Below are 142,058 nucleotides of genomic sequence, written 5' to 3' on the forward strand. Positions count from 1 at the left end.
AAGGCGGCAAGCCGTCTGTCCGAGGCAGACAAAGAGACCGTCCCCCGAAACAGCACTCCATCACCACGGAAGCCGGTGGAGGCCCCCGCTGGTCCCTCGAACCACGGTACAGGCCCGCCGATGGACCCTTCCCCGCCTCCACCCCGGACTGGGTACGCTGGCGTAAAGCGTGCCCATCCCAGTTTTTTTTTAAAATGCGCCCTTTTACAGGCGTTTTTACAGTGGAACTGTAGAGGAGTAAGGGCAAACGCCCTCGATCTCGAGGCTGTCGTCGGCAGAGTCTCCCCTGCAGCCGTGGCGCTGCAGGAGACCAAGCTAGCGCCTGAAAATTTCTGCTCCTTGCAAGGATATGCGATGTTTCGCAACGACGTGGTGACGGAGAGCATTGCTCACGGTGGCGTCCTCCTGGCAGTTCATCATAGCGTGCTAGCGAGGAGGCTAAGCTTGCGGTCCACACTTCAGGCTGTGGCCGTGCGGCTTTATTTTAATCATCGTCACATCACTGTTTGTTCACTTTACCGTCCACCAGGCATTGCTTTTCCGTTGGCGCACCTTAGATGTCTGCTGGCTGAACTGCCTCCACCACTTTTTCTTCTAGGCGATTTTAATGCGCATCACACCGCAGGGGGGTGTGGCGTCACCAGTGCTCATGGGAAGTTGTGTGAGAATTTTATCCACGGTGCTTCATTATATGTTTTAAACACAGGGGCTCGTTCACATCTTACAATGCCATCCGGTCAGACGTCAGCGCTAGACTTAAGCCTCTCCAGTACCCCAGCTCGTCCAACACCTCGAGTGGAGTGTTGGAGATGACCCCATGGAAAGCGACCACTTCCCAGTGTGGGTCCGGTTTAAGAGAGGTGGAGCGTTGGGTGTTAGGCCACAACGCTGGAATTTTAGGAAAGCGGACTGGTGCGAATTTGAGACTCGGCTCGACGAATCAGTTCGTAACTGAGGCTGTGAGGACGGTACCCTCTATTGAGGTTTTTACTCACAGACTTTTAGAGTGTGCCAGCAGTTGTATCCCACGCACGTCTGGCGCTCCCCGACGTATTCCTGTTCCGTGGTGGACGGAGGAGTGTCGGAGCGCCATCCGGGCGCGTAAACGTGCGTTTCGGGCTTTTGACGCCAGGAGCAGTACAGAAAACCTGATAGCTTTTAAGAAAGCGAGGGCTTTTGCTCGGCGCACCGTAAGGGAGGCGAAGCGTGCTTCCTGGCATGCTTACGTGAGTATGTTGAGCCGGTCCACGCCAACATCGCAGGTTTGGTCTCGAATTAAGCACATATCTGGGCAGTTTACATTCATGGCTCTTCCGGTACTATGTGTGGACGGGCAGGCCGTGACGCGCCCGTTGGAGGTTGCGAACGAGATTGCCCGGGCGCTGGCCTACCGCAGCGAAGGTGGCAACACTAGCCCACAGTTTGTGCGGCACCGAAGGCAATGTGAGCAACCCACAGCGGATTTTTCGACGAGTGAGCTACATTCCTATTATGATCCATTCGCCCAGGTCGAGCTGGAATGGGCGATTGCCAAACTTCGCAGCGTGTCAGAAGGTCCGGACGCTGTGCACAACGACATGCTCAAGCATTTGTCGCCTTGCGTGCTTTGCGCTCTTTTAGCAGTATTTAATGCGCTTTGGGCCAGTGGTGACTTTCCAGCCTCTTGGCGAGAAGCTGTAGTCGTTCATATTTTGAAACCGGGTGAAAGTGGACTAGATCCTTTACACTATAGGCCTATTTCTCTCACTTCATCGCTCTCTAAGTTTATGGAAAAGATGGTTAATGTCCGTTTAACTTTGTTTTTAGAACATCACGGCGTTTTTACAAACGCCCAGTGTGGTTTTAGAAGGAATCGCAGCACAGTTGACAATCTTTTAGTTCTTGACACTGCGATTCGTATGGGATTTAAAGCAAGCCGACACGTAGGCGCAGTGTTCTTTGACATAGAGGGCGCCCATGACACCACATGGCGTCAAGGCATCCTTCTCAAGATACACAGGTATGGTATACGCGGCAATATGGGCACCTTTCTTCAAAACTTTCTAGTTGACCGTTCTTTCCGAGTCCGTGTTGGAAACGCGCTCTCTGAGAGGCATGTTCAAGTGATCGGTGTGCCCCAAGGCGGCGTTCTCAGCGTAGCTTTGTTCGCCGTTGTGATCAACGACATCGGGAGGGGGCTTCCACAGTCTGTAGGTCGTGCGCTTTTTGTTGATGATTTTACCATTTGGACTAGCGCAGCAAGAGCACCATCGATGGAACGCCAACTCCAGTTAGCTGTTGACCGCGTTGAGAAGTGGGGAACCATGAACGGGTTCAGGTTTTCACGTAGCAAGACTGTAGCCATGCATTTTTGTCGTAGCCGGCAATGCGGTGACCTATCTATCCGTATGTATGGGCAATACATCCCAACTGAGCCTGTGGCTAGATACCTTGGGATATACTTTGACCGCCGACTTACATATAAGGCACATCTTAGAACGCTACGTGAACGCTGTTTTAAATCATTGAACGTATTAAAATGTGTTTCGCGCACATCGTATGGCGGAGATCGGAGCACGCTTTTGTTGCTGTATCGGGCAATCATGCGCTCTAAGCTGGACTATGCATGTTTTATTTATGACGGCGCGTGTGAATCCACCAAATGCATCATTGACACCATCCATCACACTGCTTTACGTGCCATCACAGGGGCGTTCCGCACATCTCCTACCCAAAGCCTCTTGGTAGAATCGCATGAGCCGCCGTTGTCAGCGAGGAGGAAAATGCTAGGCATGCGTTATGCACTTAAGCTGCGACAGTTTCTGTGCCGTCCCGCATATCACGCAGTCTTTCCGCGACATGCTGTGCCGTTTGTTCGCCATGCACCTCGGGCGCATGCAGTGACCTTTGGCTCCCAGATACAAGCCTTACTGCGGGAAAACGAAATTCCCATTCGAAAGGTGAAGCGATCAGGTCACCTGTGCACTCCTCCCTGGCATTTGATCTCACCATTCACAGACACATCTCTGACGAAATGAAAAAAGTGTCTCGCTGCCAGATATAATGAGGTCCAGGGCGTTTGAGCGTATAGCGTTATAAGAGGGTTACACACACACTTACACTGACGGCTCTAAAACTTCTGATGGTGTAGGCTGTGCGATTGTGAGCGGTGGCGTCACTCGGTCGTTTTCATTGTCCCCAAACGCTTCGGTGTTTACATCAGAGTTCATAGCAATCATTAAGGCACTATGTTTCATTGGAGTCGGTGACGAACCCTTGCATCTCATTTTGACGGACTCTCTGAGCAACGTTCTAAGTGTGAAGTATTTTTATCCGTCATGTCCCCTTATACAGGACATTTTAATACGTTTGACTCAACTGAATCAGGCCGGAAAGAAAATCATGCTATGTTGGGTTCCTAGTCATGTCGGCATCGCGGGCAACGAGTTGGCTGACGCGGCTGCCAGGCGAGCAGCGCTGGCTCCATGTGTTCACTCTCTTTCTATTCCTGCCAGAGACTTTTACCGTGCAATAAAAACCTTCCTGCACAACAAGTGGCAGCGTTGTTGGGATCGGATGGATAGTAATAAGCTCAGAGAGATAAAACCTAAGCTGGGTCAGTGGTTCTCTTGTTTCCGGAAAATGCGGCGAGAGGAGGTGATCCTCTGCAGATTGCGCATCGGGCACACATACGCAACCCACGGCTATATGTTGGAGGGAGCCGATTAACCTATCTGTCATCGATGTGGTGCTGTTCTCACCGTTCGCCATATTCTTATTTCTTGTCCCCGCCTCGCGGAAGAACGCCAACGCTATTTTGGACAGCATGACTCGCCCCTTACCCTCTGTGATATGCTAGGAGATAACTCACCATTTCTGGAATTTCAACAGATCTTTTTGTTTCTCAAACACATCAACTTTGGGACCATTTATGCGGCTCATTAGATAGGTAAAACAAAACTCGTTATGGGCGCCAAATGACCACCGCAGTCGGCGCGCCCCTAAACTCCAATAAACAACAACAAAAAGGATCAAATTCGCACGTGCAGCACGAGCGTTGAAGAAGTAGCCAACCAGATGACAAAAAACGAATGCTCCGCTCATGTCGTGTATTTTCTTATGCACCAGTTGTCACAACGCATTGGGCAGTGGAGGCACTGTAACGGCCTGCAGTTGCTGCAGGACGGGGGACGTAGAGAAACGAGCGATACAGGAACACAAAACAATGCCGATGCTATCAGTCTGACCTTAAAGGAGAGCATTTGCATGTAAGGTGGAGCGCGTACATTGCGTATGTGAGCAGGCAAGATCTTAACAAAGATAAAACCGGCATTGAAGAGGGCCCGAACAGGATGGTGGCGTTCTGCGGAACTCTGCAACTACACAGATCCTTGTAGTGGCTTCCTGGTCTTTTGTTAGGCCCTCCCTGTGATGAACTCTGTCAAGCATGTGGGAATGAAAGCAGTGTGAGTGCTGCTATTCCTTTTCTTCGTTCATGTCCGAGGGCAAGCATTTCAGGACATTTCGAAGCAAGAGCGTCTCCACTCCTGTGTTTGCCTTACATCTTGTTTGCTGGCTGTATCCCCCATCTCATATCTCCGTTTACGTGGTCATTGCATATCAGCTCCCTTTCGTGCTTATGTGAAGTAGAGGCATACACAGGCTGTTAACACTTGCGCCATTGTGCTGTTTATGAATGTTGTGTTTTCTTCGATTGTTACAGATAGTTCAGTTCTTGCGTTGTTTTCCGTGTGTTTTTTCGGGGTGTCTTTAATATCCGACGAAATTTGAGGCATGGTGCAGGAAATTTAAGGGTAAGAAAGAATACCTTAAAGCTGTGCACTTTTTGCGGGATATTGGGCACTAATCCTTGTGCCGTCTACCACCACGCCCACGCCGCATTCCCCCCATCATGCCCATCATCCCTCCGCCTCTATTCATTGCCGGTGCTGGAGGAGCAGCCACAGCCGGCTGTCCCACGCCGACCAGCACGTTTCCGCCGGGCAAGGCCGCACCGGGCAGCGCCACGGGGCTCACGTGGCGCGACGTGGCGGTCAGGGTGTTGGTGCCGCCGAAGGTTCCTGTGCCGCGGACGGCGCCCTGCGCGGCCACGCTCGCCACAGCGCTCAGGTCGAGACCCGTGTTGACCTGGCCGACACGCTGGCCGCCGGGGTTGACCAACACACCGGCCTGGGACACTCGCTGACGCCCGGACGCCGCGCCTGTGACGGCGTTGCCCAGCGCGGCGTTGTGCGAGGCGCCTTTATTGGTCGCCACGCCGCCGGCCGTCACGCTGCCCAGATGGCTGTTGGTGCCGGTCAGAACTGACCCCTGCTGGGCGAACTGGCCGTGACCGGCGGAGGCGCCTGCGGGCACGAACGGGTCAGATAGGCGGAAGGTCGGCAGACCGTAACGGAGACGGGCAACAGAGGCGACACAATTTCGTCAGCAGGTTTTACGCGTGCATCCGACTAGGAGAGCGGTCTGGTTTCGGCAAAGCACGTCCATGTTCAATGCTCGTCAAGGCGTTGCGCTATGGGCGTCAGATGCCTCATGAGTGATTTCGGTGGAGTGGGGGAACCATATACGTAAATGACATTCATGAAAGTGCATTAAATACAGTCTCAAGGACCGCACTGCATCGGGAGTGCATGACCGACAGTGAGCACCGCCCTGCCACCAGCGCCGTGACTCAATCACACAGCCATCGCGCGGCGCGAGCGCCCACCGTCGGGCCGCACTCGGCTCGGGACGTGGACCCACCCTGCAGGGTGACGGCGCCGTTGGAGGCGCGCGTGTCCAGTTGGGTGTGCCCTGGCACGCGGAACACCCTCTGCGAAGCGGCGGCCGCCGCGCCGCGCGCCGAGCCCACCAGCGAGCCGCCGCCGGTCGTGAAGCCCGTCTGGGAGCCGGCCACCACCGTTTGCACGTTGTTGGGCGCCGCGCGCCCGGCCGCGCGGCCGGCACAGACGGCGAGCAGCACTATCAGCAGGCTCCGCATGGTCGCTGGGTCCGGGTGGGGGTGGCAGAGGGTCGGGCACTGACGCCCGGCCACCGCGCCTGCTCCTCTTTATGGCCGGTCGGCCGAAAGGTCACGGCACGTGAGTGGGCGGTACACGCTGCCGGTTCCACGACAGAAGTGTTACAGCAGAAACTCATAACGACAGGAGTGTTACAGCAGAAACTCATAACGAAAGGAGTGTTATAGCATAAACTCCTAACGATAGGAATGTTACAGCAGAAACTCCTAACGACAGGAGTGCTACGATATGACTTCTGCTGCCAATACTTCAACGCGTGATTAGGGCTACACGGTAGAACTTCGACTTCAAAACATTTTCCCCATCATTGCTTCTGCTACAAAAATGTCTTGTCTTTAAATTACGCGACATAATTTCTACTGCAAGCAATTTTACGCGACAAAGGTGTCACACGAGCAAGTAGATACCTTAACACCTTATACTCTAAATACTTTTACCAGTCATTAACTCTGCTGCAAATTCGCGTGCGGTCTTTCCATAGACACGACAAAACTTGTCCTTACATACTTATACGTGACATTAGTGTTGCGCAACAAAGCGTCTGCTTCAAAAACTGACGTCCAATATTACTTTTACTGCCAAACTACACAGTCTTTACTTTACGCAGAGCAGGGGCGGATCTAGCCCGGAGTTGCTTTTTTTTTTGGGGGGGGGGGGGGCAACCGTTCGTCGCCAGCTGGCTGGTGTGGGATCCGAGGGCCAGTGCATGGTGCCTCTCGCGAGTACTTAGTAGGGACACCATTCAGAACCGAAAAAGCACCGAAATGCTTTTGAATCTGAAACAGGAGTAAAAACAAAACAGTTAAAACAGTTAAAGTTAAAACAGACGGTAAGTAGACGAAAATTTATAAAGTTCTGGGAATGTTTTTTTGGGAGGGACCAAAACATACTCTCAGAGGTTCTGGGGGGGATCACGGCCCCGTGCCCCCCGCCCCCCGGAATCCGCTTATGACGCAGAGTTGGTTTTAGTTTCGATCACCAAACGCGTCATAAGTGCTACGTCGGACATTGTGTGTTTCTTAAACTTACGCTCGTCTTCGCTTCTAGTGCAAAAGTGTACACGGTTCTGATTTATACGCGACGCTTTTTACCAGTGTTCACTGAACGAGATGGCATGGCGCGGTGCGGCAATGGATGGCACGATACGGCACAATACGGCATGGCACGGCACAGAAATGAACTGAACTGAACTGAACTGAATTGAACTGAACTGAAATGAATTGCATTGAATTGAACTGAACTGAACTGAACTGAACTGAGCTGAACCGCACTGAACAGAACGGAACGGAGCGGAGCGGAGCAAACAAGACGGATCGAGATGAGACAGGGCGGAACAGGATTGGGCAGGGCAAGGCAACTAAAATGACAGGACATGGCAGGCGGGAGGACAGGTCAGAATAAGGCAGGACAGGACCGGTCTCGCGATGGAGCAGGACAAGACCGGCCTCATTTTGTTCTGCCTCTGTCTTTTCGCCGGTTCCGTTGTCTCTCCTGCCCCAAGTGGACCGTCCCCCGTACTGCCCCTTTAGTGTTGCCACCTGCTCCATCATAGAGGGGGGGGGGGGGGGGGCAAAGGGCAGAGAGCTCTGTTTCATCCCAGCCCTCCGTTTTTCTAGCCCTGCCCTGACATCTGTTTTCATTTTGTCTTCAGTTCTCTCTCCCGTCTTATGTCCTTCAAACTCTGTGCTCTCTTCCGTGCCGTCCAGGGTTCTGCCTCTTTTTGCTTCTTGGGATTTTTGGGTGCGCTAGCTGCTGTCATATTACGCCGCCAGCCCAGGTGTGCCCTCGGTCTCATCCCCTGACCTGTCTTCTGTGATTACGCCTTGGTCTGTCCTCGATCTCATGCTTTGACCCTGTCTTCTGTATCACGCCTCTGTCTATCCTCAAAACTGTCCCTTGCCTTGTGTGCTGCCATGTCTTCAGTCCCACTCCATGTTCCGTACCTGTCCTGTTTTCTGTTCTGATCTCTTTCCTAAGCCCCGTGCTCTTCTGGTCCTGTTCCATCTAGGATACGATGCAGCACTATCACTGTCTTGATGCCCTGTATCTGGTCATGCTGCATATAAGGTTGAGAAATGTCGTCTTTCTATGCTGTGGTTAGACTTACCTGCTACCGGCAGTGATAACGCCACCAGCCAAATGGCCAATTTTGTCGGTTTAAAGGACGTTTCTATAACCGCTGAAGTGGCAGCAGAAGGAATGTCTCGTAGAAATCCATACTGGAAAAAATTATTGCAGTACAGGCAATGCCGAAGGTAAGTTTTTGAAGCATGATATTTTTAGTGTTACATGACTTCCGCGTATAACACATAATCATGTATCTATCTATCTATGTATCTTTCCATCTATAGGTACCGGTAGAAGAAGAAATGTTGCTCATAAGTCAAAGCTGTATATGTTTCACAGTTAAATAAATGACGGTCATAGTTTTTGAGCCATAAGTTTTGTTGTGTAGCAAAAATGCTATTACAACTCCTAGTAAAAACAGCGTGGCGTAGAACTAATGTCGTGGCGCAGATTCCGTCGGTCACGCCATCTGCACTTGCACTAATGTCACGCCGCTCACACTGCGGTCAGGGTCGGCTCTTGCGGACACCGCGGAGCTCCTGATGGCGGTGGCCATGGGCCTGTCAGAGGTGACCCCAGCGCGGCTGAGTGGTCGTCACGCCCCCGCTCACGCACCGCTGTCTGCCATGTGGAGGCGCCGCCGACGGGCGGAGCGCCAGTCCGGCTCAGAGTGCTGGCATTTGGCTGCACAGCCGTGGTGGTGCCTCGTTGCTGCTGCTCAGCACAGGGGCAGGCTTGCGGAGGGATGTAACTGCGCCGACGCTGCACAGTCAAATTCATCACGGCACCCAAACCAAGACTGAGAGCTTCGCTGTCCACGGACTTGACCTGTTGAACACACGCACAGGCGCACGCACACGCACACGCACACGCACACGCACACGCACACGCACACACGCACGCACACACGCACGCACACACACACACACACACACACACACACACACACACACACACACACACACACACACACACACACACACACACAGACACGCACGCACACACGCACACGCACAGCGCGGCTACGTCATTGTGTGGTCCTCTTTATTTCTTGGGAAGTATATCCCGAACAGTTCAGCGCATGGTACTACAGTTCAGGCCAGCCTAGATTTGAAACATTTAACCCTGATCTGTACGTATCTTCTTCCTAATATCTGAAGTATTTATTGCCCGTCACCACCCCTTCCAAACTTTACAAGGAAAAGGGGATAACTAAATTACGAAGTCGTCCCTCTGCAACGCCTCTTTTGTTTGTTTGCGCTAGATTCCTTTGTTCAGCACCTCTGAGCACGCGGCGTGGCTAGATCGTGCCCATTAGTCGCTGTCATCACCCGTTTTAAGGTCATTCTTGGTCAAGACCGCATGAGGTGAAAAGTCGAATATTGTTCATCAAAAGGGCCTCCAGTGCTTTTATATCTGGACCGAGGACACTTCATGGATTGGATTTCCAGTATCCAGTCCAGTCCAGTTCATTACTCCTGAATCCAATCCGCCAAGATTGCACCCTTTGACGAATGCCAAATCTAATCTGGCCCAATGCATTAATGTAAAGACAGTTTGCAACATAATCCGTATGAAAACATAACTTGACACTCGGTTTGTCAATCCTTTTCAATTAAATTAGAACGGACAATCCTTGTATCTAATCCCGTTCTAATCCATTTATTTGTCACGATTTGTCCAATTCGTGAATGGCTCTCTGCAGCCGAATCGACTGCGATGCCTTCGATGCGTCAGTTCCAATTTAAAGGTCATCAAGGTAAATGGCAGGGCAGAAATGCTATGGCAAAGTCCTGAAAACCGCTCAAAGCACTGCTGCACACAGTTCAGGGGACCGACATCATCGCTGCAACTGAAGATCACAGGTTCATGGTGAGCGCTCAGAAGTTGACGGTCGTGGCCAGGAAGAGTTGTGGCCGTGTCATATGTCATGAGATTATTACGATATTGCCACGATGAGCTCACATACCTTCGCAGGAATGAATCTTACCACGCACGCACCTTGACTATCTCACCCTTACTCGCGTCTTCATGCGGGGCTGCAGAGAGACGGCAGAGTCAAACGCCGACTCAGCCTGTCCATCTATCCATCAGCAGAAAATGGGACACATGAAAGTGGCGAGCGCGTGCGCACCGAGGCTTGGAATACCCTTCCAAGCTTTCATCGCGCACATTCAAAGAATTTAAGTTCGGACAGCGTCATGTCGCCAACCAGCTATTCATCAACCTCGACATGATATTATTTCGCCCGAAATTTTAATAAATTGTAAAACGACGTTGATACACTCTAGGGTCCTTGATTAACAATGATGGGATAAACAATGTTTGAGTTTCCTTCGAGCCACGGCACGCTGAGAGTGAAATAAAAACGCCGTCAATAGCTCCGCCGGCGAAGAGGGACGTCAAATGGTGGCCGGCGGACAACGCCTAAAAACCCCCACATGTGCAAAATGGATTCTTCCAAGTGATCATGACGTCAGTGGTTGAGCCGCACGGCCAATGGGCGAGCTTTCATAGCTTCCCAATATCTGGAGTATGATGGCGCCTGCCGCGCCTGCCTACCGAGCGCTGCCGTGGATCGACCGAGAATGCGATGAATGCTGGTTGGTCTGGTGTTCATCCTGTAATCTGTTCACAGCCCGTCACAATTGACCATGACCTCGACGGCGAAGGTCAACCGCAACTGTCCACCCCGGCAGAGGCGAAGGCAAGGGGGGGGGAGGAGGACACTGGGTGATGTGTTTCCTTGTTAGGCCCAAAGGGGCCCAAAAGGTTCCTCGGAGTAAAGGCCCCTCAACAATAGGGCCTGGCGAGCTGACAGGAATCCGGATGAGAGACCCCGGCCCCGGAAGGACGGTGGCGAGAAGATGCCGATTGGAGGGTCCCTTGTGTCAACGGGGGGGGCCACAAGGATAGTGTGGGACCTTCATATGCGGATGGGCTCTCATAAGTCGGTTAAGGGCTCCCAATATTGAACGGCCGGTGAAGTGTTGGTCTGGTGGACAAATTCCCGGGCAAATATAAAACGGGAAAAACAGGAAAAAAGCTCGGACGTGACTATTGTGGGGGCTGAGCTAAAGTCTCATTAGCCTTTCCTGATTTTTACAGTTGCCTTTTGTCAAGCTCTGTGTCCACCCTCCACCTTTACCAAGGCTGTGATTGCACCCGTGAATACAAGTCAGAAGTCCCGGATTATCAGAAATTGCTACGGATCATCTTTAAACCACCATCTCAAACCAACATCCCAAGCGAAATTGACACTGCCCACAAAAAATTGACCGAATAAAGGTTTCCTGCAGGCAATCCATTCATTTCTGAAATGGTAGCTCCTAATGCGACACTTACGGTGCGCATGCTACAGTGAGAAACAACCGATTAATTCGATTAATTCCACAATTGCTAGTTTCTCATTTTTGACATTCTTATCACCAGCGCGTCAAGCATTTCAACACCACAGAACTGCAGAGTAGCGGGAAAGCATCGTCTTGAAAAGGCTGTCGTAATATTCAGTGGCAGCCCCCAGTTGTTTGCAGCGTATCGATGGCCATGCCCTTTAATCAAGCATATTGCAGGTGTGTTTTAAACCCTTGTCTTTCTATCCATCACCTCACCCTGTTTTGCATCTGCAGAGATCTATGTATTTTTGACTGAGTTACATTTTGAGGCCTGAGGGTGCTTGAGAATCAGTTTGCCTACTTCATAGCATAGGGTGTGCATCAGGGTCAGAAAGTTCTTGAATTATGCTGGTTTACCTCATGAAATCTCATGAAAAGAATGACTGAGTTTACAGCACCCTGCTGTGCATGATTGAGGGTTTTCGATGCTTGGTACTGTCATTATATTATATTTATACATGGATGAATAAGAGGTTGTGGGGCTGGCTCCATGGTAGATACCTTGTTCATGGCAGTGTCATCACAAAATCCCCATGCATCAAAATGACCACATGTTGCACATTGCATATGGAGCTGGTCCAAGGCAAATGAGTGTGATATCATGCAATTTCAAAACATGAGCATCATGCATAACTTAACATTAGTTATTTGGAAATATTTATCATCAGAACATTCCCCATTTATGAAATAGAAGAGATCTTCTTTCTTATGCTCCATATAGCACCAAACCCTGATATTGATGTTAAGTAATAATTATTTCATTCTGTATCTATTAATTAGCCTGTTTTATGTCACATCCAGAGGTAACTGCTGAGGGCATAAAGGGTGAACAATTAAATCTCACTCCCATTGTGTTCAGCTTCCATAAGCATTATCCCAACATATGATGAGATATGTTGCAAACCTAGGTTTGGTTTAGACTAGTGTGACATGAAAAATAACCAAGACATTCATGCTATCACGGGGTGTTGTTGTCATTGGGGTTTTATAGCACACTCAGCTGCAAAGGCTATGTAAAGGGTGGAGAACCTTTCACCTTTGCAGGTAGGCCAGGCACTGCACGGACTAAAATCCAGCGTGTCTGGTTTTTCCAGTTTGTAGCCTGAGCACTATTTCTGCTCCATATGTGTGAGTTGTTGAAATGATGAAACATCCAGTGGGAGCAGTCACTTGTATATAATAGGGCTGCTTTGATTCCCAGCTAATGCTTTGAAAATTGCTAGCTTCTAGCACTTTAAATGAGTGCTTATTAACAATTGCAGCATGCCTCTTGAAAGAAATGATAATCATTTGTTACAAAATGTGCATATCTGGTAATGCATACTTCATTTCCTATCAACATGTCTCATTAATGAAATCATTAAAGGACAGAGGCCACTCAGATCAGTTCTGTGACATGTTTACATGCATGCACATTGTACACTTCATGGAACATAGTGTACTCCCTGCACCACATCTGTTGATTGTGTTGGATTAATGAGGACAATGTTTTCAGATGAAATAACTGCAAATCTACAGATAAGAGAACAGCTTCCAAGAAGCTCCAGTTTTTTCTGCTAGCCATGGATCTGAAGGAAAAGCTCAAGACATTGATAAACAAACCAGTGAGTATAACCCTTGAATATGTGCTATGTTGTGTTTCAAACATATGACATACAACAGCCTGGTGACTGATGCATTATACTTTTCACTGCATGAGTGAGTATGTGTCATTACTTGTTTCTGGCTGAACTAATATTATCACAAGTGCTGAAAGGTTGTTGAATGCTGATTTTTTTAACAACCATCAGCAAACCTGCAATGTTTGTGCTTTTTATTATGGTAGGGGCATGCCTAGCCTATGTTCTCAGTCTGCTAACAAAAATTGCTCTGGTTATGTGTGTGTCATATCACACTGAGCTAAACCCATGCTTGTTAGTCAGGAATGTGTTTGATTGGATGTAGAAGGGGTTGTGGATATAATGCCTGCATCCCAGCTTACATGACATAAAACACTGCTGGAACAAGGGCTACATTCCACAAACATTCCAGGGCCATGGCAATTGTAGCAATGACAACTCAGTTGTAAGTGACCCACCTAACCCCTCCCACGCAAGTGGGCACTTTCATCCCCTGCTTCTCCACTCAACATGGCCACCAACACTTAAAGAGTCCCATCACCCATCCAGTCCCCCACCCCAAGCCTGCTCCGCCGGCGGGCCCGCACGCGGCGACTGACCCGAGCCATGTTCCGTCACGTCACGTCACGTCACGTCACGTCACAGGTGCTGCCCCGGGTCAGCTTGCCGCCGCAGCACGCTCCCAACACCTGGGACGCCTCCGAGGCGCTGGAGCGGCGCGTGCGCGTCGCGCACGAGGTCAGCGACCCGGAAGCTGAGCAGGAGGTGCTGGATGGCATCCAGCCCGTGTTCTTCGAGAGCCAGGAGCCGTCGGCGGTGTGCCGCGAGCAGCTGCAGGTGGGAAGGACGGCGGCGGCGGCGCGGCGCTGACGCGGCGTCGCTGACGGCGCCGGTGCAGCCGGGCTGACCAGCCCGCACCCACAAACACTGAAGGGGACCCATGTAGCTGATGTGTGTCATGTTACTTGGCCCTGTTCACATGGTCTGCCACCGATGGGTGACAATGTAACAGTGCGGTCATGTGATTCTGTGACCTTACCGTGATTCTTGTGACCTTAAGAGTCGGACATCTCAGACATGATGTTTTGATGTTTTAGATTGTTGTTGGTAGGTATGCTTAACCGCTTTTCCATTTCATACAAGTTGCTTAAAAACCTGTGGATCGGAAACAATTTATAAATCTCCTTTTTCCTTGTGCCTTCCACGCGCCTGTGCACTCAACGAACCTGTGTCCTCTGTTGTGCCAATATTTGATGCTCGTCAACAAGCTTGGAAACCCATATTGCATAAGCGCACTGCCCGTTACTGAAGCCAAAACTCCGTTGGGGGCTCTCCCGGCATTTATAGATGGTTAGTTGCCAGTAGACCCCCATCAATCACGGCACTCACGGAGTGAAACATGGAACTTGGCATCTCTTCGACCATAGACTCGCAATGTGTAGCTGTCTCCGTCTTCGCCCCCCCCCCCCCCTAACACCAGGTGAACCACAATACTGACACCTTGGAGATGGTACCCAGAATTTCTCCCGGTACCTCCCCCTTCCAAGCATGGGTTGCTCCCCAGCACTTTGTACGAAGTTTCACCCCTGCACAGAGCGCACCGTATGACCTTTTGCTCCGTGGTGCTTATATTTTTATGGGCGCTGAAAGTGTTTAGAATCTCTTTCACTGCAACTGTCTGCAATTTTGTATACATACTAGTGCTACGTATAGTATGACATTGTTCTCATGAAAAGGGTGGGACCAGCGAATCACGTTCGAGTGACGATCGTTTATGAGTTAAAAATCCGGATTGGCGCCGCCGGCCGGTTAGCTCAGTTGGTTAGAGCGTCGTGCTAATAACGCGAATGTCGTGGGTTCGACCCCCACACTGGCCAGCGTTTTCTGCCGATATTCGTTGTGTAAGGACTGCCAGACGCTGCCAGCTGCATGGTGCGTTAGGTCACTCAGCGTCGGCCAACGCTCGTGGGTGCACTGTGGCGAAGTAAGGGTCCGCCGTGCGCGATGGTCACCGCCACGACGCTTTAGCCGCGGGCGATAGTGTGTTAACACATCGCTTGGGTATATTCTGTTGCAGTAACTGCATGACAATTTCGTGCAGTTCACTCCTTCACGCACAACGCCATTCACTTTTTCTGCACAAGCGTGACCCGATATGTCTTCCCCGACCCGACGCACGGCTGGTGGACGTCGTCCAATGCACCTTCTCTGACGCTGCTGCAGATGTTCCCGCCGTCCATGGACGTGAACCTGGTGAACGCGCAGCGCCTGATCCTGAAGAAGCAGCTGACAGTAGTCTCCAAGAAGGTGTCGGACATGATTCTACACTGCCAGCCGGAGCACAGCAAGGAGCTGGAGAGGTACCGCCCGCTGCGTTCAGACGTGAACGCGCGACGCTCGCCGCTGTCGGATGGGGAGCATGGTGTGATGTTATGGGCGGGATATGCTTTAAATTCACTGCCCACGTTACAACCAATAACTGATACCCGACCTGTGCTGCCAAAGACGTATCAGTGATGAGGCGTGAAAGGTGACTAGTGATGAGGCGTGAAGAAACAGCAAGGATTTTGGTTTCCCGTTATTGAAATGGTGATGCAAAGACCAGCAATTAGGTGCTTATAGTATGTAGCTTATTATATATATATATATATATATATATATATATATATATATATATATATATATATGTGTGTGTGTGTGTGTAGCTTATTAAGAGGGCGTCAGATGTGCACATAGCTACAACCAAACCAACCATGCTTTGCTGGCCCAATATGTGAGGATATGCGGCATCCGATTCGCGCAACTCGTATCTAACTTGTGCCGCTGCATTATCCCCACCGACGTGTGTCAGTGTCGCCACCATTACCACGCTGGGTCGTCGCCACGCTCTTAACGGCCGCTGCCGATGCCGCGCCCGTCCCGCGCGGCGTCGGCCAGAGCGCGCGCCGCGGTCCCGTCCCGCGCGGCGCCGCCGGCGAGAGCGCGCGGGCCGCGGACTTGGAGCCGCGCCTGACGCCGCCCGGCTCTGCCGCGGCAGGGTGATGCTGCTGCAGGAGGAGCTGCAGCAGACGCTGGCCGTGTGCCAGACGGCGCGCCAGTCGGTGCACCAGGCGCAGGCGCACTTCACGGCCGGCGGTCTGGGCGTGCTGGCCAACTACCGGCACCGGCAGACGCTGCGTGCTGTGCTGCGGCCGCTACACACCATCAAAACACTGGTAACAGGCCTCTGCACACCATCAAAACACTGGTAACGGGCCGCGGCACACCATCAGAACACTGGTAACAGGCTCCTGCACATCATCAAAACACTGGTAACGGGCTACTGCACATAATGAAAACACAGGTAACAGGCCCTGCACACCATCAAAACACTGGTAGCAGGACCTTGCATACCATCATAGCACTGGTAACAACTCCTGCAATTTGTCATGGCATTGATCAGGACACTGGTACGCCAACGGAACACTGGTAATGACTTCAGTTACGTACACTCAAAACGCTAGCATTGACCCTTGCACATCCATGGCACACTTAATATAAGAAAAACAGCTTTCTTCTTCTGGTTTTTGGGCATTGTGGACTTAACGTTCTAATGCTGACGTAACGTCCTTCATTTTATCAGGATTTACTGGTCGAAAGACGTTGTAGTGCTAAATAGTGATTGTGATCGCGCACTCAATATTGTAAGCTGTTCCCATCGTCAAGAGTGAGGATGAGCGCGTGAGACGCTCAGATGATGGCCGCTACAGACCATATGAATTTTAGCTATGACCCCAACCACACTGCCTAAAGTTGGTAAGAACGTTGTGCAGTATACACCAACGGAATGTAGTTAATGCCTCCCCCCCCCCCCCCCATGGTGCCCTCAATCGAAGCACCAGTAACAGACCCAGCACATGGTCTTAATGCTGCTGGCAGCTCCCAAACACCAAAACCCGTCATTGACCGCCCAGCGCACGGGTCAGGTCGTGTGCAACATTCACCTCCACACTGTCAAATCACAGGTAATTGCTGAACAAGGTGTTCAGAATACTGGTCACGGTTTTCGCGCGCCGCAAAAGCGCCAATAACGGGTTCCGCGGACCAGTCAGAAGATGGTAACTGCGCGTGCCCACCTTCCTCACTCTGGAAATGGTCGCTGCAGGCCGAAAAACATGGGTATCCTCATATGAGAGCTTTGGTAACGCCCCCACACACCAGGAAAACGGTGTTCTCGGTGTCCCAAACAATACTGAAACATTGGCAACGCTACCGGCACACGGGCAAAGTATCGTTAACGGACATCCCATTGTTGGACTACTGGGACTGATCATGACAGACCTATCACAGCGCTGGTGTGTACTGTTGCACACGGCCGAAGCGCTGTTGAGAGCCCCTGCAGTCTGCTCCACCAGAGGGCGTCGGTCGCACTCTCATCGAACTCTGCAGGGGTAATCCCCACTCGGTTCGTTAACCGGAGTCAATACCTTGGTGGCACTGACTGAAGAAAGCCCGTTAGCGAAACGACGCCATAGCGAAAGGCGGGTGAACCCCGTGTCGCGTTCATTTTGTCCAGCCACATTCAGAACGACTTTGAAAATGTTATGCCGGACCACACAGTACGTGATGGAAAAACGCGCTGACAAAACGAGTTGGGTAACAAACGACCCTCCAATGCGACTTTAAGGCTGCCACAACCATTTACGCCTTTTCCGCATCAGCGTTGCCCATGCGTCGTCCTGGCTCGAGTCGTCATTTTGCCTTCATAGCGTTGGCCCTGCGCAGCAGGACTATAGAATATTTGGCCGAATGCGACCATTGTCCCAGCTCGTAGTGTTCCAGCAGCAGTCAAGGACTGATGGCCATACGCCTGTTTGTTAATAGCCTCATGCTTTTCCGTTTATACAGGTAGTAATGACCGCGATTTCGGCTGCGACGCGTGCGACTGCGCTGCGGTAATGGCACCACACTGTTGCAGGCCTGCACGTGCCGTCATCAAAATTGCGCCATCATTTGCACCCGCCGCCGTACGACATCGACTGAATTTGCTGGCCTCCACGGGGTCACCACCGCAGTGTTCTGTTCCATGGGGGATTATGAGCCTGTCGTTGACCTGCTGAACCGTGTTGACGTGGAACCGACCGGGCGTAACCGAGATGATTGAAGGCTGCGACCTGCCCGTAATGCCCCGTGAGCAATGACGGTGAAGAAAAGCCTAGCCACTGAGACAAAAACGCGTGCAACAGAAACATCTCCCGGCCTCATGGGTCGGCGCTAAATCACTGCCGTGCGAGTTCGACTACGAACGTTTTCGCCATGGTGCCTGTTGATGAATGCGCTTCGCTCTGCGGCCGCCGCATGGCCCGCCGTCTGCGGTCCCGTCCAGCTGACACGGCGCCCCCGCCCCCTGACGCGCGTGCGTCCGTGCCGGCCGGCAGCAAATGACGGAGGCTCGGCTGGAGGACCTGCTACGCGCCGAGGACTACCCGGGCTGCATCCAGCTGCTGCAGGAGTGCATGAAGGCGGCCGCCACCTACCGGCACTTCAGCTGCGTCAGTGACATGACAACCAAGCTGCAGGACACGCTCGACATGGCCGAGGAGCAGCTGGACGTCGGTCTCAGCAAGGTGGGCCGGGCGATCGGCCGGACGGGCGTAGGTCTGTGCCCGGCCGCCGGCCGGACGGGCGTGGGTCTGGCCGAGCGACCGCCGGCCGGACGGGCGTGGGTCTGAGCCGAGCGGCCGCCGGCCGGACGGGCGTGGGTCTGAACCGAGCGACGCCGGCCGGACGAGCGTGGGTCTGGCTGAGCGGCCGCCGGCGGACGGGCGTGGGTCTGACCGAGCGGCCGCTGGCCGGACGGGCGTGGGTCTGGCCGAGCGGCCGCTGGCCGGACGGGCGTGGGTCTGGCCGAGCGGCCGCCGGCCGGACGGGCGTGGGTCTGGGCCGAGCAGCCGCCGGCCGGACGGGCGTGGGTCTGGCCGAGCGGCCGCCGGCCGGACGGCGTGGGTCTGACCGAGCGACTGCCGGCCGGACGGACGTGGGTCTGACCGAGCGGCCGCCAGCCGGACGGGCGTGGCGGCGCCGGCCGGACGGGCGTGGGTCTGGGCCGAGCAGCCGCCGGCCGGACGGGCGTGGGTTCATCTCGGCCGAGCCGCCCTGTCTGAGCGTGATGCGGTGGTGGAGGGCAAGATGCGGGTGGGCAACACGCGCCTTAAGCGGCGGCGAGGTAGTTGTCCCGGGTGAGCCTCTTTACGCTCTGAGCAGGGTGGGCGGGGCGTGCCCCGGGTGAAACGCGCGTGATCGTACCGCGGTGAGGGTTAAGGGAGTCTGGAAGTGTCTGAGCTGGACAGAATGCCACTCTCAAAGCCCTCCGTTCGTTTTTGGCCCGAATCTTCGACTGGCTGAGACAGGGGTTTGAGTGCCTCAGATGGAACGCACAGAGAGCGGTGATGAGAGGTAGCACAAGATGGGCGCCCTTTTGTCGGCATGTTTGCCTCCATCGTGAAAGCTTGGTCCTGCCTTCTGTCATGGATCATTGTTAGCGATCATTGTCGTATGGTCATGCCGCTAAACAACATTTTAACATAGATCACATGAACTTATGCCCATCACGCAACACAATGCACATATTAAGATATCATAACATGAGCGTATAAACCGCATTTTAGAAGACAGCATTTTAGCTCCTTCCTTTACGTAGTTCAGTCAGTCCTCAACTTAGGCACTTTAACCGTGAACTACCCCGACCTCATCGACGATCAGCCTTGCGGCGGGTGGCTCGTCACAAACGTCACCGAATATCACTACCCGACGCCGGCCCTTTCGCTACCTTCTCCACCCTCCTGGCGCTACCCTCACCGCCCGGCTGGCGCTACGCTCCCCAGCCTGCTGGCACTCCTCACCAGCCAGCAGGAGCTAGAGCCGAGCCCTCGCTGACGACGGCTGCTCGCGCCGGCAGCTGTGCACGCGGTTCGACGAGCCGCGGTACGCCCGGCTCCAGGAGGCGTACCTGCTGCTGGGCAAGACCCAGACGGCCGCCGACCAGCTGCTGATGCACATGACCTCGGCCGTGCACAACACCAGCTGCCAGCTGGTGCTGGGTCACGTACAGCTGACGCGGCCAGCCGGGCCCGACCGGCTGCAGAAGCGGCAGTATCAGGACCTCTGCGCGGTGAGCACCCCCGCCCGGGGTTCGGGAGGAGCGGCCCGGCTGCCGGGATGGAGTCCGCTCGGGCTGAGAAGCTGCAGCGTGGCAGGGTTTGTGCGTATGGTGTCCTCGCGCGCAGGGCGGAGATTATGAGGACTGGGATAGCGCTGGGTGTGTGGATGGTGGTGTGGGAGTAGTCTAACCGCGTTACGTACACGCATCTGCTTTTCCTCTCCCCGATGTGGTGGCATCTCGCGCCAGTGTTGCGATTTCCTGTTCATAATAGGTTGCTGGAACTTGCTGGTAGGCGGGCGTTTAAGTAAAAGTTGCCATGGCGGGTGCCGATGGTGTGCTGACAAACTGGCAACAATGATTTGATGCCTCGCGTCAGCGGTAAATGAGCTGCTCTCTCACGTGCCCTGGGCTATCTCCCTTGCGGGCAAGGTCCCGGGCACACGTTCCAGAAGAAAACGCGCGTGGCCAGTGTGGGGGTCGAACCCACGACATTCGCGTTATTAGCACGACGCTCTAACCAACTGAGCTAACCGGCCGGTGGGCGCGGGCGGTCGCAGTGACCATCGGTGGCGCCTCTGCTGCAGCTCATCCCGTCGGAGAGTGTGCTGCCGTGCCTGACGGACCTCTGCCGCGTCCTCTGGACCATTCTCTACAACTACCACAGCATCGTACAGTGGCACCGGCGACGGCTCGCCGCCGAAAACCCGTCACCAGGTCGGCGGACGCGCTAGGCCCGGTCGCTAGGCGGCGGCGGGCGAGCGGGAACGGTCGCGGATGGTGTTTGACTCTGTTAATTGATGGTATTTCACGTATTTGAGTAATGTCCTGAGCCCGCTCGTGCTGCTAATGTCCCTGCTGAAGTTGATAGCGAATGGCGTGGCGCGTAGTATCAGCTGATGTCAGTCAACACGAGCTCGAATTCCAGACGAGTGAGCCCAGAGCTGGAATCTTCGCCGGCGAATGACACAGACTATCACGTCGATGTTCCCCTATTCTCGGGCTGGTTCTGCTCGTTGCATTCACTGCGCCCACACGCTCTGCGCAGCTGCCAGTCGCCATATATACGCATTATCAGAGCTTGTGGTGAAGCTCACCAATCATTGCTCACCTCAGCAGTGATCTGTCATGGCCTCTACAGAGGGAGTGTTGATTGACTAGAGTATCCGCCGCCCCAGAACACCCATTACTCACCTCAGCAGTCACCTGTCATGGCCTCTACAGAGGGAGTGTTGATTGACTAGAGTATCCGCCGCCCCAGAACACCCATTGCTCACCTCAGCAGTCATCTGTCATGGCCTCTACAGAGGGAGTGTTGATTGACTAGAGTATCCACCGCCCCACAACACCCATTGCTCACCTCAGCAGTCATCTGTCATGGCCTCTACAGAGGGAGTGTTGATTGACTAGAGTATCCGCCGCCCCAGAACACCCATTACGCACCCAAACTTCAACAAATGGTGAAGCCTCTTGAAATGTTACCAAATGGGACCTCTTCAAACGTTACCCCAATATCTTCAAATGCTAACCCTTGGGCTCTTATGTGCATCCGAAGTTGACTCAGCGCGGTGTGCAGTGCCTGAATTGGTTGGGGTGTCCCACGCTAGGCTGTCCTCTTCCCACGGCGAGCCTGACAGCTTGCGTCCCGGCCACAGGCGGCGGCGACCGGACCGTCCAGCGTTAGACTAGCCCCTTCCCGAGCGGAGCTCGACAGCACCGCTGCCCCAGGAGAGACGGAGTCTTCCCGTGCCGCACGCGCCCCCTCACGCTATAACCTCGAGGGCGCCTCTCCGCCGCCAGAGACGGAGTCTGCCGAGCTGGGGGTGAACCGACGCTACGTGGCGCAGAAGCTGGAGCATGGCCGCGGCCGCATCTGGCTGGACGTCCAGGGGCGCGTGCGCACCTACCTGCTGGCCGCCGAGCTGGCCCACTTCAAGTTCGACGACTTCATACAGATCCTGGACGTGGTGCACAGGTGGGTGTGGGTGGCCGATGGACTGAGCTAACACGATGGGCGGTCTTAGCATACTGGGAGGGGGGGGGGGGGGGCGTCATATGCGTACGGCACGCGTCATGCGCTCTTAAAACTTGGCAAGAAATGTGCGTGGCTTTGTGCAACGTGCATTTGCACAACCCCTTGTACACCACTTGCAGGTCTGTGATAATTTATCGGCGCCGGGCAGTCGGCGACGTGTCACAATTCCAGCGTTGTGGGCCACATGAGCGACGGCGCCGCTCAGCCGCGGAGCCGGGTCCCTGGGCGGGTTTGAACCCGGGACCTGCCGCTCACTGCCGACCCGCGTCTCCTCCCGGCGATCGGCAGGCTGCTGGAGATCGGCGAGGAGCTGAGCGGCCAGGAGGGCGGCCCGCTGGAGGAGGCCGTCAAGAAGCAGTGCGTCGCCTTCTTCCGCGTGTACCACCGCGCGCGGCTGGAGGAGCTGCGCATGTTCCTCGAGAACGAGGCCTGGGAGGTGTGCCCCGTCAAGCCGAGCTTCTCACTGCACAGCCTGCAGGTGAGCAGGCCGCGGCGCGATCAGGGCCGGACTGGGCGCGGCGGTACTTTGACGGACGATCTCGCGCGCTCTGACGCGCTCAAGTCGAGTGGCTGTTTTAACTAACATCGGTGTATCGTTCTCGCAAAGCACGCCCGTAACATAGGTCTGTAATGCTGTGTACGAACCTCCAACTTAACCACTGCCTCTCACTCACTGGACTCATTGATTCAGGTCTGATTCACTAGATTTGTCCCGTAGGATGCCGGCAATCGGTCGGCCCCGGTCAGGTCACACTGGCTCGATGATCCTCTCCCGCTGTGTCGCTGCATGTCACGCACAGCGAAGCCCGTCACCTAACAGCTTATGGAACCTTGAAGCCCTGCCCCGCTCTGGACCCCAGGAGTTCAAGCAGCTACGGCGCCAGAACCTGCTGTGCGCCGGGAAGGGCGCCGAGCCGGCGCCACGCACGCGCTACTTCGAGACGCATGACACGGAGACGAACCCGTTCGACGTCAAGCTAGACGCCACCGTCGACGAGGACATCCTAGCCGGTGATCTGGTGAGCGGCTGATCCGGAGGAGGCGGTCTGGTGAGCTGTCCCGCCCCGCCATGCCCCGCCACGTCTCACCACGCCCCGCCACACGCCCCGCCACATGCCCGCTAGGGGTGCACCCTGGTGTGTGAGTGGTTACCAGGCCGATAACATGTGGGACCTGAAAGGTGTTATGTGAATGGGTGAAAGGTGAGCCGGATACGGCTCATAGGCAGGCTCCACGTGAACAATCTGTGGCTTGCCACGCGCGTGACTCGATCCGCCTCCGCGCATGACGCCGGTCACTGACCTGACCTGGCCTGTCCCCTGTGTGTGACCTCTGCTGCTGACCTGACCTGGCTCGTCCCGCGCGCCAGACGGACGAGGAGTCTGACGAGGAGCCGGACGAGCTGAAGGTGGAGCGGGTGGAGGAGGCGCCCGGCGACGGGCCCCACCGGCCGGCCGTCACGTATGTGCTCCGCCGCCGCCGCCGCCGCCGCCGCCGCCCCGGCCGGCTGCACCCCGTGGGGCTGGTCCGAGTGCTCCCGGCTGTGGATGGATGCTGCGCGTGGGAACGATGTCGCATTTTGTGGTGTCGCATGATGAAACACACTACTGTTGTGATCGGATGGGTGAGAAGAAAGTTTTTTTGTATGGAGATGACTGTGCTTGACCATTTTTGTCGTGATTTTGGTGGTGGTGGTGTCTGTCTTTAGTTACGGGTGGTGGGTTGTCTGTCTTTAGTTGTCTTATGGGTGGTGCGGTTGTCTGTCTTTAGTTACGATCGTTGGTGAAGCTATGTGAATGTTTTCAGAGAAGAGTCTTGTCGAAATGGGCTCCTACATGTGTTGCATGCTACTGGATCTCGTTTTATAGCCAGAGCGTTGTCATCATTCGCGTTGTATGCTGCCCGATGCACATTTCCATCCGGTTTGCGTGCGCTGGTCGGTTGAAGCCAGGAGCCGTTGCGTGCAGGTCTCTGCGCCGTTCTGTGGGGGATTCCGACCATATGCGCCAGGTGGCTAGCGCGGCTTCACGTGCCGAGCTGCCGCCGGTCCTCACGCCAGCTCTGTCCTGCAGCTCGGAGCGGCGGACGCCGGTCGCGGCTTTCCGTGCCGGGCTGCCTTCGGTCCTAACACCGGCGTTGTACTGCAGCTCTGCGCGCCGAGTGGCAACCGCGGCTTTCCGTGCCGGGCTGCTGCCGGTCCTCACACCAGCGCTGTCCTGCAGCTCTGCGCGCCGGGTTCCGGCCGCGGCTTTACGTGCAGGGCTGCCGCCGGTCCTCACACCAGCGCTGTCCTGCAGCTCCGCGCGCCGGGCGCCGGCCGCGGCTTTACGTGCATGGCTGCCGTCGGTCCTAACACCAGCGTTGTACTGCAGCTCTGCGCGCCGAGTGGCAACCGCGGCTTTCCGTGGCGGGCTGCCGCCGGTCCTCACACCAGCGCTGTCCTGCAGCTCTGCACGCCGGGCGCCGGCCGCAGCCGTCCTCTCGCCGCCGGTCAGCTCTACGGCGCTGCACCTGCTGCGCCTCTGCGGCCGCTACCTCCACATGATGGCGCTGCTGCGCACGGTGGCGCTCGACGTGGTCGTCTGCCTCAGCCAGCTGTTCGACTTCTACCTGTACACGGTGTACAGCTTCTTCGCCGCTCCGGTACGGCTGCCCCTAGGATTTGTCGGTGTGGTCTGCGCCATCGCACGTAGTGAAATGTGTGTTTGTACTGTGTTTGCGTGGGGAGTCACGGAGAGGAGGATGGTCGGGGTAAAGTGTCATGTAAAGGGGAGGGATGTGTGCGAGCTGAGCTATCCGTGGGTGTCCCTGGTGTCACGCAACGCCGCTGGGAACGTGGTCAATGAGACGGACGTGGTGCTAAGGATTTGTAAAGGCTCGCTTTCGACCCGTTTGTGACCTGCGAATGCTGTGTCGTGCACCATCGGCTGGTCCGGGCTTGTCGAGTTTACCTCTGTCTCGTGTGCCTTCCTGTTGAGACCTGTCTAGACTGAGGTCCCGCATATTCCCAAATATGTACCGGGATTTCTGAACTCGTCTCTCCGTGCGCCCTCGTCTCCACTGTCACCCTGTCACTGCAAGCATTACCTCGGTGTCGTCTTCTTGGACCCTCCTGGCGCCCCCCACCACGACACCCTCGCCTCAGAATTAAGCCCTCCCGCTACGCCTGTCACCCAGTGTCTCTCGCTCACACGCGCGCTTACCAGCACCACGCCCTCGTGACGCCGCCGGCGCCGCCAGGACGACGCCGGCAGCTCGCCGCGGCTGGTGGCCGCCCTGCAGCGCATCTCCGAGCAGCTGATGCTGCGGCCGGAGTCGGCGGCCGAGCCGGCGCCGGCCGCCGGCCCGTGGCGCGGCGAGCGCGTGCCGCCGGCGACGCTCAGCCCGTCCGTGGAGCTGCGCCGGCCCGAGGCGCTGCACGGCCTCGCCGCCCGACTCGTGGCCGCCGAGTCGCTCGTGTTCATCGCCGGTGCGTGCGAGGTGGCGGGTGTGAGGGAGCGGATGGGCAAGGGGCGGACGGGCAGGGGGCGGACGGCCAGGGGGCGGGCGGACAGGGGGCGGACGGACGGGGATGGATAGGCAGGGGCGGACAGGCGCGGAGCGCTTTGGAATGGAAGTGTAGCGGTGCGTCTGCGTGGTGTGGCGCTTAGCGAGCGCTTCCTGCCTGCCATGTGTCGACTGACCACGTTTGTTTAACGTTAGGATTTTTTCGTCATCAAGTAGGCTCTTGATCTGTGATTTCATCAAGTTCTTCTCGCAAGTGGGTAACCATCATTGCTGCGGGATAACCCTCGTTATCTTTTAACCCGCGCCATCCTTAGTGTGGCTGAAGACAACCGGCCCATCAACAACCAGAGTGCACCCCATCGGTCGGTATATGAGCACGTGCCATCGACATTTGACGCCCGTCCCCTGATGCGCCGGGCCCCCTCTGACCTCAGGTCAGCTGGAGCAGATCCGGGGCCACCTGGAGGGCAGTATCCCGCCGAGCAAGCGACTCTACGTGCAGCAGTTCTATGGACAGGTGGGCCGACTGCGCAGGAGTCTGCGGATCAAAAGATCGAACTCAGTTCGAGAGTCGCATCAAGTCGTCTTGGACACGCCATTCCGTAGGATGTTGTTGGCCAGTTTTCATCATTAGAAGACGTCGTGTTTCTCTGCTCGCTTTTATGCTGGTGCTTCCCAGCCCGTGCACGCTATACAACCGTGACCTTACGGTGTCTTTTTCGGAAGCTGAATAACAAACTTGAAACAGGAAGCCGGCTGTCGCGCTGTACACACGCGGCAGCGAACAGACGCGCCCCGGGCGATCTGGCGGACGTCTGAGCCGTTGACCCCTGGGGCTCGGGTGGAGTGAGGCGCTGACGTAGGCGCCTGTCTATCCCATATAAATCTCCGCATTATTGACGCATGCAGCTGCCAAGATTATTAACATCTCTGGATACTGGCGAAACGGGAGCCAGTGAGTCACCGGGTGTCGGGATACGGCGGCTGACGTGCTCTGATGTGGCCGCTCGTCCGTCGTCTGGGGATTGCCACCAGCTGACGGGGGTAGCTGAGCTGACGTGCTGACGAAGCTGACGTAGACGGCTGACGACTGCCCTAACCAGCTGACGTGGATTCATGTGCTGGCGTGGCTGACGTGGCCGCTGTAGTGTGGCTGTCGCCAGCTGATGTGGCCGACGTGGCCGCTAGAGTGTGGCTGTTGCCAGCTGATGTGGGCTGACGTGGCCGGTAGAGTGTGGCTGTTGTCAGCTGATGTGGGCCGACGTGGCTGACGTGGCCGGTAAAGTGTGGCTGTTGCCAGCTGATGTGGGCCGACGTGGCTGACGTGGCCGGTAGAGTGTGGCTGTTACCAACTGATGTGGGCTGACGTGGCTGACGTGGCCGCTAGAGTGTGACTGTTACCAGCTGATGTGGGCTGACGTGGCCGGTAGAGTGTGGCTGTTGCCAGCTGATGCGGGCCGACGTGGCTGACGTGGCCGGTAGAGTGTGGCTGTTACCAACTGATGTGGGCTGACGTGGCTGACGTGTGACTGTTACCAGCTGATGTGGGCTGACGTGGCCGGTAGAGTGTGGCTGTTGCCAGCTGATGCGGGCCGACGTGGCTGACGTGGCCGCTAGAGTGTGACTGTTGCCAGCTGATGTGGGCCGACGTGGCTGACGCGGCCGGTAGAGTGTGGCTGTTACCAACTGATGTGGGTTGACGTGGCCGGCAGACGGTGGCCGTGGCGCCGGACGTGCGCGGCCCGGTCTACTTCCCGGTGACGTCACGGCTGATGGACTCTGACGTCATACTGATGCGCATGGCTAACGTCAACTGGGAGGTGAAGGAGCTGTGCAGCCAACACAACGCCTACGTTGACCTCATGCTGCGGGTAAGAGCTGACTGCAGACGTCGTATGGACGGCACGCTCAGCCTCACGTGAACCAACTGATGGTGATGATGAAGGAGTATTCTTAATCCGATCACCTGTGTCGGCTCTTGATCCATGTCTACGTGAATTACTGTACTAATCTTCACCGACATTCACGCTCACGTCGCTAAGTTTATGTCCCCGAAACAAAAGATGGCACTGCCGAAGGCATGTTTTTGCTCGATCTTGCCTTGAACGGATATGTTCTGGTGAGTTGTACTGAATGGAAGCTCAGAAGGCAGAGGTTTGGCGCAGAATTCATCAACACATAAGTTTGTTTTCGGCTTTCCAACGTAATATTGTTCGGCAGTCAGGACCACCGGAAATATATTTCACCCTGGTATGGTCTGTAAGTCACCATCAGCTGCGGACTCTAACAGCAGACACGGAACGTTTTCCAACTTTTCAATACCGGTCTACTGATTTTTGTTTCAATAAAGGCTTGTAGCCGAAATATCAATCCATCTATCTCTCCTTTTCCCTGGTTATTCTTCGAGAAATAAGGCTACATGTGCTGTATTATCTATATGCATAATGCTCCTCGCAAATGCACATAGCAACTTACGTAGCTTTTGAACCCCCAGACATTCCACAGACCTGAGATATTGCCAGTTCTGCACTTTGCTCTCGGCCTTAAATCTATGAACTAAAAGTATGTCGTGATAAGAGCACTGGTCTTTGGCACTCTTCTCCCATAACGCCCGGGAAAAGGCCAAACTTTGCGGGATCATTACAGCACAACGTGAAAACTCCTTGCGAAAATGAAGCTATGGAGCGCACCAGGAGAGTTTGCCACAACTTTCCACTTAATTGTCTAGAACACGATGTCTCACTGTGGGCCCAACCTCCATTGTGTGACGGAGTTTTTGGAAAAATCACTGCGTCCTACGAAAGTTGACTTGCCGAAAAATGCAGTCTTTTTTGTGGCCTGCTACGTGACCTGCTGTACGTACACGTGACGCACACGTGTCCTGCGCGTTTGAAGAACACCTGCCCCTGCCGTGCTCAAGTTGCGGGCCTACGCCATCGTTTTCAAGACGCTGCGTGACAAAGTGTGGAGAAAGGGCGCGACCGCGACACATTGCTAGCTCCGTGTGCACCAGCTCTTCCCCTGTGGTTCAGAAAGTGTAAAGATGCTCCCTCATGCATGTTTTCAGTGTTGGGCCATTGAAGGTCAAGGTCACATTATGCTAAAGTTTGAAAATGACGTGAATTTTTCCTCAAACACAGTATGTTATGAACCCGAATGACTGAGGTGCATCGCGGGTAGAGTCAAGCCCATTTAGCCGATTCGAACAAGGGTACTAAGACTGAATTTTCAAAACCACCCAAAGGTGAGTAGACATCAGGAAGTAGAACACTGAAGTACAGCGCAGCTTGAAGCGTCGAGTGCTGCTAATTTTACCGATGTCTGCTTGGTAACGTCGTTAAAGCAGTACCTCCTGGTACCTTGAAGGGTCAATATAATAGCATAAATAGTATGTCGACATAATGGCTGAATTTACAACGCCGAAAAACCAGAACTCGAAACCCTGCTTGCTTATATGAAGCAGACCTTTCGCAATAAGCAGTATGCTCCTCGTGGAAGAAGATCATACATTCAAGCCCATCTACTGATATGGTGGTAAAGGTCATATATGGGCATCGGGTGATCTCACATTTCCCCTTGCACTGAAGGGTGACAAGCTTTGACTTCTATCAGCTGCACGCTACGCACATCTGCAAAACTATGCAAAACTATGACGACCAAAGCGTTGCTTTGCCCGTTTGACTAACCCTGACACAAAATCTACGAGATCCACCAAAATCACTTAGCAAAAGTTCTCGATTACGTTTGGAGCTGCCGTCTCGTCTCCGAAAGTTCGATATCGTTGGGTATGTAATCGGTAAAGGGATTTGTCCACCCCGCACGCCGTGCCAGCTTAGCTGCACCGGCAGGACTAACAAAGGATTCATACTTAATACAGGTTCAGCAGTGCAGTTAACCACCGAACGATTGAACCCTGTGTTGCAAATAGGCACTTTTTGCTTCTCAGTACGCTGATCACAAAAATTGTATGTTTTTTGGGGATGCAAGTGCTTGGAATTTGCTGTTTTAGTCGATAGATGGCAGGAGCGCGGGCATGGCTGAGCTTGAGAGTGGTCGCATGAAACATTAAAGTGGCTGGCATTTGCGTGTGTTATTCTACGATCAATGGAGGACTTATGTCCTTTGAAGCATGGGCTGTAATGATTTCACTTATGCTTAAGATTCCGCAGCTGGCAACACATCCAGCATGAATTCCTAACGCGCCATCATGCGCGTTGGGTGGACCAGACCCAACCGCGCAGACTATCAGATGTCCCGCATGTCTGAGCCGGCGCGCTGCGGCGCTGGGGTGGACCAGAGTTCATCACGCGGACTATCAGACGTCCCGCGTGTCTGGGCCGCGGCGCTGCGGCGCTCGGTACGCCAGCGACTCCGCCGGAATCCCGGAGCCGTCCCGGGCGGGCCCCCGCCGTATTGATGCAAGGCTTGGCCGGCCGGACGGACTGCCACCAGTTAATGGCGTGGTTGGCAGCGGCTTCCACTATTACTGCGGAGCCGTCTAGTGGTGGTGACGATGCAGCTGTCCCGAACGCAGCCAACCCTTTGTGGAGGCGTTTGGCGCGCTCGGCAAAGGTCGCCATGCGATTGGGCAATGCGGCGCATACTGATAAAGGTCGCGAGCAGGATTTTTCGACGTCGTCTCAGATGCGGTCACGCGCATCGGAAATATGGTTGCATTTAGAGCGGCACGTGTGAAATGGTAGCTGGTGGCCTAATTAATGCCGATGCGGTACAACGTTGCATAATCCGGTCGCAAGTAATGGCGGCTAAGAGTAAACGGGCGTCCTGGTGTTTTGACAGCAGGATGCGTCAAACCTCCGAATTCATCTGTTTTGGATGGGACATTTCCAGCCATCCGTCTTGTCGTATGTTCGGCGAGGACCCACTTGTCGTGGAAGTTGGGGCAGTTTATCGGTTGCTGTCGAGCATAGACCCGCCGGCCACATATATTGCGTAATGGCGCCGAGTTACGGAGCCGAGCCGTGTAGCCGTTTCTTTGTTGTAAATCGCTTGTCGTCGTAAGTTGACTTTGGAATCTCGTTGCTTCACGACGGAGGAGCTGGCCATGCGTGTCACGCGATGTGTGGTCCTGCCATGCTGTTGATGCTCATGAGAGCTGCAGGACTGCGGAGTCAATGCGACCAGACCGCCAAATCCCTGACGAATCCAGACGCGTCGCGCGGGTGTTGGTGGGGAACATTAGCCTGAAGTTTGCGCGATCGCCGATTGCCTGGACTTTCACGGAGACCTTGTACGCTCTTGTGAGACCGTAGACGAGACGTTTCATTCTTATGTGTCTTTTTAAGGGCATGGACGAAACCGTCGTATTCGGCATGGTGTGTGAGGCACAGTTTCGGACGGGATGGCTGTTTTCCCTGGGCCGCTGGAGAGGATGCACTTGCACTTGCACTTGCCCTTGCGGAGCCCCTCATCCCCGCCGGCCCGCCGAGCCGGCGGGCTCCCAGCCGCCGAGCCGGCGGACCCCCAGCCGCCGAGCCGGCGGACCCCCAGCCGCCGAGCCGGCGGACCCCCAGCCGCCGAGCCGGCGGGCCCCCAGCCGCCGAGCCGGCGGGCCCCCAGCCGGCCGACGTCATCCCCGGAGGCGCCGTGACCTTTCCAGCGGCGGCTCCGCCCGCGCGTGTGTGTATTCGCCGGCTATTTTGGCAGCGGCGGCGGCGCCGGCGGCCAAGGCGGCCGGCGGCCAGCGCTGGACGGCCGCCGCGCTGCCGCCGGCTTCCGCTCCAGCGGCTTAACGTCACCAGCGGATAGGGCGCGGCCGGCAGGGGTGGTCTGTGGTCCTGTGGTCTGTGGTCTGCGGTCTGTGATCCTTTCATGGTTTGCCAAGGGGCCGGTGGTGATATCGAGAGGGATGGCGATAGGGGCGGTGCCCGGGCAGGGGTCAGTCGGGGATGGCTCGATCGTGAGGGACACAAAGGCTGACGCGCGGCAGGGGGCAGTCGAGAGGGCCACAAGGTGGTGTTTGGGTGGGGGTCAGTCGAAGGAGATGCGGTCGAGAGGGACATCACGTGAAATTAATGCATATTAAACCGATGACTAGACAGTGATCAGGCGTGTGATGATGCTGCCGATAGACGCACGTTGCTCGCATTGTATACGTTCATAGTTATGGACCGACTCAGATAATCGTCCAGTCGGAATGGTCGCAGCTGGATTATCGGGCTGGGGACAAGGCGGTGTTTTAGCTTTTTAGCGTGCTCTCAGCATGCACAAGTTTTGGGCGCATTGGCTTTTAAGTCAGAGAGAAAGGTATAACAGGGGATATGGGCTGATGCCTTGACACTTCTGCTACCGACGAGTTGGGCGCCGGCACAGGACTGCCGTTAGCACGCTCTGCACGGACTGGAGATGTTGGACTACACGGACGGTGCGAATGGAGTTGTTCGCACCACTTCAGTCGCAGCTTGTTTGCGATTGCAAAGGACTAGACGTGCGCTGCAGCTTCGCAGGGATGGTTATGGTCTTCCTACATTATTTGTATTAAGCGGCTGGTGGCTTTGTTATTTAAATTCATCCCGCTTGGATATTACATTGACCCACGTGGTGCGCTGCAGAGTTATGTGATCCGCCCGCCGACGTAACACATCAGAGACGTACAGGCTTCAGTGTGCGCCCCGCCTCACGTGAGCTTGAACGATATCGCTGCTATTTTCCAAGGAAGGAGTTGCTCCGTGTATCCGTACTTTTTTTGTTGGTTACAGGGGAGCTCACGAAGACCATGGTTAAAGCGAATGACTGAAATGGCATAAGTGGACCTAATTGTTAATATTTCATATCGCACTAACACTGCCAAATCATAATTATTCCGTTCATAAGTTTAGCCCAAACTCGTTCTGTATTTTGAGGGCACAGGCCGAGCGGATCTAGCAAGGGTGTGCGTGCGTGCGTGCGGAGGGGGCAGGGCAGCAACGTGAGCATGCTTCCCCAAGACGGTGACAACAGTGGAGCTTCGCTGTGGCATCTGTATTGCCTGACGGTGTTTTATGGCTGGTGCCGTTCACGCACTTTTTATGCTATTGTGTTAAGCCTGACGAAGAGCCTGACGATTTTTTGTATTCAAGTGTATGAGCTCTTGCGGCATGCTTTCTTCACTTATTTTTCGCCTTGAATTTTTTGTAGGAATTTTGTCTTTACGCGGTTATAAAGTCACCGAGTTTTGGCCCCAGCACGAGGTCAGCGGGAGGCGAGTGCTACATTGTGGTCCTTCGACTATCACAGCGTGTTAGTGCATAGCGTTACGGGCGAAGACAATGCGTAACATTGGCATTATCTCGGGCGCTCAAGACTTGTCAGGGTAGGAACGCTGTGATGTGAGCTCACGAGTTTTCTGCTCTTGCCAGAACAGAAAGAGGAAAAAGAAAGCAGAAGAAAACAAGTTTCCAAAATATGGTACACCTCGATGGAGTGAATTATTCCAGTCTCTATGTTTGTTTTTTTACTTTCCATCGTGAAGTGAAGAAGACCTTTAAAGTAAACGTATGTGTAATCTGTCTCGCGGTTTGGGAGTTCCTCATACGACAAACGGTGCCTTACCGGGAGTTTTCCGACCCTTAGCGACCCTTACCTACACTAACTCCACTGGCTAACGCTGTCGGGATACGAGAGCGAACATAAGGACCTGTAAACATGATGTCCGGACACAAATTTCGAATGGCAGAAAGTGGAACGGATTTAGCCGACAGGGATAAATGTCAAATAGAAAAAATGGACGAACAAAAGCCAAAGGGGATGCATTTTGAAAAGGATGAAAATCGAAATGGAAGGTACAATGGCAAGAGCACGAAGCAAATTCGAAAGGGATACAAATTGATCGGGGTGAATCGAATAAGAAAAAGTTTGTAAGACGAAAAGAAATGGGGATAGAAGTCGAATTGGGCAAAAGCCAAACGGCAGAAAGGCGACAGGAATGCAAATCGAAATACAAAAATGTGTTTTGAATTATCTCAGATTCGGACTTTACCCCTGTCGACTTTTATCCCTTTCAACCTTTTTTTTCCTTTTTCGCTCGACTGTTTCATGCGGCTTTTTCCATTTAACTTTTTCTCTGAGAACCTTTGCAAATATACTGCATGTCACGAAAGGTGACGTCGCGTGAGAAGATTGAAATAGCTGCATGACAATGAATACAAACACTACGCCAAGTAAATGTTTGTACATATCATTGTTGTCGATGAAGGTCGAATTTCAAAGCACCGTGAGTGGTAAGCAGGCCCATCGCTATTACAAGATCGATTTACGGCGCAAACGTCACAGGGCATGCGGCTGTATTGGGAGCTGGATCAATCAGGCTGTTTGCGGATCCGTAATTCTGCATGGCTGATAAGCTACGCATTTCGTCACGATTTGTCTTGCTGGAGCAAAGCCTGTTTTTAAACAGATTCAGGTGCGTTGGTTGCCGGCTGTTTTTGGCGAATACGGTCATTTTTCTCGCTGCTCCAGCACCTTTGCCAAACGTTGGCCGCCAGGCAAGTGACAGGCGATGAGGGAGACCCGCCGGTTCCAATGGAGTCTATAATTTTAATGTCCAACGAAAACATCCGTTTGTGATCGGTCCTTGTGAAGGTGAGCCGTTTTATGACCCGTTGGATGATGACGGTGTTTTAGTTGTGTATGGCGCAGCTTTTGAGAAACGCAGATCAGTGCGCGAAACAGTATGTTGTCATTGCGCTTAATCACCTTGATTAATGTGCCGCTGTTTCTGGTTATAGAATACGGGTCTGTCTGGGGGACTAATCTTATATTGTGTGAATCGGGTTAGGAATCGGTCTGCCTCGAATCAAGTAACTCTGGCATGATTTTTTGGTATCAGCTGGTTGAACGTGATATCACGCAGTGCAAGACGATGCATGGATCTTTCTCATCTTGGATGTTTTTCCAACCTTTGTGTTGAGGAACTAGCTGTGCCCGCTGCGTGCCTGAGGTCTGGCAGCATCAGGCCACCTGCATTTTTGCAGCTGTGTGATCTTGTGTATGTCCTTTGTCGCTCTGATCAGCGTTTGTATGGACGTTGTATGTTCTACAAGATTCTTTACAACTGGTCAAACTAGCTCAGCGTGGCCAAGCTGATTAATATTCTCAAGCGGTTTTATTGCAAGTAATCTCCGAACGAGACAGCACAGCCACCCTGCTTCTGGTCCCGTATGACTCGTACGTTACCAAGTGCAACATACCTAATTAGGGACTCCCGTTAGCTTGAGCGGACCGTCGGTACCCTCCCACGAACACTGGGCCGTATTGGGGACTCCCGTTAGCCAGAGCGGACCGTCGGTACCCTCCCACGAACAGTGGGCCGTCGTCGACCACGACGGCGTCTGTGAGGCCGCCTCTGCCGCTCGCAGGACCTGCAGGTGTTCAGCATGCGGCTGGAGGAGGTCGGCCGGCGCCTGCCGATGCCACGGCCCGTGCACGACGCCCTCTGGGACCAGTGCATACGCATGGCCAACCGAGCCTTCGTCGAGGGGTGAGTCGGCAGGCGGCTGGGGCACCGGGCCGACGCTGTGTGTGCTGCTCCGGACGCTGTGTGACGGACAGCACTGGACCCTCTGGGACCAGTGCATACGCATGGCCAACCGAGCCTTCGTCGAGGGGTGAGTCGGCAGGCGGCTGGGGCGACGCGTGCAGAAGTCGCCGCGTGCTGCGCATGCTCTGGACGCTGTGTGACGGGCAGTTCCAGGGCCGGCAGACCACGTCGTCGTCACTGACCGCGCGAAGGTTCAGCCGCGCTGTGCTGTGCCGGCACAGCGATTACGCGAGGGCGATGCCAGGGATGAAAGTGGTCGGTTGTGCTTGGTTACGGCTCATTGCCACGGTTTTTGGCCGTTTCCATCCGCCGCTGAGACTGATGGTCACTTTGGTACTCTGCAACTATGGCAACACGCTCTTAGAGGCTTTCGAAGGTCACGTGTCTGCGGTGAAAACACATTGGTGGACATGGGGACGTGCCCTTGAGGTGCACTCTATTTTAGCTGCGCTATCCTGCTGCCAATGGGGGCCACTTTTGTTTCAAAGCCCTATAAGTTTCCTCGGCGCCGACATCTATTAACGGTTTTCTGTGTTTTGCGATTCGACTGGTCTGGGATTAAGCAATGTAGCGTCTTTATCTGTGAGATTGATGCATGGTAACCGGGTGCCTGTGTACCATGGATGATTCGAACTGATCCTCACTTGCGTTTAAAGGGTAGACTATTGCAAACGTCTCATTCCAACAAACACAACCATGTAAGAGCCACGATAGAAATAGTTGGATCTTGGGGCCGAACGGCTTCTAGCACACCATCAAGATGAGCAAGTGATATGCCACTTTATGCCAACCCCAAAGTACGTTGGTGTGTTATGTAGCACATGTACAACGCCAAACCTGGCTTTTAAAAGCCAGAGTTGCGCCAGAAACCCTAATCACCCCATCAAGTGCCCGTCCCCGGCACACCTTCCCAGCCGGCCTTCCGTCCTTCGTCGCCTCGCGCTGTGGTTGCTGACGCTTCTCCCTCCCCGCAGATTCGCCTCAGCTCGGCGCTGCAGCAACGAGGGCCGGGCGCTGATGCAGCTGGACTACCAGCAGTTCGTGACCAAGCTGGAGCGCCTGACGCGTCTGCGACCGCTGCCGGAGCGCCACCTGGTGGAGACGTACGTCAAGGCCTACTACGTGCCCGAGGCCGGGCTGGAGGACTGGATCCGGCAGCACAAGGTGAGCCGCTGCCGGAGGATACGGACGAGACGAGGTGCGAGTGTGGACACGTGCAGATGGGCTGCAGGCTGGCGGGTCCCGGATTGTCGGAGGCAAATAGCCGATGAGAAACGACAGAATGTTGTGCATCGTGGAATAAGAGGGGGAGATGCCGTGCTCCTTTTAACAGACTAAGTTGAGAAATGATCTGCCTATGGTAGCAATGACAGGTGTGCATTAATTGTGCATCCTGCAAACCGCTTGCTGTCACCGATCGTTAGAACACGTCATCTACAGTGTTCATTCGTGAACGAGCTTCGCCCCGCGACCCGGCTGCTGGCCGACTGGCCGCCCCCGGCCGCCTCCGGCCGCCTCCGTGTTCCGTGACAGCGCGTCCCAAGATACCCGGGTCCTGCGGACCCCGCCCCCTGGCTGGCGCCGCCTGCTAACCCAACCCCGGCCTCTGCCGCAGGAATACACCAAGCGCCAGGTCACTTCTCCTCATTGGCTGCATGAGCCACGTGGGCAAGCGGGCGCGCACACGACTGGTCGGTCTTCTGGAGGAGGACGGGCGGAGATGACCGAAGATGGAACGACTCCGGTGTGGACGACGCCTAGCGAGGCTGTACATCGACGACGCATACCTTGCGTGCGCTGCGCCTGCTGGGGAAGCGGTCGCCGCCTGCAGGGTCCGCTTCGCCCGGAGGTCTCTGCTGCGGCGTGTGGTGACGTTTGATGACGTGTTGCCAATAACGCGAGAGCGGGGAGCTTGTCTGCACGGTGGTGGTGGGTGCACTGGACGTGGGGGCTATATTGTGTGTGATTAACAGTCATTCCCGGAGAGCTCCCCTGAAGTAGAGCTGCACGCTGCTCACCGGCGCACGTGGTGTGAGGCTGTATTGCCAGTTGTTGTTTTTTAAAGCAATATATCAGTGTTCGAGCACCGCTTTGAGTTATGCTTCTTTGCGCCACTTAAAATCGGATGGAAAGGAGGTTCGCTTTAAGAGTAATGAATATGCTTTGGGAGAGATTTTCCAAATGCACTTATAGAATTAACACATGATGAGCCCTGCAAGGAATGGGTCGAACGTGGCGAGAAGGCCGAGTGAGAAGTGAGCTTTTCAGTATCATCACCGAAAAGTACCGCAATAGAAAACTTGGATACAAAACAACCATAGTAGTTCACACGCCGTAAAATGAAAATTTAAAAACAACAATAGAAGGCTACCGACGTCTTCCTTATCATAATTTGCCACTCGAGCACGGGTCGCCGGCAGAAGAGTTCTGAGTGCGGTTCATCGCGCCGGCTGTTAACGTCTCTTTTCGACGACTGCATTCGGCCGAGGGCGCACGTGAAGGGCCTGCTTTCTTTCCGCTATTTAACGTTCAGCGTGGAAGTGCAGCAGCTCACATCCGATACTCGCAGAATATTCTATATCATGCAAAAAGTGGCGTAGACACGTGGCATTTTTGGCGACTGTCTGAGGTTCTTGAAATGTAATAAATAGCACAAATACCACAGCAAGCTGGACGCCATAGCACTTCTGCAGTTGCCATTAGCGCACCGAGACATCTTAATCTTTTGGTTTGGACGCCTCAAATATTTACAGAAATGTTAAGTATAGAATAGCGTAAAATAATTTTGACATGTGATTGATGATATACATAAGGCCTGCAGATAATATCCAAATAATCTAGGTGACTGCCTTACCTTCGCGATGAACTGATTACCTATTTAGCTTTGCTCTTCGGCATCTAATTAGTGTCGTGTTTGCTCTCGAAACTCGCGCCAGTGCAGAAAAACGGGCTTCGAGGAATGATTACTGAGGTCATAAATTAAGCCATATGTTAAGACGAGTGAGAGAGTGGTTCCGGACACTGACTTGGCCTGGAGCTTATAATGTTTACCTACGTTTATAAATGGGTTGGGGAAAATTGGTGTGTTCAATTACAAAATAACTAACGACATGATTTTGCTACATGCAATTCCATATTTTTGGGTGTCCAAATGCTATCACAGGAATAGCATTTTTTTTTAACCGAGTTGGGGAAAGCCATTTCTTGTAGCTCCACGAACTAGACTGTTCTACAGCACACATCCCATTTCTGGCTACAACACGCAGCCAATGACGCAATGAGTCAGCGGCCAACAGTCTCGCCTTACTTCATAGACGTTTTCGTCGCCCCATGATCACGACCCAAGCCTTCAAACTGCCACACGAGTGACGGTAGTCGGTACGGTTCGCGCGGCTCGCAGGGCTCCCGGCGAGCTGTCGGGAGGCAAGCGCGATCCGCCTTCGCCTCGAGCACGGAGCGCCGCTGCCAGACTCGGTCGATTCCCGACACTGGAGGCAGTACGGACCCGACCGGGCTGTAGAAGCCGGCAGCTCGCTCCGCGTGCTCCGGGCAGCCAGCAGCAGTCAGACAGCGTCTCCGTACTCCTCAAGCGGCCTCCGACCTCCTCCGACGAGGAAGGTCGTAGGCCGTCGGAAACTGAACTCCTCCGTCGAAGGGGTTCAGCTTCCTCGCGCCGTCCTTCGGCTCCCGTTGGGCGCCGCGCATGGTGGCTGACCGCTGCCCCGGCGCTGCGCCGCAACCCGGCGAGGGCCGACCAGCGCGTGCGACCTGCCCGTGGCGCCGCAGCACCGCTCGCTGGCTGCACCGTCACTGGCCGGCCAGGCCGTCACTACTCGCCGCTACCGCCGCCCGCTTCCCGGACAGCTGCCTCGCGAAATGGGTCCAGCCCAGCGCCAGCTACTGCTTCTCAGGCGGTGCGAGGATGAGTGGGTGACGTACGGTCAGCGTATCAGGCCCTGGATCCGACTTCCGTGAAACGTAAGCTGGGGGGGGGGGGGGGGGGGCTTTACTGCCGCTACAAACATTCACTGGCCGGTGTTGGATAACGCTGATGGCTGGCCGCCCGGCGCACACGCCTGCTGCTGGATGACGCCGTCTGCTGCTGGATGACACGCGGTCTGCTGGATGATTCCACCCACTGTTAAACGACGCCGCCTCCTGCTAGACGCCGCCGTCTGCTGCTGGATGGCGCCGCCTGCTGCTGGAAGAAGATGCACAGTCTGCTGGATGACTTCACCCGCTGCTAGACGTCGCCGCCTGCTGCTAGATGACACTGCCCGCTGCTGGATGACGTCGCCTGCTGGATAATACCGCCTGCTGCTGGATGACGCCGCCTGCTGCTGGATGACGCCGCCTGCTGCTGGATGACACTGCTTGCTGCTGGATGACGTCGCCTACTGGATAATACCGCCGCCTGCTGGATGACGCCGCCTGCTGCTGGATGACACTGCCTGCTGCTGGATGACGCGGCGGTCTGCTGGCGCACACGCCTGTCGCTGGATGACGCGCCGGTCTGCTGACGTGCCGTCTATTTCGGGGCCCGGGTCGCCCGTGTTGCGCCGCCGGCCGAGCTGCGTCCGTCAGTGGCTCTGCGGACCTGCGGAAGGAGGCCGCGCCCTGGACGGCCCGGTTAGCCTGTGGACCCCGGCACCATGTGAGTAAACGGCAGGGGACCGTGAGCGCAGCTGAGCTCGGACCAAACGACTCCACAGGCCACTGGCGATATGCTTTTGCGCAGGTTATTGTGATTAACCATTCCTTGCCGTTTTTGTCGTCGAAGTGATGTCGATGTCACATGTATGCGACACCGCGTTGTTCATGGCTACAGGCAAGCAACTTACGAGTCGGCGCCTCTTTTGCATGTAAAAGAGAGGCGGAAGTTCTTAACGGTTACAACCTCGTTACCGCTAGTAATAGCGCAGGGCATTTCTGGAATTTATTCCGGAATGTATGCCAGCGTACCGGCTATTTGGCCAGTAGTGCGGCTTCAGAGGAGGCCGGCACGTAGCATGAATACAGATTTTGGTGTGTCTTCAAATAAAACTGGTGCTTCTGGTCAAGGCAATAGAAATAATAAGTTTGACTTCCATAAATACACTTCAGTCACACGTTTATGATGTCGTTAAACTGGCTTATTTACAACGGTAAAAACAAAAACAACCCAGGTAGAGATAAACTGCTCCAATGAGACGGTTTGCAGCTAAATCAGGTGTTGTTTCAGATGCTCTCCGAATATGACTCATAACTGGAGCCGTTCCCATCCGTATCTAACCGCTGAAAACAGCAGCATCGCAGTCCCCGCTCGGACTGTGGTGGGCAACATCGAGACACAATTGGGCAATGTGTCCCGGACCCACGCACTCCCTACTCACACCTGTATTACGGCTCACCGGCGAATGCTATGGTCGTGGGGAGTGGAGGAGTCGTGTGAGCCGCGGACCATACATTCCGCAGAATTGTAGCATCGCTGCCTACGACGATTTCTGAACAACTTGACTTCAAAACCGGTGTTGGTGCGCTCTCTTTGAGACGTTCCGTTCGCCCGATCAAGTGCTTGCGGCTTCCCTACGGCGGAGCTTCAGCACACTCGGAGACGCCACAGCTCGCTGGGAGACCGGACCGCCGGCTGGCTATCCGGGGGCGGGGGCGGAGCGTTCAGAACAGGGTCTGAACGCGCACGCCCTGGGCAGCCAGAGATCAGCGCCGCACTGACCCTTGTATTGGCGAACATTCTTCGGGGAGCTCCGGTTCGGTCGTTGCTCTTGGCGTGACCGGGTTGACGTCGATGGAGAATACAGGATGGCCGGTGTGGGGCGGCCGCACCAACTTTCGTCAAACTGACGCTGGTTTTGTCACGTTGACACTGAAAGATGCTATTTTGGTTGCTTATACTGCACTAACCATCCTTCACGTCCTCAATTCTCACGTATCGTTCAAATCGAAATGAATTTTTACGTTAATCATTTTCGCCCAGCTCTGTTTGTTCCAATAACATTTTCCGATTGTAGATCATATGAAATATAAGCTCTTCACTTTCATGAGCTTCCTATAAGCCATCGCAAGTGCCACTGAATGTCAAGAGCTGGCTGCGGCACGATCCCATTGCCAGAAGAGTCGGGCGGTTTGAAAGCCAGCCTGCCGGCCTCGGACGCAAATTGCCGCTTGGATTACGCGTCGGGCTGCGACGATTACCACGTCATTTAGCCTCCGTAGTCTGAGTCACCCGCATTCCTTCTCCCGAGACGTCCAGAGCCCGACGTTGTCTGCTTTCAGCACGAAGCCAGTGACGCGCCTGTGGCTGTCAACTCTGCTGGCACTATCTCATAATGATAGAGTGCTTTCATTTGTAAAGCAGCCCTGACCGTTATGACGGCTGGGCTGTGGATGGGCGTTCACGTTACCAAATTTCTCCTGGTACCTGACTCGAGGATGCAAAAACCTTCGCAACGCTCGGCTCAGGCAAATCCCCAAGTAACCTGACGGAGCCTCGCTGGCACCAGCAGGCGTTTTGTTGCTCCAACTGTGAACTATTTCACACACACGAGAGCTGACAGCGCCAGAGGTGTTCCACTCGCCCGAGCGGGTTAGCGCGGGGCTAAACTCAGTGGGTGACGCACGGTCCACATCGGGGGCGGCCGGGTCCGCGGTATCGGGCGCGCGGGCTCGCCGCCGCCGAAAATAGCGGCCCCGCTGGACCGGGCCGGCTGCCAGCTGACGTGCCTGGTCTCTTGCTCACGGCTGCGGCCGGGCCGGCCACTCCACGACCCCGGCCACCCCCGCCCTTCCCTCGCTCGCTGGCATGGTGAGGTCGCCCGGGCCGGTCTGTCACGCAGCTGCGCGGGCGGACTCTGTCCCGTCATGTGACGCGGCAATGACGTCTGACGGTCGACGCAGGAGCCGCGAGAGCCGGCTCGTCCCCGGGCGTGCGGACGCTTTATGCAACGGAGATCCGTTTTCTGAGCTTCTGTCGCGCCGCGTGCGTCGGACTTACTCCAGGCTGTGTGAGGCTACAGACTGCTGGCTTCGACCGATCAGAGGCGTACATGCCTGTAATAGGGGGAGTCGTGAGCCATTACGAACGCTCCAAAACTGCATCGCCCGTGACAAGATTTCGTGCGCACGCCTGCCAATATCGACGGGAGACATCCGGCTGAGCTTTCATTTAATTTGCATGGACAATTCTATCAGGGGAAGCTTTCATGTGATGTATGGTAGTCATGATCAAATGACTGCACGTGCCTGACGTGCCACGTCCAATTGATCCGGAGACCACACTCATTGTTCCACATTCACATTATCCACACAGATGGGATCACATTCATGATGCCAATGGTGCTATAGCGTGACGATGCGAAACATCCCACCCCATTTTCAAAAATTGTGGTCTCTGTTTTTGTCTGCCTTTTTACCTGTGCATCCTGCGACTCTTTCTTTCCATTCTGCCCAGGTAAACTTAAGCTTCAATGTACAGATAAGCGGATAAGCTATGAGCTCTAACAAATCAGATAAGCTTTAAATAAAGTATTTTTTGGCCAGAGTATATCATCATTATCTGTCGGGCTTGGGTGTGGAGTCCAGCCTCTCTCTAATTAAGCTTAAAGTTGATTGTTTTCGAATGTTCTGTTGATGCATCAGCGCAGCAGGGCTCTTCAATTTCGCGTGCGATTTACGAGTGACCCTTTCCCTTGTTTCAGGAGAGAATGACGCGACGGTGAAGATACCTCCCCTCCGTCACTGGAGGGGGTCGATTAGCTCAAAGGAGAAACAGATCAGGTGAGATTCATTAGTATAATGTAGTTTGTTTTCTTATCATTTACGCTCGCAGGCTTGAGTAGGTTGATCAACGTTTGGTTAAACGCTTGCGTACAGATTCATGTTGCTGTTAAAGGACAGTACAGTGTTATGGACACTGTCGCGATGTCACGAAGATCGCCAAGCCATGCCAAACCATTATCATATTTTGAGACTACATTTGAAACATTGAATGAAAAGACTGCTCGTTGTGACGATGAAAGCTCGGTTACGCGACGATACGAACGCACGATTGCTCCACATTCAGTTCAGACTCAGCTATGCGACAGCACCCATAAGCGCCGGCATATGACATCCGCAGCTCAGTTGTCGACTCCAGCGCAGAATTTGATTTTACAAACCCAGATGAACTGCAACGCGACTGGTTCATGTTCACAAGATAATTGGTCGCTATCTTACTTCTCTGGCGACATTAACTAACGGCAGCAGCAGGCGACTGTAGAATACAACCACCTGTGACCGCTTCAGTCCCCTGTCTGAGATGCTTCCATAACTGAAAAGAAGCTCGCACGCGCCCGAAACGGCAACAAGACCGTGGGATTACCTCAACCTAATGCTACCATTGGTAACGTGATCTTCTCAGAGAACCAAAGTCAATGGCAGCATCAGAACAAAGCTTGGTGATTGCTTTGTACGCTTTTCATGCCTGAGTTGTGGACATGGATTTTTAATGATAAACTGACTAAACGTTCAATTTGGGAATTCTGGTTTCCCAGTGTGGTGATTACCCTTAATCGACTGTTCTTGAACTTCTGAACAGTTGATGCGTATTACCTGAAAAATGTTTTAAACATCTAGTTCATGTCCGCTGCACCACGTTTGACGTTTGTATACGTCGAAGCATGCCTTCCACAGACGTCGGGGCTATTTGTAACTGTTTATTTATGTTCTGGTGGGGAATATATCCGATTGGCATCACAAAGCTCGATGCCAACCAATGCTTCAGTTCTCGTTTTTTGGAAAACTTTGGCTCAACTTGTGATGTTTGTTTACTAAGGCCGTAAACTTTGTATGCCTTTCTGGACGCGCGGGAATGCTGGCCGCTCTGTTATAACTAAAATCCTCGCCTGTTGTATGTCAGCAGTCCTGTCATTTGCAAGCGAGCCGATGCACATTGATCTCGAAATCACAATGAGTTTACCCCCACACCGAAGTATATATATATATATATATATATATATATATATATATATATATATATATTGTGTGTGTGTGTGGTGTGTGTGTGTGTGTGTGTGTGTGTGTGTGTGTGTCCGAAGTGTGTATATATGCACATATATATATATATATATATATATATATATATATATATATATATATATATATATACACATATTATGTAAGCTCATAGCCCAAAAAACGGAACTGTTAGTTGTTTTCTTTATTCAGCCGGGCCACCAAACTTGATATTACCCCACTCGTTACTGCTCACGAGTAATACCTACCAACATGCACCCTGCAGATTCTGAAACTGCTTTTCTGAAGCAAAGCTGAACAACCCGATGAGGTTCATGCTGGCACCACCCTACAACAAGTCATACCTTTGAACACATTCAACACCCACTTTTCACCCACCTCAAATTACTAAATCGTACCAAAAGTGTACCGAGCCGACTACAGTCTTGACACCTCGCCCATCAACATAACTCATCGTTAACAGGCCGGGACCACGCGGCTGACTGAGCAGAAAGGCAGTCTGCGGCCGCTTCTCCGGCTGGTGCCAAGGCATCGAAGATCGACGCGTGCCAAATCTTGATGCGGACCGAGCGCCGCCGCTTATTTCGGCCCGTGCTTCACGGCTTTTTCATCGCGGCTCTATTCATCATAGTGAGGGCGCGACCTGTGCAGCATTTACGTCAGCTCCAGGGCTTAGCTGGGTGACGTCTCGGCTAGGATTGGCAGCTTTGCCAAATCTTTGCGCGCCGTGAGGCTGCCCAGGAGACTCTCCCAGATACATGATCTGAAAATATTTGGAGATACTATACCTAATCAAGACCCACGGCCCTTGGGGAGAGCTGCACGCCCTGTGTTTATTTGCTTATCGATGACGATAACAAAGTGCACTGCTTATGGCGCTTGTGTGAAGGTCAGGTCAGAACATGCTCGCCAAATTGACCGATCCGTCACGCCATTAAAAGTTGGCGGATGATAAGACTGCGTGTGGCACTTGACACATCGTTGGCATTTATCTTCTTTCTCATTACGTTCCCAGGCAGATGTTTAGTTTTCAGGCGACCTGTGCGCCTTATCAGAGGTTGGTGAGGTGCCTTTCTTGCCATGCAATGCATCAGGCGGCCGCCATCCATGGTCTTCTCGGAAACATGGCAAACGCCAGCGGATGGTGGTGACGGACGACCCTGGTGATCCAGTCAGAAGTGGCATGCTGGTCGCCAATCGCGTGTGGGGTAATGTGCGCTTGAGTAACGGCGTGCTTGACACGCGCCCGAGCGGCCGGCTGAATACCCTTAGCTCAGGTGGAGGTCAATTCGGCCCGCTGAGATTGCAGAAACTAAGAAAGCTATAAACACCAAATTAACAGGGTGCTGTTTTGTGTCTCTATGTGAGCTTATCTTCACCAAAAGTTAGGTCCCTTGGTCATGACCTTCAGGTCAAATGTAAAAAAATGTCAAACTCCAGACTGGTGTCCAAAGTGTCGCCAGGACCTAGATTCCCTGTCTTAAGCAATAGGTTATTGGTGCTCATTTAAGGTCAGTAGCATTACTTGACCGTTCGCAGGTCATAGTATATAACAATCGAGCAGGACTGCTTTGAGTTCTGCATTTAAATAAGCCTTCAAAGTTACGCCAGGCAGCATGTTCCCAAAAACAAGATGTTGAACTAGGTCATTTTAAGTCATTGGCCTATTCTAACATTTTGAAAGTCCAAAGAAGATGTCCAATGTGATTCCTGTTCTCAACAGATTGAAAATGGACATTAGAAACTGCCTCATACAGTTAACTTTACAGCAATAAAGTGCGTTGGTTTTGACCTTGGCCTGAGCTTCATACCTGGCCCTAGGCTGATGAAATTGGCTCATTAAATTGTTGTGCGTCCTTAGAAACTATCTTAGGGGCGTATGACTCGTCTAATAATTCTTGCATCAGACTGAGCGATTCCCTAGAAATCGTTCCATCTGAAACCATGGCCTGATTTTGACCCGCCGTAATTCAGCGACCTTGCAAGGTACATCTAAGTTTGTGTACCAAACAATGGCGTACAGCTTTGCAAAATTTGGCGTGGTTACGCCGCGCCGTCCGGAAACTATTTTGGAAAAACCTTCGGGAGGATTCAAATTGACCCCTCAACAGAGCGCATGTTAAACGAGGTCAGCACCTTGTGGTCCAGGCCAGATCAACTGGGACCTGTGTCGCATGGCGGACAAAGAACTTGGTCGGAAGCTTGATGGTGGGAATCGGCTCTCTCACCCCTCAAGGGATTCCGGTGGGGTTAGGCGAGACTGACGGCAGACATCTTGGTCGAGCTTTGATTTAGATGGTCGGCGTCGACGCTCCCGTGGTGTCATTTCGCTGGCATTGGATTCGTGTCGGTTTCTGCCGGAAATTTGGTTAAAAAGGCCCATTAGCGAGTGTTGAATATAATCCAATCACGTGATGGCGTCGATAAACCCTCCCTCCACCCTCCCCGCCGCGCTGGACGGGCCTGACACTCCAATCGCCCTACTCCAGCTCAGTCTGTCCCTGGATGCAGTCGTCAGACGTCACCGCGTATCCGACGTGGCTGTCAGACTGCATGCCACTTACGACGCACGTGACATGTCAGGCTGCATGCTGGCCGTTGCGTGTCAGTCTGGATCGGACTGCAGCCTTGGTATGTCACCGCACGCCAGACGCGAGGCGACCACGGCACAGAGTCGGGTGGGGGTGTGCACCGGTCAGACCACCGCGGTTAGCACCGGTCACACGTCAGAGGGCCGTGCCATGGCGTCAGGTCAAAACTCACCCATCGCGGTCAGAGCCGGTCACACGTCAGAGGGCCGTGCCATGGCGTCAGGTCAAAACCCACCCACCGCGGTCAGCACCGGTCACACGTCAGAGGGCCGTGCCATGGCGTCAGGTCAAAACTCACCCACCGCGGTCAGCACCGGTCACACGTCAGAGGGCCGTGCCATGGCGTCAGGTCAAAACCCACCCACCGCGGTCAGCACCGGTCACACTTCAGAGGGCCGTGCCATGGCGTCAGGTCAAAACTCACCCACCGCGGTCAGCACCGGTCACACGTCAGAGGGCCGTGCCATGGCGTCAGGTCAAAACCCACCCACCGCGGTCAGCACCGGTCACACGTCAGAGGGCCGTGCCATGGCGTCAGGTCAAAACTCACCCACCGCGGTCAGCACCGGTCACACGTCAGAGGGCCGTACCATGGCGTCAGGTCAAAACTCACCCATCGCGGTCAGCACCGGTCACACGTCAGAGGGCCGTACCATGGCGTCAGGTCAAAACTCACCCACCGCGGTCAGAGCCGGTCACACGTCAGAGGGCCGTGCCACGGCGTCAGGTCAAAACTCACCCACCGCGGTCGGCACCGGTCACACGTCAGAGGGCCGTACCATGACGTCAGGTCAAAACTCACCCACCGCGGTCAGAACCGGTCACACGTCAGAGGGCCGTGCTATGACGTCAGGTCAAAACTCACCCACCGCGGTCAGAACCGGTCACACGCCAGGGAGCCGTGCCACGGCGTCAGGTCAAAACTCACCCACCGCGGTCAGAACCGGTCACACGCCAGGGAGCCGTGCCACGGCGTCAGGTCAAAACTCACCCACCGCGGTCAGAACCGGTCACACGCCAGGGAGCCGTGCCACGGCGTCAGGTCAAAACTCACCCACCGGGTCAGGTCAGGTCAGACCACAGCTATCGGACCCCATCACAAGTCAGACTGACGGCTGTCTGCTCTCGGGTCGGGTCAGACGAGGTCAGACCCGCGACTGGACTCCGGCTGGGGTCGGACGGGCGGCAGCCGGCCCGTCTGCGTTGGCACGCGCCCACCGCAGGGTATGTAGGTCGGCGTCTCGTCCGAGCCGCCAGCCAACTCGCCGCGCCGGGGTGTTTCCGCCCGCGCAACAGCCGAGCGGAACGGCGCATCGTCTTCCGCGATCGGAGCGAGCCACCGAGCCGGTGATCAGAGAGAGCCACCGAGCCGGCGCTATCGGAGCAGGTGGCAGATCAGAGGAGGCAGACCGCGGAGTTCGGGGGTGTAGTGCGTCCGCGGCTGGCTGGGGACGCAAAATGGAACGCCCAAGTGGCGTTCTGCCATGACCGAGCCGGTGAGTGATGGGTGAAGAGTCCCGGTGATCGGTCAGACCCTCTGTTGCTCTGGAGTGTATGATGATGTTGGAAAACAGCTGAAATGTGAATGATCGCATTTGATAGGGCAGCACGCGGTTACCGGTGTTGCTACGTTTTCCCAGAGATTGTAAGCCAGAGGGGTTGCAATGTCCGCAAATCAAGTAGTGATTGAGCTTTGGCGCACGTTAAGCGGGTCTTTGAAAGCAGGAGAGATGTGCACATCCAGTGAGGCGCAGAAAATATCTATCTCTTCTAAATTGGGGCAGTATGACTCGCGACGAAAACTTGCGCACAGTGCAGGGTTGAGAATACGGCATGACAACTGCGGCAGCAGCCACACCAGCCTTGCTTTAAAAATCGAGACAATTTTAACTCTCCTCTGTTAAAAGAGATGTCCAATGAGACAGGTGGCATCTTTGCCAGAGCCAGGTTTTGTGGCTATCCTTCATCACTTAGCCTGACTTTTCCGCGCCTGGGTCTCTCCAATGGAGCAGGGTAGCCAGGATTTTGCGCTAGAATGAGCCAAGCGGGTCACGAGGGGCTGCTCCAGTGAATGGAGTCTCTCTTTGTCACTTAGGTGCCTGGCGTTTGGATTCAGAATATTTTCATGCTGGGGATTTCATTTGGATGCTTTGGGGCCCGTTTACATGTTTGAGGTGTCTTAAACAGCTAAAAAGTGCGGGGGTTCCGCCAACGGTAGGGGCGGAGGTCACGCCTCCAAACTGCTGCCTTCATTTTTCTGCTACGTCACTGCTTCAACACACTCTCTGACAGAGAGCACTGTGATGCTCCTATGCTGGTGAATGGCGAACATTTGCCACACTAATTGCACCGGCCTGCCAGCCCCGTGCCGCCCGCCACGTCACCGCCCTGACCGCGGCCAAGCGCGGTCCTTTGTCGTTCCGGCCGGACACGCTGCCAGGCCCGTGCCGTCGCGTCACCGCCGCCGGCGTCACCTGGCGGGGGTGGGACGCCCGTGACTCGGCCGGCCGTCAGCTGACGAACAGCCGGCCGTCACCGCCTCTGACAGCAGTGACGGGCTGGGGGCACCGTCGCACGGGCGGCTCGCCTCGCCGGCCGCAGGCGTCGTTTGTCACGCGGCGCTCGGCCGTCAGGGATGTCGGATCCGAGTGCCGACAGCTCCGGCAGCGCTGCGGGTCGCGGCGCCGACCTGCGGAGTTGCCGGGGCGATGGGCGGGAGCGGCACCAGATACCGCTGTCCGCTGCGACCGGACGCCAAGCAAGGTCTTTTGATGGACTGGGGAGAACGGCGCATCGATGATGCAGCATCCTAGAGCGCTGTTGCGCTTGGATTTCGGCGCTCAAAACAAATTGATAAAGGGTGTGCGGTGAAATAATTCGCGAGCATTTCGTGCAACAAAGTATAACTCCTCAGACTCAAGCGAGTTACCATTTCCACATTCCGCTGGTCGTCTCTCGCGTGGCAAATTCACGGTGTCTGGGTCACGAGACGCCCTGGTGCGGTACAGTGTCGGAGCCAGCAAGGCGCGGCGGCGCGGTGGGCGGCGCGACCGGTTAATTTTAGGTCGGCGGCGCGGTAAACGGCCGGCATCCGCTGTGCCTGGACTCCAGCCACGGCGCCCGACCGCGCCGCCGCCCGCCGACGAACGCTCCTCGCGCCTGCCCCTCCTCAGGTGAGCCCACCGGCGCCCGCCTCCCCCGGGACGCGCCACGGTCATCTTGTGTCGTCCGGGGAGCGCATGGCCGACCGGCGCGCGACGCCCGCACCCGCGCCGTCAGTCGCCGCGGCTCGTCCTCCCGGGTGAAATGCGTTCGTTTTCTCCTCGACGACGTCAAGCGTGACGAGGACGATCACGTCTGTTTTTCCTACCGGCCGTTTGTTGTTTCGGTGCTGTTGACAGGCGGCTCAGGCAGCGCGCGGCGAGGTCACACCTGGCCGGCGCGTCTGTCACCCGCGTCGGCGCGCTTTTTAGACCGCACGGCGCGCCAAGTCGCCAACGCGCCGCCGCCCGCTCCATCTCTGCCGCGAGCGGACTGGGTCGCCGCGGCGGCTGGCCCGTCTGGAAGTGACGCGAAGCCCCCGCCGGCGCCGCGTCGAACGTTCAGAAATAGACCTTGAACTGGAGCAGGCCGTGGTGTCAGGTCACGGCGCCTCCGGGCGCGTGACGTCACGCGATGACGCAGCGCCCACAAGCTGGCGCCGATCTCGACGTCGTTGAACCGTCTCGAAGGCCCCGATGAATCAGGCCGGGGCCCTGTTCACTGGGATCCCCTGATGAGTACGCGAAACTCGCTCGCGTCTGCGGTAGTGCAGAGAACGGCCGCAGGTGCCAGAGGAACCTCAGTGGTCCTCTCGGCCCGTCGGCGGACGGCTGGGGAGCCGCGAGTGCTGCCCTGCCTCGGTGGAGAACGTGGGCTGACCAGCAGTCCGTTCGCGGAGAGCTGGCCTGTGTGGTGTCGTGCGTCCAGAGCGATCTACTGAGCCACTGTTGGGAGGTGGGCAGAGGTGAGCCCGCCGTTAAAACGGAACAGTGCCGGTGTGCTGTGGCGTGGCCTCAGCCGAAAAAGGCCAACCTTATTAAAATGCCGTCTGGCGTCAAACCTATTGGACTGCTCAGTTCGGGTGTATAGTGTGCGAGGTGCGGTTAGAGGTCCTCGATCCCTGCGGTCCCCGGTCCCTGCCGTCCCCTACCGTCAGGGACCGTGGATGAGGCCTCGGATGTCTGGATCAGCTGCACTCTGTTGCAGGCCAGGGCTCTCGTTAGAGGTCCCCGATCCCTGCGGTCCCCCACCCTCACGGACCGTGGATGAGGCCTCGGATGTCTAGATCAGCTGCACTCTGTTCCAGGCTAGGAGAGCCTAACAGGCAACGATGGAGTCGTTCGACTCTCTGCTGACATGCTGCATTTGCTTGGACCGCTACCGCAACCCCAAGCTGCTGCCATGTCAGCACTCATTCTGCATGGAGCCCTGTATGGAGGGCCTGATCGACTACGTCAAACGACAGGTGAGTTCCTGCATAGCTTCGGCGTCTCTTGCTCAGCTGGCTTGTAACGTCAGAAACACAGCAATTCAAATTGCATGTGCATTTTGAGTGCTGTGTCGGATGTCAAGAGGGAAGTTGGACGTAACCGCATACATATTTTTAAAATAATGATAATTCCTGTTCGTGCGGATCAAAGGTCTTTACTTTCCGCCTCGACCTTTGATACGTCGATTGCTCCATATTTAAGAGTAACCAGAACCCGCAGTTTCCTGCCTAGGAAGGACGAATTCCGCGAAGTGCACGTGATCTGATTTCCGAGCCAGCCGTCGGCCGCCCGCTGCCAAACGCGACGCTCTGTGCCGGCACAAAGAGGTCACGTCTCTCTAGCTGGCGGCCTTGCCAAACTCGCGCCTCCCGTCGTCTGTTCGCCTCCACCCCTCCCCTCGTGGCAGGACCGGACAGCGCCGCTGTCAAGGCGCACGAAAACAGTTCGCTCTTTCCTCCGCTTTGGTTGGCTGCATGCGTGGATAGAGATACGGGGTGCGAAGCTGTAGCTCTTGATTGGAAGTCTAAGTTCACTCTTTTGGGCGCGTGATTTCGAGAAATGCAACGCTATGGAAGCATAGCGCGTAAGTCATGTGTCATGTCATTTGCAGTAAAATGCCGCGACATGATCTTTCTTTCGAAGAAGATGCCTCAGTTCATATGCTACCAGTCATATACAACTTTGTATTTGGTTTGCGCTTGTCGTTGAGACTTCGAGCAAACCCAACTTTGGTATAATTAATCTGATTGTAATTTAGCCTTTCCTTCGCAACCGCTGTTTCGAACGATTTCATTGTGATATCCGCGAATGGCTCCTAAGTGCATGCCGTAATGTCAGCGATTGTGCGAACGGAAATGTTCCGAGCTCCGTTGTCGAAAATGATATTGGGTCAGATCGAACTTTGTCAAATCGGCTCTTTGACCAAATGTAAGCTGACTATAAGTGAAGCACAGTTTACCTTACTTCTGACAATGTAAATGACAGTGCAGCCACCTGCTCCGTTTTCCGACTTAACCATGACTCCATCTCAGGTGAAATGTCCCGAGTGCCGCGCGGAACACCGGATCCCGTACAAGGGCATCCAGGAGTTCCCCAGCAACGTGACGATGCAGCGCTTCCTGGACATGTACCAGACCATCTCGGGCGAGATGCCCGACCCCACCCAGGGCCAGGTCATGGAGCGATGCCAGGTGAGCGTCGGCCCGCAGCAGCTGACGCCGCGCTCGCGTGGAGGGCGGGCTTTTTGAGATCACCTTGCGTGAATGTCTGCCAGGTGGCTTGCTGTCAGGCAAGAACGTTGCCGAGCGTCTTTCGAAAATTTTGAGCTGCTATGCATCGTGACGGCATTTAGGCTAGAGAAATTTGTGTACTGATCCATTGTTTTGTCGTTGGAAAGAAACCTCCCTTTGTGATTGTGTCTTAAGCTCTACTTCTGCGTAGTCGGCAGACATAGGTCCTCGCAGCTATTGCATACGCAAGCCTCGCATCAGAGCGTTGTTCAATGTAGCTTTTTGCCGCACAGGTGTGCAACGAGAAGGAGTACCTGCAGCCGTGCGCACACTGTGACAAGAAGGTGTGCCCCGACTGCAAGTCCGCGCACGTGGACGTGCTGAAGCGCGAGCTGGTGCGGATCAACAACCAGGTGAGGCGCGGCCTGCACCGGCTCCAGGACATCCACCAGGCGGTGGACAAGAACGCCAACACGGTGCAGCAGAACTGCGTGGCCGTGCGTGATGAGGTGGAGAACATCGGGCAGCGCCTCATCAAGGCCATCAAGGACCGCACCGAGTACCTCAAGGCCGAGGTCGACTCGCACATGTCCAACGAGGTGCGCAATCTGAACACGCTCAAGAGTAACCTCGAGCAGGAGATCGCCAACATCGAGAGCAACTCGGACCTGGCCGAGAAGCACCTGAACGACAATACAGAGTGGGACGACTGCGAGCTGAGTGACGCCAAGGACATCTTCCTAAAGACGGTCGAGTTCATCCGCAACTTCGAGCACGAGACGCCGACGGGCGGCGACTTCCGGCGTCCGGTGCGCTTCTCAGCTGTGCAGGACCCCAACTCGCTCAGCAAGACGCTGGAGCACTTCGGCGAGCTCAACATCGGCAAGAAGGAGCTGCCGGAGCCGGCGGCGGGCCAGGGCTTCGGCGGCGGCTTTCCGGCGCTGATGCCGCCCGGCGCCTCGGGGCCGGGCCTCATGCGCAGCAAGTCCGACCACCGGCTCGTCTCGCAGCTGCGCCAGCAGGAGGAACGCGGCTACGGCGGCTACGGCGACGAGTCCGGTCGCTCGTCGCCGGTCAGCCGGCGGCGCTTCGGCGAGCGGCCGGAGCGCAAGGCCAGCGACGGCGGGCTGTACGGCGAGGACAGCGCATACGACTCGCCCTGCGAGCGACGCCACAAGTACCGCTCCCGCTTCACGCGGCGCAACCTGGATCCAGACGACGACATGGAGAGCTACCGGCCCGAGCCGCACGCGCCTCACGCCGCTGAAGCACCCAAGGAGAAGAAGAAAGAGCGCGAGAAGGTCCTGGACACGGACGACGCCACCAAGGGTCCGCTCAGTGGTATCGCGCGCATCCTAGATGTGCCGCGCGTCATCCAGAAGATGGTGGAGAAGGAGAAGGGGCCGAAGAAGAAGAAGGAGGAGCCGAAGTCGGCGGCGCCGGCGCCTGCGAAGCCTGCCCCCACACCAGCACCCGCGCCCTGGCGGCGGCAGAAGAGCGAGGACGACGAGATCTCCAAGATCAAGAAGATGAACCAGGAGGCGGACGCCCGTTGCGCGTCAGGCGCCACCCCGGCCGCCGCCGCCGCCGAGCCTCCGGCCGCCGCGCCGCGCGCCACCAGCGCGTCACGCGGCTCCGTCGAGAGGCGCTCTTCGCAACCAGCGGCTCCGGCTCCGGCGCCGGCTCCTGCGGCGGCGCCGCGGCCACGTCTCTCGCGCGAGGAGTCGGGCAGCGAGACGGATGACTCGTCGCGGCGCCGCGCCGCCCGCGTCAGTCGACCGGCCTCCGACACGCCAATCTCCGAGTGGGTGAACGAGCCTTTCGAGACGCCCAGCTCGGTGGCGGCGCGACGGAAGGCGGCTGCCGAGTCGGCACCCCCTGCGCCCGCTGCGCCCGCTGCGCCCGCCGCGCCCGCCGTGCCTGCCACCCCCGCCGCCCCCGCCGCCCCAGCAGCGCCCACCCCGGCCGCGCCCTCAGAGCGGCCGCGGCGCACGCCGCTGCGTATGCCCGAGCGGCGTCTGTCGCGCTCCCACAGCTCCGAGTCGACGTCATCCGAGTCGTCGGACGTGCAGTCGCCGGCAGGCGTCGCAGACAAGCGTAAGGCAAAGCGCGGCTCGCAGCCGCCGACGCCGGCTTCTCCCGGCGCGCCGGCCACGCCACCGGCGCCCAAGACGCCGCCCGTGGCCGCCACGCCGCCGGCGCCTGGCACGCCCGTTGATTCCGAGTGGCTGGGCGCAGCGACGCCGACAGCCAGCCGGACGGCGGCAGCCAGCGGGCCGTCGTCGGCTGCCAGCACGCCCACTCCAGGCACGCCGAGCTCTGTCGGCACGCCCACTCCCGGGACGCCAGGCTCTGTCGGCACGCCCGCTCCCGGGACGCCGGGCTCTGTCGGCACGCCCACTCGTCCGCGCTTTCAGAGCCGCTTCCTGGGTCGCGCCGGTACACCCAAGGCGGAGGAGGCCAAGGAGTCGGAGAGCAGTGACGAGTCCGAATCCGAGTCGGAGACAGAGTCGTCCTCGGAGTCCGAGTCGGAGGAGGAGGAGGCGCCAGCGCCGCCGCTGCGACCGGCCGCCGCACCCATGACCAAGACCAGCATTGGCCCGCTGCTGGCGCGCAGCGCGCACGCGCGGAGCGGCTCCGGCGACGCGACGACCACGCCCACGGCCAGCGTGGCGTCGCGGCCGAGCCGGCCGTCGACGTCGTCCGGGTACGCGGCGCGTCGCGAGTCTGGCGATTACACGCCGGCCGCGCCCGCCACCGACCGCTACGCCAGCCGCTACGGCGGCGACGCCGCGACCGAGCCCAAGCCGTACGAGTCGCGCTACGGCTCGCGCTACGGCGACTACGGCCAGGGCAATGGGCTGACGCGCTCGCGGACATCCTCGGCGCTCGATGGCCGCACCGCGCCTACCGAGGACTCGTACGCCGCGTACGCGGCCAAGTTCTCGCGGCCGGCGGCGAGCAGCCGGCCGACGTACGACGACTACTCGTCCACGTCCACGCCGCGCTACCCCTCCTACACGTCGCGGTTTTTAAACCGAAGTAAGAGCTCCGCTGCGCTAGACGCGCCGGAGGAGGCGGCTCGCCCGGCGGGCGAGGCCGCCGCCCCCGGCCCGGCCGCCACCGTCGCTGACGGCGGCCGACCTGACGGCACGTCCAGATATGCGCTCCCCGCCGAGCGCCGATCTTGGCTTGCCCGCAGCGGGAGCTCTGAACAGGCCGACGAGCGAGGGAGCAGCGGCGGTGGGTCCTCGCCCACCGCCTCGCTGCGCTCGTCGGTCCAGCGACAGGGGAGCGGCGACAGTGGCGCCGCCAGCGGAGAGCCGGCTAACCCCACGCCAGGCACCGGCGGCACGCGGTCGGAGGCGCTCAGCAGTTGGGCTCAGTATCTGAAGAGCAAGTACGGGTACAAGAATGGCAAGGAGACCAGCAAGGACGTGGGAAAGGTGAGCGTGCTGCGTGGCGGTGTAGTCCGCTCGGGCGGCGTAGGTGGTGGCTAGTCGATGTGTTTTCCTCTTTCCGTTTTGTGTTGTTTATTTTGCATTGTATTGTACTAGAATCATTCGTTGCTTTCATCTGTGTCGCAGTTGTCTGATGATATTCTGCTTTCTTTAGTTCCTGAGATGATGGCTATGGTCACACACTTCTTCCAGGATGAAAACTTGCGGGAAGACGCGCCGACCCAATGTGCTTTGACTTAGCTGTCTAACCCGACGTAGAGCATAAACGTTCGCTGGAATACGCAGGTGCATTTTGCGATACGCTTTGTCTAAAAAGAAGCCTTTAGTGCCTTCGTCCAGTCCCCAGCTCTGAGGATTACTGGCTGGGGATGTTCCCAATGCAACGCTTCAGCCATGTTTACTGGCTGCAACGCTTTCTTGCGTCTAAGCATAACCCACCGTTAAAATATTGGTGCATACATAAACGTCTCTCACTCCAACAATTTTTCCACACGGCCAAAGCAAGCTTAAATAAGGCTTTGAATCTCTCAGCCAACTGTGTAACGCGACTCACTGATTTAGTCTAACGCTAAGCACTGAAGCTAACCCCTGAGACTGTCGCCGACACTCCAGACAGCCCCACCGCCTGCCCGGGCGACCCCGTTTTGATTAGCTCGTCGTGTCGCGCGCCGCCGTGGCCGCCAGTTTTGCGTAGCTGGTGCGGTCGGCTCTACGCGGCCCGGCGCCCGTTTCTAAGATCTGATGGCCGGTGGTTGTTCGCCGCAGTGGCTGCGTCGTCGGCGCTCCCTCAGTCATCGCCGCCCGATTTCAGGACGATAAGCCCTGGTGGGTGCACCAATAACGCCGCTCCCGCCGCCCCGGCTCCGCCAATAACAGCATCCGTGCGCCACAAGACGCCAACCATAAACCATTGAGTCATTGCGTAAAGTCTAGCCGTCGTTAAAGTCAGAGTGCTCACGAGTCACGAGTCACGAGTCTGCACCAAGTGAGTGTGCGGAGCAGGAGCTTCTGTGTGGGCTTGCACGGCTTGGTGAGGCTCCGGGCCGCCCTGCCTTCTCCTTAGAGGCTGACAGCTAACGGCTTTTGGGTCGGTTCATGTGCGTTTTAACCGCTCACAGGTCGTTGTGACTTCTAAACCGCGCTCCCGTGTGGAGGCGGCGCTTCAGGAACACGATCGATCTATCGGCATGCCGTATTGGACTGGGGTGATGACCCGAAGTAAGGTGTCAAAGGGTCAGATCTGGAGTATGCCTGGTAAATAAACAATTGAATTTTCAAATAACACTGATTCGATGACAGTTCTGGCCACATTCTTGTAACGATTTTGTACGCTATTTTTATATTTGCTGTGAACTTTGATTGCAATATCTTTGCGTGGTTGAACAATTGCGTTATGATCCTTTCATTGCCGTTAAGTTTTATTCATTTTATCGTTGTATGTTTTACCAGCGTATATACCCGGCTTGTAGTTAATCACAGCTCTTCTGCACCAGTAGTCGACGATAAAGCTTTTCTTGGACGCTCTTCGTTAAAAACCTTCCCGCTTCACGCACCATAAATCCCCGCCCCCTCCCCGGGTGGTACGCTGCACCCCGCGCCTCCTGCTCAGACGACCACAGATCTTAGAAACCCGCGCCGGTGTGGGTTCACCTCCCGCTGTGCTGACGGCGGCGCGCGCTGATGCAGGTCCTGCCGCGTAGCAAGTCCTCGCACCTGCTGGGTCTGCCGGGGGAGGCGCTGCTGGACGCGGCCGTCCAGGCGGCGCCGCGGTCGTCCGCCCAGGTGGCGCCGTCGTCGCCGGCCCTCTCCAACACCGCCCTGCTCGGACCGCGCAGCCAGTACCTTCAGAAGGGTCGCCTCAGGTACGCAAGCATATGCTGCGAATGTCTGCCGATAATAAGGGACAGGGGCCTAGCTCCAATTACGGTTAGTGAGTTGCATTTTGTTCTTGATGTTCGCTGCTGTCGTGCTGGGTATGGGACTCGGAAACTTTGCAATTTCGCTTTTCATAAATCTAGCCGTACTGTCTTTTCTCACGTCTGTGTTAACATTGACCGCTACTCAGCGTGGCCTGAAAGGACAATCTCACACACCTTCAGGTGCGTAGCTGCCTGACATCTTTCATCTGTCCTGTTTGTCTCAATAGATGATGACTACCTCCTCCGCCTCCGCGCAGGTTCAAGATCGGGACGCGTGGCGGTGGCCCGGGCTGCTTCACTTGGCCGCGGGGCATCGCCGTCGGTCCCGACAACTCGATCGTCGTCGCCGACAGCAGCAACCACCGCGTGCAGGTGTTCGATCAGGCCGGCACCTTCGTCAAGGAGTTTGGCCAGTACGGCAACGGCGAGGCCGAGTTCGACTGTCTGGCCGGCGTGTCCGTCAACAGGATCGGACAGTTCATCATATCGGACAGGTGGGTCAGGCCAGGCTGGGACTGGTCAGAGCAGAACAGGACAGGACAGGGCAGGGCAGGGCAGGGCAGGGCAGGGCAGGGCAGGGCAGGGCAGGGCAGGGCAGGGCAGGGCAGGGCAGGGCAGGGCAGGGCAGGGGGGCAGGGCATGGCAGGGCAGGGCAGGGCAGGGCAGGGCAGGGCCAGGGCAGGGCAGGGAAGAGCTGGGCAGGCAGGGTGGGCCAGGGCGAGCCGGCCGGGCTGGGGCGGGGCAGGGCGCGACGTGGCGTGGAGGGACGGGACGGGACGGGACGGGACGGGACGGGACGGGACGGGATGGGACGGGACAGGACAGGACAGGACAGGACGGGAGACAGAAAGTGACCCGTCGGCCGTCGGAGAAACACACCAGGGTGGGTCAAGGCGGGAGAGCTTCGGTCGATCGACCAGTGGAATGTCAATGTATGTTGACTTGGCGTGGTGCAGGAGCGATCGTTTTATTTGGCTACGCATGAGCCGGTTTCTGCTTGGGAGGACATTCAGTGTCACTTATCCCTGCTTGTTTGGTTAAGAATATTGCCATTTCAAAAGATGCGCTCGCTGGAAAACAACGGCACATGTTTCATTCATCTGTTTCCTCGAATTCGTTCATTAAAAAAGATCGACGCATTGTGGTACTGCAATCTGCGGACATTCACTTCTTAAGCTCTACAATGCCCCCAGCATAACCACTCGACGGCTAACAAGCGCCTTCTCACAGATACAACCACCGGATCCAGATATTCGACCCGTCCGGGCGGTTCCTGCGCTCGTTCGGCCAGAACGGCGTGATGGAGGGCCGCTTCAACTACCCCTGGGGTGTCACCACAGACGCGCTCGGCTTCATCTACGTCTGCGACAAGGAGAACCACCGCGTCCAGGTGAGGGGACTGGGGTGGACCGCGCGGCGCGGCGCGGCGACAGTAGTCCAGCGGGCCAGCGAGTTTCAATGTTGGTGGTATGCCGACCTGGCGAAGGAGGTGTCAGCAGCGGCTTAGGTAGGATAGTAATTGTTGCATGTGAAAAAATGTGTGATCAGGTATGACTGGGAGTTGATGTTTAGAAGAAATTGTACGTGATTTCATCATCCCTAGTCACCCTGTTTCGTACATGTTCGTTTCTTCGCCACCGGCATGGCCACGATGGCGCACATCCAGCACGATCAGTCCCCTACCCAGTTGGATCCTGAAACCAACGTATTTGTAAGGTATTGCAGTACCCCGCTGATGCATTTTAAGTCGACTCACAATGCATTACCTCTGGTCCCCAACTCAGCGTCGTCCTGTAACCCTCACCCGTCCCGGGCCCCCTTGGGCATGACAGCCCCCCCCCCCCCCGTCCGTGTCACTTGAGCCCCCTCGCCTGCTCGGGTCCACCCAAGCCCCTGAGCTGGCCGATGAGTCCGGCCGGCGGTGACCCTCAGGTGAGCTATTGGAACCTGCCCGGCTCCGCCCCCGGGCCGGCGGCGAGCTTTACTGCTCTGTACGCCCAGTGCGGCGCGGGCGCGGCCGGCAGCCGGCGCCCCTCCGTCAGGTCCGGCTCACTCTGTCTGTGACGTCACTGTCGGCGTGCGCGTGTGTGTGTGTGACGTCACTGCGAGCTTGCCCTCTTACCGCTCGCGTGGCAGGCGGCGCGTTTGAACGCATGGTGAGGACGACGCTTCACACGAGCGAGCCCGTATCCCACCTTCAACTGTGGATTTAAAGGCGGAAATATCAGCCGTCGTCCCGTCTACGCCATCTGCCCATGTGGTTTATATATCGCACCTGGTCACCGCTTGGGGCAATACACTTGTTCTTAGCCTTTGTAGCCCTTTGCTATGTATGGGTTGTGTAGTGCCAGCCCCTTGTCGTAGTATAGCGCTCAACTTTATATTTGTAACCTATTTTCAACCCAGTATTGGTGAATAACGCAGCCTTTCCACGCGTTAGTTAATATCTAGTTTCGCCTTAAATCCTCGGACTATGCGTGTAAGGCTTCTTCCTTAACCACGGAGCGTGCTTTTTATCAGCGTTGTACTTTTCGATGCAGGACAACTTGGAAACCAGACATGTTTTTGCCCCTGTCCTCGACGGAAGGCTTGGAATTTCGGGAGGTTTAAAAAAACAACAAACAACAATAGAAAACAGAAATGGTATGGTCTCACCAACCTTTTGGAGAACATGTTTTCAGCGACAATTGGCATGTTTTTTTTAAGTTGTGCTGTAACACTTTCAAGACATGCACACAAGATGTTTGATCAGATGCAATCGGGCTACAACACCGGAACCTGCCTCACTTGACTTACATTTAAGAAACTTTACATTTGCCAGCGGCAAAGCGTCAGCGTATCAGTGTCTGAACTCGGCCCGAACTTCGTCAACTCGGGAACGCGGGACCGAGTAACAGCATGATTAGATTGAGAAAAGCAACGGGAATCGTAGATGCAAATTACGTGTCACTGCGTGAGCCACATACACTGAAGCGCCGCAGGCCATGACCGCCAACGCGATGTGTTCTTTTTTTAGAGTAACGTCATATACCGGTAATAGAGCGGACGAAGGCCTCAAAGCAGCAGCATGTAGGCAGTTGTATGCACCCCGTACTAGTTGCATCGTCTCTTGCATGCCTGTCGGCCCATGTCGTACCAGAGGACCGGGAAGAAAACATCTAGCCTTACCACATTATGTAACATAGGCTTTCGAGGCCTAAACCAAGCGAGGTATTCTAATGAAAATCACATAGACGCACAGCCGAATAGGGTGGTCACATATCCGCCAATTCGTCCCTTTTTGAAGAGATTCTGGCCACAGTTGTGACAACGAAAACTGATAAAGCTAATCAATTTTGGTGGCAAGCAATTTGGCGGCTCCGACCCATCTCACCAATCTGGCTGGGATGGGTCGGACGCACCAGCAGCCAGTTCTGAATCAATGTTCTAGCGTCTGAAAATTACATCAGTGTGCGCCGTACCAGATAAATTCTCGTGAAAATCGGACGTGTTCGATGGACTGATGATGTTTTTTATACGGGTTCCAGATGCGTCGGTTCCATTCGTTAATATCTTGAGGGCATGCACGTGAAATGCTCACCTCTGTCGTCAGCTGTGGCTTCCGACACAAAGCAAGGCGCCTTGCTAGCAATAGCTGCAGAGAAGCGACGCGTTCGGAATCTGCGCTATTCGCCTGGTCGCCGCGGCTACCCGCCAGCCGCTGCTCCAGCTTGGTGACGTGGCGTCCGTTGTTCTTCGGCAGGTGTTCCAGTCCGACGGCACGTTCGTCGGCACGTTCGGCTCCGAAGGGCGCAGCTCCGGCCAGCTGGCGCACCCGCACTACATCGCCGTCAGTGCCACCAACCGCGTCGTCGTCACCGACAGCAACAACCACCGCGTGCAGGTGTTCGATGTCAACGGCAAATGCCTGACCACCTTTGGCGGCGAGGGCGGCGAGGAGGGCAAGTTCAAGTTCCCAAGGTGAGCACGAGATGGCAAGATGAGCGCTGTGACTCGGCGGTGGATTAATTAAGTGATGGTGGGGCGATGTTTTTTAAATTCATTATGTGCGTATGCACACATGCAAGCTGCAATGTTTTGCTTAGAAATGCCAGTGGTGAAGGAGGTGGCAGCCGTTGTGCAACGATTTCCAAGGCATATTCGTGTAGCCAGCGTGAATACTGGCAACCACGAGAAACCTACGCACCAGCTTTTCGCCCATCAATCATGTATTCACACATATGGTATTTCAGTTCCGTCCACAGCATGTGTTTCGTGGCTCTATAATCTTCTGATATATTTTCAAACGATCCATCAGGGGTGTCGCCGTAGACGATCAAGGATACATCGTTGTCGGCGACTCGGGCAACAACCGGATCCAGGTGTTTCGAGCCTGACGGCACGTTCCTGAAGGCGTTCGGCTGCTGGGGTAGTCAGGATGGCGAATTCAAAGGTACGCAAACTGTTGAGGCCACTGGAATCTTGGAAACTGATGGTTAAGAACTGCATCAATTGGAGAAGGTTTGCCCCGTGTTCAACTGGAATGAGCTCTTTCAGTCCGTAAATTGCAAGGTAAACCTCTACGTTTCCAGTGCATGCAGTCATAAATGTTGTTAAAACCTCCATAAGTATCAACTGAATCAATCGAAAGCTTTCAGCCTCTACCTGAACTAGTCAAGATGTTACTTCCAAATATCCAGTCATGAACCTGGGTCGACACAACCTCCCCGGATTGCTGCTTTGGAATGCTCCCCACGCGACCTGGCCGAGGTGCCTTACGCCTGACCGACCGGCGGCCGGGGACCACAGTGTTCCGCCGAGCCGTGATGCCACCAGCCACCGACCCATGTTGTTCCAGGACTGGAGGGCGTCGCCGTGATGTCGAAACGGCAACATTCTGGTCTGCGACCGCGAGAACCATCGCGTGCAGGTGTTTTGAAGGTAGGTGCAGCGCAGCCGCAGGCACGCGGTGCCGGACATCGGCTCGATTGCGGCCTCAAAGTTTTGTGTGCAAGGAGTAGCCGCTGGGCCATTTCGTAGCGCGGTGCTCCTGAATTTGAATAACGCAGGACAAAAGCATCAACCGTAATTTTGGCAGAGCTTAAAATGAATGCACAGGTTTTGCTCATTGCAGATCGAAGCCAGTGACCTGAGCAGCTATATATTATCGATACACAGCGTCACCCAATGTCGGCGAAATCCATGCGTCTGACAGATTGCGTGTCGGTTCCGTCGCAGTGCGCTTCGTCTGGCTCGCCGGTCCGCAGCGGCCTCCCATCGCAGGCTCAGCAGGCTCGCGAGGACATCTTGCGGCAGAAACGGAAACCTTCGCAGCAGCGGAGACTACAGCACACTTGTTGAAATGGTCCCGCTTTTATTTTGCGCTTGGTTAATACGTGTACAGTAGAAACGGACGGCGATGACGGGGCAGGCGTGTGAAGAGGTACCCTTTCCCGCTGTGGCGATTTGTATAGAGTTTGTACAAAACGAGTCCATCGTGATGAAAATATGAACACTTAACAAATGTGCAGTTGTAATAAAAAACGTAAAGCCAGCCGCCCAGTGATGCATCCGTGCGCATAGAACATTGTTCGAAGAAAAAAGGTTACGAAAGCTACGGAAACGCAAAGAGCACACCGCAAATTACTCCCCACATGTCAAACACTGAAAGTAGACATAGATGCGTAAAACACGTGACCATCGTACCGTAAAGAGAGACCATTGCAAAGGCGAATCGATCGAATAGCATTCAGAGACACGGCGTCACCTTTGACGCACAGATCCTACAGCACAGGTAGTGTTCTAAAACGCACTCACTCAAATTGCACTGATGAACATACTACCGCAACGAGTTCCGAAATCAACACGGAATAGCCGCGTATTCACCGCTTACCACTCACAACAACCAAATACAAACATGTCAAAATGGGTCAAAAGGCCGCTTCACAGCCACCAACCGGTCATAGGACCAGAGCAGGTCACGTGCACTACAAGGAGGAGCGCCAGAAAAGTTGTGCGGCAATTATTTGTACGTTGTGTTGGCGCACAGACGTCAGACAAAGTGCATTCCATTCGCCATAAAGCCGCATCTCCTGGAGCAGTTTGAGCAAGCAAAGGTCAATTAATGTCTTTAACCGGTGAGTAAAAGATTGAGCCAATCAGCCAGCCAGATCCATACACACGACTAAAAACCAAGGCACAGCAGCACAGCAAAGACTGCATCAAATTGCGTTTGGGTCTGGGCTGTCCAGGAGAAGTCATTTTTTAATTAACGTCCGGTTTTTGAACGCGCGGTACGTCCCGCCCGGACGCGCCAGGCGCCGCCGCGGCTGCAGGAACGGCTCCATGCATGACCGCACGGCGGTCGCTGCCCCGCCCTCAGGCGATGATGTGGGCCCAGTCGATCAGAGGGTCGTATGTGTTCCTGTGATCGTGATGAGTCCGCTGCAGCTCTTGTCTGAAGAACTCGACAGTCTTCTTGATTCCCTCAGCGAGGGGCACCTGTCGGGAAAAATAACGGAAACCTAATTGTCCCGTGAGGCGACTTGATACCACACTTGTTTTGGACTTTGTTGAACCTGCGACCGAGTGAGGGAATTAAAAGTTGAGCGTCTCAGGGATTCCTTTGGAATCCGATAAGATCCAACTTTTCGGTACCAAAGTGGTTAATTTGAAGCAAATCAAAATCAAGCAAAGTAATGTTACTGGATTGTATTTGTATTTGTATATGAGTGTTAGCACGCAGATTTTTTCTCCACCTGCAGTGACTGCAGCTCATCGACTGGTCATCAGAGGTCATACACTGTCAGCTTCGCAAGTCTTGGACTCTGCAGGACTTGCAGCATTCGTCTATGACACGGTAGCGATATTAATGGACACTTCGGTACCGCTTATGTCAGATTTGAACAAGCCCCAAAAAATAAGAGCCGATGATGCATACTGACGTCGACCAGTCATGATGGCCTTTACCAGCTAATCTACCATACCTTGACTGAAGCGCAAAAGAATCATTCTAAGACATTAGGAGACGTAAGTCGATGTCCTCTGGCTCGTTGTGTCGGGTGATGCACAACTGTTGGCACCATTGGCCAGGGCTATGGATAGATGATTGTGACAGTTCCTATCTCGATTGAGTCAGGACATCTTGAAATGGTACCCATCTAAACATTCCCAGTAAATGGACTTCTGAGTCAGAGCTCGCGCATCCGATCGTGTCATTGCCATTTCAGATACACAATTTGGTGACGAAGGTTAGCGCTCCAATGTTTGGCACGGTCCGTGCCTCGCTCCGACGTCACCAGACCTTATCGTGGACACTGCCAACGGCTGCAGGTCATGCCTGTCGAGGCCAAATAGAGAGCGCCGAAATCGACCCGGACTCGCCTCCCCAGAGGCGGGTGGATCGGACGATAAGCGTTTTAACCAACTGATGTATCGGGACAGCTAGAGAGACCCCGACCCTCAAGCGATTGCAGGTGTCCTTGAAACACCCGGGCGGCGCCGCGTTGACAGAAACGCCAGATCGCGCTACCATGTGTCGCATTCATTGCTTAATCATGCGATCGCCATTCGAGATGATATCTCTCATAACTTAGTTTGCAGGTGTTCAGTAGTTAAGGAAACTGTTCCCAGCACCTCCCCTCCTAAACCGGTTCTCAAACATTTGTGCGAGCCGAGTGCGGATCAGCGGCACGCAACAACACTCTTATAAGACAGTAGTCTACCACCGTCGCCGAAATCCAGTGCCCCTGACCGACCTTGGGCTCCCAGTTGAGCAGTTTCTTAGCTCGGCTGATGTCGGGCCGGCGCCGCTGCGGGTCGTCTTCCTTGGCCTCTTGGTACTCCACGCCGCTCGTGCGGCCAACAGTCTTCTGGATAATGCTCGCAAACTCTGCCGGAGTGCCGGGAATGAGGTCGACGGATAGCAATGTTCAACGGCGCGAGAGGCTCCGCTGAAGCAAGCAACAGTCTTTGAAGGCGTTCAGCCAGCGAAGCAAATTTTGGGGGTCACACACGGAGTTAGGAGACACGCCTAGTTTTGCCTGCCGCAGGCCGACCTGCAGCCAGCACACGGTCAGCTGCGGCCTTACCCTCGATTGTGTGCTCGTCTGGGTTGCCGATGTTGACGGGGACAGCGTGCTCGGACTCCATCAGCGCCACCAGACCCTCCACCAGGTCAGAGACGTACTGGAACGAGCGCGTCTGCTTGCCCGACCCGTAGATCTGCAACAGAGGCCGATCCGCTCAGGCCAGATAGACGGCACTGAAGAGCGGCACGAACAAGTGGTCTTCCAAGCGCCAGATATGAACGATTCGTCAATTGCATTTTTCTTGGCCTTTCTCGCCGCACGGCTCGTGGATTCGCAGGATTTGAATGACACCGAGTCATGTATGCCTGGGTGACATTGATACAGTCTCCCCAAAACAGCCAGCACATCTTCGCGGGCGCGTAGGTTAAAAATTCCAGGACCTCAGATCTTAAGGGCAGGGCTGTGAACTGCATCGAGTAATCCTCAAGATGGTTTTTTTCGGTTCAAAACCCCATATGTAAGTACTCAAAAGCATTGCAACCAATCTTTGTACGTTCTCGGGCATACCGAAAGACCAGTATATATCTCGGCTATACCAATCAAAACCACCAGGTAACAAGAACACCAAACCAAACCATTTGACCGACTCGTACCGTCAACTTCTTGTTTTCCAGAGCCTGCAGGATGAAGTTGCTGACCACCCTGCCGTCGTTGTTGTGCATGCGGGGCCCGTACGTGTTGAAGATGCGGGCGATCCTGACGCTGACGTTGTTGCGGTGCATGTAGGCGAATCCCAGCGTCTCTGCCACCCGCTTGCCTTCGTCGTAACAGGCACGTGGGCCTGCAAACGACGTGACGATCTCGCTCATCTCTCCCGTTACTAACCGGTCACGCTAGGCAGAACAAGCGATAAGTCTTTAGATTCCGCGCTGGTCATCACAAATCCCGCCATCATCAATAAAAAGACCTAACATAAAACTACGCAAGAATTCCGGACATGCATCTACACGACTTGGATGCAGACAACTGGCACCAGTCTCTTAATCTAGTCTCAGCAACTATCGTCCACACTTCATTGTTCATGGGTTAAACGAACTGCGCATGGCGAATGGACAAGGTTTAAGCTGTGTTGATACAGTCATGAGAAGACACTGCGCCTCACCAGCTCCCCCCCCCCGTCCCTAAGTCGACCTAGTATACGTACCGATGGAGTTTACGTTGCCCCAGTAGGTCTCTGGCTGCGGGTGCACCTCGGTAGACCAGACATACGTACCGATCGGGTTTACGTTGCCCCAGTAGGTCTCTGGCTGCGGGTGCACCTCGGTAGACCAGACATACGTACCGATGGGGTTTACGTTGCCCCAGTAGGTCTCTGGCTGCGGGTGCACCTCGGGGTCTCCGTAGATCTCGGAGGTGCTGGCAATCAAGATCCGCGCACCCACGCGCTTCGCCAGGCCTGCAACACCGGCCCAGTTGAAAACACTACACAAAGCAGCTGAGCAAGGCATCGAGCGCATGCAACAGGCGAAATATAACTTGGTGCCCTGTGAATCAGGCCAAGTTAGTAAGAAGCTTGATAAAAAAGGACACCACCCCAGGGGAGAGACCTCTGGATACCCACGAGCATAACGCGACGACGGCATTATTACGAATCGGACGCATCCAGTCGTGTTTATATTGGAGTTGGACAAATCGCCTGACATACGTAATCTGGTAGCATAGCTATGTAAACATAAGTAAAGCTAAATAGAACACTGCAAGCTAACTACCAAGAACCGCGCCTAATAATGATCACAGGCAGTTGAGGCCTTGTAGCGCGCAAAACTAGTGTGCTCGCCTCTAAACACCTAGAGCGAAGCGCCGCCCGCATCCCTGAAAACTTTTCAAACACTGGTCAGTACTTGAACCCTGCCGTCTGATCCGTGTTGTTCGCGAGGCCTGCGCTCGTGTGACGGACAGGCGGCGGGCTCACCGAGCGTGTTGATGGTGCCTCGCGGGGTCTGCGCTCGTGTGACGGACAGGCGGCGGGCTCACCGAGCGTGTTGATGGTGCCTCGCGGGGTCTGCGCTCGTGTGACGGACAGGCGGCGGGCTCACCGAGCATGTTGATGGTGCCGATGGCGTTCGTCTTGATGGTCTTGACCGGGTTGGCCATGTAGTGAGGCGGGCTGGCGGGGCTGGCCAGGTGGTAGATCTCGTCCACCTCGGCGTAGTACTGGTTGACGATGTCGTGGGTGACCATCTCGAAGTTGTGGTGGCCCAGCCAGGTCTCGATGTTGCGCTTGCGACCCGTGAAGAAGTTGTCGACCACGGTGACCTCGTGGCCGTCCAGCATCAGACGGTCCACCAGGTGCGAGCCGACGAAGCCGGCGCCGCCGGTCACCTGAGGAGAGGTGGGGGGGGGGGGGGGGAGGGCGACATTCAGGTCACGGCGGGGCAGATCGCCGTGTGAAGGCCAGGGACGGGCAACAGGTGAGACACCCTCCAAACAGAGGCCGAGTGGTCCACGGATGAGGCGCGCTAGAGATTCAAACAAGGATTCAGGCGTGACGTAGATCAAGTCATCGCGAACTGTATATGACTGCCTGCATCATGATACGGCCAGCCACATGATGCAAGATATTTCGCCCTATAAGTATGTCAGCCTCCTGCAGGAGATGGCGGCAGGCCAGGACATGGACCAGCATACGGCAGGGCACGCAAGACAGGCCCGGGCAAGGCACCAAATGGCGGTTTTAGAAAAAAAAACAGTGGCAGGCTTGCATATGTAACCAATCTTCATGGATAGAAGAAGAATTATATATCTAATAGATGCTTATGCATGGCAAATACTATCTTACAATACAATAGGTTAGAATTGCTGGAAAAACTTTGTTCAGAGCTATAATTTTTCTTTAATAAAATGATGCAATCTATGTCCCAGGAGTCGTAAAACGTGGATCTCCACCGAGCCATACCAGGATCCGCTTTCTGTCCTTGTAGCTGCGGAACTTGACGGGCGGGTACCTCGCAGTCAGCTTCTTATCCAGAGTGTACATTTTCTCAGTCACAGCCTGGATGTGGCTACGGCACAACTCTATGAGGTTTTTCCGGCACTCGGTTTGCTGAAACAAATGAAGATCAAAGTGGTGGAGCGTGGATAAAAATGGAGCATACAAGTACTGATGAGCTGATAAAAGGCATCACACTCTGTTTGCTCGTAACAAGTTTTCAAAGCAATCGAATAATTGTCATAAACTGCAGATTAGGCCAACTGAACAGAAAGTGAGATTTCACAGCAAAAATGGCATATAGACAACAGACGCGAACTAGCGACCACTGGAGCCCAAGTACAGGAATGGATCATGCCCAATATAACGACACAAACACACGCTATAAGCACTGCTCGGCATGGGTGCCGATCCCGGAGATCCATCCAGAAGGCGTGGACCAAAATCTTTCTTTTTAGAAATGTTCCACCCTAGCTGAGAGCCAGCGCATGAAAGCCCAAGCGCGGCTGCCACAGACCTGGTGACTGTCGATGCCGGAGGCTTCGCAGTCGTCTCCATAGTGCGCCGGCGGAGCGGTCTGGATCCTCCCCGCCGGCGGCCGGGCGGGGCACGTCTGGTCCAGCCACGAGGCGAACAGGACAGGCACGGGGCGCTGCCCCACAGTCAGGGAGGCCACCTGGCTCGGGCGGCTGAAGATGGACACTGCAAGGCACGCGGGCAATACTGAAGAGCCGCACTCGACGACGTCCGCGGCGGTCGGCTCGGGAAGTGCGCTAGTCGTTTGGCTATTGTGAGACACTTGTAACATCGACGGAGTCAATGGTACGGTAAGCACCGAACACAGTCGGGAATGCGTTTCAAATCTACACTCCGTGCGTGACGTTACGACGAGCCGAGCAACAGAAGACACCCAGGTGATCAGCGGCGAGACTTTTTGTAGGACAGACACACATTTTCGTTGGCGGTTGTCTGGAAGTGGTGTGAACAGAGTCGAAGAGGACAACGACAACCCTTCATGCTGCAATGGAGGGCGCGAGTTCTTACTGCTTTAAATCCTGAGGCGTCTTCGCAAATAAGAAGGCAGGCATCTATGATCAATCCGACCTAACGACCCCCAGAAAGTGGTGTGAACAGAGTCGAAGAGGACAACGACAACCCTTCATGCTGCAATGGAGGGCGCGAGTTCTTACTGCTTTAAATCCTGAGGCGTCTTCGCAAATAAGAAGGCAGGCATCTATGATCAATCCGACCTAACGACCCCCATGCCTCGGGAAAGTATCCTTCACGTAGAAAGATCCCCAGGTTCAGAACAGGGCAACAAATCCGATGAACGTTGGACGCTTCCCGCGAGAAATAAATGATCAAACCTTAATGATCGAACATCCCACCGCACAACAACGCGCATTATTCAAGATTTCCATGGGTGAAGTATGCGCATATTATATACATATATATATATATATACATATATAATATATATATATATATATATATATATATATATATATATATAATATATATATTATATATACATATATATATACATATATACATATATACATTACATATACATATACATATACATATACATATACATATCAATATATATATATATATAGTTCAATATATATATATATATATATATACGGATACGGCAATATATATATAATATATAATATATTATATATATATATATATATATCCGTATCCGTATATATATATATATTGCCGTATACATACCGTATATATATATATATATATAATATATATCCGTATATATATATATATATATATATATATATATTATCTATATATATATATATATTATAATATATATATATATATATATATATATATATATATATACACGAATGCATCCGATTGGGAGCCGCTCCAGCTGTGGCTACTCAAGCTGTGTGCTCATTCGTGCCGCATGCACAAAGACCGTTGCACGAACTTAGCGTCACGGAAGTTGCGACAACTTCGGTCATTCAGCGCGAGCGGCCCGTACCAGTCACCGCTTACAATCAGCCCAGCGGTGGCATTGCACGGAATGACACGCGAGCGCACCGTTCCCTTTAATCGCGCCCATCGGTTGAAGGAAACAGTTTTGATTTTGGTTCTCAGCTTCAGCCAAAAACCGAATCAATCGTCGAAGCCACCTCCAAGTCATCCTCCAGAGTACTTACGAGCCAGCAGCACAGCGAGGACGGCAGCGATAGCGGGCGACCACTCCCTCAGTCGATCGGTCAGGGTCGGCAGACGCTCCGCCCGCCCCCGCTCCGCCCCCTCGCGCTCACGCCGCAAACGCCCGTGACCGTCCATACCCGCTGGCCTTTCCCTGCACGACTCGTGCCCCGGGTACCGGCAGCTCCCCGACGCCATCTCGCCCGGGGCCGCGCTGGAGGCGGACAGGGGCGCGTCCAGGCGCCGCCGAGTGGAGGCGCACCCAGCGCATAGGCGGAGGCAGGCTGGAACTGAGGCGATGATCTTTCATGGCGATGCTCAGCCTGTGTGGCTGCTGCTTACGGGCGAGACGGGTTTGCACATGTGGCCTCAGGATTGCGATCATTTTTCCGTGACTGGCGACGCCCTTGAAGGAATGACCCTGCCACTCACCGAATCCTCAGACCTCTGTCCACATATTTCAGTGGTTAAAGTCTGTTGTGCCTGTTGGAGTTATTTGGTGTATGTTCGGATGGTCGGTGTCTTTCCCGGCTGTCCCCATTCACACGGGTTTCAAATGCAAACACCTTTCGCAACGCAGCTTATAAAGCGGCCAACTTTAACGGGTTCATTCACGTACAAGTCTTCGCAAATGCAGCGGTAGGCTTAGGAACCAGCCGGAATATCAGTCATAGTCTCAATATTTATTGCAGTAACTGGCGGAAACTGCACACTGACTGCGTGATGCAGCAGTATCTGCTCGGAGTTGATGTTATGCCTTCGACGCCATTTAAAAGCAGAAACCGGAAAGGCACTAAAAGTGGCCGAATCAGCAGGGCAGTTGGACAGTTTGCTTGGCATCGCCACTGCTCCGATCTTCGTCCGGCTCCCACATTTGCCTGGTATCGCCACTGCTCTGACCCTCGCCCAATTCCCGCCGAACTTCGCCCCCCCCCCCCCTCAAAACAAGCGGTATGCGGCCTTCGGGGCGAGGGAAGCCATGCGTAGAGGCTAGCTGGAGACGGGGTCGCTTCCTGGAACCGGCATGCCCGGAAGGGTGCTGTGGCGCGGGCGGCACAGGCGCTAACGGAGGATCGCCCTAAACACGAACAGGCGTCGATGAGGTGAGGGCGGCCTTCGCTGGGAACACTGAGGATGAAACGTCACAAGCATTTTTGAAAAGGCTGATTAAAAGAGTATCGTATAAGGCAGCATCATCTGTATTGCAGCGACTGATGCGCTTCCATATCATAACGAAAATTTAGGGTGAACAAACACGCAAAGAACACAAAACTGAACTCCCAGCGTTGCAGTTCTTTGCACTGCCATTTTATTAGCGAACTCTACACTTATAAACACACGGTACGGGGCGACTGGTGGCACCTAGGTGACGACCATGCCCGCTTCATTATTAATTATATGATAAACATGTAACAAAAACATTTCTTTCTTTGCAGATATGCAGTGATCAGCAGGGAGTGAATAATCCGTCAGCCACTAATTTGCGGGGGCTAACTTTTTCGTTAGCGGATTGGCGTTTCTGTTCACTTGGAAAGCTGTTGGCGGACCAAATAAGCCTCCTCTTAACTTGGCTCCGCTAGCTTTAACTTCGCTAGCATTGTTTTGACGTTGAGGCAAATGAGTGGTCGTCCGTGAAGTACATTGCGGAGGGGGGGAGGGAGGGGGATAATTAGGGGATGAGTAGAGGTGAGGGGGCATGGCGCATGACGGAAGTGTAACCAGGAAAGAGGTGGAAGGTTTTGAAAATTGTTACGTTGCGCTCTGGTGTTATCATAAATAACGTTGAAATATTTTAAAGCAATTGAAGCCTTAAAGCTGGGTACCGTTGGCTTCTTTCCATACCAAAGAACACGCTCAATTAAGAGTCAAACGGATAATACTTTTTGGGGCGTTACGAGGGGGAGAGGCGGGGGGGGGGGGGGGAACCCAGCATAACTACTAACCAGTGCGTAACCAGAGATAAAGGAGGGTTGAAAATGGCCAAAAATGCCCAACATGATTTATGAGTGGTCCCCAAGAGGACCGTTCCGTAGAGGGAAAACTACCTTTCCAATAGCCTTTCGTCTAATAATTATCCATAAAATTATCCATCTGTGGTTACCAGGATCGAAAATTATCCTCGAGTTTCTCCTCACGTACATCATTAATCCACCACATTTTTTTTCTCTCAAAAATACCCATATTTTAGGCCCTCTTGCGTAATTTCATATTGACGTCATCCAGAGCAGAAGGCTGGAATAATGTGCAAGCGCATTGGAAATATCGGCATCAAGGATATTCTGAAACATAATGATCAACAGGGGTGTGATGTTATCATAAGTCTACACTTCGTCGCATTTGGATGATCACTGGCACACACCTCCAAACATTGTTTATGATAATATATAGGCATGTGAAGCCTGCCAGCCATTTGGAGACCTGCAACCATACCGAATTTATTTTCAATAGTACCGCAACCACGACGATTTTTGTTAGAATGGCCACCCAAGTCGGCATATCCCCCGACACGTGAAAAAATCAAGGCAAGTAAATCTGCAGCTTGATGTACTGTATTCGTTCGTGGATCTCAAAGTTGATCCATTTAAGGGAAGCTTTCCAATCTCTGACGGCTTGGTGAATACACCTCACCCAACTTATGTCACGATTTGCATGCAAAGCCAGATTTTTTATGTTCACTTATCCGCTTTTATGTCATGGCCATGGCGATAGCTTTTGGAAATGCAGTTGGGATCGTTTGAGAAAAACGAGACATCCAAGTCAAACTTGCATCTGGACGTTCTGAAACACATCCAATGAGAATAAAACATATCGAATGAGAATACGACATATCAAATGAGAATAGAACGAGCTTTCATACCCAAGAACCGGATGCATCGTTATCCATCTGCGGTGGCGACGCTGGGTTTGACCGCATCACGCGACCGCCGCTGTCTGCAGGCCAGCCAGAGCGCATCCCTGCCCAGCGACCCCAGACTTGCTTCAGACAGGCCCCGCGACAGACAGTGGCACAGGCCACCGAACCAGGCGCACATACCTTGGGCCGTATCGGACGGCCAATCGACAGCAAAGTGTCGTCTCAGCCTTTGATCGTGCCCTGCACGTGACTACATCTTTCCTCAGGATTAGAGGGAAGGCACCAGCCCAGGTGCCACATCTAGCTTAAAACGAAACACCCTGTAGTTCGATAACGATAAAACACACTCATCAAATGAAACTATTAGCTCAGTGATGCTGTTGATGCATTACGATTGAAGTATGTTAGACAATACATGACATTTTTTAATTTTTGGTGGATGCTAATGGATAACTTCGTGCTGGAACCAAATTGTGTAGGTGGCACAATCTCAAGCAGCTGTCACATATTCGAACCCCATACGCCTTAGTTACACTTTTGATATCTTCCGAGGAATGATACCAAATTGTTAAAGCTTGACGTGGTGTGCAATTCTACAACGGTTTCATCTCCCGATACTTGATATAAATAGGGGCCGCACAAGGCATTTGGAATCAATATTTAACTCAGTCTGGGTGGCTAGGTATCCGACCGTTGATCTCCGAAGCTTGGCGCTTCATCAAACGACGGGAAACGCCGGCAGGTCTAAACTTGTTTGGCATATGCAGGTAGCTAATGCCAAGACCAATAGCAAACGTGAGGAACTTAGCCTGCCGCTGCCACTTGTTAGCGCACATGTTCTGTCACAGAGCGTGACGAACGCAACGGACTTGGGGATTTTTCCAAGCACACGGGATTACAGCCTAACACGTTGGATTTCTTTACGAGGGTGGGGGAGGGGGAGTGGTAGGTATTGACCAGGGGAGGGGGCGCATGTTGTGACTTTGGATCCACGGAATATATGAATTTACATATAACGTTGCATTAACGAAATATCATAAGTTGCGTTCACCAGACAAGATTTGGCTAGCAGACTGGAACCGATTTATCCCCTAGTTCCGACCATCCGAGTGGTGAGGTTCACCCAGCAAGTCACTCTGAGGAGCCATGACCCCAACGACGCTTGAACTGCTCATCCACGTGACCCGAATTCCAGAGGAAATTGTGGTCGTAGAAAGTTGGTGGGGCACACCCTCCCCCTGCGGTGGATGATGAGGAACGCACTCTAAGGAGCTCAAGAGCAAGCTTAAAAAGGAAGTGGTGCTGCGGACAGCGATAAAACATCGAGTTTTTCAGGCATTTGTGGCACAGAATGGCTCCCAAAGTTGATGCGTGAAGCGAGGCAGAGCGACGGAAGATTAACACTGCAACTGGCGCCGTTTTCCTTTTACCATAAATCGATCAGCCTACGTTGGAAACGAAGAGCAAATGTTTGCCAGAACAAACAGTAAACTGCTGGTACATGAATGCACCCAGTGCCCGTGCTATTTGCCAGCGAAGAGACAAGCCGAAAGGAGGTATTCGTCTGCCAACACTCCAATGGCACCAGCAGGTCGTTTTGCTGTCTCAGCATTGAACTAATCCGGTGACCCGTGACCTTCAGCCAAGTTCGTGTGGACATGCGGACTGTCGCAATACGGCATCACCAGCGAAGGCTATACCGAGGAGCATCGATTCTACACCGCTGTTGAGCCCCGCCGGCGTCCCACTCGCTGTCATTGACCACCAGGCAGCGGTCAGCCAGGCTGGCGACAGGCGGTCTCCAGCAGCGGAGCGGACGCCCCAGGCGGTGACCTCACTCCGCTAGTGTGCGAGCTCCGCGCACAGCCGGCTCTGTCAGGTGGGCCTCGGCGTTTGGTGAGGGACGGGGTGGGCTTACCCAGCTCCGTTTTAGATATCCCTTGTAGCTGGTTTGTTCAACGCTGTCGTCTTTGGGTCTAGCGCCTTTGGTGTTGTTTGTTTTGTCACTTGGAGTACGGTGTCGTGACAGTGCCTGCACCAAGGTGACTGAGACACTGTCACGACGTGGATGCGTTGGTCTTCTCGACTGTAAGGAAGTTGACGCTGACGTGATTTGAAACCCGATAAAACCAGATTAGCCAAATTAGATAAGTCGTCCGATGAGGTGCAGCAGCCTTAAAGTAAGGTTAGGACCACCCTGATCTGCGTAACGCACATGTCGCTGTCCACAGGCTTCTACGAACACCTTGAGGCATGATGGGTATCACTACAGTGGAGCCTCTTCCAAAGGAAGCTGCCTATGATGATCAGAGTCTCGGCTCGCACCCACCCGATCGACGGATCCACAGGTCGGCATCCCATCGAGCCTTCGTCGCCCTTCTTAAGGCTACCGGCCACTACCGCACGCCTGGGCGGTGCTCCGGTCTGTACGCCGCGGCCTTGTACGTTGTAATGGTGGCGTACGCATTCGGCGCGACGAAATTCATGTTTGACAATTTTTTCGAGAACATGGCCAGAGAAGGTAGAGTTTTCAGCAGCGCGTTCGCCTTCATCGTCCACGGCATTTTGGTGGTGGTGATATGGGTCGGGCACACCGCTACTTTATTCTGCGGCCGACGTCGCTATGCCAAACGCCTACAGCGCATACTTGCACAGCTGGAGCGGGCGACAGAATTGCCAGGCTACCCCAATGAGATGCAGAAGCTTTCATGCCTCACATGGCGACTCTTGTTGGTTGTCACCGTGCTGAGTTTGTACACTCTTACCACCACGCTCTGGGTTTATGGCATTTCTCCGGACACCTGCGGTTATCTTAAAACGTGTGCTATGTACATAGGAACGGTCATCGCCTATACTCTGTTTTGTCTGTGCTTTCAAACAATCCCACTTAAGTTCATCTTTGCGGTGCAGCATGTCGCCTGTGGGTTCAGGGTGGTGAATGCCGAACTCAAGGCCATGACGCGCGAGGGGCGCACACCGCCTTGGAGTCGACTTAGATGGCTGAGACACTTCCAGGCAGACCTGTCACATGCGTTCACGCGTCTCACCGCAAGCATGACACCGGAGCTACTGGTAACGCTGTTCTTTGGAATCCTCGCGAACGTGTTCGTATGCCTCATGATAGTCACCCAACTCCACGGCAATTCCATAAGACCTCAAGTCTTGTATATCATCCAGCTTCTGCTTCATCAGACCAACAGTATCACAACGCTATGTGAGGCGAGCCATCTCCTTCTGAACCTAGTTGGGACCACCCGGGACCTGCTTCTGCGCATAGAGTTTCGCTCTGCGGAGGCCAGCCACGAGCTCAGCCTGTTCCGCAAGGCGGTGCATCGTGACCTCGACACGCTGTGTGACCTGGGCGTTTGCCGGCCTCAACGCTCTACCATGCTGACCATCTTCTCCGTCGTGCTGACCTACATTATCGTGATGGTGCAGTTCTACATCACGGAGAATGGCGGGGCCAGCGGACCGAGCGGTAACAGCACGCTGGGACCAGCACCTTGAAGCAGACCAGCGACAGGTGCTGGTCATGCTGGCAGCGCAGTGCGTCCGCATGGAAAGCTGACGGATGTTTTGCATGTCCTTGAATTTCCTCCAGGCGAGGGAGACGGAAACCGCAATCCCTCGTGTGTCACCTCTCGACGTTATCTGCTTTTATTGTCGGCGCTTTACAGATGTAGACGGCTCTGTATCATATTTGCCTATAATTAATTGTTGAATCGCTGTCTGGTGTAAGCCACGATCCATTGTGGCATTCCACACGTTCTGAACCTTCCGTGAAGAAATTACAAGGCAACGCTTGAAAAGCTGCATCTTTGCCTATCCTTTAAGCACAACATTTTGCTGCTACAAAATATGAGCAGATCAAAACATGTACAGCCCCTTCGAAAGTTCATTTTACTTCCTTCGAGGGAAAGCCACAACTTGCAAGGTGTAGCACGGAGCCAAGGTTCCTCGCACAGGCACTAGACCTGCGATTTAGTGTATGAAAAACTGATTAACGAGGTGAAAGCAGCCCCCTAAATCCAAGGGCATGGATACACTTGAGCCTGTTCGTGGCGTTACATGGCCTCTGAGGGCAGTGCACTCACTGTAAGGACCTTGAAGATGAAACGCGATTTCTGATAGCAGCTCTGGATAGGCACATTGGAAGCGTCACTCATCTGGACTGCGGCAACATTCACTGGCGCTGGGCAAATATGAGACTTTCTCATCGAACAATCTGACAGTCAAGTAACAACCAAAATGTGTGATAGATTTCAGTTACGACCCTGATTCGAACCAGGAAATGACCTCATTTTATTTCACTCTGTTTACAACGGATTGATTTGAAGAATTATAGGATTCTGCGTGGGACGTGCGCCTTACGTTTGTTGGAAGGAGTCCGCGCGGAGTCAACTCGGATATGAGCAAATTTACTGGCCAAGGTTCTTGCACTGACTGGCTATTTGTGCAGTACATAAAACAAACATACATACACGTCCTGTTGACAATATAAATGTTTTACGTTGGTCTTTGTGTAACTAATATAAGTAGGGCTGTGCTGAGAGTTCATAAAACGGGCGTGGTAAGGGGAGTGTTCCACGTTTATGTATCGTTTTGAACTGAAATAGCCATCCTGAAAACCTTTTGGTGCTGTTCAGAATCCCGCCTTTCATAAGACCCTTTAGTTTCTCAGCTATACATCCGCGAAAATAGGGAAAGGTGTATCTTGAAGAATATCTCAAAGTCATCTCGGCATTCATGACGTCATAATCACGTCATTAAAACTTTGCGACTCTATAAGCCATGCAGCGACCAAGGCTAAAAATAAATTGTCGAGGAGCTCATATATGGCGTTCGTGAGCGCGATTTCTAGAATAACGGCTGTCAACTGGCTCTCATTCAACGATCTCGAAATGTGAAACGTTCTCTTTGAGACGAACATGTGTGATCCATATTTTGTGACTCAATCATGTCCGTTTTACGTCCAACTTAAATTCTACCTAAGTTTCAATTGTTTTGCATGCGTTTTAGCTCTATTTGCAGGTATATGCGTCAGCGCTTGCCCCCTCCTACCATATCTCACAATTCTTGCTTCTTGTCGCTTGTTGCTGGGAATACAGGCCAATGTAGGCCATTGTAATGTGAATTGTAACGTGATCATTCATGCCGTTATGGACGCGAATCGGTGCTTGTGAAAATACACGATCCCAACAGATTCATTGCCATTATCTTCCGCGCGAAGAATGATGTTCTTTCAGTGCTCTTGTTTCCAAACAGTTGGCCAGCTAGCAGAGGATAGGGAGAAATTCCATTTTAAAATGCGGCGATGTGACTGGCTCAGCTCAGTCCCACCTCGCTTGATTCCCTCCAGTAAATCTCTCGTGAATTTTCCACAAAACGCCGCAAGCAAGTGTTTTTAGCGCCCAACAGCAGCGTGCAAGAGTTTAGCTACCACTGGGATCGACACCAACGCTGGCAGTACCAATACATTTTTAGGGTTATGGCGGTAACGACCGACATATCTTTTGTTGCTGGCTTCGAGCAACTAGTTGCAATAATCACACAACATGCAGGGAGCACGTGAGAAACTAGCAAGTGGGCAAAGGCAAGGCCAGCTTAAACACCACTAAGCATTTCATCGTATGCGTATTTGTTTGTATTCATGTCTGTATTAGTTTATTTCGTGCCCTTCCGTTTGAGCAGAATTTTCAGAGACAGCACGATACACAAAAGCTGCGGAAAGTGATAAATGCAAATATGCTGAAAGTGTAAAATCTAAGATATGATACGGGCGCGGTAGGTATTCAGCGGTTGTCAAAACAAGCAATCAAAATCCCTCACAGTCAGGGACTCCGCTAGGTGGCAGCCTCCCAAAATTTACATACCGTTGGAGGCGCCCAGTACGTCGCTTTCATATGGTTACGTGCAGGCTCTGTCATCTGTACAATGAACTGAAGCGTGAAGCTGGTGATGGCTGCAAAAATGTGGTTATCTGATTAGGCATTAATGTGTGAGGAACATTTGTGATAGGCCGTAGAGACCCACATGAAGTGGGGAAAGTGTTACTTTTCGGAAGGAAGCGAAAAATTTATCGGGTTGGATGGAGGGAGGTTGTCGCTGATTAAGAAAGGAAAAGTGAGCGTGAGATTGGGCGCGGTCACGTGACGTAGAATGAAGCACGTAGGGATTGAGAAAAAGGACAGGTAGCCATAGGGGTATGTTCGATGGGCAGAAGAAGCAGGGCACAACGCAAATAATGAAAGTGGGTCACGCTTGAAAGATTACAGCGGATTGGACGGCTGTGGCTGACACGAAGGCGGGCCAACATTTCCTCTTTGTATCGGCTCTAACGGGTACTGCTCGACCATCTGTTTTTGAAAGATTTGATGCTGTAGGCATGCTGACCGTTCGGATCCAGGTCTGAGTCCGTTGGGAAAGGAATTGCCTACGCCACCTTTCTACTTGTTTCATGATGAGACAATGACGACCATATCAAATGATAACTATGACGTAATCCGAGGAAAGAGGCAGCCTTCCTTCGCCAGCCCATTGACCTTGGTGTGACCTCCTGCGGTCGAGAGGCCAGAGATTCATGGAAATAAAACTTGCAGGCTGAATGCAGGCTGAACTTAACGAATAAAATGTGGCACGTGCAAGACGATATTACGGAACACCGATGCCAGATTTGGGATAAAAAGGCGAAAGGATTTTGAGTCCGAACATGGGCTTCGATGCGACAGAGATTTACAGGTTGCGAAGAGTTCAGCAAAACAAGTTCAAGTACTCGTGGATGGAGGGAAGCAGGATGAGTTCTGGGACTGCCCAACAGTGGGCCGTTTCAACAGTGGGCACAGCTTCCTCTGATTTAGATACGTCGATGAAAAAGAAAAGCGGCGAAGAGTGTGCCACACACAGCCCTTGTCGTTGCAAATGGATGTTTGTTGTCATCAGGGTTGATTTGCATTCTAAAAAGGGAAATCTACCGACAGTAGTGACGTTGCACGGAACGGAGGGATGAGCTCCTACGCAGAATCAGGACAGGTCAGTGTTATAAATCTGACATCGCCGATGGACGTGCGTTCTGACCGACGGCGTGGAGCGGTGAATGCCTGTGCGCAGGTCGGTTGGACCCACCAGCGGTGGCTAGGGACGGACAGAGTTCGAAAGTGATGAGAGTCAGGAGTGGGAGCGGGGTCGGGGTCTGAAGCTTTTTGGACGCGACTTAATTTATAGCTGGTTACCTCGCCCCAGACCGGCGAGCTGTAGGTGACCTGTGAGAAGACATGGACCTGCATGACCACGGTGAGGGCCTTTTTATTATAATTGCATCGAAACCTCTTTAATGAAAAGGGAACGCTGTGGCGCGGGGTACCGGTGACGACACTTCCAACAGGGTGGCAGACAGGCGACGCCACATGGCCACAGCAGCTGAGTGAGCTGTGAAATCCCAAACGGCATATGACACACGTAACGGAGGTCCACGACTCTCACAAGACGTGCCGATCCCAGGCCAGCGGCCGGTCCCCAGCACTCGGGCCGCATCTGAAGGTCTGAATGCAGTCCCACGACTCTCACAAGACGTGCCGATCCCAGGCCAGCGTCGGTCCAGGCACTTCTCGCATCTGAAGGTCTGAATGCAGGCCCACGACTCTCACAAGACGTGCCGATCCCAGGCCAGCGGCCGGTCCCCAGCATTCAGGCCGCATACGAAGACTGAAATGGGCTGCCAGAGGGCTTTGATTGAAAAGCTAAACGCCTTTTAAAAATGTCTGTTGTTGAGTGGAAGGAACTTGGTTGCATCTGCGCACAATTTCCGAGTGTAGCCTTTCACCAGTTGTGTACATATGCCACTGACTTGTCCAGGCGAATTTTGAGCGGTAAAAATTGACGCTGTCAGGCAACATGCTGTCGAGAAACTGTGTGTCATCCGCATAGCTACAGCTGACGACCGTGGGGAAACGCTCGAGAGTTCACTGACGAAGATGCTGAAGGACACCAAAATTCGCAGGGAAAATCTCTTAACCACCCGCACATCCGCATCCATCCACCTTAACATCCGCAGTGCAGCTGAGGAAGCTATGGGACGGGTGCCATGGTACGCTATGCCATTCCAGTTTTGCAGTAGCACCCCGTTATGAACGCTGTCAAAGGCCGTTCATAGATCGATGCTCAACAATGTGTCAAGGTGGGTCGAAGCGATTGTCTTACCCGACTGTTTGTGCAGTCATGTGCAAAGACCCGGAAGCCGGCTCGATAAACACGCGTTAAGCTTCCACAATTGTGAAGTGAAATAATTTCAACAATACTGAATATAACGGGTCGCACTCGACCGGCCGCCATGAACTAAGTCCGCGCTCCAGCATTAGACTCTGGGCAGTGCAATACCAGAGCAAGCCAGCACCCGCGTTTAGCACGAGCTGGAAGTTCTAATAACCATTTTTGATTATCATCAGCGTGAATAAGCCTCTGATGGCACAGCATATGTGCTTTACCTGTGCCATTATGAAAGTGTGTAGGTTAGTCCTGCGTCTTTCCCTGCTCGCGATGACCGGCAATTATGAAGCAAGTTGTCGCCACACACAATGTTTTTTCTACAGAGCGATTGGAAAAGGACGAGTACAAAACAAATCTGAGGCGATAAAGTAAAAGCTGGTTATGCAGTCTGTTAGCCCATGGCTAACAGACTGCATACAGACTGCAACAGACAGACATGGCAGGCTATGCGAGAAAGGCTGCTATGTAGACGACGCATTGGCCACACACGCGCGACTCGGGGCTACCCACCGTCTGGTGGAGGCATGTCCCTGATCTCCCGTGTCCTACCCTCCTTACCGTGTATCCAGTACTCCACTACTGTCTACAGTTTTTCGTTATTATTGGGCTGTCTCGTCACTTTGGACGAAATTTATCATGCTCCGTCGCTGGTGCTATGCGAAATGCTCATTGACAAGTCGCGCTTGCTCAACAAGGTCTGACTGCTTTCTTTTTTCAACGATTTCGTTGGTTGTAAAAAAACTAATGACCGATAGCCCCTAAACCCTTTAAAGACTATTTTTATAAGCCAAAATTGCTATTGGCGCAACACGACCTTAGAACACCCATAAGCCAAGACGACCCAGTAAATCACCAAAAACATATTCACGTATAACATGCGTGGTGGGTTAGCGCCATGCGTGGTACACCAAGCCAGTGCAACATTCCTTCTTATCACGCCGGTCAGTGCGGTGTCAGGGCATGACCTTGACCCGCTCCCGGAGGCCACGTGGAGTCCACGGTCCAGTGCGCCAGAAATGTCGCCGGCACGCACCAAAACGATGACAGCGATGTGACGCGCGCCCCGCGCCGGTCGGGCCCCAGACACACGTGTGCTGTGTTGGCTGAAGAACTGCAAGTCACCGAAAAAAATCATGCTAACGGGAGCACGGATGATTCAATGCTCAGTGGCATCGGCAGTGTATGGATATTTTGCTGTGTTTCACGTGCATTGTATAATCAGCATCCAAACCTGATTGACGCTTAGACTGGTCCTGCTCTCATTTCACATGCCATATGGTGACCTATTTTCCGCATGGCTTTGCAAAGACCGACAAGCATATTCCTTTTTCTCTCAACAGATATTCACCGCTTCTATTTCGTTCACGTCAATGAAACGATGTACATAAATGAGGATAATTGTTTTTAATGATGAATACACTGCAATATAAGCGATAGAAATGTTGTCTAGCATTTGGAATTGTCTTGAGCTGAAACGCCTCTGATATATATATATATATATATATATATATATATATATATATATGTATGTATGTATGTATCATCTATACCATCTATACATGTATATATATATATATATATATATATATATATATATATATAAATACATGAAATAATAGAGATCAGAATGCAAGATATTGACGGCGTTACCACAATTCAAGGCGATTTCTTTTCGTGATGTTCATGATTGCATTTACTCGTCACTTTCACAAAGCCATGTTTCCAGATACCCTGGATAATTATTCTGCTCACCATTGATCGACTGGGACGGTCTTATGATGACATGGCTCTATCATGACCGGGTGTTTTATGCAGAGTTTACAAGAACCGCGTACGTTTTTCATGACATGAAGCTTAATCGAATCCGTGGAAGAGGGTCCGGTTAGCTATGTTCTCGCGACACATGACATGCTGTTCTCTTTCCTGGCTTCAGCTCGTCGTGAGCTTTTTGGAAAACGTATTAGCAAACCAGTTCGGTGCAAACCGCCTTTTGGACCGCGCGATGCTGACAGCAGGATCTTAATTGCCACGCAAGAACGAAATACGAAGTTAACCACCGGTGATTTATGCAGCAGATTGAGGGGTAACACCAAACAATTGCAAACCGCCAATCTACAGATGTTGACTGAAGCAGACAGAACATGACCGATTTCGCAGGAGGCTTGCAAGCGTCTACTCTACGCTCTAAAGGACGATGCCACGTAACTTTGCACCTCACGCAGCTCCTGTCAAAGCACCCTCACGTGGCCACCTCCGGGTCTCCCGCACTCGGGCGCGGCTTGCCCGCGTCCGATCCCAGCACTGACGGGTAGTAGCAGCCATACGCAGCGATGGCGCTGACGACGCCGATGCCGTACCCGACGGCGACGTCCTCCCAGTGGTGGTGATGGTCCCAGACGCGGCTGACGGCCACCAGCGCGGCGGCCGCCGGCGGCGCGGCCAGCACGGGCCGCCAGCGGCGGCGGGACTCGTCGCGGAAGAGGCGCGCCTTGCCCGACCAGTAGAGGCAGACGAAGGCGGCCAGGCAGCTGCAGAAGGAGGCGTGCCCGCTGGGGAAGCTCAGGCGCCCCTCTGCCACGTGGCGGGCGTCGCCGGAGCAGCCGGTGCCGAACCACGGCCGGCCGGCCGGGTGGCAGCGCGCCAGGAAGTCGGGCCGCAGCCGGCCCACCTTGCTCTTCAGCGTGTTCACAGCCAGCCCGTTGGCGAGGAGACCCAGGGAGAAGGCTAGCGCCGCCTGACGCAGGTCCTGCCAGTCGCCCGTGAGGAGGAGGCCAGGCGTCAAAGTGGCTGGCGGCACGCTGTAGATGATGTTCCAGAGGGCGGTGGTGGAGACGTAACTCTTGGTGACCGGGTAGCTGTGACGCCACGCCTGGCTCTCGGTCATCTCACGCACGGCTGGCTCGAGGCGCTCCGTAGCCAAGAACACCAGGTAAAGGACGATGCGGATGGCCAGCTGAATGATGAAATACCGATACCTTAATTCCGGAGGTATGATGCTCAAGAGGTTCATGTTTAGCTCGTAATTAGGCCTTTAATGCTAACAAAAATATGTGCATTGCGATAAATAAGGCCATGGTTGCATTGCAATTGTATATAGAGTTACACGAAGTGGTAACGGCAAAAAAAAAACACGAAGGTCATCTAGCATGAGGGTGTGGGACACATTTCCACAAATTAGTGTCGCAAAAACCTTTGTTCTTGTATAATCTGGGTAATCTTTAAAAAATTAAATAAAAATATGCGTTAAGCTGGATTTTTTCCTGTACGTTGTTATAGTTCTATAGAAATATGCTTTATTCATCATAAACAACATTTAAGACAAATCTTCGTCAAAATTTGACGTTGCTAAGCGTCCGGGAGAGTGCCGGGTTGCACAAGATTCAAACGTTAAGTAATAGATAACGCATGATTTGGATCGGTTTGAGCGCGGCCGGTGCCGAATCGCGTTATAGCCTAGAGAAAGCACTTTCCGTATTGGCCGCATCCATGCCGAAAAGCGCCAGTATCGAAAAAGCTCTGGGTGAATTGGATACTGCTCGTGATTATCTGCGATGGGTCTAGCGAACAGCAGTGCCAACGAACAGCGCCGTACATGTTTGCTTCTTAACGGGTGCAGAAACACAGCAAACCACTCATTCTTGTACCGCCGCCACGATCTTATCTAGGGTAAGCCAGGAACTATTCACATTTGGGTGCGTGCTAAGCCGGAGCTCGGTTTCTGGTGGACAAGATGTTTTGACGGAGTCGTGTGAGAACGACTTCAGCATCACAAGCGATATAGCCAAACTTTAATTATTATTTTTCTGGTGGGAGTCTCTGGCACGCCAATGAAGCGGTATGACTTACCACAGCACCTTTTTTTGCTCCGAACTTTCCCATTTGGTACCAGTAGGTACGAAAGACACACCCGTCCTCGTCACTGCGATTACACGAACTTCAGGGACACAAGGTACAAGGCACCATGCTTAAATCAGGCCGGTACGATTCTTAGTTTTCGATGCCGTCATTAATTTATGCACAACTTTTGCATTTAAGCGCTCTCAACCTCATTTAAACAGCAAGCATGTGCCATTTTGTACAGCGCTTGCCGAAGTAGATGCCTGATTCGCTTTAGGTGATCTTAACGCCATCTAGTGTAAAGACGGACGTTCACATATAGGTGTCGCTGGCATCGACAAACGTTCGTCGCGAACGGTTTTGCTTTTTGCACACAAAATTTTGCTGCGATGGGAGACGGTGCAGTTATCATAATTTTGCCAAATGTTTTCATTAGTATTTCATCTATTTAATGGCAACGCGTTCTTTTATTCCACTGTACCCTCTCCGTGGTTTACTGCTCCACTGCTACCAAGATGGTACCTTATCTATACAGCACCTGCTCCTCCCATATTTAAAATACAGGCACGTATAAAAAACGCATGCAATGGATGGTCGTTTTAGAATGATGTACTCCATATGTGCCATAAAACTAACACTGATTTGATCAATCGAGGCAGCAAGCGAGGCTTTAGAGACCCAGCCGGTTGGAGGCAGAGTAAGCGAACATACATTTCACCCTTTAGGAGCCCTTCGAGAGCCGTGGTAGGTCTTATGTACATAGTCAGCAGCGCCGATATAGTTAAGTCATGCGCAAAAATGTCCTGTCCCAAAAGTCGAGAGAGACTCCAGGTGTGAAATGAGCGGGTATGGCCGGGAGTAATGATGCAAAGGGATGTCCTTATTGTGAATGAGAGGAGGCTTCAGCCATGTGAGGATGTTAAAGTAGTGGAAAAGGCCCATCCCCTGACCTAGGCCAGGCCCTAGTCCGGCAAGGAGGGTGGCTTATCAAACTGGCCTCCCCGTTGATTTCCAAGCTGAGATCCTGTCGTGAATAATACCAGGCTCCAATCGTAGAACGAGTAGGGATATTGCGTGATAGAGGGCCAAGAAATGACAGGAGGCCACTGCTATTGCCAAGGTATAGCCCATGCACTGTATATACTTTGGATGGTTGTATAGTGCCCTTGGTACGGCAGAGGGCTCTCTCCGCTCCATTGTTTCCACTGCCCCTCTCTTTTAGTGATATAATCATGATGCGGCGCGATGGGAGGACCCCATCGGACTGGGAGGAGCTTGCCTTAGTAAAGAGAGGCCACTGTCGTGACTGGAAGGAGGCCCTCCAGAGAGAGTTAGGCAGCATAGTACTCAGAAATGTAGGCGTGTTGGATGGTTGTGTCGACTAATGTCAATGCTGGTATTATGCAGAATCCTAGAATCTGACACGTACCTGATTATGTTTTCACAATGAGTGACAAAAAAACAGTGTCAACGTTTCTTAAGGGAAGCGACGGACGTATACGTCAGAAGGCTTGTGGCTTCGCCGTTGTCGTCGTTTCTAGGAAATACGAACATTCAAAAATTGCTTCGCAAAGCAATTACAGGCAACATAAAGACCATTCAAGACATATAAGCCTGTGGGACTCCACCATGAGCGCTTGCCTGTTCACTCTCCAAGAAGTTAGTGCTGTCGCCGTTGCGCTCAGAACGGCAAACAGTGGCCTGCGATTCAGAGTCACATCGTCATGACATGTTATGCCTGATAGCTGGTTAGGTATAAGGTCAGGAACCTTATTCCTGCCGACAACAAAATGCACGCACTTTCATGGACTCCCCTTTCGTCCATTAACACGCGCCCGGGTAGCCGGCTAGATACCCTTCGCTCGGGTGGGAGGGGGTCAATTGACCCCCTGAGATCTCGGGAACCAAGAAAGCTAGAGATGCCAAATTTACGGACTGTCTTGACCTGCACCGAAAATCACTTTGGTCAAAGTTTGAGTTTCCTAGGTCATGACCTTCAGGCCAAATAAGGTCAAACAAGGTCAAATTCCAGATTGGTCTCTTAAGTGCCCCCAGAACCTAGGCGACTGTTTCTAAGCAAAAATTCACGGGCCTATTTGAGGTCAGTGACCTTTTTTGACCTTTTGAAGGTCATGGTGACCAAAATCATGCGAGACTGCTCTGAGTTTTGCATTTGAATAAGCGACAAAGATTAAGCTAGGCAGTATGTTCCTAAAACAAAATGTCCACCCGGGTCATCTTAGGCCAGTGACCTGTTCTGGCCGCTAAGAAGTCAACGGAAGATGTATAACGCGGTTCCTGCCATCAGTAAATTTGAAATGAGCACCACAAACTATCCCATACAGCAAGCCCTAGAGTAATAAATCAGGTTGATTTTGACCTTGGTCTGACCCTCATGCCTGACCTTAGGTCAACGTAATTTGCTCATTCATTATTTTTGGTGGCTTAGAAAGCATCTCAGAGATGTATGGCTTCGTCAAACACCCCGTTATTATATCAAATTGGACGATTCCCTAGAAATTGCCCTCGCTGAAATCATGGCCTGAATTTGACCTGCCATAGGTCTGCGACCTTACAAGGTATATCTAAATTTTTGTGTCAAATGATCCGCTATTCAATTGTCTACAGCTATGCAAAATTTGGCGCGGCTGAGCCGCGCCGTTCGGAAACCATTCTGGAAAAACCTTCGTGGAGGGGTCAATTTAATCCCCCACCCGAGAGCGTATTCAGTAACGTTTCCTTCCACTCCACCAAACACCTGTTTTAAGGATAGCAGCAGAATAACGTGAAGAGGGAAGCAAATACAGTACCTTTATGGTCCGAAAACACCTATTATGTCGTTGGCTGTTAGTATGAGTTACGCACGCCGTTTAGCCTTATTCTACCTTATAAAAACGTTTTGAACTGGATAAACTCTCGTGAGGAAGGTGAAGAGTATGTCGAGTAAGATAGTGGCCTCGATGGTGGTCGCTGAGCAAGAGAGGGAGAGTGTGCTGGAGATCGTGCGCTGCCGCTTAACGTAGAAGGCTATCACGCTGGGCTTTAAAGGAAGGGCAGGTGCGATGGGAGCATGTTCGATTGACGAAGGAGCTGGCCTGAAGAACAAACTGGACGTGGGTCATGTCATGTCTCACCCAACAGACCAAACCTGTGCGATACGTACATTTTTGCATTTAGCAACGTTGAGTACACGTGTGATGTTATTTGAACGACGATGTAGCGGGCATTAATACGCGCCCGGATAGCCAGTTGAATGTGCTGCACGCGGGTAAGGAGGAAGATTTGGCCCCCTGAGACCCGGAACTATGAGAGCTAGAACAAAGCTCACAGTGTAGGTAGGGCTATATATCTGCTCTTTACCATAAATTCTTAGGTCTCTAGATCGTGGTCTTCTGGTCAAATATGATCCAACAAAGTCAAGCTTGTGATCGGTGTTTGAAGTGCCCTCAGACATCTTCACACCACCACCTTTAAACTAGATATATGTTTCAACCAAAACGTGAAACATTTTCATATTAAGTCAATGAACTTATCCGATCTTCAAAAGGTCAACATGGCCATAAGTCGTCGAGCCTTTTCCATATTTGAACTTACCTTCAGTGCCAAGGACTACCCTGGGAGGCAGATTCCTCAAAACAAGAGATTGATTGAGCTCATGCTAGGTTAGTGACGTTGCCTGAGAGAAATGTGGTCAGAAAGAGAGATCTGTTGACTTCTTTCTGCTTAACACTTCCCACATAAGCACCCCAGACAGCCTCATGAAACAAGCTTTAAAGCAAACGTGGTTTCATTTTGACCTTGATCTGACATAATACTTGGATGGATACTTAAGGTGGATGGAATCGCATCAGCCTGAAAGGCTCCCAAGGAATTGCCTTCGTTGGCAGCCTTTGCTTGGCTGACTTGCTGCAAGTCAATGACCTTAGGATATATATATATATATATATATATATATATATATATATATATATCAAGAGATCAGCTATTGAATTGCCTACAGCTATACTTACTTTGGCCGTGGCATTCGGAAGTGACACCAAAAAGCCTCAGGGGGGGGGGGGGGGAAATTGCGCCCGAGATCAGCGAGAGTTAATCACAGAGAGAGCAGCTTCGAATGACAAAGAGCGTAGGGTACGGAGACGCTTCTTTGTCATATATTATACAAAGCAGATAATCCGTGCGTGATATCACTGGTGGACCGTTGCAGATATCTGGAGAAGCGAACGATAGTTATAAACCAAAGACGTAAATATTAATTGTTGTATTGTACGCGAATAATGAAAAGCCCTAGGTTGTTCTTCAGACGAAGTTGATTAAAAACCGTTATGTTCTCTCTCAGACCCTTGGCAAACTTTCACCTCTGAATACTGACGTCACCAACGGTGGCAAGAGTCGCATGTCATCGCGAGGTGACAACAGCTACGAAACGCATTTAAAGTCATGGTATAAATGATGCACAAAAGCTAAGCCAATGCGGTCAGACAGCCCGGCAAACCACTCCACCGGCCTTAATCAATACGCTGGCAATACAACGTGTCGTGGCTTAACCAATACGGATTTAACTAATGCTGTCCCGACCAATACTGCCCGTGGAAGAGTTTAACATCCGGTGGTCCGAAATAAGGTTGCTTGAAAATTAGTTGATTCGGTCCGACCAATTCAGGTGACGAAACTCGTCAACTGAATTAGTATCAGCGGTGTACTATTTTTGGCGATCGTGATCACGGCGTTGCAAAAACACGCATCCATTTGGATGAATATCCCGCTTTTCGGTTGGGTCTGAGAGATGACATAACGGTTTTTAATTAACTTCGTCTGAACAACAGCCTAAGGCTTTTCATTATTCACGTACAATACAAAAATTAATATTTACGTATTTGGTTTACAACTATTGTTCGCTTGTCCAGATATCTGCAACGGTCCACCAGTGATATCACGCACGGATTATCTGCTCTGTATGATATACGATAAAGAAACGTCTCCGTACCCTACGCTCTTTGTCATTCGAAGCTGCTCTCTTTGTGATTAACTCTCGCTGATCTCGTGCGCAATTCCCCCCCCCCCACTGAGGCTTTTGGCGTCACTTCCGAATGCCACGGCCAAAGTAAGTATAGCTGTAGGCAATTCAATAGCTGATCTCTTGATATATATATATATATATATATATATATATATATATCCTAAGGTCATTGACTTGCAGCAAGTCAGCCAAGCAATGGCTGCCAATGAAGGCAATTCCTTGGGAGCCTTTCAGGCTGATGCGATTCCATCCACCTTAAGTATCCATCCAAGTATTATGTCAGATCAAGGTCAAAATGAAACCACGTTTGCTTTAAAGCTTGTTTCATGAGGCTGCCTGGGGTGCTTATGTGGGAAGTGTTAAGCAGAAAGAAGTCAACAGATCTCTCTTTCTGACCACATTTCTCTCAGGCAACGTCACTAACCTAGCATGAGCTCAATCAATCTCTTGTTTTGAGGAATCTGCCTCCCAGGGTAGTCCTTGGCACTGAAGGTAAGTTCAAATATGGAAAAGGCTCGACGACTTATGGCCATGTTGACCTTTTGAAGATCGGATAAGTTCATTGACTTAATAGGAAAATGTTTCACGTTTTGGTTGAAACATATATCTAGTTTTAAGGTGGTGGTGTGGGGATGTCTGAGGGCCCTTCAAACACCGACCACAAGCTTGACTTTGTTGGATCATATTTGACCAGAAGACCACGATCTAGAGACCTAAGAATTTATGGTAAAGAGCAGATATATAGCCCTACCTACACTGTGAGCTTTGTTCTAGCTCTCATAGTTCCGGGTCTCAGGGGGCCAAATCTTCCTCCTCACCCGCGTGCAGCACATTCAACTATCTATCCGGGCGCGTATTAATGCACGCTACATCGCCGTTCAAATAACATCACACGTGTCCTCAACGTTGCTAAATGCAAAAATGTACGTATCGCACAGGTTTGATCTGTTGGGTGAGACATGACATGACCCACCCCCACTTTGTTCTTCAGGCCAGCTCCTTTATACATTGAACATGCTCCCATCGCACCTGTCCTTCCTTTAAAGCCCGGCGTGATAACCTTTTGCGATGAGCGGCAGCGCACGATCTCCAACACACTCTTCCTCTCTTGCTCAGCGACCATCCTCGGAGCCACTATCCTGCTCGACATACTCTTCACTTTCCTCACGAGAGTTCATCCAGTTCAAAAAAAGTTTAAGCCCAGTCTATTCAAGTCCATTTGGGTTGCTAAGCCATCTCACATCCATTTCCGATGTTCTTAAACATGTTTTTAAACATGTTCATGTTCACACCCATTCCCGATGTTCTCGAGTATGTCGGGTTGTGGCAATGCAATGGTAGGAGAATGCTTTGACAGTTCATTTTCATGCAGCACCGTGTGGGGTAGACATTTCTATTTTGGATTGCATCCACATCTTTTCTTTCACATGCCTACATCTATCTTAAGACAATCAAGCCCCAGGATCCACTGGCATTAGTATTAAAAGCGGTCTTTGGCTGCCAGCGGGCCTGAAACCGCAACAGCTCCGTTACCAGCTAACCAGACGTAACTGAACAGCCAGCCCGCTCACCCAGAACCAGGAGGCGCTAATGAACATGCCATCACCGACACACAGTCCGTCACCCATCGACGGCCGCGTCGCGCCCGGCGTGTTTGCGTCGGCGCACGGCGTGGCGCCCATGGTCTCCCCCCCCCCCCCGTCCGGCACCACCGGCACCAGCCGACCATTCACCCCTCCACCCCCGGCCCGATAAACGGTCCCGATCAGCGGCATGCGCTCAGAAACTCCCGCTATGCGGCGCGTGGTGCTCGGCGTGTTCAGCCTGGCTCTGCGGGTATTTTTAAAGTCGTCCAGGAATGCGGAGCTTCTCGTGCAGCCGTGCCGCCGGCTGTGGTGTTGCCTGACCGCTGTGCGGTGGCTGTGCCAAGCTCTACGGCAAGGCCGTCTGTGGTTGTCGCGGCCGCGGCAGCAGGACTGACTGGTCACTTCAGCCACGCATCACAGATGGCTGTGCTTCAGTTCAGCCCCTGCTTTAAGGCTGCGCTTGACGCACGCCGAGTGCTACGGCATGAGGCGAGCTGGATCTAGGTACAGGGTACGACGTAAGGCCGGTGAACTTCGCGATGAGTGTTGCAATAACAGCAGTGAGGCGGGATTATATGTAGTGGCTATGTCAGCCAAGCCGTTTAGGCGGAGAGGCTGCTGTCTACTGGCTGCCCCAGGCCTTGTACCATTGGGGCTACTCTAGTTTGCACGCGCTCGGGTGGGGGTCAAATTGACCCACCGAAAGTTTTTTCCAGAATAGTTTCCGGACGGCGCGGCATAGCCACGCCAAATTTAAAGTAGCTGCAGAAAATTAAATAGCAGATCGCCTGTCATAAAACAATTAGACACACCTTGTAAGGTCCCTGACTTATGGCAGGTCAAAGTCAAGCCACAATTTCAGCGAGGGGAGTTTCTAAGGAATAGTTCAATCTGATCCAACAACGGGGTGTCTGACGGAGCCATACATCTCTGAAATATTTTCTTAGGCAACACAATAATTCAATGAGCAAATTACATTGACCTAAGGTCAGGTATGAAGGTTAGACCAAGGTCAACGTCAAGCTGTTTTATTACTCTAGCGCTTGCGGTATGGGTAGTTCCTGGTGCTCATTTCAAATTTGTTGATAGCATGAACTCCATTATACGCCTTCCATATACTTCTTAAAGGTAAGAATAGGTCGGTGATCTAGAATGACACAGGTCAACATTTTGTTTTTAGAAACATGCTGCCAGCGTTATCCTTGTCGCTTATCCAAATGCAAAACTGAATGCGGTCCCATATGATTTTGGTCACCATGACCTTCAAAGGTCAAACAAGGTAAATTACCTTAGATGAGCTGTGACACTTTGCTTAGAACAGTCATTTAGGTTTTAGGGCCCCTTTGGAGACCAACCTGGATTTTGACCTTGTTTGACCTCATTTGACACAAAGTTCGTGACCTAGGAGCCTCAAAATTTGATCTAAGTTAGATTACGTAGAGGTTAACGCATCCTGTGAATTTGGTGTTGCTAACTTTCTTAGTTCCTGAGATATCAGGGGGTTCAAAATGACCCCCACCCGAGCGAAGAGTATCCACCTGCCACCCGGACGGGTGTTAAACAATGCCTGCAATGGCACTGCAGTATGAGGCGTTTTGAAGATGCCGTTTTTAAGAGTAAGAAACGTATGGATCGCGTAAATTTTCTAAAAATGCCACTAAAACAAGGTATGATAATGCACAGAACACAGCCTCAGACAGTACAGCATTGGCAGCATGCACATCAATGTTGGGCAGCCAGGAACATCGCGGCACCCGAGACGTCAACAGCTGAGCAAAACAGAACAGAACAGAACAAAACAAAACATCACCAGCACGCCGCCAACAGCTGGGCAAACATGTATTCCAGGAATGGAAAATACATCTGTGGGCTGCAGCCTGAGTTGCTGATTAAGGGTTCTCCGGGCCTATGATCCATGAACGAAATCCGATGTAGGATGTTATGGGGCCCTATATGATTTATTAAAACGCTCATTGAAACGAGGTAAAAGACTCGCTTTAAATGTTTGGGGAACTTCCTCCTGGATCTAAGATATTTTTTCCACGATCTTCTTACTTGCAGGGTCTTCCACAATAAATATGTATGCATGCTTCCAAGATCTTCCACGATTAATCTCTATAATCTTGTACAGCTTCAAAATACTGTTCGCTCGAAGCAAATCTTCGGGGAAAGCTACTGCACTTGCAAAATGCAGGCCGCAAGGTTACCAGAAAGCGCTGACACACATCAGCTATTACTGACCAATAATCTGCCACAGCCTGCCAAAACTAAGATGCTTTAAATTGCTCATCGACGGCTCTAACTTAGCATGACTGTGGCAGGCATGTCAGGACAAATCGCGATATTTCCAGTTGCATGCATTGGCAGATTACTTGATACAGCTCTGAAATAACATTGCATATCACAAAAAATAGAAATGGCCCCCATGTCTACCGAAAACTCTTGATTGCTACACGAGGATGTAGAGAATGTGCAAGGAGGGAAACGCACCAGGAATCGTCTCTGCTTTCGGAAATGAAACCAGTGCATTTTGTTACGTATATGTATATGTGTAGCTAGTAGCCTGTCACCGGCAGCAAATCCGATAGGCGAGTGAAGCAGATGTTAGGATTTGTAAGCGTATCACAACCGTAAAGAACGTGGGGTGTCTCCCCCCCCCCCCCCATCGTTTAGGGTACATCCACTACTGATCTTTAAGTATTTTCAGGACCGATAAGTGTTACAATTGCAACACTTCATTTAACAACAACTTTTTGCAACTGTTTTGCACGCAAATATTGCGATATGCAAATAAAGTCAAGAAGAACGTCATTTTTCTAAGCAGCACTCCTAATCCTTTTATCCAGCGGAAGCTGCAACCTTCGGGATTTTTGCATGTGTTTGAAACTAAGCCGTTAAAACTCCAAAAATGTCGCACATTCTGCCCAAACAATCGCACCCGAACAGACGGCTGGCGTTCGCACCATAAAGCCCACCGCATACAACCCTGCTATTGGCGCGATAATAACGGATGCTGATTGGCGATCGGTGGTCGACTAATGAGCGCGACGGACCGTCATTGGTCGGTCGATGGCGGCCCATCGACGGCCATGCCCCGGGGTCAGAGTCGGCGACATGTCACGCGTCCATGGGTCGATGACGTGTCACGCTCCACCGGTCGATGACATGTCACGCAGTCCACGTGTCGGGCAGTCGCCGGCCGACCTTACCCTTTGCACGGCCCGAACGAAAAGCTCAACGGTCGCCCATACCATACAGGCTATCATTCGTGTCAACCGCGCAAGGCGGCACGAATTGCCAGCAACAAGGGTCTGCGATTACACGATCCTGTCAATGCTCGATATGTTGGTTCAGGGAACCTACTTACTGCACAGCTAGAGTAAAGCCCGAGGTTCCGATTATGTCTCATTATGACTGAACTAGAGCTGACAGGACAAAAACACGCCTGCGCGCGATCTATTATGAACACGCGCTTGGGTCAATGGTCGATTTGACCCCCTTTAAACTGGGGTCAATCTGACCCTAATTTGAACCACGATTTAGGCTTAGAACAATTTGTTTCCAGAATAACTTCCCAATGGTGCACCTCAGCGAGACGAAACTTTGAATAGCTGTAAACAATGTGTAGTAAAACAAGATATACATTCAAAGGTCGCTAGCCAGTAGCAGGTAAAAGACAGACCTTGGTTTTCAGCGAGGACAATTCTTAGGGCATCCTTCAAGCTAATGCGACAACGTGGTGTTGGACGAAATCTTACAGCTCTGAAATGGCTTCCCAACAATTAGACAATCTAATTATAAGACAATTCTTAGGATATCCCTCAAGCTGATGCAACAACGTGGTGCTAGGCGAGGTCATACGATTTTGAAATGGTTTCTCTAACAAATAGGCTATTTAATTACGGCCACAACCAAGTTGATTGTCCTCAGGTCAATCATAAGGCTAAAATTCTGGTGGAGATGAAGCACACTTTCCTGGTGGGCTTGCTTCAAGGGGTAGTTTTAAGGTTTATTTAGAATACCTTGATCACAAGGACGTCAACAAACTTTCTAAGTTAATTTCGCGAATGCAAAACAATTCACTGCCCAATGATTGAGAAGCACGCCGCCTAGAAATAGCTTTTGATCTGGATCTTAAATTCGAATAAGAAAACAATCTTGGCGGGTTGAAGTCATTTTTCCTCTTCAAAGGCCAGCTAGGGTCATTGACCTAATGTGGCCCTAGCAACCTTTTGTTTAGAAAATATATCTAGGCTAAAGCTGGTTGTGTGAGGAGGTCTGAGGACATTTAGCACCAATATCGAATATGACCTTGCCTGACCTTATTTGACCGAAACGTCACGATCTAGAGACCTGTATAATTGTCATACATAAAACTATATAGAGCCCTATCTAGTCTGTGATTTGGTATCTTGAGCTGTCTAAATTTTGACATTTTAGAGGGTCAAATTGTCCCTTCCCATGCCCGAACGAGCCAACTCGGGCGTGTGTTAACCAACATTCCTTTTCCTGATTGTTCCGGTAGGCAGCCTATGACAGGAACGACTCATTTCAACATAAAAACTTAGCGAACAAACCAATTTTTGAACACACAATATGAAGTCAAGGAACCGCTTACAAATCATCTGAGGGCTGCTACACAGCAGCAAGTTTGGGTGCTGCCGCATATTGTTATGTCATGCAATTCACTGTAAGTTAATGCACAAAGAGCTTCCTTCCGCGTTTCGAACAAGAGATCAGATTATGCTCTCGAAAGCACCGCGAATAGCGAGCGAATGTGTTTTAGTCCGTACGTCAGCAGCGCAACAAAATGCCGCGTGGATTGCGGGCTGCGCGCTTGCTTAGGAGCATTCAGTGCATGCTCCGTTCGATCCGACTCATCCAATGGATGGTTAGAGGCAGGCTTTGTAAATAACAAGCATTCCACCAACCCAATGACCAAGCTCTCACAGACCTGTTGGCATGGGAGACAACAGGTGCTAGCATAACGCTTTCAGCCGAGGCGTCATCCAGTGATGCCGATAGGTTTAACTGTGAGATAAAGCCCCAGGCGCGTTGCATGTTCCGAGGAGGCAAGGTCCAAGCATGTCTGACGAATGAGATAACGCCCGGCCGAGTCATGCAGGGCGCTGGCCGTCTTCGCCGCGCAAGCCTTACGTCGCGACTGCACATGAGCCCCTCTGCCAGTCAGCACGGCCTCCGTTGATTGTCATTTAGGCTACTCTGCCCGGGCCCATCGGCGGCGTCGCTGCAGATAACCGAGTCTGGCGGCCCCCCTCGTTGCAGAGTATTGATCGGCTGTGGGGCTCTATCGACTGGCGGCGGCAGCGGCGGCGGCGGCGGCGGCCCAGGCGGCGCGCGCTGGCGCCGCGCGCGGCCAGTGTGCTCCGGACGCTGGTGCAGGGAGGGCGGGCGCGTGGGCCGGCCGCGTGGGGTGCCAGTGGCGACGCTGGAGGTTTGAGAGGTGCTGGCTGACCCGTGAAGCACAGAGGCGGCTGGAACGGCGGAGCTGAGGTCAAGGGCAGCTGCTCTCTTGGGCAGGTGAGGGGCAGATGGCGCTTCTGACAGGCAACGTGATCTGCAGCTATTTCCGCCGGACAAAGCAATGTGTTGTGGTGGCGGTTGTAAGGCGAGACGTGCGGTGTGGTATCCCGTCGTTGTGGGCTTGTGAGGTATTGACCAGCACAACCGCAACGTATGCAGATGCATCAATTCCTTCCCAGACAAGAAACGTCAAGTCAAGGATCGCATCAGCTTTCGCTTTTAAATGCACAACTTCTAGACAGGACTATGTTGAAAACGCTCTACACATTTCTTCTGTAATTTTGTGGGTGAAAGTGCATCGATTTTCGCCGATACCTAAAAGCAAGATTATCTGTACCGTGTCTCAAAGTGTGTGGCCATTGCCGAGGAAAACTGAGACGCAGTGAGAAGCTCCGTCGCTTAGTTGCGACACAATCGTGTTGTGACACAAACTGACAGCTGAAATCGCACCCAGCACCCACCCGTACTGGCTCGGCACTTATCACGGGGACCCATCACGAGCACTGCCATTGTTGCTGCAAGATACAATGGCTGCTCTCTCGTGCCTCGTCGAGCGGCCGCGGAAGGAGCGGCAGGGAGGGATCTTCGCGGTGTGGGCGGACGAGAGCGGCTGGATGCTTGGTGGTTCCGTGCAACGCCCTTCAGAATGTCACGCTTCCGGGGGCTACGGGCAAGGCCGAGCCAAGAACACCGTCTTGGGTGGGGAGGGAGAAGGGGAGGCAACCCTGGCTTGGGAAAGAAGAAAAAATCCGAAACGTTGGCCTAATTTTGAAACGTTTGTCGGGTTTAGATTTCTTTGGTCCAGCAGTGTTCTAAAACTAGCTTATCTTGATAAAACTGTCCTATGCATTTTGAATGCCCAGAAATGTGTCATTTTCTCCAACCTGAGCCATCTCTGGCGGTGTGGTATGGTTTGCTCGCCACTCCCCTCCCTTGCATCCGTCTTTAGTTATGACCAATGCCTTGAAGCGTGGGAAGGTCGCCTGCCCACCATCAGACCCATTCACTTCCCCAGTACCGGGTAGGCACCGCTACCTCACGGTGTCGAAAATCGCGAAGCATTTTGTATGTCGAAGTAACTAGTTGCATGCTGGCCTCCTGTTGGCAGGGCTGCACGTTCGTGCAATGATGCATGCAATGCCCATATGCCGTAGCGAGAAGGCTGACTACATCAAAGATTGCAGGACGTTTACTGATCCCAGTCATGGTGACACGCTATCCCATGCTAGCGTTGTAGGGAAGGATAAGTGAAACTGAGAATGACGCTATTTGTATCAGGTTACATTGGTATTCCAAGACGCTTCTTGGCACTGATTTGGGTATGAAGTCAAAATAGGCAATATTTCCATTTCACCCACCAAAAATACGTATATCAAGATAATTTAGGACCTTGATCCAACCGCCCGCATGGCTTTCATCTCCACCAGAAGCTGTTGTCGCCACATTTTGCATACTTCTATGTTGAAAGGCTGTTGATATGCCTTAGTCCACGGCTAGCCAACGAAGTTGGTATGTGGAATGCAATGTATAATGGAAAGTGACACGTGAGGCCCATCATACGCGAGCGATTTAGAAAAATGGGGGGAGGGGGCACTGCACGTGCTCGCGCTCATTAAATGGGCGTGCTAATACAGCCTGACTGGGTACGCCCGGACGGGACGGCTCGGGTTCAGTCTACGGCAGCCTGGTATCCACTGTAAGCTCTGTAAACAAAAGAATGATCGTGTAAAACAAGAATGTTCGGGAAAGCGTCTCAACGTACGGGCTGGTTTTCCCAACCACGCCGTTAATACATTAAAGATGGAAGTGTCTGAAACTATATTAATACAATGCGCTCAACATGTGCCGATACTTTCTGGTTATCAAATAGTTCGATCGTAGTTAAGCAAGATGTAAGCATTCTAATTAGTGCTGCTGAATCCGAGAAAGACATGCTTGGGATTTAAAATGACTGTGGACAAAGATGACATTGGGTTATCAAAGAGCGTAAATTTGTTTGCATTTTTTCAAGGAATTAATCTAGTCACGCGATGTACATTTGTGATTGCATAATTAAGGGGCCCGAACGTCCGTTTTAGAACAGGTAGCAACAAAACAAATGAATACAATGTGTAACGAGCATTAGGGAGCTTTCTAGCTGATCAGGTGAAATCAAAACAATTTAAATGTCATGCCTGTTTTTTAAAGCAAACATGGTGAAATAATTGAACGGCTTTGGTCAAGTCAGATAGGTCTCAGCCGAACGCCATATGGTGATGTGTGTGGAGCGCATTGTTATAAGCCCACCGAAAATCGCGCCCCTCCTCACAGACATCCACTATGCAGCCATTTTGTTGGTCTAAATATCTGCGAGGTCGGACCTGTTGTTTTGCTGGTCCAGGCGAAGCTGGTGATATCGTGATAACGAAGTTTTGTGCTTTGGTAAAGTCGTAACAAACTATGAAGCAGGGGAAAACATGTCCGACTTAACTTCCTTTTTAAGGAAAGCTGGGACTTGTCTCCAAAATATAGCGGACACCTACGCTTTCAGCAGGCACTTCTTACGCTTTGTTTCGTTCTTCGTTGCACTTTTTCGGCACTGTGCTGGCGGCAACCATTAACAGCCATTACCCAACCGCTCTCTGTTGCGCCAAACTTCTTTCTCTGGAGACTCATTCAGTGGAGCAAGACTGCAAACCGCGTCCCTGGAGCAAGGCGATCGCCCCATTCCTGCAAATCAGCCGGCCGCAAGGAGTTGACCGGAAATCCCGAGGTGTGGCGCTCAGGAAGCATATCTCGGCCACGATCAGGACGACTTCTCGTTTCTGCAAGAGGATATCGCCCCAGACGGTGGGATTATCATACACGCCCTGCACTTCTTCACGTGCTCCGACTACCGCGACACGGCAGTCAAAACCGACTCGGATGCGTACGTGCGATACACAGGCCATTCTCTGAGATACGGCTGCTGCAACGTTATCCACTGCGTGCCTCAGATTCATTTCATTCCACGTCCACTATCTGCCCTGCGGCCAAATGGTTACAAATCACAATCTGCCACTAAATCCCCATCTATATGCGTAGTAGGAAAACTACGACCCACTTTTCGGGCCACAACATGCCTGTCGCAGCACAATCGGAGGGCGGCAGCCAACCGTGGTCTATTAGCTCAGCATGGAGCACCGCCGCACTCAGCCAGAAACAGCACGCGACGGTGAAGATGCGGCGCCTGAGACATTCCCCGCATGCCTATTGCCGTCAGATGAGGAGGAAGATTAATCGAGCGTCTCGCGCACGCATCACAAAGGGTCTGCTGCACTCTTTGAGCCAGTGTGGAACGGGCTGTACTCACTTGATCTGGTGAGTCGCCGGTCTTCGCACCCGATCCCTTCAGATGTCTGCCGGCGTGCTGAGAGGCGGCCGCCCAGTCATGACGCGGCTGCTCGCAACGAAAGGTCATGGACATGCGCACTGAGCCACCGAGAGCGCTGAATCCTGTCTGGTTGTCAGTCGTACAGGCAATTATGTTTGGGAACATATGGGGCATTGCGCAACCATCACTCACCAGTGCGTATAGAAAAAAAACATTTTTTTTTAGATTACGCGTACGATTGCAGTGGACATCACTCCAAATCGAAATGGAAAATCAATTTCCTTCAGTTCCCTTCCGAAGGCCTGATATTATGGGTGCCCCAAATTTAGGCTGGAGGTTTGAGTAACATCAGTGCAGCAGAGAGGGGATCAAGAGTGAATCACAATTTAACGCAATTTATGCTTTCAGCATACAGTCATCGCAATCTAACACAGGCGACCTGACAAAACCAAATTGCACGGATCCAGCCCAGTGCCTTCTCAAACTGTACGTCAAGAGCTCATATTTGATTCGAGCTGACATGCTACTCTTAATCTTCGAACCACTTTGCTCCCTATAACGTCCGCCTTAAACTAAACCTGCAGCACACGCGGTTGGGCCAAATTCTCACGACGCGGAAACAGCAATGTCACTGTTTCTTGACTGCACCCCTGACCTTACTTTCCACATCAAAAACAACTTGCCAGACTTTTTGCCGCCTAAACTTTCAGAAGCACTTAACCGGTCCTTGCAGACCCCGCCACATGCTAATTAAGAAGTCGTGAGACGTGGCTGGAACAGCGCCGCACGGCCTGGCAAGCCGTCCAGCGTCACTCGTTACCATGACAACCGCAGCCGGACGGCCACCGTTGAGCAGGGTAATTCTCAGCACTAAAAGCACCAAAAGTTCTGCATATGCCAACAAAGTTCGATGCAGCATATGCATCTCTGACATCCCTGGATGCGGCCCAGACGGCCATAGCCCGATCCGAGCCCCGCCTAGATCAGAATGAGGGACTTAACATGGTGACCTTGGCTGGCACGGAGGGAACCAATCGTTCCCCTTCATCGACGACTGTAAGTTTGAAGTTAGTTTCCCAGCTGTTAGGCGTCCCAAGCCCCACAGGATGCCTTCATTTCCGCGCGCGTGGAACGGCGTGTTGAAATCCTGTGCCGAGTGTCACGTAAGCATTTTATGAATATCACAGTAGTTATCAAACAAATGTTTGTTGCATGTGCAGCATGCTGGTTATATTGTTATGTTACAGGGGCGAACAAGGCTTTTAAACATATGTTTGTAACCCCTTGTTTTCTGACCGAATCGCTTTATAATTCAAGCTGATACCTGACGCAGACACAGACACAGATATGTGGAGAGTATTCCCAAAAGACTTTGAGACTACTACACCATATTACAATAACTCAAAGCCGACAACCCATCATCAACCCCAAATTACTCATTAGATATAAAATCAGTGATAAATTCACGTCCATTCTCAGGCTTTCCAATATGCCTGTTCATCTCTCATGGCCATTACAAACGCCTAATTGGTCGGCACAACTATTAACCGAAACAAAGCTATCCAACAGCCGAGCCTCAGCCGCGCATGCACTGGATTTCTGCTGTCCACTGGATTTCTGCTGTCAGTCTCTCATTCGGTGCGTCACGTGAGCCACCCCGTGACGTCATCAGCGGTCGACCTTGCCTAAGCACCAATCGCCGGCTCGGCAGCGCGCCTCGGCGGGACCGGCCGTCGTTCTGCACCCCCGTCGCGGTCGCCCTAAACAAGGACCGTGGCCCCAACCAGTTAGTCACCTGACCCATGCATTTAAAGCGCGGCAAATGGGGCTCTTCGGTGCTCTTGCACCGGGGATAAGCCGCATCCAGCTCGCTGCTACCCTACCACGGAGTTGGGTTCATGACCACCAAGGACAGTACATGTGGCTGATAGGGGAAAGGATCACGTACGTCGCCGATGGTGAAGCGAAGCGCGCACGTCTGGAAAACCATAGAGAGCAGCAGCAGGAAACCAGAGGTACGTTCGATTCCCCGTAGTGTCCGCCCTTCCTGCCAGGGTGAGGGGCAGGCAATGCGATATGGTCTCAGCAGCTGAATGGGTTGTGAAGGCCCAATGACAGACATGACAGGCATTGCAGTGATGAATACGCCCTTAGCGACACGAGAAACATGAGGCTGGGAAAACTTGGCCTGGCAAACCGAATGGCTTCAGTGTTGCGTAGCAATTGAAGCATGCCATTTGTTTTGCCTTTCCATAACAACCGGTACAGTTTGCATTGCTTAACACCATCGTGAAATACTAATTCAAGGTGCGGAATTTCTTATTGATTGCACTCAACGTGTAAAATTGCAGCGTGATCAGGTCATTTGACCAACGTAAGCTCGACAAGTTAATGACAGTGCGTTTTGGGGATGGGCACAACTATTCTTAAGCGAACTCGATGCATGCAACTAATATTGTGTTTCAGTTTTGAACGGCTGATAATGTCTTTCGCATCTATCTATCCACTCTCTAGGTGTTGCGCTAATGCTGCGAGCTGTTCCTGGCTTGTTGAAAGACCAGCGAACTGTGGGAAGCACTGTTTTAGTGTCACGTGTCTCGGCGGCAGAACAGCTAACAAATTATCGCAAAGTGAAAAGTATGTTTGTACCTTACTTCATGGACGGATTGGGGGAGACTAAATAGGGAACATGGTTGAAAGTGCGGAGCTTAACGAATCCCCCACCATCTCCCCAAAGTGGCCAACCATGCGCAGCTTTCGCGTCTTTGACGTGATTAACTGGCGATTGCCGCGATACTCGGGCCTTCGCTGTTCAATCTGTTCCTACTTGTGATCCTCGTGACTGCCCGGAACAACACACGGCTCCTTGACCTACCGTGCAGCGGCCCTCAGCGCGCGCATGCTTCCGGCGTATTTTCGGCCTTGCCTGGTCACGTGACCGTCCGAACAAAGGCGGCCCACCGCCCGGCGAGAAGCCCGCGTGCGTGTGTGTCGCAATTGCCGTGGCCGCCGCCGAACTCGCCGACGGTGTGCGCCACTTACCGTTGCATGCTAGCCGTCTCCGCCGCTGTTCGGCGTGCGCTGATTGCGCCTGATAGCAGTCATTCGCCTGGTGCTGTTGTCAGCTCCCGAAACAATGGCGGACCCTGAGCCGGCCCGCTGACCCGTTAGGTACGGCCGCACGGACCGAACGCCGCATGAGCGGCTCAAACATGGAGTAAGCAGGTTTGGAAGGCGGCGACGAGCGCAGAATGATCAGCTGTCGTCCGCGTGTGGCTATTCCAGTTTCTGCCAGCGTTTGGTCATGCCTGGTGGTGCGTGGCGGTAATTCGAGCATAAGCCGTAAACTGAGGAACAAAAGCACCACAAGGACGCATGGTGGACGTTGTCCTTTGATTTCCAAGGAAATGGAAAACGGGGCCACGGCTGAGCATGGCCATCGCCCAACAAAGGACAGAAATGCAATTGTCTCCAGCCAGAACGGAATATTTCAAACCATACCCCACGTCCTATGGCAAAATCGCACACATAGAACAAACATTGTAACATTGTTAACAATTTAAGCCCAAAATATCACCTGATAATAATGATAGGATCATTAGGAAGAGTAGTTCTTCTGGAAGATGCAAGAATGCCGTGTCTGTTGGTATGCAACCTGTTGACATGCGTTTAGGATGTTTTGCTTTGAAAACAATCGGCCCTCAGTATACTAGGGCAGAAAACCCTGTTCCTGGCGGACTCCCCAACACTCCTACTCCGGGTGAAGGGCGGATTCTGCCCCCCCCCCCCCTGTGATATCGAAATCCCACCCCCTTAACGTTATTGAACTTGCCTGTGGTTTGTCAGGATGCTTTGGCAAAGAAGAAATGAAGGTTGGAATGCAACATTCCGTTCAAGGCCTTTATGTTCCAGATGCTACCAGCCTAGATTTACTTCTTAGATACTTCCCTAGATGCGACTCTGTGCGATGAATGTTTCTTTTCTTTCTTCCAGCTTGACTTGGACGAGTATCTCCGTGCGTTATCTCTTCCTAGCATCCTAATACTGGCACATAATTGAAATATGTTCCATTGCACCCCTTCCACACAACCTGTAGATGCCTTTTCACCGTACGTATCAACTTTTTGTGTCATCGTTGCCTCAAGTAGAAAGATTTGCATTTAGGTACCAGAAAATGCTCCTTGTATTACTGCATTGGTGACCCATAACGCATTTTGTTCTGTTTGGAAACTTTTTTAGCTCTGGAACCCCCTCTGTCATAATATTCTTGCAATGTCTTAATAAGCAAAGCCATGTTGCACCTGTCTTATTCACCGGAATTATTGCCTCCTGTGTGAGCAGACAGTGTAAAAGGGTAAATATGAGAGGAGTGCCGTCTTTGTAGGATCATCCGCTTCCACTGGAGGTCCTCCTATTATCGAGCTCTGAAATCGCTCCTGACCATGCAATGCACTTGACATTTTAACACAATACGAGGCAAATCTGTCTAGGGAAAATAAAGAATCAACTATTTACTGCAAATCGTTTCCGAACTGCGAAAAAACACAGGCAGGGTGATTCGCTCCCCCCTCATCGGAATAGGGTCTCAACGATATTGTCAAGCACGTATTGGTCAGAAAAACCTGAAGCTGAAAACGCCGTTCGACCTGGACCTTCTGGCATAATAAAAATAAACTATTTCCATAAAAACTCAACTCATAACGCCAAAAACCATGGAATCAAGGCTTTGCTTCCTTTTTTTATTCCTTTCGTTAAGCACGATTACAAGCCTAACAAAAAGGCGTCACGGAATCATTTTGTAATACTTTGTCTTCAGGGTTCCCAATTCTGTGCTCCACATCTGTTCCATCCCATGTAACACTATGTGTCAGGCGTTTTGTACGATGCGACGGGACGCAACAATGTGATAGAAAACCGAATAACCGAATGTGCAATTTGCTAACCGTTTTTGTGCTGCTTCATTGAAGATGATGCGGCGTTTTCGCATGTGTCATACTCCCCATGGGTTGCTTTCACTCAGTGCACATATCTTTCACGGACACATTGGCGGACGCCCTTCCCGGACACCTGCGCACCTCGGTGCGTCTTCCGTCTGCCGTGATGATGTCCAGTTCACAACAGCTCGCCTCGGGCGACGCAAGTCCAGTCATGTGTGCCAAGTCAATGACTATCATCCTGAGTGCGGAATGACAAATGGCATCTCATTGCAGGTACCGAACAGAGCAGTCTTTGAGTAAGCGTGACTCTATGTGGCGTGGAAGAGGCCCTTTTCTTAGATCGTGCGAGCGGTCGCATTCAGTTGCAAGTAGAATGGCAGCCATCGGTCGACGTCGACAACAAGCTTAAGGGCGCTCTAACTGAGTTGTGCTGAGGCTGCACATCAGGAGTTCAGCTGCTAATTTGCGAGTGGTGATGTGCACTTTCTCATGCACTGGCATTTTTGTTGCAACATTCTCACCATCCAAATGGCGCTTATTCGTTCTCTTGACATTTCACTTTTGGCGCAATGTCGGCTGAAACTACGGTGCTCGTGTTAACATCATTATCTGATATGTGGTGTCTGAAAACGCCGCAATTCAGTATCGAAAAGAGATAAAGCATGGCTGGCAGGTTGGGTTTCACGCTTGAAAACGGTCATAGTTGCCCAGATGTGCTCTCCACGAAATGTGCCGCCACATTTTATACACATGGCAAACGCACAGCATGGCGTTAGATATCCTGAACTCTAGTTGCTTGGCTTGGAAATTGTATACAACTGAGCCCACCAACTTGTTATTGTATGCCACACCCCGACGGTATTTTGAATATGCTTTAACGACCCCGTTCAAGCGCTGTGTATTCTTACCGCAAAAACAAAAGTTGCTGATATTGTTATGAGCTGGTTACCTCCCAACGTTTACCTCGTGTTTTCCATCACAAGCATCTTACAATGCAAATGACAGCTCACACCTTGTGATACCCATGAACTTCCATGATGAAGAGACACCAACCCAACAATATTAGTCATGTTGGGCATTTTTTCGATGGTCGTTTGATTTCTCGGCGAAGCTCCTTGTGAATAATGGAGCAAGAAAAGTGTTACATTTGCATTTTCCATGCAAATTAAGTGCTTGGCTCATCTCGGGCATTGGGCATCATCATCATCATCGTTGGGCGTCAACAGTAATGTCTGGTTCGCCAAGGACGCTCCGGTGCCGTGTTTCACGCGAGAGGTCGTCAGATAGCATGCCAACTGATGCGCCTCGTGCTGCGTGGGACAAGCAAAGCGATATGAAACCCGAGAGCTGAGGGCTGTCAGCTGTCATCTGTTAGGTGATGCCAGAGATGAAGCCAGGGGAACCCGACACCTTTGGCGTCCGATACTGGCGGGTTTTATTAATGCCTTGACCATTTTAGCTTCCATGTTAATCTTGCAGACGGATGTCTGTTACTGTGACAGTTGCGCACCCATTCACAAGTGGCGTCGCCCGCAACGTGGCTCACCACTGCTCAGGATAGGTCATATCAGGTCATATCAGGTCATATCAGGTGAAATCAGGAGTTTTGGTCGCCGACATCGAATAAGGAATGTTATAAAAGAACTTAAAACCCATAAGTACCGTTTAATATTTATTGTGCCTTATTTGCCTCGTTCTGCTTGCGGGGTAATTCGGCAAGGAACTGCGAGTGTGCGTATTTTCTCTTAGATTGTTACCGATAAGGAAAACGATGCACTTAATGCACCATATGTCCGACGTGAGTAATACGGATCGCTCTCGTCCTATCGTTTCTCATCAGATGAGAGTTAACACTGTCCCTCTGTGCGGACCTCTCCTGAACAATGCCGTCGCCTGACCTGGCACACCTCCCCCTACGAGGGTCAAGCCCGCCTCCTCTGCCATGACCTCACAGGCCCCGGCTCCCAGCTTCGGGCACTCAGATGGCGGTGTGAGCGCTGCGGTCCCATCCAGGCACCACTCAGATCGCGGTATGAACGCTGACGCCGCCATTCAGGCACCACTCAGATCGCAGTATGAACGCTGCGGTCCCCATCCAGGCACCACTCAGATCGCAGTATGAACGCTGCGGTCCCCATCCAGGCACCACCTCAGATCGCAGTATGAACGCTGCGGTCCCCATCCAGGCACCACCCAGATCGCAGTATGAACGCTGCGGTCCCCATCCAGGCACCACTCAGATCGCGGTATGAACGCTGCGGTCGCCATTCAGGCACCACTCAGATCGCGGTATGAACGCTGCGGTCCCCATCCAGGCACCACTTAGATCGCAGTATGAACGCTGCGGTCCCCATCCAGGCACCACTCAGATCGCAGGTATGAACGCTGCGGTCGCCATGCAGGCACCACTCAGATCGCGGTATGAACGCTGCGGTCATTATCCAGGCACCAAGTCTGATGAGGTGCCGCGACGACGGAGGCGCTGCCCGTCTTGCCCATGTGCTAACTGGTTGGCCAGAGGAGGCGACGGAGGCTGGCGGCGGTAGCGCCGACGGCCGGGAGCAAAGGCGACAGCAATTGCTCTGTGATTTATGGAGCAATCTGGTGACGGCCCGCGTAGGGACCAAGACTGGGTGGCGTTAAAGGGCCTCGGTAGTTGTACCACGGCGTCACCTGTGGCGTCGACGGACTTCTGGAGAAGCCTCGTCGATGAATGCGCACCGGCGAGCGGTGGCGTTAAAGCCTGCAGATTCTGACGCTCTGGCGATGACCAAAAAGTACACGGCGCACACTCAGTTATTTACAGTGTCAGGCGGCAATACTCCGGCGCTGCGGCTGACACACTGCTGCGCTGCTGTGGACAGCACAGGCAATCACCGCGCACCACCGGGTTCGGCCACTGCGGACGGTCGGCCAGGAAAAGCTCACTATGCGCCCTGTCAGCTGCAGGCAGTCCAGCCTAGTACTCTGGTGTACGGCCGCGGGTGCTGACAGGCTTTTACGGCCGTCCATCGCATTGCTCAGACTGCCTTTGCGATGTAGATTGTGCAGGCTCATTTGACGATGAATGATTTTCTGGAACAACTGTGCTTGAGGATTAGAACTAAAATCAGTCTGGGATAGTATATGATGCGTCTCAATATTTTTTGAAACATGGAACTCGAGATAAAAGTTATGCTTGCTGGCATATGCTGATGATGCATACTGATTCAATTCCAAAGCGTCTTCAGAATGTTGAGTGTCTTGGAGTTAAACCACTTTACAAAATGAGCTAAGCTCTGCCACCCAACAGTACGGTTTTCCCCGTTTCGCCACGCACTCCACCCCATCCGCGCTCTTCGCATTTATCTAGCTGAACAAGAAAACGCGTTCTCCCGCCCCTTTACCACTCCAATTACATTGCGGTCTACCATTATAATAATCAGATTCGCCCCGAAATTTGGCCTCGATCCTTCGGCGCCGCTCGAACTATGAGCGGCACGCTCGCTGGAGCCGCATGCAGTCGACGGATGACGACAGGAGACGGATGCAGTCGACGGATGACGATAGGAGACGGATGCAGTCGACGGATGACGATAGGAGACGGATGCAGTCGACGGATGACGACAGGAGACGGATGCAGTCGACGGATGACGACAGGAGACGGATGCAGTCGACGGATGACGACAGGAGACGGATGCAGTCGACGAATGACGATAGGGACGGATGCAGTCGACGGATGACGACAGGAGACGGATGCAGTCGACACGGCCGCGGGCCGATTCAGCACTCAGAGCGCGACGCGTCTGACACATGCGGCGTCGGTTGCGGACATATGTAATCACGCGAAAAATTGTTGTGAAGAAAGAAAGATAATTTTCCATCAGTTGCCTCACTAGCCAAACTGTCGCTCAACCTAACCATTCCCAACCAATGACAACGCGAGCTGTCTCTATCATGTCGAGGTGCCGTCATGGATACGATGTGGCTGGTTGCCGCGAAGTGTTAAGTGTTTCGTGCTGAGGCTGCGCTGGTGGTAAGGCCGAGTCAGACCCGTGCCCTTGTGGTCAGGCCCTGATCATGCCACGGCATATCCCCCGTCAGAGGGTGTCATCTGTCCGCCCATGCGACGACTCCTCGCGGTAACTGTCCACGCTTGAGGTCAGCCGGTCGGATTAAAGAAGCCGAGACGGCCTGTTAATTTCTGACGCCGCCATCGCCGACTTCAGACAGGATTTCGTTTTCTGTCACGAGCGTTCTTGGCATTTAGACACGCGGGCTTTGTTCGTCGAACATTTGCATCAGTGTTTCGTATTATGCAGCAGTCCGCAAACTTGCCGTTGTATCGCGCGAACGTTCCTCGCCAGTGCTTGTTGTAGATTGAGCACTTGCCAAGAAACAGGCACAAGGTGCTTGACTTTGCTATTTCGCAAGATCGCAAGACATTTTTCGATCAGCTCTTTCGTCATGATTATGTTCTTGTGCACAACACTTCACTTTTAGGATGTCTGTCAAGTCCGATTGATTAGCCATTTCTAAAACTCTGGAGCGTTTAAACGCCTAAACTGGTTCAAGAGCGCACTCTTTCCCTCGAGCGACATCTCATAAATCTGGCTACGGGCTTGGGGCGGCAGAGTGCCGCATCAATCCTAATTACGTTCTCCAAGGCCTGGGGCTGCTGAGGCCTTTCTCATAACAGAGCCGTCAGGACAGGCGGACCGGACCCTCCATGACACCAATCTCTGAGATCATGACGTGGGGCTTGCCTGTCAGAAAACGTTCGTATAATGCGGATGTCCCCGTTTTTGTGACTTTGATCAGGAATCACGTGACATCGTAATATTGTCGGGCGCTTTGGCCTTCGCTCGTGCGTGAGCTTCGGTTTGATGGAAATCGCACGAACGCTCTCGGGTTTGCATTGTGATGTTCATCCAACGTCCTTTGAAAGGGGATTTCTGATCCGCGTGTGGAAGCTTTTTGCGTTGGAAACCGACAGAGCCACGCTTCTGCAATAACTTTAACCGCTGGATGCTTTCGAAGGCACTCGATATGAGCCATTGCAAAATAGCGAACCACGTGAAACATAAAAGCCCCATCTCGCAGAAATAATCCTTTAAGGCGAAGGCTATTTAAAGTCAGGGAACGAATCACACCAGGCTCACACGAGCTCGCATACAATGCGTTGTCAAGGCCGCCATTCCGGGCACCTTTACTCCGGATGATCTCGCCCCTCCCAGAACCCAGCGAAATCACTTACCGGCGGCCATTGGCGCTGTAAGCCCAGCCGGCGCGTCGGCCGATAACTAACGATATTGCCCGCACCCCGACACCCCCTGCCGCTGATCTTATTTACACTAGTCGACCGAGACGGGCGGCACAATGACACCTCCTTCGGGGGGCGCTGGCCACCCCTCTCGCCGGCCGGGACGGCGGGGACGCGATGCGATCAATAGGCACCTTGTGCCAGGCACGGTGTCTGTGCCGGCGTTCCTCTGCGTCGCCGTCTGGATCCGCACTGGAGCGTGATCCGAATGGCTGACTTTCATTCTGGAGCCCCGCCGGATTTCGTGAAATTCATCGCGCTATGAGGGCGTTGTATACGAGCCTGAAGGCACGTGTCGCATAATGATATTCACTTCCACCGCCTGGGATATTTCCAAGGCAGCGCAGCACGGGAAACAGATGGCACTTGGTGGTAGGATAGCACTGGAGGAACGCAGTCGACGAGATTTGCGTTCTTGAAAGAATGATGCAGTGAACAGCGGTGCGTATTTCTGCAGCGATGTTTCGAAATGCGCAGTCCTGCGATGAGCCAGCGATGGAATACGTCACTACTGGACTTCAATGGTTATCCAGGAAGCCTCTGAATGCCAGACTTCGAGCCAGACACGAACTAACGGATCGCAGACTTCAGAGTCAGTCGAATGCCTGGGGGCAAACGCGCACAAAACAAAATCATTGGATGGCGGAATTCCCTGAAGCCACAGCGCGTTCCGTCTGTTTGATATCGCTGAGCTGCTTGACCTTTTACGTGGTGGCCGTGGTCGCTAACTCAAGCGGATTATTCTGGTTGGTGCGTGGAAGCCCTCTCATGCCCTCTCATGGTCGTTGTGAGATGAGGACTTCGTAGGTGCGATTTCCTTTGCCCAATCGGCCTGGTACCTCAATGTCTGTGCCCATATCCACTCGTATCCCATTTTTTTTTTTAGTTTTACCCACCAATTACGCACCCATCTGCATTTTACCAGCACGTTGGTCCTACGTTCTCGACAAAATTTTCCTTACTTTGTCAAGTTTTATCAAGTTTGTAAACAAAATTTCTAGTTCTTACCATTTTTTCTTTTGCTTTGATAATTGCAAAAATGACACGATTTGAGCTATCTACGATTAAATGAAAGGCAAGGATTAGGGTTATGTCTTATTTCTTCAAGCTTCTACCCGAAATTTTGTAAACGTTTCATCGGTACCCATGCTTTTAATTTTGCAAAAAATCTGTACCCAGCTCAATCCGTCACCTATTGCATATGGGTAGCCATGGTTTTATCCAATCCTTAAAGTACTCTATAAATAAGCTCTCTCAAATTTTCCTTAGACCACCATTCTGAATACGAATTTCACACAAAACGCTCTTCAACGTTCACACATTGCTTACCTAACAAATGCCTGCCACCGAGCCGGCACAAACCATTTTGTCGAACATCAATATCGCGGTTGTATTTCGCTGTTACGACTGGGATATGGTCATCGTTTGAGGCGCAAGGCTCCTATTCATTAGTCGCGGACGACGCTTGAATATGGATGCCTGGCGGATATATCCTATCATGTCCCCCCTAAAGTTTCAGCACACCGCATTTCACTGGGATTTCCCGGTGCTTTTGGCTCGGCAAGACCGACGCCTTCTTGAGAAAAGAAGCGTATGATGAAACATTGTTGGGATTGGGAATAGGATATGTAATATCGCCCCCGGCTATATCACGTCGGAAATGATATAGCCTTCAGCAATATCACACAAACCGTTTCTGAAACCGAGCACGTGGGCGTCAAATGCGTATCGCGGGAAAGTCTTGCAATTCCCTCGAGTAGGTCTGGCAGAGCGGACGAGACAGCTGACATTCAAAACGAAATAGGTCGTCATTGAATAATGCATTCATCCGCACATTAATAACGCATGACGGGCTGCCATCACTACGCCCCGCCGCGATTGAGGAACGTACCCAGAACACCCGCTCCAGCACCGCCTCGATCTGGCCTCTCAGATCTCCGCCTCGTCCCTTCTGCAGTAAGCAGCCCGTCTGGTCGTGACAGGCCGTCCGATGCCGGCGCGTGAGCTGTCGACGGCGCTGTCCGCTCTGGTCACGCCAGGCCTCGGGGGTTCACCCGTGACGACGCTCGGCGGTGTCGCAACGGTCCGGTTCGGCCTCCGGACCGACGCCGGACGACTGGACACGACCGGGCAGCGCGTGTCGAGCCATGTGAACTGTCGCTCGCGGTCGTGTGGTGGAACGGACGGGGCTTATTGCGCCGCAACAATCGTCCAGGTCAGGCTGCTTAGCTGGGTGCAGCCGAAGGTGGAAACATCTACTGCACCTTATTTACGCGCATCAATTCCTTTTATTCCGTTCGTACGTTTTGCTCTGGCCATCTGGCCTCTGCCACACTGGTGACTGGGTTTGTGTTTGACGTCTCGACTACCGGGGAGAGGCATGTTGTGCTTGTTCCCATCAAACGCTATTTAGGGATTTTGAAGGCTGTCGGCCCGCTCAAATATTATCAGCTGACTGGTCAAACCCATCCTACACACTCTCGTGTCAATAGTGTGAAACGGATGTACCAACACATTCAACACGATTACCCAGCACGCCAGAGCAGACAGCCCTGTCGCCGCAGGCAGGGACCGGCGCCGGCAAGCGCACGCTATGGCACGGAACGGCGAGATTATCTAACGGAATGTCGTTAACGGTGCTGAGTACGAAGAATGTGTCTTAGCTTAGAGTGCATGGAAGCAACATTCTGTAATATGTTTGGACTGATCGTGTACAAAATTGACCAAAGCGCGGGGAAAATCTAAATTTTTCCAGATCATTATTAAGAGTGCATTGTTATTGATACGCTTGCGATGGTGGTGAAGTAGTACAAATCTAACTGGCATAGTCACACGGAGTATTTGACACCAACCTCGCGGCAACATCTACACATCCTGAGACTCCTGTGTGGTCAGGACCGCACTGCAAGCGGCAAACCAGCAGGTGAGCCGGACTCGTACCGGGTGTTCGACTTCTCACCCCGCTGGTCGCGGTCCCAGCTGCGATACGATCGCCGGGCCCTGGGCGTATCCAGGCACTGTCACGTCCTAATCTGGCCGGGACATCGCTCGAGATCGTGTTCTGATCGACAGGCGACAAGCAGCGCCGGTCGGGCGGCACTCCCCCGGCACCGTGCTGCCATATCGGCCATCTGGCAGCGCTGGCGCCGAGCGGTGCGATCACCTCGCGCCGAGCTCTATTTATGCGGTTCGGGTAACGCGATCGCCAAACGCCGCCGAAAAAGCTCTCTCGCCCGCGCGCGCGCCGCGTCCATTTGCCGCTGTTTATTGGTTTTGCGCGTGCGGGGTGCGCTTGTGTGCGGCACATGCGGCGCGGGTGGCGTGTGTGGCGCAGCGGCGCGCCAGCCGACGGCTGCCGTGGCTGCCTGGTACCGGCTGGCCGGCCGGCCGGCCGGCGAGGCTGGTTGGCCGTGGAGTAAGCGGAACAGGTTCTGCACGATGCGTGACCCAGCGGCACCGAGCACGACTGTGGCGCGCGCGTAGCTGTCTGGCACGAATGTGGCGCCTCAAGACGCGTCGCAGATTTGCTAGACTAATGGTGTGCACGGCAACCAGCTGTTGACACCCTCGGCGATGTTACCGGACGATCCAGACCCGACACATCAACCCGAGCGACAGGTCGTGACCCGGGCAACAGGCCGCGACCCGACATCGTCAGAGCGTCGGTTCAGGCGTCCACACCCACACTCAAGTCTGGGCTGTGCCGGCCTTTTCGCCGGCGACGGCTGCGGACACTGAGAGAGTGGCCGCCGTCCCGCAGCCGACAGCGGCTCGCGTCCGGCTGTGGCGCAGCGCTGCTGACCGCGTCCGGCGGCTCTGCTGTTTGTGAAGGTACAGCCGGTTGTCTTTACGGAGAGCAGCTCGGCGATCGGCCGTGAGGATCTTGGCAGTGGCACTGACTGATGGTCCAGTCAGAGCACGCATTCTGATACGTCAAATTGGTGCAGGCTCGTCAAGGACACGGGTGGCCAAACAAAGTAATCTCAGCGCACCGTCCGGTGAGCCGAGAGGAACACTGGTGTCCATTTCAGCTCAGACAGCCGCCGGCTCGTCTCGGTCACTCTCTTCACGTCCTTGCCGTCACTTTGGCGGGTGTCAGCGGTGGATCGTGTCGTGCAATGCGCGGTTCTCCATTGCCACTGCGATGGTTTGGACAAAACGTTAATAATAATTCAGTCAAGTGGTTGTTGATAAGCAGGCCCTCCCGTTCAAAGCAAACCAGCGAATCGACAGCAACGCTGGTAGCCTCTGCCTATATGCTGTTGTGCTTTTATTAAACTCACCATGCTATGCCATGCAATAAGGGCCGTATTATACCCTGTTACAAAACTGCAACCTCCTCTACTCTCTTCATTCAGGACTTGGACACCAGCAATCCCTCTGAGCTCCACATATAGGTGACCGCCTGGGCTCAATACCTGAACAGCCCCACGCTGTGCGCTAAGGGCCGTGATGCCTCCCCACAGCGCGAGCCTTCGGGGCTGTTCTGACACACACGCGCAGCCGCCTGGCCGCTGAAGTCGCACCGACCCACCGGACCGGGCACCCTTCATCTCGAGAAGTCGGGCCGAGCGGAGCTGGGCGAAGCGGCGCTGTAATCGAGTGAAGCGGCCCGAGTGGCGTCAGCCAGGTGATTACGGCGGCCGCGAGCGGGCCGGCGTGCCAGTGGTCGATACACCTGCTGCTGGAGAGCTGTGACCAGCGCGCGGCACACGCTGGGAGTCGCTGCCGGCGCGGCGGTGCTGTGCTGGGGACAGTGGTACGGCCGAAACAGCAGGCGCCGCTGCTGGAAGAGAGGGAGGCAGACGGTTTGAAGGAACTGACTATACCAACAAGTTTCTTAATGTCCTTCAGTATGTCAATACGGTAACACAAAATGTGGTGAAAATTGTGGTTTCTAGCGGCAGTTTTTCCACCCCCAATAAATCTTGAGGAAATGAATTTTTGGGCACAGTAATCAGGGCCAGTTTTGTATTTAAGCCATGTGTGTTTCAACGTTGCAAGCACAAAACAAGTTTGGAATTACACTGGGCGCTGCCTGACCAGAGGCAAACACATAGTTATATGTTTGGCATGCTTTAGTTCGAGGAACCCAAGACTGTAGGCTGGGAACGAATTCAGCCGTTGCGTTTGATAGCAGCGTTTCTTTGATGGCCGTGAAACTAGATCAACACCGCATACCGCTACTCGCCGGGCTTGTTTTCGTAGTTTCGTCAGCATGTAACCGCTTTGAGAAAAGACCAGACATTTCGCAGAAGTGGCAGGGGCCGTGCGGTGTATTTGAAGCGCACCAAGAATGCTTTACTGTCGTGACGTCACGCACATTTGGCCGGACGTGTTCGTAGCGCTGCACATTTTCTATGTATATTTTGGTAGCTTTCGTCGCAGTAAATGCACATCCGAGACACTAACATTCATGTTCGTACGTACTAAGCGTGTTTCTAACAGCGAAAACTGTAAATTTTACTGTTTTAAAGTATAACGCACCTTTTCTTCACCAGTCGTCTGTCTTTTGTGCTCGAGTATACTTGCTTACGATGAGCCTGTTGTGCTCTTTCTGTTTTACTTCGATCATCAACCGGAAAAGTTCTGCACGTCCGACAAAGATCATACGTGACAACACATATCATCTTTGTCTTCCGGTTTGCTGCGGACATCAAAAGACGCGGAATATATGGGTTGTGGGATGCCATGAATAACGGTGACAGCATGGATTCTCTGTCGTCCGGTCCGCTGCGAACTCACCCGGGGTTGTCGAGCCGGTAAGGGCGCTTCCTGCTCAGAACTGGAACGGGCGGCTCCGGCGTCAATGGGCCGCGTTAGAGCCCTTTGTCACCCGGCCCCGGGTCGGGCCTGCCCGACATGAGGACGGACGAGCGGCCACCGCTGTCGTGCTAGCTCACCGGCGCCGCTGCTCCGTCCCCATCGGTCACCGCCCACCACGCGCTCGTGGCCGTCCTCCCGCTAGGGAGTGGGAGGACAGCCAGGTGAGGCGAGGTGGGGGAGGTGAGCTTCTTCGCTCACTTGTGTAGTCGGAGGAGATCGTGGATGACCGGACGGTGCTGCGAGCGTGCGCGTGCGACATACTGTCGCCTCGTTTTGTTGGAGGCGATGTCTACGGGCGCAGGAGGCGTGTGGCGATGTAACTGACAGATTTTGGCGGGTGGCGTGGCGGGCGAGGATGTGCGGACGCCGAATATGATGACGCTGCTCGGGACAGTGGTGGCAGCATAAAGAGAGGGGACCGAGAGCTGTCGCTCCAGTGCCACGGGTATGTTTGTAGGCACCTATATATTTCTATCTTTTATTTTAAGGCCGCCTTTTTCCTTGCACGCGAATTCTCTCTCTCTCTCTCTCTCTCTTTCTCTCCCTCTCTCCTCTTTCTCTCTCTTTCTCTCTCTCTCTCTTCTCCTCTCTCTCTCTCTCTCTCGCTTCTCTCTCTCTCTCTCTCTCTCTCTCTCTCTCTCTCTCTCTCTCGCTTCTCTTCTCTCTCTCTCTCTCTTCTCTCTCTCTCTCTCTCTCTCTCTCTCTCTCTCTTCTCTCTCTTCTCTCTCTCCTCTCTCTCTCTATCTCTCTCTCTCTCTCTTCTCTTTCTTTCTCTCTCTCTCTCTCTTCCTCTCATCTCTCTCTCTCTCTCTTCTCTCTCTCTCTCTCTTCTCTATCTCTCTACTCTCTCTCTCTCTCTCTTCTCTCTTCTCTATCTCCTCTTTCTCTCTCTCTCCTCTCTCTCTCTTTCTCTCCTTCTCCAACTCCCTTCTCCCTCTGTCGGTCTTTCACTTCCCCGCCCTCCTGTCATTTGCTCTTTACCAGGCTCTCTCTCCCCAGCCCTCCTCGCTCTCTCCCTCTCCACTTCCGGATCCGCGCCGCCGTGACAGGCCCGTCCGACGGGCGCCGCCTCTGACGGCGACTGACGGCGCTGCAGCGGTGCCGGGCGAGCGGCCCGCCGGGCGTGTTATGACACGGCGCCCGGCCCAGCTGGGGCCCTCACCTGGGCGGCTCTGGGGCACGGCTGGCCGGCTGGCAGCTGGACGCCAGCCGGCCTCGCCCGCGGTCTGCATCATCAACCGCTGCGGGGTGGCCGTCAGCAGACCTGCTCACCGCGCCGTCCTCCGGGGCCTCCAGTCCGCCCGGGGCTCACCTGTGCTCGCTTGTTGACGAGTCTTTGAGCCTCTGGTAGAGGGACTTTGATGCGAATTATCCGGGGCTTCCGAACGAACATGCAATTCGAGCGCGGATGGTGGCTGTCGTAAACTACACTACATTGCGCAGTGGTCTCACCTGAGAAGTGATCTGCTGGGATTACTGTGTTTTCTTATGCAGTTTGTGACAGGAAGCAGAGGAACGTAACAACGTCCATGGCTATATTTTCTTTATCGTGCTTTCATTTTTTATCTATTTAAAAGGGTAGGAAAGCTTAAAAACCCGCGGAACTTGTGATATTTGAAGCGGTTCCTTGTTTTGTGTTTTAAGTACACCGTGGGGTGTTTTTGTTTTACCTGCCGACATGGTTACTGAAAACGTTCGTTGGGGAGCTGCAGCATATTTTAACATGTGACTTGATAACATCAGCGGGTGTTTAATCACGCTGCCTCCCCGAGCAACGCAGATAATTTATGATCAAGGGCTTAAATATTCACGCTTTTAGTCATGTTTTATTCACCACGGTATTCGCATAATTGACATGATTAGGTACCCTTCAAGGAGAGGAGATGCACAGCATCCCAGCGTCTCTTCAACAAGGCAATAGTCTCTGATAGCGCTCTGGTAATACATGCACCACAGGCACACTCTGCGCATATCGTGAAAATATCGAACGTGAGTTCCACGCAAGCTTTGACTTCAGCTCTCGTGGAGAAATGCAAGTTGCACGTCTAGCTAACCAAGGCTTCTGACTGCTACGTTTTGGTGTGAATTACGACGTTCCTACGGGAGGTGTGACTGTCATTCCATTTGGTGCATGCATGGCTCATAATGACCGACCACCATCACCCAACAGGTCATTTTCAGGGCCAAATATTACCTGACAACTGCTACAGCACTAGCGGAAAGGCTGCGAAGCGCTCAAGCGGGGTCGATAGCCAAGACAATAACACACACCTGCTGCATTTTCAGCGGTGTTTTTTCCTGTCCATGCCTGCTGATTAACTGATTAGCAAGTTACTTCTTTATTTTGTTTTGCCGGCTAGGTGCACCTGAGGCCATTTAAGGTTTACGACACGAGCGACGTTGCGAGGAGAATACGGACATGCAGCGTTATATGTCTTTGTCTTCGAGCCTGTCACCCAGCTCCACCTCACGGTGCTGAGGTGAGACAGCAGAGGTAAAACAATGTCGAGCCGCTGAGGAACCCAACGGCACAATGCGCCCGAGGTGAAGGCCATATTCTGGCGGTTGTCTCTCCCCCCCCCCCCGGGGAAGCGGCGCCATGTTGACCTTACCATTACGGCACGGAAGTCCTGATGGACTGCCGGGCCGATGACATCTGCCTACCTACCGCACCGCAAACACGAGCGCTCACATCAGCGCTCCTGTCCCTGCTGACGGCGAGACGCCACGCGGAGACATTCCACCGGAGAATTCGCCACCACGCCCTGATGACCACCACCTACCGGGCCTTGGTGCCACCGCCTTAATGACAGGCATCTGGACGCCTGACGGCGGGCCCCGGCTGCTGCTGCTCTGGCGCGGTGCATTGACCGCCCACTGACGGCGCAGTGCAGCTGACCCGCCCGATCTGCCATGTTGCAGCGGTGTGCGGCCGGCAGCGGCGGCGCGAGCGGTCGGGTGAGGAGCTCAGGGCGCCGGCTATGAGCGGGCGTCCGTGGACGAGCTACGGACGGCTCTGAACACCCCGCGTCTCCGCCCGTAACAAGCAGATGCTCAGCGAAAGTCAAGTAAGCCGGATGAGGTGTTAGAGCTGATAAGCTGATAAGGTGTTATGAACGACGATGCACGTTCAGGTTAAGAGCGTGTTGGGGTCCGAAGATGGACCCCAACACACTTAGGTCATCCATATAGGGATGAAGTGCGATCATCCCTGCGGGGTAATTTTGTATTGTTGGACCTGAGCTTGCCAAGAGGTCAAATACTGAGACTCATTTTAAGCTGGGTAAGCCCAGTAGCTAACCCATTTCTTTCTTCGCCGAGACGGAGAGGTTTTGGGGCATCGCTTCTGAAAAGTAGCGTCCCACCTTTGGGGCATGTTTCAAAAACATACTCTAGTAAAACCTCAGGACTTGTTATGTCTAATAATAACACTGGGTAGTGCAATGTAGCACCGTGAGGACACCATGAGCATATCAACTTTAATTATTTTCGAGTCCAAATTACGTTGTCGACGCTTTACAAAAACACTACGCTTCTTCCCTACAATTGCGACCTCCGTCGTCATGACAACGACCGTGCGTGTCTCCCCTGGTGTGAATAAAGGAATGTTTATGATTGGCCCTGCGGGCAAAGGTCTGTTTCTGAGAAGTTGGTGGATTGCAGTTTAAACCAATGCGTCACATGGATCACGTGATATTCCCACTACCAAAGCCAAAGAGCGCCTTAAAAAGGGCCACTGTGGTTAACTCCATAGGAAAGAAATCATAGCCTTGCCGGTCCGTTGAATTCCCGGTATGATACCTTCATGTTCGCATATTTTCTTGTCAAAACAGATTGTTTCAAGCTTTCGTAGCATTCATTACACAATATTTTGACACATTAGTGCGTTGCAAACGTTACAGAGGATGCACGTTGGAAAGCAAGGTAAATAAAATGTATTATTTTGATAATGGTGAACAGGGAGTAAAATTAGATTACTCTCTCAATGTTGGCTCATCAGATCAAAATTTTAAGTTATTCACAAATATTTTGAGAGAACATTTTTCATGTTTGCTTAAAGCATACCGATTTTTAACACTGTTGGTTCCTTTGATACCATTTCATTGCAAGTGATACTACGACCTCTCGGTTGATAAAAACGGATTTGCAGAATTTAAGCTTTCCATATCGTGATTTACCTTGCGACTGTTATAAGGCTCCTCCAATAACGGTCAAGTATTCGACGGCAGCTCAAGCAGCAAATGTGTTTTATGTGGTCGTCAAATAGTGCGAAAATCCCGAGCTCAATGGCTGGTCGGCTCCTTCCGTTTGCGGTGCAGCTGGATCTGAGCTTGTTACGGATCAGATTGAGTTTTTCGTTTCATAAAGTCTGATGCATTATTCATCTAGCAAATTATGGCAGTCATACGTGCCGATCGTTATCGCTCATTCCACGCGTAGGACGTGTTTCGCAATAGATATCTTTGTGACTGGGTCCATGTCTTGCTTGCTACTCGATATGTATGTTTTGTACGATGTTTTATGTTTCGTTCCATCGGCACTCTGTCGTTATCACCACACGGAAGTTATTAATCACCAAATATACTGTAGTCATCGCCACGCAACCGCTTTTAATCGCTTAATACGCTGTCGTTTTCACCGCGCCGCTCCGCCCGACGGGGACCGCCGCGGCTTATTGGGCTATCACCGCAAAGTCGAAACTACAATGTGGAGGCGAACCCAATAAATGACGGCCAAACCGGAGCCGATTAAGCGTGATGAACGTCACATTATGTTTGACGCGGTCTGTTAATCGAAACGGATGGCGAGTCGGTGGCGAGGGTTTCCTTGTTTCAGCACGCTGGTCGCGTCGTCCGGCGAGCTTCGGCTGGAAGTGGCGCCGCGCATACCAAACCAGCAAAATGACCGGGAAGAATCCAGTCGTCTATTCACTTGGATGGGCCTTGGTTTGGGAAGCAGCGTTCTCGGAAACTTTCAGCGCAGTTTAGAGCGGAGAAGCGCCGGCTGGTGCCCCAGATGGGTTTTGAATAGCTTGTCACATGCATGCTTCTCAGTCGCTTGTATAACGTGGCGCGGAGGTGATACACTGACGTGGGGACTACAAGAGTGGCGTCACCGACTGCTTCCAAGAGGATTAAGCAGATCTAGGGGCCTCCTAAATTGATCTGGTGGCCTCCCATGCCAACTCGTATTAAAAATTCCTTTGGACTTAGCTTTTTTTCTTCAAAAGGACCTCTTCATTACTTACATATAATTGAACAGCATCTATTGGTCAAGTAGAGCCTTCGGTCTTTCTAGTCGAGGCCGCCACTTTTGCTGAAGAGGCATCATGTTTTGTTCTTTATGGGACCTCCAGCGCATCTGATGGAGCCTTCGTTGGATCACTCAGGGCTTTTGTCAACCGACGGAGTCTGCCGTTGGTCATTTAAGGCTTCATGCGAGGCAGACAGTGTCTTCGGTGCGGCTGGAGGGCCCTCCTTTTGATTTCATCGATTGTTCTGTCTCGAACCCGTGGGTCTTTCCGGCAGCATGACAGAGGCTCCTGAAATTCAAGAGTAACAAAAAGATATGTCTGCCCCTTCCCCTCCCTCCCCTCCCCCGCCCGCGGTTGGCACCACCCCTGAGAGGTTACGTATGTATTTGTAAGTTATGAGATGTGGTCGCGCAAGAACGGCTTGTCAGTCAGCCGACCGGGAATTGTCACCCGAATTACAGTGATGCCATTTTAGCCTAATCATAATTTTTGCGCTTTAACGATTCTGTAGTCAATGTGTTATGTGCGTGATCAAGAGCGGTGGCGATTGCGCAAAGTTTCTTTAATGGAAACGGTAGGACTACCAAAGAATCGAACGCTGAAGTGACTTGCCTGTAACGGATACGGATAACGCCTGTAACGCATACGTTTTCGTCGGACCCCAGCTCCGCACATGACATGTTTTTACCTCGCACTCCAGCTCCCATCCTCCACGCCATCAGCAGACCTGCCTGCCGGTTTACTACTTCCTGTTGTAAATGCCAAGCGGGACGGATGATACCGCTGCGGTAACGTAGGCATGCACATAGCGTTGTGGTAGGGGCAGAGAAAATTCCGGTTAAAAAAGCAAAGAAACAAAAAATCCAAAAATACATTTTCTACATTGGAAAATAATGGCATTAACCGTGGCTGGCCGCATCTAATTATGATGTTGAAACGTTGACTTTCAACAGTAAGCACACATACCTACCAATACTCACTAGATTAATGTGACATATGGGCTATATCGTCGTACTCACCTACTTGTTTCGCAGCGAGCCACAAAAAACAAATAAATACCATCAGACCCCAAGGCTCGAATGTCGATCTCGTCCCGTTAAACATGCACGGTATAAAATCCTTTCAATGGTCCGTGTTTAAAGAGAATGTTCCATGTTGGAGGATATTGAAACAAGCATCAGATATGATGAATTGAGCTCACTTATAACTATAAATATACTTTTAAGGGATAAGGCCGCTCAAAGCAACACAATTTTTATACTTAGTTAACATACTCCTCAAGAAGTCATTATTTGATTACGTCATCTCACCTTGTACAACACTGATTGAGAGCCAGTTGACGGCCGTTATATCTGGAAATCGCGCTCAGGAATGCCGGATATGTGGTTTGTGTCCTTAGAGGGGTAGGACTACGAACTGCACTGAATGATCTTCAGAATGGCTGTTTCAGTTCAAAGCCCTATGCAAATGCGGAACACTCTTTCACTTTGTGGTAAGAAAATGACCTCAAATTTTGACGTGTTAGGCTGAAAAATTACGTTTCTCTTCTACTTGTCTTTAGTTAGTGTCCTGCGTATTCCGGTCCGCAGTCGAGGCATTATTCATATTCACACATCGCTGGAAGGCTTTCGAGCCCGAGGATAGACATGTAAAAGCAGGATAAACTCCAGTGTTTCTGTCGACTTAACTATACCACGGCGACAAGAGCGGAACGATGGCTCTTTTTCAATCACTCAGCTATTCTTAGACGTCATCGCGATTTTTCTGCGCCATGCATCGCTGCGGCAAAATTCGCTGACTGTTCGCTGGACGCGACCGTTTCCTCGTGTGCTGCTTCGCATCCCGATCAGGCAGCCAGCGACGACGGCCGACCAGGCCGCTCGGAGGAACACCGCGCCGCCACGCTGCTCGGGTCAGGTTTTACGGCCGGCCTGCGAGCGAAACCAGGATCGTAAACGCTGCTGGTCAGCGTCACGGACGACGGACGATGACGTCACACGGTCTCTCGCCGGCGCTGACCACCACCACCCAAGGCTTTCAATATGCGGCGCCGCAGCCGACTGAGCTGAGCTTCGCGCGTGCCCGGGGCAAAGGTCAGATGGCCTGAGGCGGGATGTCTTCCGGGGCTGAGCCGGCGCTGTCGTGACCGCCGGGCCGGGCAGATGGCCTGCGGCTGTTTTTCATCGGCCGTCGTGCCGGGCGGAAACGGGGCCAGCGCACGGCAGGCCAACCTAATTAGGTAGCGGGCGTCATGACGTACGGCAAGTTCCGTTATAGGGCGGTTGGCGTCGCATCCCGCGGAGAGAAGAGGGGGGAAAAGTGCAGGAGGGAGGGGAAAAGGGGGGGAGGATGTGAGGGACAAGGGGGATAGGTGAGAGAAGAAGAGAAGGGAAAGGGAAAAGGAAAAAGGAAAGGGAAGGAAAAGATTAAGGTAGACGAAAATGAAGGAATAGGCAAAGGGAGGGGAGAAGGATGGATAGAAAGAGGGGTGACAGATAAAAGGAAAAGGAAGCAGAAATGAGAGGAAGATAGGGGCGAGTGGTCAAGGAATCCAGAGGCATGTCGAGAACGAGAGAGATTAAGAGGGGGAGAATAATACGGAGAAGTCAAGAAAGAGGGGGTGAGACATGAAGAAAGAGAAAGAGAGAGGGAGGGAGAGGGAGAGAGCATATTCCGGACATGTTGCTGCCAGCGAGAGCCTGGAGACGTTCATGCCTTGCATACTGACGACCGGGATCAGCACTAAGATAACAAACGTTCTCTGACAAAGGGGAGGTGTGCAGAACGCCGCCGTAAGGCCTCGCAGGTGGAAGTTTCCCCGAACCTGTGCGCGACACAAAACCTGCCGGGCCGCCGCCGGTCCGCGCCGCGCGCCTCATTCGAATGCCGGTCGGGCGGCGGCGGCGGCGGGACCGCCCCGTCTGACGAAGCACGCGTCCTCCGTCGCCAGGGTCGCTTCGGCTGCATGATGGAGGAGGGTCAGCTGCTGGGAGCGCGCCTCGACGCCGGCCTGCAGACGGCCCGCTCCCAGGTCCCTGATCTGCGCACGGAGCTGGCCGACACGCACCGTATGATTCACCAGGTGAGTCGGACGCGCAGGGGAGGCCGGTGTCGCGCGGCCTCGCTGCTCGAGTCAGACCGCGTCGTGTGCTTTTTGGTGGACAAAAACATTAGGGATATATGACGAAAAATGGCGTTTTTTTTTGTTGGGGCGTGAATGAGATGTGACAAAGAGGAGTCAGTTTTCGCCGTGGATCTTGGTTGTATCCATGGAGCGAATCGTTTGGGAGGGTTTATAAACGTACTTCCACAGCGTGTGGTTTCTAGATGGCAGCACTGGTTAACTAAGTGACGATCATTAGGTGAAACCTCGTTATTAGTAGTCGGTGCAAAGACAGTGAGACTACAGCACCACACCCATCGGTCTCCAAACCTCAAACAGTGCTCTTTCGACCTCAGATAATACTTTTTCGTGCATTTTTGATCAGTAACCAGGTCCCCGCCATGTGCACTGGGCCCAGATAATACGTTCCATGCCTGCTTAAGGCTCGCCCATGACTGCACTTCAACAAACTCGCGTCCTGCGCCCCGTCCGTTATGCTTGCAACATCAGAGTTGCGAGAACCATGGTATTACGCGGCGGGGCTTCGCAGGGCTCGTCTCCCCACAACATTCAGCAGAATGCCTCACAAGTCTCCTAATCCTGGAAGACTTCCCCCGCTCCTGTGCGACATATTTCCCCGACGCATACATTCTTCATCTGAGCGGGCCGCGCGGCGCAGGTAGGAAGCGTGACGGCCGGCGTGGCAGAGCAGCTGTCGTGCTGAAGAGCCCGGCGCCGCGCCGCTCAGCGTGCATATTACATGAGCCGCGGCCGGGCCGGCCGCCTCGGTGCGGGGAGGCGCCGCTCGGGGGCACGACACGGCCGGCTGGTGGGATGACACTGTTCTGGCCCGGACGGTGCTCCGCAGTGTGACGGAGCACGGGGGTCAGAGCGGCGAGACCCGGTACGGCGGTCAGGGCGACGAAACCCAGTGCGGGGGTCAGGACGGCGAGGTCCAGTACAGCGATCAGGCCGGCGAGACCCAGTACGGCGATCAAGGCGGCGAGACCTAGTACGGGGTCAGGGTGGCTAGACCCAGTACGGCGGTCAGGGTGGCGAGACCCAGTACAGCGATCAGGGCGGCGAGGCCCAGTATGGGGGTCAGTGCGCCCAGACCCAGTACGGCGGTCAGGGCGGCGAGACCCAGTACGGGGTCAGGGTGGCTAGACCCAGTACGGCGGTCAGGGTGGCGAGACCCAGTACAGCGATCAGGGCGGCGAGGCCCAGTATGGGGGTCAGTGCGCCCAGACCCAGTACGGCGGTCAGGGCGGCGAGACCCAGATTGGGATTGCGATTGTTATGCTGTGATGAGCGAAGGCTTCGTGTGATCTCGCCGCTTAACGACATTCAGTTTACTTTGTTAAGTTGACTATGTTCTCACAACTTATGACGTGCATTGAGTAAAGGAACGAGCTTAGAGTGTCTAAATTTGCATTATTGGAGCATAGGGTAATTTTTAGCAAGCTTAGTGATAAGAACAATTATTGGTCAAAAGCAGGCTGATGTCTCTTGTGATTTCCACGTTCCAAGCGGTTACAGTACCCGTTGTGTGTATTCAGGGACTTGCGTTTGCTCGCTTGAAATAATACCCACCATAACAGAACAAAGCCGTTTTATGCAGGCATGTGAACCAGCTACCAACCACCAAGATCTCGACTCATATGCATCAAGCATTGCTGTTCTGGTCCTACAAACAGCTCGGACCGTCCCCGCACCCCACCCCCATCATCCCCGATTTATCCGACTGTGATTGTTTCAGTTGGCGGCGGCTTCGGAAGACCCTGGGCGGCAGTCGCCGGCCGTCTCGCCGCAGGAAGTTCCAAAGGTCAACGGGTCAACGGTCACGTCGGGGGCGGCGGAGGTCAGCGCCAAGGTCACGGACCGAGAAGAGCCGAAGGAACTCTCGGCCATCGCGAGGCTGCGAGCTGATGACGACACATCCGACGAAGAGGCTGCGTACCACAGTAGGGAGGGTGAGTGCATGTCGTTGGTCGTTCTGGGGTACGTGCCCCGTCCTTCAGCTAATGAACGTTCGGCTATTTGTAAGGTCCCTCCTTATGCTTTCGCGACTGGTAAGTGTTTGCTGTCGTTTTTAGGTTTTAGAACGTTAGATCAGTTTACTAATTCACTAAATCGACTCCTGGAATTATGCAAAGAGCATACCAGACCAATGCCAGTGCGTGTGCGGCCCAAAGCTTGCGCGTATTTCAGGAGCGTCCAGATTTATAGATGGAGTGTTGGGTTTATTGTTACAGTCGGTCCATTCCTAGCTGAACTGGACGGTTCGAACGTGAGGAAAACTGGACTCTGGTGGTTCGGGCGAGAGGACTTTGCGCTGCTTTTAGAGGCGTTTTGATTGTTTGCTAAGTGGTGGAGATATGGACGGAAGGCCCAGTGATAGTGGGAGGCATCCGCTGGAGGCTGGCCACTTTATTGGGCGGCGTTTGGAACAGGGATCCTTTGCATATCTGGAATTGTAATGCCGTATTTTAAATGCGTTGTCCGATCCTCTCTAAAAGGTAACCGCTTACCGAAACGAAATGAACGTGAACCGTGTGACACACGCACAGGTCCTAATGACCTTAAATGACCTAATGGCCTTCCAATAAGAGGATATCCCGTCCATTTACGTTGGCCTGCGCTGCTCGCTTTTCTCCAGTGCATGGCAAACGGTGGGAAAAAATTATATATTTCGCGCTGCTGCTGCATAACACATCATAATGCTATGGGGTCAATAACAATGGGTTAAATGCAGCTATATATATATATATATATATATATATATATATATATATATATATGTATTTGTTTTTCCTTTGTCCCTGACAATGCCAATGCTTGATCGTCTATTTTCCCGTCAGGCTGCAAGGTTAGGTATCAACAACGGTGCTACCCGCCCTCCTCTTGGCATACCACCATACCGATCCCGGTTCCCCCTGAGCAGCAGTCCCGGTTGGCCAACCGGGCCGGGTCGCGTGCTCCGGCCGGACCATGCCTAGCGGTCGTTCCAGCCGCCGGCTGCAGCCTCATGACTTCAGACCCTGTCGTCATGGCGTGTCAGCGAACCGAAGCTCTTCGCCGCTCCCGTGACGGGGCTGCCCTGACTGGGACCCATTACGGCCCGAGGCAGGTGCACCCGCTCCGTCCGGGCCGCCTCCTGAGCAGGCCCTGGCGGCTCCGTGCCCGGCCGGCCGGCAGTCGCGATGTCCCTGGGGTCGTTGTTCTCTCAGGCTGCGACTTAGACCAGTCTCGGAACTGCTGTCCTGAGCGGGGTCGACTCGACGTATGGCTCTCGGGAGTCCCCTAGCCACCAACGAGACGGGAATCAATCCAGAGTTGCTGGTGACGGAGACAGCGTCGGCTCTGAACAAGCTGTGACTGACAGCGGAAACTCCACTTCTGCTACTTCCTGCGAGTGGTTCCCTCGACCCCAGACCTTCGAGGTCGGGCTAGGACAGGTCAGGTCACTGCTTAACAATGGTGGCGGGCGGGGCGGGGGCGGGTATCTCTGGTGCAGTCCATTTGCTGGATGTACGGGTCTTCCGACAGGAAAATCAGCTCACCGGTGTAAGCCCTGCCCTTCCGAGACTAGCACTTCGACGAACAGCTCCAGGCCAGACGAGCCTGATCCCGGTTGGGCCCCCCTGCTCCCTGACCTCGTCTGGCCCGGCTCGCCCTCCCAGATCGGAACAGATGGCCCTCCCGCAGCCGCACGAGCTCCGGCCCGGCTGAAACGACGCCGCTAAATTCGCTCCGGCAGGCCGGGCCGGTGTGAGGCGCGCGGCGTCGGCAGGCACTTCTGGGAAGACGGCACCGATGCGGCCCACATCTGGGCTGCTGGCGGAGTACCGATGACTGCTGCCGGTGCCGGCTCGGTGACGGCCGTGGCATGGCTGGCGGCCATTACGCCACCGCGAGGAACGGGATGAAATATGCAGTGTCGTTTGGTTCCGGCCCCTTGATGGCCATTGTCGGAGCGGAGGGGAGCGGGTCGGGTTCGGGCGGAATGAATGGATGTTCATCGCTTGGTGAACATGCCGTTCTCCATTAATCACTCCCGCGAAGCTGCAGCCTTTCTTTCCCAGGCTTGCTGTCGCATTTCATCAGTCTTGAAATGGGTCTTGCACTGTTCCGTGATCGCTGTTTGCGTTTCATTTCGCGATTCGGTGAATTATTTGCCACGCATTTCCGCAGCCTCGGGCGTGCGCCCAGAAAGTATGGCTCATTAAACAACAGTGGAAATGAAACATTGTGGACATCATCACCGTAGGGAGAGGGGGGAAGGAGGGCGATGTAACGAACTCAACCGCTCGTGAATTCCTTTCCCAGTAACTAAATTTTGTCATAAACGACCACCTTCAAACAAGGTGTGCTCTTTCACTCGTTTTTTTACAATTTGGTAGGCAGCAAGGTTTCGCGTCCAAAGAAACGTCGGCACAATTGCAGCTAACATTGGCTTGATGACGTTAAACCATTGGATTAAGATCAGCTTGGTCGAGAGACATGCCGCAATATTAGTAGCTGCCGTCGAAACAGTAAATGCTAGATTGACGAGCTCTGCAAAAATGCTTGAGCTGTGTATTATCAGCGTTGGCGACAGTTCCGCGCCAATGTACACAACACCAGCAAACGCAAAAATAGGAAGATAGTAGAGACATGACTTACTGCGCCAAGGCATCTAGGAAGCGTTTGCAACTCAGCCCTTAGCATTGATTAAAGTACATACTGATTCATAGATAGGACATTTCCGGGGACTGAGCATGGCTGTAACTCAGCTCTTCCGCTGGTGACATAAGTGGCGGTCCCGGGTATCTTGCCTTGGAGCTCCACGCGTCACTCTGACCGCGTCCGCGTCCGCAGTAGTCGGGACATCTGGTCTCCGAATCCTCCGACTTTATGTCAGTTTGTGACTAAGACTCCAGACTAAAGGGTTATTGGATCGGAAAGGAACGCCTTTCTTATATTTTATGCGTAACAAATCTTTGCAAAATTCGGCAAACGTCGCGCATGCCCAAAAGGACAAAAAGGTCAGCTTGTGCTGCAAAGGTTGAGTGGGGAAGCTTGTCCACTTGCTCTCGTTCCACGTCAGAAAGGACACAGCCGAGCCTCACTGGGCAGAATCTATGTGCATTCTTAAGTATTCTGATATGCTATTGTATCGATGATCTTATGGCAAGGATAACCAGGTGGCTTGCCTTGCTGCTCTTCCCCTTCCTTCCAGCAGTACCCGCGTTCTGCAAATCCCTCATTCATGCCGACCCTCCCCCCTTCCACCAATTTTACCGACACTCACTCGTGAGGCCCGTTCGTCGACACGCTGCACCACTTCCTCAAGGCGCATGGTAGCCCGCATCGCTTCCGCTCGCCTGATCACGCCCACCTGGGTCAACACGCACCCCGATCGCCGGCGCCTTCATTGACTCAGCTGCTCTGTGGCGCGGCTCCCACGGCCCCGGCACGCACCGGCTATCTTCCCGGTGTTTACTCTGCCGGAGGGTGGCGAGCAAGTCTCGGGCCGAGGCACGCACATCAGGCTGACGCGTGCCCCCCGCCCCGGGGCGATGTTGAGCGCGACGCACGTGTCCTGAAGATTGACAAGAGATGGGTGTTATAGCCCCTGCCGATTTGCTCTGCGTGGGGTTACCCAGCGGGGAGTTAATGATCTGTCAAAGCATGCCATCGCTAATGCGTTCACACATGTGGACTTCTGAGGGGCTGGGTGCCAGATGACCAGCGTAGTCGGTGCGCCCCGAAGCCCAAATCATCATCATCATTTTCTGAGGGGCTTAGTTTTTAACTAACATGTCGATTAATCCAGTGCGCCCGATTTGGGCTAAAACCACTCATTTCCGGTCTAGCTTAACATATCACGAGGGCTACCTTTGAGAATACACAAGGCAGAGCGGGTGGCTTAGGCCCGGACGAGTAAATATGCATCGTTCTGTTTAATGTCGGTCCCGGAATGCTTCGGTAGGAAAAAATAAAAAGTGAACCACTTTGCACGTGTCACGCCTCCCTTCCTTTCCTTATGTCAAGTAGCAAATAAACTGCCCGGCACATAATTTGCAATGCAAATTTAATCCGAATTTTGGGGTCGAGTCCTATCACAAGCAACTGGGACGAACCTCAATCCCAATTTCTTATCAGTGTTGCGAAACACGAGAGCGAGAAGGCAGTGGCATGTCTGTGGGGGCAGAATAATGGCTTGAATGTGGCTATTGAGATCATGGACCCCATCTGTCTTGGTTCGTTTCTGACATGCGTGGACACTCATATATGTTCTTGTAAAAAACGCTTGTTGACCCATTTCATTGTCTTACAAATATAAGACAGCAGTAATAGTATTATTCTTCCGAGAAAAGCCCGGAGAATAGAGATATAGATGTGTTTGTATTTTGGTCACGTGCCTTTATCTAAACAACATCACATGATAAGGCTTCTGCTTGACTTCATCTGAATTCTGCTATTGTTTCGATAAAGGCACGCCGACGAAATATCATTGCAACTATATCTCCATTCTCTTGGTTTGTCTCCGAGGAAGGTGGCCGTTACTTCTTTCTTATCTATGTGAATATATTTCTCGCAAATGCATCTGTGATCGTCAGCGGTCATCTGCCCAATAATAACTAACCCACCTGTGCGACAAGCTCCCGAACACCAACGCATTCTCCCAACCCCGGGTAGACCCATACCTGCTGGTATCCTGCAAGTGGCATATTCAGCAGCTGGGCGCGGGGTCGGTGACCCGCATCCCCAGCTCCCAGACAGTGATGATGGCGTGAAACACACCGGTCTAAATGCCGGATAATTTTCGTCAATGCTTGGCAGACGGCGCATGCGAGCCTATTTTTGGTATCCTTACGTACACTTTTGACTGACATTTCAAATGGAACGTGCTGCAGCATTCCCCCATCGATACGTACCCACGTTCGTCCCATAGGCCTGAAACGGTCACTGCCAGGGACCATTTTCGGCCAGCAGATGGCCGAAAGAGCTCTTATCTAAACCAAACCAAGCTGATGTCTTGTAATCCCCTCTTTGTGGCCCCATATCGAAGTGTTAGATTCTATATATGGGACGTAACAACCGCAAAGGCGGTCAATCATGGCAGACGTGTAAACATCGAAGAAAACAACGAAAAGTCCCCCCCCCCCCGCCGAACCGGCTGCCACACCGCTGGACGCGGCTGACACATCTGGCCCGTGACGCCCGACTCCCCCTGAGCAGTTCGCCCCGTCCGCAGCGCTGCTGGCCATGGACCGGGACCAGATAGTGGAGCTGTGCCTGACCCTGCAGTCGCGGCACCGCACCCTGCGGCGGCGCACCGCCGACCTGAGGTCGCAGGCGAGCCTCGTCCACGCCACGGGCGACGGCCTTCAGGCGGAGCTCAGCCAGCTGACCTCCAAGCTGAAGGCCGGTGAGACGGAGGCAGCGCTGATGCGGGAGGCTCTGGCAGGTGAGAACGCTCGGTGGTGCCAGACGAACACGGGATCACACGACCAACACGGTGCTTACATTGACGCCGCTGGTATATCGTGAAATTTAAACATTCGAGCTCTAAGTGAAGTGGTTCCCCTATTTTTATCACCTTTTAACAATGCGTCTTTCTCGCTGGTCGTTGTATGATAAAAGAACGAAATTGGTCTCCCTCTCCAATCATAACGGCCAGTGGCTTTGTCTGCTAAAATCATTTCGATCGTAACGCCAGATGATATACCCGATCCCCCGACATTGCCCATCCAGCGCTAAAAGCGGACCGGAAGCGGCTGAAAGCGGAGAAGTTCGACCTGCTGAACCAGATGAAGCAGCTGTACCAGACACTGGAGGACAAGGAGAGCGAACTTCGCGACTTCATCAGGAATTATGAGCAGGTTAGTGACACAAGCCAGTCCCAAGATTCTCATATACATGCCTCTTCCCACGCCCCTTCCCACGCGCGTATGTCATACGCATGTACCGTGTTGGTTAAATGCTGATATGTGTGGCATGGAAACGACACCATCATTTGTGACATGTGTCCGTGCCACGCCAAAAGCCCACACAGGAACTCGTCGGCGATGCTCCATGTGGTGCTCAGGTTTCTCAATCTTTGTGAAGTGTGTAGCTGCCGATAAGGCATCAGGCTCGCCAACTTAAAAACTCGCGCTGCCATTCGAGACTACCGACCGCCAAGTCGCGGGTGGCATTCACGGCGCGCGTCGCGTCTGGCCTTTACGCCGGCCCGCGGCGCCGAGTCCAACAGGCGGCGAGACGAGCGGCGCGCCCTGCCTGATCAGCTCCTCCCACATCCCGGCTGTGATATCAGAGCCTAACAAGGCCCGTTCCGAGCGGCGCCTGATGACTGAGCAGCGCCGGATCGATCCCGGCGTCTCACCCGCCGCCCCTGCTGCCACCTAGCGGATCAAGGAGAACAACGACTCGCTGCGCTCCCTGGCGGCCGAGCGCGACGCGCTGGAGCGCGAGCGCTGGAGCGTGTTGAAGAGGGCGCGCGAGGAGGCCGACCGGTGCGTGACGCTTGCAGTGCAACTCAACGATAGGGAGGTGGAGCTCAAGCAGGCCTCACACGAACTCGGACAGGTGGGTCAGTGGTTGGAGCCTGTGCGCAAAACAGTCGCATGCTTCGGAGGTTTCTTAGAGGGAGAGAGGTCTCGTTTTAGGTGGATTGCTCGCATGGGAAGGTTTTGTTCGGGCAGGCTGAGGAGGTGACAGTTGCATTGATGGGTGTGGAATACAGGCCCTGCGGTGTTTTGGTTAAAGTCAGTTTTAGTTCGATTTCGATTATAATTTGTTTCATTAAAATTTTCCATTAACGGTTTTTGACCATGACATGTTGGCTGATGATCAGTTGACCTTGCACTTGGCGTGGTAGTACAGGCTATCTACTGGCCTCGATTCAGCGACACTAATCACCCAACGCCCCCTGCGTCTGACTCTGAAAACAACACAAGCGTCTGCCTTGCTCCGACTCGTGCCCGTCACCGACCGATGCCCGGCCCTGTCCCTCCGCTCCAGCTACGGCGCCGTCTGTCGCAGACGGAGTACTCCTCTGATCACGAGGTGTCGCTGCGCGCCGGCCCGACGCCGCCCGCCGTCTCGGTGCCGGCCCTCTCGCCGGCGGCGCCGACCACCTGCAACGGGCGCGGCTCGAGCGCCGACTCGGGAGTCCGCGTCAGCTCCGACCGCGACTCGGTGGCGGCCGGCACCTCGGGCAACCTGAGCGACTCGACCACCAGCGGCGAGGGTACGGTCCGGACGGCGCCATTGTCGGAGTTCGTCCTGCGTCTGTGCTGAGCTCTCTAGCCTGCCTGTGACCCTGTTACCTATGCTTGTTAACGGTCCCTGGTTACTGATCCGTCCATAGTATTGAGCTGTCTCCTGCCGGGAATGGTCGGCGGGCCGTCTCTATTGATGTCGGCCGCTACCTGCCCTCCCAGGCGCCATGCTCCGAGCCCGAATATGCCCGCGCAGTCAGCGAGATCCCGATCAATAGCGCCCCCCCCCCCTCCCTTCCCCCCCCCCCCACACCTCTTACAACGCGCCCTCAAGCATTGCCCTGCTGTGAATTGCCGATAGTTTGTGCCAAAAGCAGGTACTAGCCGCCTCCCTAGCAATGTCCTGAGCCGAGCCTTGTCGCCTCAGCCGTGAACGGGCAGCGCGCCTCGCCGGCGCCGTCGCCGCTGCCGGTGCCTGTCGACCTGGCCGCCCTCTCGCGGTCGGCCGAGCAGCTGGACTCGCTGGAGCAGCTGGAGCGCCGGCTGCGGCCCAAGGGCGCCAAGCAGGGAACCTGGGGCAGCATCTCACGGGTCTTCTCACGACAGAAGCAGCGCAAGCACCTGCACGTGGGCAACGGTGAGCGTCGTGTCACTGTGGGTGCTCCGCTGGCGGGGGACTCCACTTGGCTGTCGATGGCCCGGGTCGGCAGTAAACCAACCTTGATTTTTGTAGGGTCGTTGGGAACGGAGCAAAGCCGTTGGGTGGCGCGGGCAAAAGGTTTGTCGCACCAAAGACTGTAGAGACGAGCAGATCAGCGCAATTGCGACTGTGTTGAGCTGAACACCTTAAACGTTGCACCCGTGAGACGACGTGCTCTGAGCTGATGTCTTGGGATACGCAAATATTTCTGAAGTCCCAGCGTAACAGCTTGCTTTCATTTGCAAGGTTTAACGGCGTCCATTTTCGTTGTGGTCTGCTTCATGCCGCAACAAGATGTTCCTAGCACCTTCAGTTACACATTCGCCTGGTGACCCATGCCAATGATGAGACATTTTGGTCTGTCACAGTAATGTACTCTTTTTGGCTTTTGGCAGATTCCCAGGATAAAGTACCTGGCGAAATATGAAAGCATTAGTCAGCTTTTGGGCGCTCGTTGCGGTGCCTGTGTCTCGGCTCGCCGGCTGCTTGTTGGGTTGCCTGTTTGGTCTGCCCGGTCAGCCTTTGTGCTTTGCTTCGACCTCTGGTGGGGTCAACTGCTGCTGGGTTTGGCTTGGTGCGTGATGTGTTCTGATGCAGTTAATGGCCTCGTTTACCTCCGATCATCATCATTTCCATCGATGCGAATGTCCTTGTTGTGACCTTGTCCTTGATGCCGCATTGCGATAATCGCAAAATGTCCTTGTAACCGCATCCCAGGCATAGTTTTAACGTAACTCCAATGGCGGCGTCAGTATCCCCAACATGCTTGTGGCAGAGGCAGCTCCTCCTTTCCAAACCTTGGAAGGCTGCATTTCCAACATTTGCTCATGTGTCCCGCGTCGCATCGTCTTTGTCCGTCGCACGCCTGCTGCCGCCTAGCGCCGTCCCCTCGCACCGCTAACTGCGCCGGACGCCGCCGGGCGGCCGCAGGCGAGGACGCCTGGTCGCCGCAGTCGCCGCAGTGTCCGTCACCGCTGACGGACGAGCTGTACGCCGAGAAGCTGCGCCTGCTGGAGGAGGCGCAGCAGCTGCCGATGGAGCGCTGGAAGGCCTCGATGGTGCTGGCGTGGCTGCAGGTCACACTCGGTATGCCGCAGTACGGCCCGGCCTGCGCCGAGAACGTCCGCTCCGGCAAGGTGAGCCCCGCATGTGCCGAACGGTGGAGTGGTGGAACAGCGTGCCTCGGGGGTCTCAAGAAATGGAGGGGAACTGAGATGCGGGCTCATCTCTGCTTGAATGAAGCCGTCGAAATCACTGTACAGTTTACGTGCATGGAAAAGTGGAGTGGCCTTTAAGACTGGTTTTATAGGGATATGGATGCTTTCAGTTCTGATGTGGTGTCCACTGGGAATTACTTGAACACGTTTAGGTAATGAAAAACAAACGTTGGAAATTACTACCAACTAAACAAGTCGCAACTGGGTAGTGAGTATTTCGCACATCTCTACTGATGACACCTTGCAACTGCATGCCTACACAGCCATTATCACGATCGTTTGATTGGAAAGCCGCGAAGTCTGAAACTGAATCGGACTCCGGGAGCCACACCGTTAGTTCCCCCTCCGTCCACCAGGTGATGTTAGAGCTTACGGACGTGGACCTGGAGCGTGTCCTCTGCATCGCACAGCCGATGCACAAGCGGAAGCTGCGGCTGGCCATCGAGGAGCTGCGCCAGCCGCACCTCTGCAAGTACCCGTACATCTCGCAGCTGAACCACGCTTGGGTGGCCGCCGAGTGGCTGCCCGACGTCGGCCTCGCACAGTACGCCGATCTCTTCAGCGCCCACCTGATCGACGGCAGGCTACTGGCGCACCTCACCAGGAAGGACATGGAGAAGTACCTCAGCGTCACCAGGAAGTTTCACCAGGTGGGTGCTGCGAGGGTGGGGGACTGATTTTCGAGGCAAGTTTTTGTGATTGCTCTATAAATGTTCCCATGTTCCGCTCGGCTGTCGCGCTTGGACCAGTCCGATCATGACACAGCGTGTCATGTCATCTCTGTCGGTATGCGTGTGTCCGATGGGAATAACAGGTGATATGGCTCCCGCGCGCGGTGGCAAAAGTGCCGATCCAATATCTTCACAGAAGACATTGTTTTTGTAATGCACTCGACCCAAGAAAATATTTGGTTAACACGCTCAGGAACTAACGGTTCCTGATCCCGCCACTAGGTGTCGCTGATGCACGGTATCCAGCTGCTGCGGCTGCTGCAGTTCGACCGCCAGGTCATCTGCGAGCGCCGGCAGCGGAGCGAGATCAGCGGCGACGATGTGCTGGTCTGGACCAACGCCCGGTTCGTCCAGTGGGCGCGCTCTATCGACCTCAGCGAATACGCCGACAACCTCAAGGGTAGGCGAGCGGCGCAGGCCGGTCAGCCGGATAGAAGGAGCCGTGCGAAACGCCGTCCTATGTTGAGCATCGAAGATGCACTAGAGAAGGCAAGGTGGCCGTAGACAGGTCATGCATTGCTTTTTTGTTAGAATGGTATGTCCAGTATTTGAGGTAAATTTCCATCTACGCGCTATTTTGTACGGAATGTTGCAATTATCAACGTCTGAAAGCAATCTGGAGCTTCTTATAATGCCGAACGGGTCACGGGAATGTCACCAGCACGTCGTTCGTCACGTGTTAACTAGTATAGACCCGCGCCGTTGGAACACCCTCGTCTGTCGCCACAGACTCGGGGGTACACGGCGCCATGGTGATCCTGGAACTGTCATTCACCACCGACACCCTAGCCACGGCGCTGGGCATACCCCAGTCGAAAACGATGCTACGGAGACATCTGTCGACGGAGCTGGACAAGCTGGTGCGACCGGCCAGGTTAGACCACGCAGTCATCACTGTGCTCATATCATCGATGTTACCTGACTCTTGACAGTTACCAGACTCTCGGCAGTTGTGAGCCCACTGCGTAGGTCATCGTCGAAAATAGCATCCGCCGCTGGACGGCCCCTGAGTTACGTGTTTTGTCACCCTAGCTGCGTCGCCTAGCGTCAAAAACTTTCATCGCCCAGCATGCCGCTGCGCCATCGCTCCTTTCATCAGCTATGTGACCGTGCTGTGGCACACCACTGCTGAGCTTGGTCTCTGTGACACCCCGTCCGGCTGTGGGCCGACACCACTGCTGAGCCTGGTCCCTGTGACGTCCCGTCCGGCTGTGGGCCGACACCACCGCTGAGCCTGGTCCTTGTGACGTCCCTTCTGGCTGTGGGCCGACACCACTGCTGAGCCTACCCCCTGTGGCGTCCCGTCTTGGCCGTGGGCCGACAGCACTGCTGATCGTGGCCCCTGTGACGTCCCGTCTAGCCGTGGGTCGACACCTCTGCTGACCCTGACCCCTGTGACGTCCCGTCTGGCTGTGGGCCGACAGAGCGCTGCTGGACGAGGAGGCGCGCCAGGCGCGCTGGGAGCGCGAGCGGCGCCGGCCGGAGCGGCCCGGCGCCTCCGCCACGCTCGGCCGCGCCTTCTCTCGCTCGTACGCCAGCGGCTTGCAGCGCCGGGCCGACCGCGACAATGCCAGCCTCAGGGTAAATACGCAGTGGTGCCCCCAGGTTTGGCCCCCACTGGTTTTAAGGCGGCGCATTTGTAGAAAGCTTTCGTTTTTGAAAGGCGAGAGCCAAAATGGAAGCGACGATGTGTTACAAGGAAGGAAATGTCTTTGATGTGCAGGGATGCTTGCCGATAATAGGTAACATCATGTATGGCAGATGGAATGGGAGACTGGTTTGGTTATCCGTGGGGCCTGAGAACAGAGCAGAATACCGGCTTAAATTGTACGGTTTGGGATCAGCCAGCTACCGGATAAACGTCGCTGCACTTTTTTCAGCATTGTTTCATGGGTGAACATTTTTCGTTGAAAAAATGTCTTCCACAGATTTTCAACGTTTTGAAAAGACTTGAAATACAAGTTGGCTCACGCCATGTAATAAATCTACAGGAAGCATTTTTGGGCGACCCCATCGAAATTTTTCTGTTACACACAGTTGACGTGAACATTGACAGGTCTAGATTCTAGATCTACTTTAACATTTCCTACCTTTAACATGAGATTGACACCTGGCCGTACCCTTAAATACAGTTTCCACTTTTTAAAACTGGATGGACGAATCCACGAGAAAAAGCTTCGTTCTGAAAGTTCCCTCCCTGAACGTTCATTGATGTATTTCCGAGACACAATCTAAGAGCCGCTGAAAGGGAGTAAACCCACAAACGTAGATCCTACGAAGCCGCAAAGAGCATGTCCACGTCCGCACCAATCCAGTTTACTCCCCCTCCACAGCAAACGGTGCGACCGAATGTCGCGTGGCCTGACCAGGCTCGATGGCTGCCGTGCTGTTCACTAACGGCTGTATGTTGCTCATAGCCAGCCGCATGGCGCAGCTCCCAGGTAACCACGGCTGCGCAGGAATATCGTACCGCTGGCGGCGCGCGCTGCAGGTCCTCGGGTTTAACGTCTTGTGTATAGTTGCAGCTGTAATGTCTGCCTTAGCCGTACAGCCTTAGCCCACCTGCGATCCTCACGCGGCTTGTGGGTTGTTGATGAAATCCATGTATGCACGGCGGCGGGTTGCTACGCTTTGCATGGTGGTGCCCCAGGCTCTACATGGAGCCGAGACCGGCATTGACACGCTACAAAGCTGTGGCGCTTGCGTTTACCGTCAGCTAGCTTGCAGCAGCCGTCAGCTAGCTACGAGCCAACACCTTCACCCCTTCCCCTGCAGTGCTCATGGCGTCCACGTGGCACGATGACATGGCACCTGACTCATGGCTCACCCGTCCACGTGGCACCTGAGTCGGCACCCACGTGCCGACTCAGGCCTGGGCAGGGCCCCACTTCGGACAGTCAGGGCGGTCAACACAAGCATTGGCTGGGAGCTGTCTAATAATGCAGATATGTTTCGTCCTGCGACGGGCCAGGCTACACATGTTCCCGACTTCCGCCAGATGACGGGTCATGGGGTTCCGTCGGCTGAAATAGTTGATGTGATGTATGTGGTGCAATGACACGGAACCGGCCAGACACCTTCATAGATCTGGCGTACCTTGATTACTAGATCTCGTCGATTGCTGTACCCTCGCATGTTAATATTGTTAGCGCGTCCAAACCAGGATGTTATCACAAAAAAAAAACAGTTTAGTAACGCATCGACCCGGTATGTAGATGGCCTGGATTCAGAAATTGTATGCCAGAGTTTGCAGCAAATATCTTGGAAAACTCTTGACCTTAAGCACTATCTACCGCATGCCTTTGATTCAGCTGGTAAGCTGTAAATTGCCGTATTATGATGACCTTCCACCTCTTTAATAGCGTTGACCTCAGCAGTTGTGCATCGCGCGACCACGAGGACAGGACGAGGACGTCGGCCTGAGCGCGATCCAAACCCGACTGCACCATCTGCCTGCCCTAGCTGCGGCTTTCTGCAGAACAGCGCTGTTGTGATCCGCCCGATACCTTCGTCCACGACGCTGCCTCTCGCTGTGCCCGCACCCCATCCACCGCCCGTCCCGTCGAACAGGCACTGACCGCACCCCGGCCGGCAGGGGTCGCTGAGTCGGGCACTGGGGCTGCGCGCGCGGCCCGAGCCGGCGCTGGCGCGCGAGCCGCTGTACGCGCGGCCGCGCGAGCCGGCCCGGCCGACGCCCTCGCCGCTCGAGCGGCCCCAGTCGGTGGTGACAGCCGCCTGCGAGCCGCGCCTCGAGAAGCAGCACCGGCGCGTCAAGTCCATCGGCGACGTGGATTCGGCCAGCCTGGCGCCCGTCTGAGGGTGGGCGAGCTACGTTGGCGGCCTGCTCGGCTCGCTCTGGTGCCGCGCGCCGGACGCGCTGCGTGGCTGCGTGGCCACGCCGCGGCAGTGAGCGAAGCTCGAGCGCGCGTCCCGGCGGAGAGGTGGCGCCAGCGGCGGAACGTTGGCGCCGTCGCCGCGCGGCCGCTCGAGCCGGACGCGCCGCAGCGGACGGGCCGCCAGCGTAGTGACTCGCAACTCTGCCTGTGATAAGGAGACAAGCGCGCCGTTTGTCCGCC

General features: G+C 53.3%; 6 protein-coding genes and 2 non-coding genes across 10 annotated transcripts; 4 read left to right on the forward strand and 4 right to left on the reverse strand.

The window, feature by feature from the left end:
* Positions 1-4,068: 4,068 nt before the first annotated feature.
* On the reverse strand, positions 4,069-5,990 carry LOC119097645 (uncharacterized). Its single transcript, XM_037220684.1, has 2 exons — positions 5,743-5,990; positions 4,069-5,345 (listed from the first exon to the last, which is right to left on the reverse strand). The coding sequence occupies exons 1-2, from the start codon at positions 5,978-5,980 to the stop codon at positions 4,843-4,845; spliced, it is 741 nt and encodes a 246-aa protein (XP_037076579.1). The 5' UTR covers positions 5,981-5,990; the 3' UTR covers positions 4,069-4,842.
* A 5,544-nt stretch (positions 5,991-11,534) lies between these two features.
* On the forward strand, positions 11,535-37,174 carry Vps50 (vacuolar protein sorting 50). The gene is given in 20 exon segments (XM_037220333.1): positions 11,535-11,659; positions 12,978-13,086; positions 13,747-13,938; positions 15,325-15,461; positions 16,139-16,316; positions 18,519-18,707; positions 20,039-20,251; positions 20,827-20,956; positions 22,040-22,214; positions 22,563-22,752; positions 23,135-23,293; positions 23,644-23,727; positions 24,783-24,917; positions 25,515-25,743; positions 26,216-26,298; positions 27,494-27,652; positions 35,138-35,259; positions 36,294-36,483; positions 36,935-36,961; positions 36,963-37,174. Coding segments are annotated over 19 exon segments (2,715 nt in total). The 5' UTR covers positions 11,535-11,659; positions 12,978-13,044; the 3' UTR covers positions 37,044-37,174.
* TRNAI-AAU (transfer RNA isoleucine (anticodon AAU)) lies at positions 14,905-14,978 on the forward strand. The gene has a single exon. It is a non-coding gene; the product is annotated as a tRNA-Ile (tRNA).
* TRNAI-AAU (transfer RNA isoleucine (anticodon AAU)) lies at positions 20,705-20,778 on the reverse strand. The gene has a single exon. It is a non-coding gene; the product is annotated as a tRNA-Ile (tRNA).
* A 2,728-nt stretch (positions 37,175-39,902) lies between the features above and the next one.
* LOC119096911 (RING finger protein nhl-1-like) lies at positions 39,903-62,978 on the forward strand. The gene is given in 13 exon segments (XM_037219917.1): positions 39,903-39,973; positions 43,014-43,092; positions 51,268-51,426; positions 52,483-52,641; positions 52,974-56,126; positions 57,828-58,003; positions 58,318-58,554; positions 59,291-59,450; positions 61,803-62,020; positions 62,358-62,424; positions 62,426-62,492; positions 62,898-62,923; positions 62,925-62,978. Coding segments are annotated over 11 exon segments (4,452 nt in total). The 5' UTR covers positions 39,903-39,973; positions 43,014-43,092; positions 51,268-51,291.
* A 302-nt stretch (positions 62,979-63,280) lies between these two features.
* On the reverse strand, positions 63,281-71,393 carry LOC119096913 (UDP-glucuronic acid decarboxylase 1). The gene is made up of 9 exons (XM_037219918.1): positions 71,248-71,393; positions 69,576-69,760; positions 69,026-69,172; positions 68,166-68,451; positions 67,412-67,525; positions 66,723-66,910; positions 66,130-66,262; positions 65,797-65,930; positions 63,281-64,540 (listed from the first exon to the last, which is right to left on the reverse strand). The coding sequence occupies exons 1-9, from the start codon at positions 71,381-71,383 to the stop codon at positions 64,418-64,420; spliced, it is 1,446 nt and encodes a 481-aa protein (XP_037075813.1). The 5' UTR covers positions 71,384-71,393; the 3' UTR covers positions 63,281-64,417.
* Positions 71,394-84,001: 12,608 nt separating this feature from the next.
* Positions 84,002-85,819, reverse strand: LOC119096926 (phospholipid phosphatase 5). Its single transcript, XM_037219930.1, has one exon. It carries the CDS (start codon positions 85,369-85,371, stop codon positions 84,601-84,603), a length of 771 nt encoding a protein of 256 aa, XP_037075825.1. The 5' UTR covers positions 85,372-85,819; the 3' UTR covers positions 84,002-84,600.
* Positions 85,820-98,203: 12,384 nt separating this feature from the next.
* LOC119097032 (kazrin) lies at positions 98,204-141,582 on the forward strand. 3 transcript variants are annotated; one of them, XM_037220049.1, is made up of 15 exons: positions 98,204-98,345; positions 120,688-120,833; positions 125,970-126,101; positions 127,882-128,095; positions 133,366-133,578; positions 133,866-133,993; positions 134,520-134,699; positions 135,135-135,363; positions 135,762-135,971; positions 136,965-137,170; positions 137,608-137,901; positions 138,205-138,382; positions 138,712-138,856; positions 139,407-139,563; positions 140,400-141,582. In XM_037220049.1, exons 2-15 carry the CDS (start codon positions 120,816-120,818, stop codon positions 140,499-140,501), a joined length of 2,406 nt encoding a protein of 801 aa, XP_037075944.1. In that variant the 5' UTR covers positions 98,204-98,345; positions 120,688-120,815; the 3' UTR covers positions 140,502-141,582. The 3 variants fall into 3 exon arrangements, with proteins under 3 accessions (XP_037075944.1, XP_037075945.1, XP_037075946.1); XM_037220050.1 differs by having other exon boundaries at positions 135,156-135,363; XM_037220051.1 differs by lacking the exon at positions 120,688-120,833.
* Positions 141,583-142,058: the final 476 nt, after the last annotated feature.

The sequence above is a fragment of the Pollicipes pollicipes genome, unplaced genomic scaffold (assembly GCF_011947565.3).
Source record: "Pollicipes pollicipes isolate AB1234 unplaced genomic scaffold, Ppol_2.1 Scaffold_4295;HRSCAF=5057_pilon_pilon_pilon, whole genome shotgun sequence".
In the NCBI taxonomy this organism is placed as follows: domain Eukaryota; kingdom Metazoa; phylum Arthropoda; class Thecostraca; order Pollicipedomorpha; family Pollicipedidae; genus Pollicipes; species Pollicipes pollicipes.

Bases quoted from the DNA above. Each gene is read 5' to 3' on its own strand.
- LOC119097645 (XM_037220684.1), bottom strand. From the start codon at position 5,980: ATGCGGAGCCTGCTGATAGTGCTGCTCGCCGTCTGTGCCGGCCGCGCG. The intron at 5,346-5,742 runs GTGGGTCCACGT...TCGTGCCCGCAG, and splicing joins CGGCGCCGTCACCCTGCAGG to GCGCCTCCGCCGGTCACGGC.
- LOC119096913 (XM_037219918.1), bottom strand. From the start codon at position 71,383: ATGGACGGTCACGGGCGTTTGCGGCGTGAGCGCGAGGGGGCGGAGCGG. The intron at 65,931-66,129 runs GTAAGGCCGCAG...GCACTCCGGCAG, and splicing joins AGACGAGCACACAATCGAGG to AGTTTGCGAGCATTATCCAG. The intron at 64,541-65,796 runs GTCGGTCAGGGG...TTTTCCCGACAG, and splicing joins TGCTCAACTGGGAGCCCAAG to GTGCCCCTCGCTGAGGGAAT.
- LOC119096926 (XM_037219930.1), bottom strand. From the start codon at position 85,371: ATGAACCTCTTGAGCATCATACCTCCGGAATTAAGGTATCGGTATTTC.
- LOC119097032 (XM_037220049.1), top strand. The intron at 135,364-135,761 runs GTACGGTCCGGA...TTGTCGCCTCAG, and splicing joins CTCGACCACCAGCGGCGAGG to CCGTGAACGGGCAGCGCGCC. The intron at 137,902-138,204 runs GTGGGTGCTGCG...TCCCGCCACTAG, and splicing joins TCACCAGGAAGTTTCACCAG to GTGTCGCTGATGCACGGTAT.